Consider the following 144,179-nt stretch of genomic DNA (forward strand, 5'->3'; position numbering starts at 1 on the left):
TAGTAGGGAACGACACTAGGCGATGGAATAAATTAAATCTGAATCTTGTGAGAATAAAGCGTTCAAAACCCAAAGTCACGAGGTTTAAATAGGGTTTCGTTTGTGGGTGGTCAACAGCGCTTGATGCTCAGGCACAGTTTTCTTGGTGACCTCCCCACCAAGTCTTAATATTTTAAAATGCTCCATACGTAGGTTTTTTTAAGACTTTCTTTGAGATTTCCCCTATTGATTTAGGGTTACTATACCATTCTGGCCTTTGTATATCGTTTAGCACCCTCCTGACATACTCAAGCCATTTAATACGCCTTACATTTTCAAGGGCCATCACATCTATAATTATTCCTTGATTTAAACTGAGTTCTTCTGTCGCCCAGACTCTGCGCCATAGCAGAATTGGTTGGATTCTGACCAAGTCAGTTAGGTAGTCCATGCCTAATTCTGCGTGGCAATTATGGACCGATGTTCCCTTAGGAAGGGCCAACAAATATCTGAGGAAGTTGTTTTCAACAATTTGTGTTACATCATGGTACCCCCAGATCCCTGCACCATAAAGAGCTATGCTTCTGCATTTTGCCACATAAATGCTGAGCATAATTCCAGGCTGTTTTTTACCCAGTTTACTAGCAAAGTGTATGACAGCCGCAATCGAACGTTTGAAAGCTAAGGTTCTATTTTTCACTTCCGGGCCCCAGGCTCCCGATCTTTCAATTACAACTCCCAAATATGGAAATGTATTGGTATGATCTACTTGAAGACCTGCCACTTTGAGTTGTTTACACCTACCACCGCCTTTGCCGCAACACATCACAAAAGACTTTTTGGCATTAATTCTAAGGCCTCTGTCCCGCATGAAATCTACATACTTGGTTAGGGCCTTTTGTGCTCCCACCTTGGTCCTCGCCATCAGCACTGCGTCGTCCGCATACAGGAGGGAAACTATCTGCGTATTACCATTCCTTGGTGAGTCTATATTGCTGGCAACCCATTCCCTTTCTAGACTGTTCGTATATAATGAGAAAAGTAGTGGGGCCAGCACGCAGCCTTGTCTTACCCCCTTCTGTATGCGGAAGGAGCCCGTGCATTCCCCCCCCCAATCCATACCTTACTTTGGCCGTTGCATTTGCGTATAATTGTCTCAATAAGAGAACAATAGCTGGGTCCATATTCATCTCCTCTAATACATCCCAAAGCTTCGTGTGCACCACGCAATCAAAGGCAGAGGAGAGGTCGACAAAGATTGCATACAAGTAACTATCCTTTACCCTGGTATACTTCCCTTGTAGCAATACAAAGTTTAGAGCCTGCTCTACCGTACCCATCCCTGGCCGGAACCCATATTGTACGGGAGTTAAGATGTCATGTTCCTCGGCCCACGTCTGTATCTTAGTCAGGACCACTCTCCCTGCAATTTTCATTAATGAGTCCAGGAGGGATATGGGTATATAATTTGAAGGGTTTTCCCTATCACCCTTTTTGTAGATGGGAATTATCACTGAATCTGCCCAGGTTTTGATAAACGCCTTTGGCACAACATGCACGCAAAACCTGCGTGCATAATGGGGCCCATAGATCAGTATTCATCTTGTAGAGATCACTGGGGATCCTGTCTGGTCCCGGGGCTTTATTATTCTGTGTGGAGTTTATGGCCATTTGCACCTCCTCAAGGGTAAACTCTAGTGGGATGGGGATAAAATTACTCGCTGTTTGCATTTCCCCCTGGGAGGTACTATAGACATCGGAAAAAAATTTAACCCAAGAATTTTCATCGATAGCTATTTCCATCCTGTTATTAAGGAAGGGTGTATTAACTACCTGCCAGAATAATTTTGCATCTTTGCCCTCAGCGGCCTTCAATAAGTCCTGCCATGCTTTATCTTTAATTGCTTTCTTCCGTTGGCATCTAGCTAGGTTATATGCCTTCCTATAAGCCACTATCTCCTCGTGGTTCCTGGGATTTTTACTTAGTGCCACCTTAAGGGCTGTACGCGCCTTTGTACATTGAGGATCAAACCATCCCTTAGTTTTATTGCTTTTGTTGGTGCACGACCTAGTTAGGACACTCTGGACAATAGTAGTAATCTTACTAAAAGCCGCCAGAGTTTCCTCATGTGAGGACTCCTCCTCCAGGCATACCAAAATAGAATCCAAGGCATTATCCACTATTTTCTTAAAAGTTGTTGGTTGGTCTACCGAGCTCCATTTCAGAGCGAGACCGTTTTGTCGTGCAACTACTAGGTCTTGCGACCATGCCAAGGTCTCAATGGTAAGGGTACTTTTATTTCCTGGGGCACTAATAATCATTCTCAGCGGCAGGTGGTCACTTAGTCCGATATTAAGAATTTCGTGCTTAACCACCCGGCCAGCAAACCTATTTGGCATAATAATGTAATCAATGACTGAATGAAACCCCCTTGCTAAGAAGGTAGAGGCAAACTCTATTTTAGGTGAGCACAACCTATTCGCAAAGCTAAGGTCAAAATTGGCCATGATGTTATTTAATATTTCGCCTTTTTCATTATGCTGGAAATGACTCCTACCCACCGTCTCACCCACACCATAGTCCTTAAATCCACATGTGTCACTCTCACATAGGCTTAGGTTAAAATCACCTACCCAAGCCCATATTAGGTCTTTCCCTTTCACGCTTTTTATGGCCCTTAGCTCACGTGTCAGGTTTGTTAATACTTCCGTGAAATCAGAGTTCTTGATGTTATTATAGAAATTAATCACGATCAGAACATCAGAAGAATTCAGTGAAATAGTAACAAGTTGGAAGTAGTGTGGGCTTGTTCTACCCAGGGTTATCCTAGCGTTCAAAAGATTGGAGACATAAACGCATAATCCCCCCTTATGCCTACCATGGCTAGTGTACCACTGGGACATGGAAAGTTCTAAATCCGTCTAAATGTATTTCAGTTAACACCCAGGTCTCCTGAACACAAAAAATATCAATATTATTGACAAATTCTCCCCACTCAGTATCTTGTACTTTATTCACTAGCCCACAAACATTCCAAGACACTACACTTACTTGACGAACTGACATTCTGGTGCCTTTTTGTTTACATACATTTTTGTCTTTTCCAACCTCAGATGTACAATGCATTGGGTTTCGTGATATCATAGAATTCAAAGGCTCAGTACCAATCTTTGAACTTACTTTCAAATCTGATTTAAATATACAGTGGTCCCCCCCGTCTCTATCATAGGCTCGGGTACTATGCTCGTTGAAGTAGAGGACGAAAAAGAGGAAACCTCACTCGTCTTATAGTTATTCAAGCAGTCTTGTGGACTTTCTTTTCGAAGAGGAGACGGAATAAGTCAGTCATTTACATCTAAGCCTGTGAGGGGTTCAAATAAATTGTGTAATGGGATGTTCCAGAAGTCATTTGGATTTGTTGGGCGATAGTCAGTACCTGAAGGAGGAAGAAACCTGTTTGGGGGCTGAGGTGGGAGTAAATGCAAGTAATTATTTCTAACCTGTCTTGTCGTGGGGCAGCACTGTTTATGGTAGCGGGGTTGGAAGGAGTCAGGGCGGCCTAGTGTTGATGGGTAGGTCGGGCGCATCATCAGTGATTCAGGGTAAAAATAACTCAAATTACGAGTAGATACGCTACCCTCCTTTCTTCCTGGAAACCACTCACTGATGTGTGTGACTACTCTATAGTCCCTGAAGTTTACTATAACCACATCTCCCTCTATATCTTTAGGTCGCACACCCACCCATCTACACCGTCTTACGGATATAATGTCTCCGTTCAGGTGTGATGGAAGGGGTCTGTTAATTCGCAGCCAGTGGATAACTTTGTTTTTAAGGCTGATGTCAGTTTCTATATTTCCTGCTGGGGCAACCGGGACTCCAGTCAGGATAATAACGTAGTTCGATGATTCTGGTGGTAGGTCTACGTTATTTCTACGGTTTAAGTTTAATTGATTTACTTTTGGGGCCTTTGTTGAGGTGGAATTTCTAGTGACAGAATCTATCAGAGGAGTTGATTTAACCTTCTCTTTTTGTGAAGCTTGCATGACCATTGGTCTAGGGGGGTTAACCAGTTGTGGCAAGGATGTTTTCTGGATTGACTGTTTAGTTGCTATGAGGGTTTCATTTAGGTTGGTTTCTTTTGGGGTTGCTTGTAAGCTTAAAGCTGCTATAATACGATCCATGTTATCCCCTAATCTTTTGACTCTCTCCAGGAGTGGCAAATAATAGGACTTTAGGAGGCGTTCAATATCCTCCATCATCCCATTTACCCGCAGAGCTTCTGGCACCAGAGTTGTTTTTGTTTTAAGCCCTGTTGGCGCATCCCTCTCTACCTCCTTCGATCTCGGAGTTGTTGTGATCACAGGATAAAATGATGTATTTGAGGATTTGGCCCTTTTTCTAACCCCTCCCTTTCTCCTTCTTTTTCTAGGGGGGGAACAATGAGCACCCTTGCATCCCTTCTTTTGAATCTTTTCCTTGGGTAGGCTACCTACTGCTGATAATTGTGTTTCCATTGGCGCCACCATCTCCACAGAAGAAGTAGATACGGGAGGTGTAGCTTTTGGGCTGAACTGAGAGGCTATATTTAACAATGTTGGTGAATTTAAATCAATTAGACAGTTCGATACAGAAAGTGGTCTATTGGTAGTAAGATCATCATCAATGTCAATGGCGTGAGAAGGGGAAGATCTGGCTTGAAAGATTAAGGGAATATTTTCAGTAGAGAATATCACCGGATCAATGTCCGTACCTATTAAAATATTGTTATGAAAATCTATACTTTGTAATCTTTCCTGTGACGAAATATGGGGCTTCTTTTTAAGGAGTTCGATCGAGAAACGACGCTCGGCGCGTTTCTCGGCCAGCGCAATCTCCCTGTCTATTTCCTTGTTTGTCAAAAAATGGAGAGGATCTCGCACAGCAGTATTAATCAGAGAAGGTAAAGGATTTTGAAGATTTGTGGTGTGCTGCTGAGGGAACACTGTCTGGCCAGGCAGTGTGACGTGATAAACGGAATGCAGCTCCCCCGCCTAGGGAGAGAACCCCTCCGAGCACAACCCAGGAGGACCAAAAGGTCTTATTCCATCAACAAAAGGTAGTCATCCAATGTTAATCCAGGGAATAGTTATCCAACTTATGAAGTTTATTCAACACAAGAGAATGTCTTAATTTCACGACATGTGCAAAAGGATGTTATTCCACATCAGGTTATAAATAATAATTCATGTTGTTAAACACAAATCCCATCCCGATGCATTTCGGGCGGAGCCCTTCGTCAGGGGATTACTCTACAAAAGAAACAGCAAAAACCAAGCTATAATAAAATATGTCATCCAAGAATACAATCATAATAATACCAAATCATATATGCGTAAAATAGACTCCAATGAAAGTGCAAAACTCCAAGAACCAATGGTAATCAACCCAGGTCCCGAAAAGTGCTTAAATCAGAAAAAACGAGTGATGAGTAGTAACAACGCCGTTCACCCAAAATCATACGTCGAGTTTAAAAGGTGACCAACAAGAAAAGTCCAGAATGAGCCAAAAAATAAGTGAAAGATAAATGAAGAAACGTGTCAGCAGGTTCATGCGTGAATTGAAAATGTCAGTGAAACGCAGCAAACGTGACAAACGAAGGTAAATAAATGCGTGCTAGAGCCAAGTTAAATCATTGCAGAGAGTAGCGGTAAAGGCAATCGAAGATTCCCAAGAAGGGTACTTACGTTAGTGCAGTAGCTGTGTGGTCACCGCGGTGTTCCACAAACAGGGAGCAACCGCGGGACCGGCAACACACCATTTGAAAGCAAAGACTATAGTGACGAAAATAGAAGAGGGGACTAGATCACCAAACGTGTAAGAAGTGCACATGAAAACGGGCGCCATATTAGAAGTAATCAGAATAGAAGGAAATCAATACATACGCAGTCATAAAGTAAGAATAAGTGGAAAATAAAGAGAGAAACGTGAGACAATAAAGACAAAAATTAAATGGAAATAAAGTAGAAGTGAGATAAAAAATATTACAAAAAAGAGGGGGAAATTCACAGAATAATGATATACAGTCAAGAACAACATAATGCATTATAGATAGCAAAGAAATTCAATTCGGTCGTTAAGCCCATGGGGGACCATCGTGGACAAGAAGCGGATCCAGAAGTTTTCTCGTTTTAACAAGGTGTTCTTATTGTTCAACGTGATTTCAACTTGTTCCAGTATCTGGAACTTGAGTTGAGCAACAGAGTGTCTATTCTCCAAAAAGTGCATAGCCACAGTAGACTTAAGGTTCTGTGTCCGAATGTTGCTCTTGTGTTCTAAGATCCTCACACGGATCTTCCTCTCAGTGTGACCCACATAACATAACTACGACCTCACAGTAATTTTGTAGCACCTATAAGCCACAAAATCATTGATGCTTTTGAGAATTTGGTAAAACAAGACATTTTGAAATTGCCTTTTACGCAACCGGAGAGACATGGGAACCTCACCCGAAAAGAGAGAAACATCTTACAAAAATTGGCGGAGAATTCCAACATTACATGCCAACAAGCTGACAAAGGCGGTGCCCTGGTCATCATGGACACCTCCTTTTATGAACAGCAGGTCCAAGTACATATTAGTGACTCTAACACTTATGACATCTTACCTGGCGATCCGACCAGGGAATACTCTGACAATCTCATCAAGATTATCACCAATGCATTTGAAAATGGCACTATTACTGATAGAACAAGAAGATATTTAACACCTATGAATCCGAGAGCTCCCACCTTGTACATGCTACCAAAGATGCACAAGCATCCGACCAACCCGCCATTTCGTCCCATCGTGTCGACGATTGGCAGTATCCATCAAAACATCGGCAAGTTTCTGGACAAATATCTGCAACCTATCGTGCTCACCACACCATCACATGTAAAGGATACCACCGACTTTTTACTAAAAATTGATCCCATCATGAACGAGTTGAGAAACACCCAACTGATCATGTGTACTGTCGACGTGTGTTCTTTGTACACCTCCATCCCCCATGATGGAGGCATTGAAGCCATTGAGCAGGTTTTGGTTCAATCGGATCTTGACCAAGATTTGAAAGTTTTTCTGATGGAACTCACTGTATTCACTTTATACCACAGTTATTTTACCATCTTTGACAAATGGTTTCTACAGTTAAATGGCACAGCCATGGGAAATTCGGCAGCTCCTTGCTACGCGAACATCTATATGCGGATTTTTGAGACACAACACATCTTGACCCATCAAAGCTGGCAGGAACATGGCAGGTTATACCTGCGTTATATCGATGACATTTTTTTACTGTGGGAAGGCACCACAGAAACACTGTTGGCCTTCTTGACTACCTGGAATACCTTTAATCAGCGGATTCAATTTACTTGGGATCACAGTGAACAATGCGTCCATTATTTGGACGTTAAAATCATGAGAGAACTGGGAGACTGGTCTACCACCGTCTTCCGTAAGCCCACGGACAGGAACTCAACCTTACATTATCAGAGCTTTCACCGTGCTGGATTGAAGAATAACTTACCATATGCTCAAATCCTTAGAATCAAAAGAATAGTGTCGAAAAAGGATGAATGTAAAAAACAGATTCAGACTGTGCTGGAAAGACTCAAAGCACGCGGATATCCTATTCCTATTCTTGATCTGGCAGCCGAAAGGAGCGAGAAATGCACTAGAACATCTCTTCTTCAACCCAAGGTCAAAACTCCCACTGACCGGATGGTCGTGGTATCAAAATACTCTAAGTCATCGCACCTTTTTCAGCAAATCATTCGTAAACACTGGAGTATCCTGTCCCTTGAACCTGATTTCAAGGGTTTATTTGATCAACCGCCCATATTTGCTTTTTCTAGGGGCAAGAACCTTAAAGAAATTCTCAGTAAACCAAGTGGGGTCAAAAAGAACACTGTTTATACGGGTCTTAGACCCTGTTTCAATTGCAGTAACTGCAATAATTGTATCCCTGGTAATACCATCAACCACCCTATGAAAGGAAATCCCATTAAACTTAAGGTTAATGCCACCTGTAACAGTATGAATGTGATATATGTTCTCAAATGCCCTTGCGGCAAGTGTTATGTGGGTCACACTGAGAGGAAGATCCGTGTGAGGATCTTAGAACACAAGAGCAACATTCGGACACAGAACCTTAAGTCTACTGTGGCTATGCACTTTTTGGAGAATAGACACTCTGTTGCTCAACTCAAGTTCCAGATACTGGAACAAGTTGAAATCACGTTGAACAATAAGAACACCTTGTTAAAACGAGAAAACTTCTGGATCCGCTTCTTGTCCACGATGGTCCCCCATGGGCTTAACGACCGAATTGAATTTCTTTGCTATCTATAATGCATTATGTTGTTCTTGACTGTATATCATTATTCTGTGAATTTCCCCCTCTTTTTTGTAATATTTTTTATCTCACTTCTACTTTATTTCCATTTAATTTTTGTCTTTATTGTCTCACGTTTCTCTCTTTATTTTCCACTTATTCTTACTTTATGACTGCGTATGTATTGATTTCCTTCTATTCTGATTACTTCTAATATGGCGCCCGTTTTCATGTGCACTTCTTACACGTTTGGTGATCTAGTCCCCTCTTCTATTTTCGTCACTATAGTCTTTGCTTTCAAATGGTGTGTTGCCGGTCCCGCGGTTGCTCCCTGTTTGTGGAACACCGCGGTGACCACACAGCTACTGCACTAACGTAAGTACCCTTCTTGGGAATCTTCGATTGCCTTTACCGCTACTCTCTGCAATGATTTAACTTGGCTCTAGCACGCATTTATTTACCTTCGTTTGTCACGTTTGCTGCGTTTCACTGACATTTTCAATTCACGCATGAACCTGCTGACACGTTTCTTCATTTATCTTTCACTTATTTTTTGGCTCATTCTGGACTTTTCTTGTTGGTCACCTTTTAAACTCGACGTATGATTTTGGGTGAACGGCGTTGTTACTACTCATCACTCGTTTTTTCTGATTTAAGCACTTTTCGGGACCTGGGTTGATTACCATTGGTTCTTGGAGTTTTGCACTTTCATTGGAGTCTATTTTACGCATATATGATTTGGTATTATTATGATTGTATTCTTGGATGACATATTTTATTATAGCTTGGTTTTTGCTGTTTCTTTTGTAGAGTAATCCCCTGACGAAGGGCTCCGCCCGAAATGCATCGGGATGGGATTTGTGTTTAACAACATGAATTATTATTTATAACCTGATGTGGAATAACATCCTTTTGCACATGTCGTGAAATTAAGACATTCTCTTGTGTTGAATAAACTTCATAAGTTGGATAACTATTCCCTGGATTAACATTGGATGACTACCTTTTGTTGATGGAATAAGACCTTTTGGTCCTCCTGGGTTATTTCCTTGTTTGCCCTGACAAAATACTTGTCTAGGGGTCCAAGAATAGAGACCCCTACAGTAGCAGGTAATGGCTTCTCCACACATATGGACATATTAATAGCTATATTTCCAATCACATCCAAGTTATGATCAGGTGTAATATAAGTTGATAGGGAAACCAAACAAATTTCAGTATTACAGATGGGAATGATAAGTAATATGAAACCATCGACTAGACAACTTACAGGTGCAAAGTAGAAAGGCAACATTAAGTCATATGCAAGATGTTAATGGTCAGGCCCAGCCCAGCCTCCTGCAGCCCCTGACGGCCACAGACGGCCCCGCCCTTGTCCCGGGCTTCTCCCGGCGCGCTCCCGCGCGCGTCCCGCGGGACGAGGTTCCGGTCAGTCCTTTAAGAGCCTCCTGGCGCCACGCAAAGATGGAGGTGGCGTCCTTGCCGCAGATGGGGCAGCTGGGAGTCGAAGTCCAGTGAGGGGGCTCGGTGGAGCCAAGCCCGGCCGAGAGGATAGGCGGAGCGATGCCCGGCCCGTTGGTAACAGCGGAGCACAGCCCGGCCCTGTGAGCTCAAGAGTCTGCCCAGAAGAAAGTTTTTACAAAGGGGTCTCGGCCCCGGTCAGTCCTTTAAGCGCCTCCTGGCGCCACGCAAAGATGGAGGCGTCGTCCTTGCTGCAGATGGGGCAGCTGGGAGACGAAGTCCGGTGAGGGGGCTCGGCGGAGCCAAGCCCGGCCGAGAGGATAGGCGGAGCGATGCCCGGCCCGTTGGTAACAGCGGAGCACAGCCCGGCCCTGTGAGCTCAAAAGTCTGCCCAGAAGAAAGTTTTTGCAAAGGGGTCTCGGCCCCGGTCAGTCCTTTAAGCGCCTCCTGGTGCCACGCAAAGATGGAGGCGGCGTCCTTGCCGCAGATGGGGCAGCTGGGAGACGAAGTCCGGTGAGGGGGCTCGGCGGAGCCAAGCCCGGCCGAGAGGATAGGCGGAGCGATGCCCGGCCCGTTGGTAACACCGGAGCACAGCCCAGCCCTGTGAGCTCAAGAGTCTTCCCAGAAGAAAGTTTTTACAAAGGGGTCTCTGCCCTGGTCAGTCCTTTAAGCGCCTCCTGGCGCCACGCAAAGATGGAGGCGGCATCCTTGCCACAGATGGGGCAGCTGGGAGACGAAGGGGTTGTCAACAAGAGGGCTCCTTCTTCCATATCATATGGGAGTGTCTGGTGATTAGTTCATTCTGGGTGAAAGTTACAGATACGATGTCTAGGGTAGCGGGGGTGCCGGTACCGATCGTCCCGAAGTAGCTTCTTTTGCTGATCAAAGGGGACAATGACTGGTCAACATATGTGGAGCTTTGGCTGGCCCTGGCTGCAGGGGTAGCAAAACGGAATATTGTTAGGGCATGGGGGTGCGGGTACCCCTATATGGTAGGATTGGCAGCAGGACCTCGATTGGTGCCAAAGAGCGGAAGAAACTGTATACAAAAGCAGGGGATGCATGAAAAAATGCAAGAAAGTATGGGCGCCCGGGCGCAAATATAGAGAAGCGGTTGCCCTCTTGGAGGAGTAGTCAATTTGTAATGCTGGACGACACTTGTTTCCCCGATGTGTAATTCCCAAATTATGCCTGCACTGTTCCCCAATGTGCTATTTGAACATGATATTGTATTGTGTGGTCTTATGAGTATTGTTAATAATGAAAAAAGATAAAAAACAAAAGTATTTAAACAAAATGAGGCTAAGTGCAATTGAGTGCGGTTAGGATATACCAAACATGTTTGTCCTGGCCAAAGATTTTACATTCTGACTTAGTGTTTTAAGTCTCAACCCACCACAGGAGTATACTTTTACAACTACCAGGACCTCAGAGGAGACATGTAGCAACTCAAAGTACAGGTCCAGTTGACACAGGTAAGCTGAGTTCTTCCTAGATAATGCCTCTTGCAGCTTGTTGTGTTTATATAGCCTCAGGGGAGGTTAGCCAACTGCCCCTTGCAGTCCACTTTTTTGTCATTGGTACAAGAGGGAGCAGGTCCAGTCCATCAGGGCACAGACAGCTTGTTGAGTCACCTTCTGCTCTTCCACAAGTCCAGAAAGTATTCTGAAGTGGGTGCTTGGAGATTAAACATTACATGTATTGCAAACTCTATCACTTTTGCAACAGTGTCTGTTTGTTGTATTGCAAACAGGCCCAAAATACGATGTGTCAGCACATTTTCAAGATGGTGATGGTCTTCTGCAACACTAAACCTGGTCTCAGATGACTGTGATGTGTGTATGTGAGGAGTGTACTATAGTAATCCTAGTGTCCGCCCGCATTTAACTCTAAAATCCTGTACTGTACCCACAATACACAACACAACACTCCCAGAGACAGAAGCTGGGTTTGAGAAAAGCATGGTCCTTCAGTGGATATACAAGCAATTGTCTTGGCATAATGTTCTCTCCCTTTCAAGTGTGCCCCAGGTGTTAAAGGTGAACCCTGCAGACACTGTGATGATAGTCGGTAAGAATACTGAGGCATGGGGTGACCAGTGGTGGCCTACTGCTTTAGCTAAGGCCCCCGAACCTAGGAATGAGGTTAATAATTTGGGGGTGTGGATAGACTCCTCTCTTAGCTTTCGCTGCCACACTAAAAAAAAACGCTGCCACCTGTTTCGGCATTCTACGAGGCATTAAACCCATTCTAACATTTTTTGATGCATCCACTCGGCAGCTGATAATTCAGTCGGCCATCCTTTCTCGTTTAAACTACGCTAGCTCTCTGCTTTTGGGGGCTAATCAGGCCGAGATCACCCGGATGCAATGGATTCAGAATGCAGCTGCCAGGGCCCTAGTTGGCCTTCCACGGTCTAGCTCTGCTGCCAACACCATCCGGAGGCTCCACTGGCTCCCTGTGGCATCAAGGATTCAGTTTAAAGCGCTCTGTCTGTCCTTTAAAATACTGAAACTAGCTATGCCTAAAATGCTGGAGAAACTGCTGACCCCATATGTTCCCTCTCGAGCACTGCGCTCGATGGGGCAGCATTTGGTCACGGTGCCTCGGGTGAAACGCTGCAGAGCAGGAGGTCGTTCCTTTCGCTATCTGGTGGCAAAATTGGGAACTCATTACCAACCCACATACGTGAACTAGATGACCTGCTGACCTTTAGAAAGGCAGTCAAGACCCATCTCTTTCCCGTAAAATAATAAAATCCTTAGGAACATGCCTTACTGGTTCTTTCCGTAGTATGCTTCTTTTTCTCTGCTGTAAAGCGCCGGGACGCCCCTTCACTGGGGCAGCTGAGCGCTATATAAGTAGTTATAACATAACATAACATGTCTAGAGGAGGTCCACGGCACCCATCAGGCATGTTCGATGAACCCAGAGGAGTTATCTCTGCCCATATAGGTTAGCCTACTGTTTGCTCCTGGGAGGCATTTCACACCTTTTTCACACCTATTCTGGGCTAATCACTCGCTGGGACCTGTCAGAGACTTATGTTTAGTAGCCCTCTGACAGTTCAGTCAGGCAAAGGGTTACTTTCTAAACATTACTTTTCCTTAATAGTTAGTAAAAGTCCACCTTCACCATTAGATTAGATTTTTAATAACTATTAAAAATAGTTGTTTAAGTATTTTTATATCTGGCCCCATTCTCGAGATGCAAAATTGGTATTTAATCTGGACTACGGTTTTCTACATGGGACAGTTGGACTTGCCATAGTGAAAATAGCTTTGGGGTACTAGTCACTGTAAGGACATGTCAATATTAATTTTTTTGCACGCAACCTGCAGCTGCTCCCTGAGATCCACAACGGACACGCTTCAAAGGCGATGAGTGGGGGAGTGGTAAACTGCCACATGCAACCCCAATGTGGCTTCAGAGGTCCTGCTGAAGCCTAAACGAATCCCCTATAAAACTCAGCAAATAGTGTTAATTCGAAAATCGATGAGCCTGACCCCAAAATGGCGCCCTCCAAGGTAGCCCTACCGGAAAGGGAAGATGTCCCATTAGACAAGGGGATCCCGATGTTCTACTAGGAAAATTGGCTCCGCTGAGTATTCAAACATATGAACTAGAGACAATCCCAGCTTCAGAGCCATGGTGATCAATAGACTCGACTTGCCTGAGTATAAGATGGCAGCCAAGCTACACACCCTTGCCTATCCTGCCACTCTTGCCACCTTCACTCGACCGTCACTGGACTTAAGATCTTCGGTCTCTTCCTGATCCTCACTCCTATCCGGGGGGGAGTCCGAACCGCATGACCGACTCCCGGTGGAGCTGCTCCAACAGCTGTATGGGAGACTGGCTCTGGCACACCGCTACGGCCGTCACCTACCCAGCCGGACTTCTGATATATGTCTCGCCTCTTTCCTCGCTGCTGTCTCCTTCCCATTGACTCCCAGCCCTCCCTAGCCTTTTGGATCATGTTTTTCATGTTTGCTAATAATTCCTGTATTGAATTTGTTATCACTCTGTAATTAATGTGAATGTTTTTGCAACTTTTAACTCACTGTTCCCTTATGTAAAGCGTTCTGATACCTCCGGGTCTAGCCAGTACTATATAAAACTCAAGGAAATAAATAAATAAATACATCCCACTTTTAAGTACCATGCACCCTACCTTGTGGGCTACATAGGCACATACAAAAATTTAAAAAGGAGGTTTTAGCCGGTCAAAAAGGTATATTATGAAAGGTCAGTCAGCCGGTTTACACTACCACAGTCAGGCTACACAGCGTAGGCCAGAAGCCATATTTACATTGCCGCTGTAGTGGAAGACACAACAGGTGCTGTAGTCCACTGGTGGCATTTAACCTTCAGGCCCTGGTTACCCTTTATAGGCAAAAAATATACCAATTAGGAGTATGTCAATAGAACCATGTTTAAAGATGGAGCACAGCCACCTAGGGCCAGATGCACGACCATTCCAAATTGTGACTTACAATTTGAGCTCAATTGTGATTTGCAAATTGCGAGTTGCAAATTGCTAGTCGCAATCTGGAATGTACAACAGTGTCAGAGACACTGATTGCGATTCCCAATGGGGGTCGCAAAATGCGAGGCTCATGAATGTTAATGAGACACTCGCAATTTGCCACCCCATTGGAAATGGCTGGCCCTCCCAGGGATGGTGGCCTGCTGGGCTAAACAGATTGCCATGTCTGGGACTGCTTGACAATAAAGCAGTTTTTTTTAATGCAGCCTGTTTTCCTTAAAGGAAAACAGGATGAATTTTTTAAAAAATGAAACATTTTGTTTCATTTTTTAAGGGCAGGTAGTGGTCCCTGGGACTAGTGCCTGCCCTTAGTGCCTGCCCTTAAAAAATATTTTTAAAGCAAGTAAAAAAGGCCCTTCTCATTTCACAACTCCATTACCACCCTCTTGAAGAGGACGGTAAATTGAAAGTGTTTTGCGACAGCAATGCGGTCGCAAACATTCATGCATGGCTAGAGAGTCGCTATTAGGATGGGAACGCTCCTTCCTAATAGCGAGTCGCAAAACACTATTTGAAGGCTCACAAAATAGTGTTTGTACATGGCCATGTAGGTTTTTGCGTGCGCAAACAGGTCGCAAACCCATTTTCTCACGCACAAATTGGTCATACATCTGGCCCCTTATTACTAGTTAACAGGGGTAAAGTCCAACAAAGTTCTATAGCCAGTAAAGAACAAGCATTGACATAGCCAATAGGTCTCGCTTTTGGGACCTTCTAAGTATTTAGTTATGCAGCACAATATCCTTGGTGCAATAACATTAACTGTTACATGGCTAAACACTTATAAGGTCCCAAAGGCGAGACCTATTGGCTATGCCAATGCTTATTTTTTATTCTTGGGGGAAACTGGGCTAGTGCCAGGAGGGTCAAGGGTGAGTGACTGGGAGGTGAGGAGTGAATACCAGGAGGGACAAGGGTGACTGTCAGGCCATGGGGGTGAAGGGTGAGTGCCAGAGAGGTGAGGAGTGAGTGTCAGGGAGATGAGACGTAAGAGTCAGGAGGGTCAAGGGTGAGTGCCAGGGAGGGGAAGGGTGAGTGCCAAGAAGGGGAAGTTTGAGTGCCAGGGGTGAGGGGTAGCTGCCAGGCCAGGGGGATGAAGGGCTAGTGCACGGAGGTGAAGATTGAGTGCCAGGTCAGGGGGATGAAGGGTGAGTGCCAGGGAGATGAAGGTAGAGTGCCATGGAGGTGAGATGTAAGAGTCAGGAGGGTCAAGGGTGAGTGCCAGGGAGGGGAAGGGTGAGTGAAAGGGGTGAAGGGTAGCTCCCAGGCCAGGGGGATGAAGGGCTAGTGCCATGGAGGTGAAGGGTGAGTGCCATGGGGGTGAGTAGTGAATGCCAGAAGGGACATGGGTGAGTGCCAGGGAGGGGAAGTATGAGTACCAGGAGGGTTGAGGGTGAGTGTCACGGAGGTGACAGTTGAGTGTCACGGAGAGTCAATGCTGAGTGCCAGAGAGGGAGTAGGGTGAGTGCCAGGTGCAATGAGGAACTGCCAGGCCTGAGGGGTGAAGGGTGGGTGCCAGGGAGGTGAGGGGTGAGTGAAAGACTGCAAATTTACAATGACAACAGCTTAATCTCTCGCAAATGTGAGTAGTGAATAGTTGTAGTAGAGTTAGTAGTAGATAGAGCGAGTAGTATAGTGATTTGAGAGTAGAGAGTAGTAGAGAGTGAGTAGTAGAGAATGAGTAGTAGAGTAGTAGAGAGTAGTGGTGACTAGAGTAGTAGAGAGTAGTAGAGCGAGTAGTATAGAGTTAGTAGAGTTGTAGATAGTGAGTAGTAGATAGTAGAGAGTGATTAGTAGAGTGTGAGTAGAGTAGAGTAGTAGAAAGTGAGTAGTAGAGTAAGTAGTAGAGAGTGAGTTGTAGAGTGAGTAATAGTGAGTAGTAGAGTGATTAGAAGAGAGCGCGTAGTAGAGCAGTAGAGAGTGTGTTGTAGAATATTAGAGTTTGTACTAGCGAGTAATAGAGCTATTAATAGAGAGTGAGTAGTAGTCAGTAGTAGAGAGTTGTAGAGTACTATAGTGAGTAGTGAGTATAGTGATTAATAGTGAGTAGTAGAGTGTGTAGTAGAGAGTAGTAGAGAGTGTGTAGTAGAGTATTAGAGTGAGTACTAGAGAGTAGTCGAGATTGAGTAGTACAGTGAGTAGGGAGTATTAGAGAGTTGTAGAGTAAGTAGTAGAGTAGTAGAGTGAGTAAGAGTGAGAGTAGTAGAGAGGGAGTAGTAGAGAGTGCTTAGTAGAGTATTAGAGTGAGTACTAGAGAGTAATAGTTATTATTAGAGTGAGTAGTAGAGTTGTAGAGAGTACTACAGTGAGTAGTAGTGAGTAGTAGAGAGTAGTAATCACTCTACTACTAGGAAAAAGCTACTTGAAACTAGGACCCTAGGATAGTCAATACCCACAGGAGTACCGAAATACTCGCGTTACCTCACCCACAGGAAGCGGGTGCATAGGTGTCAAATTGTGTCGGGTTTCGTCGCTGATTCCTATGGAGCCTTGGAGAAAGATGCTGCAGGCCACCAGGAGAGAAGTGTCCGGATGGATCCAAGGGCGGATCGAGGATGAAGAGTACCTGAAAGCAGAGGGAACAGAGTCTGGGTCACTAGCCAGTGACCAGGATGGAACCAGGAAGCACCCCTACATATATGCCTATTCCCTGCTGACGAGTGGTAACAACCTCGAAACACGTGTCCAGGGATGGCCAACGCGACAGTGATTTTTTGCTCAAGACCCTGGCAGAGGTGCACCCGCTGATGCTTACTTCATGGACCACAATGCTTTGGGGCAACACGCTGATAGGAGAAGCAGTCTGCGACCAATTGGACTTTCTTTTGTATTCAAGCTCCCTTGAGCTGGTGGGGCTGACGAGCCCGGGTTACGCACCTGCGTGCCACGAGTGGTACCGGACCTGAGGATATTTTTTGGCAGCCTACGCAGCACCCCTACATATATGCCTATTCCCTGCTGACTAGAGGTAAAAACCTCGAAACACGTGTCCAGGGATGGCCAACGCGACAGTGATTTTTTGCTCAAGACCCTGGCAGAGGCGCACCCGCTGATGCTTACTTCATGGACCACAATGCTTTGGGGCAACACGCTGATAGGACAAGCAGTGTGCGACCAATTGGACTTTCTTTTATATTCAAGCTCCCTTGAGCTGGTGGGGCTGACGAGCCCGGGTTACGCACCTGCGTGCCACGAGTGGTACCGGACCTGAGGATATTTTTTGGCAGCCTACGCAGCACCCCTACATATATGCCTATTCCCTGCTGACGAGAGGTAACAACCTCGAAACACGTGTCCAGGGATGGCCAACGCGACAGTGATTTTTTGCTCAAGACCCTGGCAGAGGCGCACCCGCTGATGCTTACTTCATGGACCACATGCTTTGGGGCAACACGCTGATAGGACAAGCAGTGTGCGACCAATTGGACTTTCTTTTGTATTCAAGCTCCCTTGAGCTGGTGGAGCTGACGAGCCCGGGTTACGCACCTGCGTGCCACGAGTGGTACCGGGCCTGAGGATATTTTTTGGCAGCCTACGCAGCACCCCTACATATATGCCTATTCCCTGCTGATGAGAGGTAACAACCTCGAAACACGTGTCCAGCGATGGCCAAAGCGACAGTGATTTTTTGCTCAAGACCCTGGCAGAGGCGCACCCGCTGATGCTTACTTCGTGGACCACAATGCTTTGGGGCAACACGCAGATAGGACAAGCAGTGTGCGTCCAATTGGACTTTCTTTTATATTCAAGCTCCCTTGAGCTGGTGGGGCTGACGAGCCCGGGTTACGCACCTGCGTGCCACGAGTGGTACCGGACCTGAGGATATTTTTTGGCAGCCTACGCAGCACCCCTACATATATGCCTATTCCCTGCTGACGAGAGGTAACAACCTCGAAACACGTGTCCAGGGATGGCCAACGCGACAGTGATTTTTTGCTCAAGACCCTGGCAGAGGCGCACCCGCTGATGCTTACTTCATGGACCACATGCTTTGGGGCAACACGCTGATAGGACAAGCAGTGTGCAACCAATTGGACTTTCAAGATAACCCCTGCTCACCCCCTTGGTAGCTTGGCAAAGCAGTCAGGCTTATATCAGAGGCAATGTGTAAAGCATTTGGGAAACACACATCAGTGACACACTAGGCACACCACAAAAAGAAACCCCGCACAAAGTTGAATAAAAATATCATTTATATTATATATAAAACTTATTAGACCACAATCACATAAATCACTTTGTCAACTACGTAATTGTCATAACAATACGGAGATCATAAATGACTTTGCCAACTAAGCAATTGTCATAACACTTTTAGTGTAATAAAGTAATTACTTATAAATTGAACATCCTTAGAACATCATGAAAAACAACACCCTACACCATCACTGTACATAATTATGCAGGTCTTCAAAATGATACCCGTTATCCTATCATTGCAAGGCATTACAAATTATTTTCAGCTGCATAACACACATCCTTCCCAAGTCTGGTCAGGCTCCTGCCGAACCATGATAGCACGAGTGTAAGATGGTTATGTAACTGCAGGTGGACTATAGACACAAATGTGGTGGGAAACAATAACAGGTGCTTTCTGGGTTTCTATTGTGCTTGCAGTACTATTTCCTCCCTCTTTATCATAACACTCTCGTCCAGAGTCACAATGTAGTACTGGGCCTTCCGCATATATACATCCAGCAGTAATTTGAAAGGAATAACAACTCAACCTGCACCAAAAATGACAAATGACTTGAACGTAAGGACTGTGGCCAAGGCAGACAAAGAGTTGTGTAAAGGCAGCACTGCAGCTCTGCTCTGCTTGCTTAACTTTGTTAAGACTTACCGGTTCCGGTTTGTTCGTGGTGGACCCGGTGGCTGGGACACACACTGACTGCACTGCATTTCTTAGTCTATTAACTGACTAGGCCTGGCCTGTCTTCAAGCCTGCCTGCCTCACCTCGTGCTGTTGCCAGTACTTGCGCTACTGCTGCCAGTCCTCACGTCGTCGGATAGTCGGGTGAGGTCGTGCTGGCTATTGGTTACTCAATGGTGGAGTGCCGGCGTGCCGCAGCGTGGCCGCGTAGAAATGCGCAATCTGAAAACATCTGCGCACGCTGCCTGCCACCGCACAGCCCCAACCCCTTAGAACTAGAATCCAGCCCAAAATCAGCGTCCCTCCCACAGGGCTGAATATTAACTAAAGCCTGCGCGGCCGCCTCGCCATCAACAAGATTGCGATTCATTCATGAATCTCCATTCTCTTCATCACAGCTTTGCTAGGAGTGGGACTGTCTGCTCGTCTGTCTATCGAGTACCAAGTGACTCAGACTGTGCCACTGCCAACTTTTCGTCCATAGTACTTAGTGTTGATCGACCGCAACAAGTCCAGTAGTGAGGTAAATAATAATATCAAAAATAAAAATCAATGACGTGCAGCAATGCTTGTAGACCCGGCACTGAGGTCTGTCTCATTCTTATTCAGATCTTTCTACATCTTTTTGTCAGACCTGTCTCAATCTACCTAAGATCTGTCTAATTCCTTTCTTCCTTCAGGTCTGTCTCCTTATCAAACAGATCATTCTCCTGTCACTTAGGCCTGTTTCATTTTCCCGCATCTGTCTCTTTCTCTCTCTCTCTCTCTTGTATGCTTTCTCTCTCTTGCATGCTTTCACTCTCTCTGTATACACACACACACACACACATACATGTTTCAAACTCCATCACATCTATCTCTTTATCTCAGGTCCGGTCTAAAAGTAGAATGGAACAGGCTGGGGGTTCGGACCTGCAGGCAAGCCATCATGGCAGCTTTAAACCCGGAAAACACAGTGCTAAACATAAAATTTACAAAATTTGTTCAGCGAGCATATTACACCTTTAACTTAAGGAGACCAAGTTAAAGTGCTTAATTTCCTTTTTCTCTCACCGAAATGAGTAATAACCGGCATTATTCTCAGTAAAGTTAGACACAACCTGGTGATACCCAATGCAAGCTGGCCCCCTGTTTCAATTTTTGTGATTTTAAAATATATTACGAGACAAAATCCCTGTTTTTATAATGATTGCTAATGGTTTGTGTTTTTATATCCATATTGTGTTGTTATTTCCTAGAAGTTTTTATCTTAATATTTGGTCAGGTTGTGAATTTGTAAATTCTTTTAAAGATATGTTTTATATCTAAATAAAGATTATTATTACTATCTCTTTATCTCTCTCTGGTCTGAGAAGTGAGTCTCATTACTCCCTTATGTGTCTCCTTCTCTCTTTTAGGTGTGTTTCATTATCGCTCTAGTGTGTCTCATTCTCTCTCAGGTCTCCCCTCACCCATCAGCTCTGCCTCAGTCTCTCTTTGAGATCTGTCACTTTCTCCCTGTCAGGTCACTCATTCTCTCTCTCTGGCCTTTCATTCTTTTTCAGGTCTGCCTCATTCTTCCTCAAATCTGTGTCCTTCTCCCTCCCAGGTCTGCCTCCTTCTCCCTCACGGGTCTGTCTAATTCTCTCTGAGGCCTGTCTTTGTGTCCCTTAGGTCAGCCTAATTTAGTGTCAGTTGCGGCTCTTTTTCTATCGCAGGTCTCACTCATTCTTCCTTATATGGTTCCTCTCTCCAAGGTCTTTAATTTTCTCCCTCATGTATGTTATCCCTCTACTCAGTGGGCTTCACATTCACTCAGCTCTATCTCATCTTCCATATGCCTGACTCATTCTGCCTCATATCTTTCTCCTTCTTTCTCTAAGGTCCACCTCGTGCTTCCTGAGGTTTGTTTCAATCTTTCTCAACTTTATCTTATTCAGGTTCACATCTTTCTTGTTCGCTCTCTAGTCTGCCTCTTCCCCCTTGCCTCTACCACCTTCTCTCCCTCAGATCTGTTTCCTCTCTCTTATGCTTGGCTCATTCTCTGCCTGGCCTCTAGTTTTACTAGACGTCTTTCTCATTCTTTCCCAGGTCAGTTGTCCTTTCTTTCAGGTCAGTTTCATTCTTCCTCAGATCGGTCTCTTTTCTTTCATGTATGTCTTATTGTGCCTCGGGTCTTTCCGATTCTCCCATCAGATCGGGCTTCTCTCTCTCTCTGTCTGTAGGACATGACTCATTCTCACTCCAATCAGTATCCTTTGTCTCAGGTCTGTTTCACTCTCCGTCTCTTCTCTCTTAGGTCTGTCTCATTAGCCCTCAGTTCCAATTCCTTTCTCTCTCAGGTCTGTCTCATTTTAGCTGATATTTCCGTTCTTTCTGCCCGTTCTCATTCAGATCCAGCTATTCTTTCTCAGTGCTATATCATCTGCCTCAGATAAGCAAACTAAACACATATGGGAAAGCCACAATTGTCCAACAATTTTACTATAGAGATTGTTCACTTCTTTTTCTTCTGGCGTACACTTGTTCAATGTTGTCGTCAATATCAATATATTCTTTATAGCCTTTTTCAAACCTGAAGAAGAATATATTAAAATTGACAACATTGAACAAGTTGACACCAGAGGAAACATAAGAGAAAAATTCCTTTAGTAAAATTGTTGGAAAATTGCGGCACTCTCTATGTGTTTATTTTGCTCATTTGTATTTATGGTTTTTGAGAATCGTTTGATCATTAAGTAGTGAGGGCCCATTATTATCACTTAACAGGATTAGCATCTGTGCTGCCACGTAGAGCCAGAACTCCTCTTGCTTTGGGATCTCTCTGCCTCAGAACCCGTATTGGTTATCTCAAAGTGTCGTGGTTTCCTAGGCCCATGTCTCAAGGCATGGCAATAGGACACGGCCCGGGACCTTCCGCTTTGAGTCCAGGAGAGAGCAAAGAAGTTGACTATTCTCTTTTGGAATGTGGCTGGTATCAGAGCTAAACTTAAAAATGAATCCTGGTACGACTTTATGGACATACTCTTGGAATAGCCTGTCTGTAGGAGTCCTGTTCAGTAAAACCGGTACATCTAAACGCATTCAAGACTTTCCATCAAGCTGTAATTCCATCTTCTACAGGCCGCCCAATGGGTGACTTGGTAATCAATCTCTCTGTTATGGTTTGCACCAGAATCTCATCATACAAAGTTGACACACTTTTTCGCCAGGTACTCAGCCTTGAATTTAGGGACGGCACAAGGCTGGGTATCATCAATTTCTACAACAACATGCCATCTGCAAATGTAAGCTGTGCACTGTCTAGGCTGGAATTGGATATAGGCCGTCTTACACCGAAATGTGATAAAGACCGTGTCTTGGTGTGGGGGCAAGATTTTAATGTCCATCTCTGCCCCACTCCGAGACGCCTGTGGGTTTCTAGATGTGGATGGGTACCCACAGGCCCAATTTTTTCATGATGCCCATGGTAGCAATCTTAATTTCATTAAGTCGAATTTTAACATGAGGTTTGCTAATGAATCTAGTAAAAACACTGTCCCTTTTGCCAACGCGAATGTGGTTAATGGAGAGGGCTTCCTCATAGATTTCTATCCTCCTTCGGCCAATTTAGACACTTCCGCTTAGTGATTTTATCACACACACAAGTCCAATCAGTGATCATTTGCTGCAAAGCCTATCAATTAATATCCCTACATTGGCAGGCCACTTATAGCCCAGACAGGTATGTTACAGACATCTTGGTCCACAGAAAGAATGGTTCCAGGATCAAATGGTAGTCTCTGAACATTGCGGCCTCTATGTCTAAACTGGTACAGGACTATCGCACTTTGTTTAATATCTGTTTAGATGATGAGGCGGACCCTAGTGACATCACAGAGGCTTTTTCTACCCTAAACGAGACAATTAAGGCAGCACTTAATTGGACCCCCCTCCCCCGAAATTGTACCCAGGGAAACGAAAGGGGTGGTTCAACGAAGAGTGCTCAAGTACTCATAAAGCGCTCAGTTGTACCCTCCAAAAGGCCGATAGATCACCACAAGAGGTGGACCAGTGTAGAAAGGCATATAGGAAGGCAATAAAGACCTGGAAAAATATTTTTTAAATGAAAGCATGCCCCGACCTTGAGCAAGCAAGTTGCAAGAAAGGGTTTTGGGGCATGGCGAACCAGCCATTTCTGAACTATGCTGAAGAGCCCTCCCTCGAAACTGCCAGATCAGGGCAGGAATGGGCATCTTTCTTTGGGGCGGTCTACACCTCCAGAGCTGGGGAGGAAACGATGAGAGAGCATAGAGTGGGGTCATGTATGCTTGGTCCCTGATGCAGTCTGCCCAAATATCTCCCTAACTTAGATGAAGTGCTCGAGGCCATTAGATCAAGCCCCAGTTGCAAAGCTCCTGGTCCAGATGAGGTACAGCTGGACATTTTCAAGAGCCCGGGAGAAGTCTGGGACCCACTGGTAACCAGTGTTTTACTGGCAGTGAGTATGTCTAGTAAAGTGCCCACATGGTTGGAATCACGTATTGTTCCTATATTTAAAAGGGGAGACCAAGGGGACATTGGGTGTTACCATCCGATCTCTCTCCTGGACTCAACGTTGAAGGTTCTGGGACGTGTCCTGTTATCATGTCTTGAGGTATGGGCCAAGGAGACCGGCACATTTTCAGATATCCAATATGGGTCAAGAGGGGGCTTGGGATGGAGGGCCTGTGCCTACATTTCTCCCTTTTGTTGGGCATCTCCAAACAGGGCTCCTTATTTATGAAGTTTATGGACCTGGCCAGTGCCTTTGATTCAGTTTCTCATAGCAAGTCATGAAACATTATTTAAGATCTTGGCATGGACAGGTCCTTAGTTAATCCTATTAGGGAAATACATTGTAACTCCAGTGCTTAAGTCAGCTTCGGCCTGGGGGAAGGGTGAGGTGGGTAATGTTCGGAGTTGTTTGGCATCTGCAGGGATGTCAGCAAAGGCTATGCCCTTGCACCCTTCTTCTTCACTCTCTACATAAACAAGTTGGAGAGGGAGTTGGTTTTAATGTGCATGGACATGCCCCAAATTGGACCGCGTCCCATACCAGCTTTGTTTTATGTGGATGACGCTGTACTTATGAGTCACACCCCATTAACGTTACACCACCTCTTATACCGGTTCTCAGCCTTCATGGAAGGGCTGGACCTGAAACATAATACAAATAAAACCTTTTTCATGTCCTGTAGCTCAAAACGTATTGTTAAATCACAATTTTACTGGAACTCCAAGCTTATACAGGATACAAGTGATTTTAGTTACCTTGGTGTGGCCTTCAGTAATAAAGGGTCCTGGTGCCCGCATCAGGAGATCACAAATAGCAAGATTGCCAGGAGCATGAATGCTCTTTTCTGGTTTGCTGTGCAATTGGGCAAAATATCTAATTGCCAAATGTTGGCAATCTATCAGTCAAAATATACAAGTGTGGAAATCTATGAGGAAGGGGTCTGGGGAATTCTCAATGCAACCGCGTGGCAGAGCACTGAAAATAGGCTCGCCTGTCATATGCTTTCACTCCACCAAGGCATTGCCACTTTCATCTGCCATAAGGAGCTAGGGCTTTTTCCCCTGGAGGATAAAATATGAACTCATCCATTTATGTTGTGGCACAGAGTCTGGACCAATGAGGCACCAGCACTAATAGATCGATAATTAAGGGATGAGTGTCTTTGGACAGCGGGCTCGAGATCCATGGTGTAGCGTTCAAAGTTTGGGCAAGAATGTCATCCCATCCTCGACGCCAGTGTCATGTTGTGTGAAGGGGAACCTCACGACGGCCAGCACTCGTGGAGGGACACTCGTGGGCCTATACATATGCCGCTACATAAATGAAGCACTTTTTAGTGAAACAAGGGGCCCCGAAAAATTGGCTGAGGACCACGGGTAGCAAGTTTATATTATAAAGAACAAAGGTCCTTAGCACGTGAGAAGTCAAAGAAATAATAAAATATAGACCGTGATAGGTAGCTATATTACTCCTATGTCCAGCCGGACCAGGATTTTTATTTTTTGGATAATCACATAAATGAGAACAAAAGATATCAAAATATTGGTTTGTAGTAGGGCACAGTCCTGTACCGTACTCGGGAGGGAAATACTGGGGAAGGGACACATACAACATGCAAAAGTTACAGGCAAAGGCTGAGCAAAAATGGCCACTTTCAAGTCAGTGTATCAGTTTAGAAGTATTGCCCAAGTGCTACCCACAACAGAATTATACACAATGGTAAGTTGTGGAGACACTAGAAGAAGTCGACGTTTCGATCCCTTGCTCTAAATAAACTGGGATCATCATCAGGACTGACAATATTTACATTTGCCTAGTATTTAACAATTTAAAACCGCCTGTTAGGGAGAAATAGGGAAAGAAAAAACAACAAGTGGCTGAGTTATGAAAATATGTAGACTTGCTGACAATAGTACACGCAATTATATACATTGGTAACCAGTATATTCGGAATCGGCATACCATGCTGAACATTCGGTGATTACAGTCGAACTAATCGTAAAAAGACCATGTTGAGTGTGTCTTCGTGACATGCTCATTAGGTAGTGATTTCAGGAGTGGCCTGCGTACATATATACAGCCCACGGGCAGCTCAGGTGCACTCATGCAAGGATTGTGGTTTGTGGAGCACAGTTCGAGGTAATGGCAATTTCGCACATATAGGGGTCTTGTGCAGTCATACAACGGGTGTAATATTGCCGCATATGCGTCTATAAAATAACGGACAACCTGCGTACACACATCGAGTGATTCAAGTGGTCTGAGCAAAATACGTGCAGTCATCCAGATTTAGAGTGAAGGTCGGTAGCCGGGGGGCCTAATGTGGTAAGGGGTGTGCCGGCTTACCGAGGATGAGGGCAGTATGTTCCAGTTGTGTCAGAGATCTGGAAACAGCCTGGCGTATGCTGTTGGGACATAATCGGAGAGTAAGAAGTGGTGGCTGCTAGATTAACCCGTGTTTGTTGGGGTGATCTTAGGGGCGCGTTGTACCTTAAGATAGAGACTAAGATGGTCTCAGATGGATTTCTGCCCCGGCACTTCCGTGACGTGCTGGGCAATTCCGGACCAGCCGGTTCGTTTCTCAGGGTGATGGACGCGCTCAAGGTGTCCCTGTTGGGAGATGAATTAATTAGGGAGGGGTGTGCTAAGTAAAGTACTCTTGGGTCTCGCGGCGGTTGGGGCGCCCCTTACCTTGTTTATGTGGTGGAGAATGCAACGATATGCGTGTGTCTCTCCGTTGGCAATGAATCCCAAGTGTGCTCTGCCAGATCGCAGCCACAGGGTTACACTACGCGTGAGTTGCTTAAAATACCCGGGACAGTGGAGGGCTGGTCACGTGGGTGATGACGAGGGGTAGGCTAGTCACGTGGGTAGTAAAGAGCGACGAGGGGTGGGCTAACTTGCTGAGGATAGACGCCATCTTGGAGTGGTGAGATGGTGTATTGTTGCAAAGGGAGTGGCTTATCGTGATCAGTGCGTGGGAATAAACCAGGTTGCAAATTGGTGTGATTAAGGTGATGTGAATTATTTGTGCATAAGTCGCGCGGTGCAGACGACGATACATGTAAAACAATACATTTGCATATCATTTTGTGTTAAAAGTACTTGGTTTTGGCAAGTATAAAATTGACACAGTTTTATCATATGCAAATTCTGGATTTTTCTATGGGAACGCACATTGTCTCTTGATTGTTGAGCCCAACAATCATGTAGATATCTTATATCAGTGTAGTCCAATCCTCCGCTCTGTTGAGACCATTTCTTATGGTATCAAATTGAATTATTGTCTTTAATTCTTCACGGTTGAGGAGATGGGCAATGTTACCACCTCTCTGCGGTAACTTCAGAACTTTCAAAATAGTCAATTGTATATCGTTCTCATTATGTCCAGCTGCAGAGAAGTGGTCCACCAATGGGGCATTCGGCGTTTGACATCTGATGCGGCTCCTGTGCTGACAAATTCTTGTCTTGGCTTTTTGGGTTGTCTGGCCTACATATAGTTTCAAACATGGGCATTGTATGATATAAATTACATTACTGGTATTGCAATTTGAGAACGATCGCCTTTTAACCGTGGTGTTATTGTGGGTGAATTTCTTTCCCTCAACCGTGTACTCACACACATTACATCCACCACATTTGGCATGTCCTATAATGGGCGGTAAGCCCCATGCAGATTCAATGGTCGAGGGTGTGCTTGGTGAGGGGAGGACAGCTCGTACCAAGTGGTCCTTCAGATTCTTACTTTTGCGAAACGCAAATAAGGGTCTGTCAATATTTAAGTTCCCTGCATTTATTGTGGGCCAATGTGTGATGATGGATTTCCTTATTTTGTTAGAGGCCGGGGAAAACGTTGTCACACAGGCTATTCTCTCATGATGACTCTTACTTTTAGGTGAAAGCAGAATCTCACGGGGGCAGTACCAAGCTAGTTTAGAGGCCATTTTCACTATTCTCCGTGTGTAGCCACGGTCCTTTAGTTTGTTAGATAGGGTTGATGCCTCTTTGAAGTAATCTTCTTTGGAAGAACAGTTGCGTCTGATTCTACGGAATTGGGAATAGGGTAATGAGTCCCTAAGGGCCCTGGGATGATTGCTGGTGTAACTTAGGAGCGTGTTGCGCTCAGTGGGCTTCCTGTAGAGTCTTGTTAGCAGCTCGCCCTCCGGGTGATAGACTGTTAAATCAAGGAAGGCGATTGAGGATTTGTCATGGGATATTGTAAATGAAAGGCCAGAACAATTGTTGTTTAGCCAATGGAGGAGTTGATGTAGGGTCTCGCTTTCTTGGTTCCAAATGAGGAAAATATCGTCAAAATACCTTCGCCATAGTTTGATGCCCGCGAAGAAAGGGTTGAAGGGTGTGAGGATGGACCCAGTTTCTAATTGGTCCAAAAACAGAATTGCTAGATTGGGGGCAAAAATAGCCCCCATGGAGGTCCCCTTGATTTGCTGGTCATATATATTCTCGAAGATAAAGAAATTTCTGATCAAGCATATTTCGAGTTGCTGAAGTATGAATAGGGTTGGGACCCTGTGTGGACGTGGTAGTGAGTCTAGGGTTTTTTGAATGACAAGTAAAGCTGCTGTCTGTGGAATGTTCGTATATAATGATTCCACATCCATGGTACATAGGGTGTCATGTGTGGGGTCAAAGGGAAAATGTTCGACCAAGTTAATCATAGCCATGCTATCTCTCACATAGCAGGCTGTATCTGGGATGAACCCTTTGAGGAAGAAATCTACATATGCCCCCAGTGGCTCCAGGATTGATCCACAGGCCGAAACAATTGGGCGTCCAGGGGGGTTGGTTTGGTTTTTATGCATTTTGGGCAGGGTGTATATTACTGGCAGCCGGGGAATACATTAAGAAAATGGTCTTTCTTTTTGCTTAGATACCCATCCACACATGCTTGAAATGTAAGCATGGCGATGGTTTCTTGGATTTGTTTGGTTGGATTACCCGGAAGTCTTTGGTAGTGATCGGTGTTACTCAGTTGGCCTAACACCTCGGCTTTATATGCCTCAGTTTCCTGGATCACAATCCCCCCACCCTTATCTGCACTTTTAATTACCAAAGAGTTATTCGCTTTGAGTGTGTCAATGGCGTCTTTTTCCTGGCGCGAAATGTTATAGGGAATGAACATCTTGGTGTGCTCTAGGTTAGCAAGATTCTTGAGGACCAGTTTCTCGAACGTTAGGATCTCAGAGGGTATCATTCCCGCAGAAGGTGAGAATGTAGAAGGGGGCCGAAATGGTGTGTTGGAGTTGGGCATGCACAAGACCACTATATGTGCCAAATTGCCTTTACCTCGAACTGTGCTCCACAAACCACAATCCTTGCATGAGTGCACCTGAGCTGCCCGTGGGCTGTATATATGTACGCAGGCCACTCCTGACATCACTACCTAATGAGCATGTCACGAAGACACACTCAACATGGTCTTTTTATAATTAGTTCGACTGTAATCACCAAATGTACAGCATGGTATGCCGATTCCGAATATACTGGTTACCAATGTATATAATTTCGTGTACTATTGTCAGTAAGTCTACATCTTTTCATAACTCAGCCACTGGTTGTTTTTTCTTTCCCTATTTCTCCCTAACAGGCGGTTTTAAATTGTTAAATACTAGGCAAATGTAAATATTGTCAGTCCTGATGATGATCCCAGTTTATTTAGAGCAAGGGATCGAAACGTCGACTTCTTCTAGTGTCTCCACAACTTACCATTGTGTATAATTCTGTTGTGGGTAGCACTTGGGCAATACTTCTAAACTGATACACTGACTTGAAAGTGGCCATTTTTGCTAAGCCTTTGCCTGTAACTTTTGCATGTTGTATGTGTCCCTTCCCCAGTATTTCCCTCCTGAGTACGGTACAGGACTGTGCCCTACTACAAACCAATGTTTTGATATCTTTTGTTCTCATTTATGTGATTATCCAAAAAAAAAAATCCTGGTCCGGCTGGACATAGGAGTAATATAGCTACCTATCACGGTCTATATTTTATTATTTCTTTGACTTCTCAAGTGCTAGGGACCTTTGTTCTTTATAATAGCTACATAAATGAAGGACACGCACACTGGTTACAGGTCGTCTGGGCCGCAAGTCCCGAGCGACCCCGGCCCCTTTATTTAATCTTTCCGGCCACGCCTGGCCAGAGAGTGATACACTGTGTGGAGGTGCTTCCGGGGATGCCTCTCCCCTGGGATGAAACACTAGAACGCTACACATGGCAGAGGGAATCAGGGACACGGCTATGGCCCTGTCTAGACCAGATCCGTTGGGGAATATGGGGCCCAGCACAGATCACTGACACAGAAATAGTGTGAAAAAGGCCGCTTTATTGAAACAGGTGCACATCACAATTAAAAGGCCCTTGGCCTAAATGCCTTACAAAACTACAACCTCACTATACAAGCTGTTACCTATATTACGCTACCTCCACCCCTAATGTTCCGCGACACAACATTTAAAACCTGAAATACAGCACCACCTACTGTGACCTTTTAGCTTTTGAACTTTGAACTTTACCCTTTTACCATTGGTGTGACCTTTTAACCTTTGCCTTTAAACTTTGACCTTTGAACTTTACCCTTTTACCTTTGCCCTTTCAACCTTAACCTTTACAACTATTAACCTGTCACAAACCTAACTTCCTAAAGCACCTTAAAGATCCTACCTCATGCACCTGTCTACCCGTTCCCTTTCAGCCTGGATTTCCTCTGTCAATAACGAATAAACTTGGCTAAAACATGCCAACCGCCCCTGCACCTGCTTCAAGCGACAACCCTAACACCAACGCATATAACCCCTGCACACCTGTTCCAAAGCAAAGCCAACCATAAAAACCAGATTGATGGACAGGAAATTAATTGCCCGCAGAAGGAGCAAACAAAAAAGGGGGCGGGAGGGTGGGGAAAAAATTTCTCACAGGCTATGACCAGCCACCGGGAATACTTTAAAATGGTGGCTGGAAACACAAAATGGAGGCCTAAATATCCCTGGGGCTATAAAATAGCCCAAAAAGCCCAACAAGCCCAAAGGGGGAGGCGCAGAGGACCGTTCCACTCCCATTCCCCAAACATCCCGGGGGGCAGACCTCCTTACGCTCGGCTGCCCCCCAAGACCCCCTTGGGGAATATGGGGCCCGGCACAGACCACTGACACAGAAATAGTGTGAAAAAGGCCGCTTTATTGAAACAGGTGCACATCACAATTAAAAGGCCCTTGGCCTAAATGCCTTACAAAACTACAACCTCACTATACAAGCTGTTACCTATATTACGCTACCCCCACCCCTAATTTTCCCCGACACAACATTTAAAACCTGCAATACAGTACCACCTACTGTGACCTTTTAGCTTTTGACCTTTGACCGTTGAACTTTACCTTTTTACCCTTGGTGTGACCGTTTAACCTTTGCATTTGAACTTTGACCTTTGAACTTTACCCTTTTACCTTTGCCCTTTCAACCTTAACCTTTACGACTATTAACCTGTCACTAACCTAACTTCCTAAAGCACCTTAAAGATCCTACCTCATGAACCTGTCTACCCGTTCCCTTTCAGCCTGGATTTCCTCTGTCAATAACGAATAAACTTGGCTAAAACATGCCAACTTGACTGACAACCGCCACCCAGAAAAAAAAGGGGGGGTGAACTACCCCTTTTTCTGCCCCCCAAAAACTTGGAAAACTGAAGAAGCCTGCGCAAAAGAAACCTGCACCTGACATCACCCGATCCATGAGAAAAAGGAAACCACGAAAAAAGACCCTAAAATCACCTACGAGTCATAGATAATGCCAGCCGCGAGAGCTTTGAGAAAATAAATCCGGGCACCAAAGACCCCTTCCATGACTTCCTATTGCCTCCAAATAAAAAGTCCTCATTCCCTGCCCTGCATGGACAGCACTCAACCCACCTAGCTGTCGCTCGACCATTGGCGTAATTCACCTGTACGGAAATTCCTAACCCCTACACCCCGCCCCCAACAGCCTATCTTTTAGAGGGTAGCAGCTACCTCCCCCCTAGGCCCCCACCTCCTATACGATCCCATGTGCAAACAATATGAAGCGGGGCCCAGGAAACTCCGAGCCTGCTTCTCTTTCTTGCTGATCTTCCCATGTAAAACAAAGTCTCCTCCCGTATCGAAACAGACACCCCGGAGCCTCCAACTGTAACCGAACCTGAAGAACAACCATAATATTTCAGAAAACAAAAAATCTGAAAAACCACTACCCCCAACCATAACACATTGCTAACAGCAGTACATGCCCTTCACCCCAAGACCCCAGGTCCTACATGCCCGAATGGCCAGATTCCCAAGACCTTGTGTGACTGCAGCTGCACATCAACACGGAACAATGGACTAATTTTCCCCTTGGCCCCCCAGTGTGACCTAACAAGCCCCAGCCCGGTGCCACTCAACTCACAAAGAAGACTACACGTCCCGGAGCAAACATAACAATTAAATACCTACGCCCTGCACCCTGCCAAGACCTCCCTGATTTATGGTAGGCGTGTAAAAATCCAAATGTATGCTGTTCCCAGGAGGCTACCCCTAAGCTTAATAGTTTAACCATACCACTACCTAACCAAGGGTAAACCGCCAAAACCACCCAGATGAGCGGGAAAAAACCCACAACTAAAGGGTTCTCCAGAGACACACCCGAGGAACTTAAGGAATAACCTACCGCACATACACCACAGTTTCCGGAGATCAACATTGGGGGTCCCGCCCAAAAACCTAAAAACTAAATGTCTGGAAAATGTGAAGTGTCACTGACCAAAACTACCCTGCACTGCGGCCACTCGGCTGTCCCACTCACAACCACTATCCCAGTTCAAACGGATGCCAAAGAAACTGTACCGATCACAAACCTCACTCTGGATTTTTTGACTCTCTTGCTGCCTGCAAAGCAGGGCAGCCCCTCAAGCCTTGTAACCGTGAACCTCTTATGGACTCACCCACTGTGCGCCGGAGAAAGCAAAAGCAATGTCCGGCCCCTCCCTGTCGCCTGACACGCTAACAACATGCCCTGAAGTTCTGATCTGCGCATACTAACCCAGAAACAATTCAGCGCCGTACCGGGACACACTGTCTGCCCTGTTTGTCACTGGCCCCAAAGCCAGACCCAAGCTGCCCCCAAAACACTGGCCCGCGCCTACTGACAGCCTATGGAAAAAATAGCTAGGTAAATCTGTCCCCTCTAATTACCCCCCCCTTTGCCACAGTATCAAATACAATGCCCCTGAGTGGCAGCCCGTACTAAGTCCAGCTGTTTTCCTTGTTGCCAAAGTGCTCAGCACATGCCCTTGAGCTCCCAACACTGCCCCGCCTTCTCCGCAGTCCGTGGACCGGGCATATCCTCTCTAATCCCTACCTGAACACAGGACCTCCCTGATCACCGCGTCAATATCACACCCCAGTAATGACTGTGCCGTGCTGATCCGGCTGACTATCACGCTGTCACCTATGCCTCCCATAACTGTCAAGCCTCCCCTGGCACCGCATAACAGGCTTGTCAGCTTTAATCATCGCCACCAAGCAGCCATGCCTCCATGGCCACAGTATCAGTGTTGATGCTCCTGCATGCCAGTACTGTTCTGGGTCACTTGATTTATATGTTGCCCAAGGAACCCCCATAATATCAACATAAACTCCTCCAACATGTGCTACTGACGTAGTGGCCACCCGTCTGCTGTGTTGCAAATGGTACCCCACAAGTGCACTCTGAGCTCCTCAAGCCCGCCCAGCAACCTCTGGCAGCCCTTGGAACCAGTGGTAAATCCGTTCTGGTCCATGTATCCTCAAAGTTGTATATTGTACCCAGGCTCCATCTCACCGGCCTGTATTTGACAGCCCCCAACCTGTGTCCAGCTGTATTTGACAGCCCCCAAACTGGGTCCAGCTGTATTTGACAGCCCCCAACCTGGGTCCAGCTGTATTTGACAGCCCCCAACCTGGGGCCAGATGTCTGCTCTCTTGCCCCAAATCACTAAATCGCCTATGATCCCCCATCGTGTTTTGCTGTATCATAACCAGACTTCCGAGGCCACAGTATAGATCTCAATGTCCTCATATGTCAGTTCTAAAACGTGTCCAGCTATCTGCTCTTGCGCTCCCATGTACCCAACACCCACCTGATCCCAATCTTGGCGGCTGAATCACTATGTAAACAAACCTCGCTGGGCACTGAATCCATCGTAATGGCTCTGATGTTAAAAGTAACCCCTAAAACCCACCTGAATGCCCCAAGATATCCAGGCTTCCAGCAAAGACTTGCCACCACACAATGATCACTTTTGCCTAGTTGCATGTTACCTCAAAATGCCCTGTCGTCCATGACATTCCAGTTGGAAAAAATGTAGCCGCACCAGGCCCCCTTCCTCCAGTGCACCTTCCAAGCGAGCCACCCCCTGCTTAATAATCTTGGATGAAAAACCACTATTAACCCTTACATTCTGGAGAATCCCCGAAGCATGAGCCGTTTCCCTTGGCCATTAACGTAATTTTGTGGTACTATACCTCCACAATCCAAAGTATTAAAAGATCCAAATTACTAGGTGTATTAGAAGCAGTTCAGATACGCCTGCCTGTGTTGATATGTCCCTGCCGCCGTCTGCCATAACATTGGTTATAGGAAGTGTACCCCCGGGGCCTGTAGACCTGCCTAACTACCTACAAAATACCTGGTGCCCTTCCGGTATGAAGGCTCCTGCCCCCACCACCAGTATCAGCTTTTCTCTTTAATTGCCAGCTTACACCGTCAAACCACAGCCATGGGCCTTTCCCGTAGTGTAAACTTATGCTCCCCAGCGCAACACTTGCCTTCTCTCGTACCTTAACACCACCTTGAACTCTCATGCCAGAGTCATTCCTCAATTACACCCGACACCCAAAGTATGTTGCTGCCCTTTTACCTGGTGCCAGAATCAGCGTCCATGCTGGAGCCCGCCCTTTGTCCCCTTTTGTTCACCTCTTGTCGGGCTCCCCACGGCTCTTCTGCTGCAACTGACCTCTCTGTCCGCTTGCCGATTAAAGATCCTGCATAATGTCATGAACAAATGGTGAGATCCCCCCCCGTGCCTCCAAATTATCGTCTAATAACTACTCCCTCATAGACCAGATCATGATATTCCATGTGTCCGCCCTCATACGAGGCAGCATTTCCCACATACCCTCCTGCTCAACTGCACATCCTCATCATACTCTGACAGCATCGACAGGAACCGGAATCCTATCTTTTGAACCTGTGACCCAAAACAGCACACCACTTACCATTTTAGCCATAGCTCCCTCCAAAAGCACTCCACCTTCATCAATATACCCTTGCGCCCACATTGAAAACCGTACTGTAACCTTCCAGCCAAACTATATCCTAAAAGTGTGTTTTTTTGTCAACTTCCGCCAGAGGGAGTACTGTCCCCCGTGGCCCGGTGCATCGCTGAAACCATACGGGCCTATGTGAGGCAGTACCATACCCTAAAAGCTGCTTTCTGAGTCGCTTGCCGCCAGGGGAAGTACAATCCCCCTTTGCCTGGTGCATTGATGAAGCCACACAGGGCCTACGTGGGGCAGTGATCGTGTGGTCCAGGTGCACCGCCGAAGCCGTACAGAGCCTACGTGGGGCAGTGATCTTGTGTTCCAGGTGCACCGCCAAAGCCGTACAGGGCCTACGTTGGGCAGTGATCTTGTGGTCCAGGTGCAACGCCGAAGCAGTACAGGGCCTTCATGGGGCCGTGATCTTGTGGTCCATCACCCTCCTGACGATTTCCGCCAGGGGGCGTACTGTCCCCCTTGACCTTGTGCACCGCTGAAGCCGTACAGGGCCTACGTGTGGCAGTGATCTTGCGGTCCCCCGATGCTCCAGCCATGCCGTACTGGGCCCAGCCTTCTCTTCACTACGGGGTAATGGAGCCATACAGTGCTCTCCCGTGTCGGGAAAGCTGAAAAAGTGATCCCGCCGCAAATATATGGTCCGGTGTGCTGGTCCCTGCCTCTATCCTAATCTGCCATCCGAAAGTACATGGGGCCTGCACCCAGCTGACTAACCCTATAGAAGTGGGAGAGGGAAAGCTGCTCCACTCTGAGAACAAGATAATGAGCTGACCCCTTCACAAGTAATGCTCAGAATAAGGAGATAAGCGTGACATGCCGACCCATCATTGTGGCCGCACTCTGCCAGCCAAGAAGTTAAAGACAAAAGGGTGGTCAGAGAAACCTTCAGCCCCCCCAACCGAAAAGCCCCCGCCTCCGCTTGCTGTAGCTCACTACGGTTTAATCGCAAAAAGAAGGGGGGGGGAATCAAGTGTTAAACGACCATTGGGCTCTAAGGGGTCCAGCCCCCCCTCCATCGCGTGCGTCATCCCAGGCCGAGGAGCCGCCCGGGAACATGCACAGCTGCCCCCAAATACCACCCTGGTCCTAAGGAGACCATACTTGTAATGAGGCCTTGGTGCTTTTCAGCCCCTCTAAACAACCCCTGACTAAAAATTCTGAAGAAGGATGGCAGAATAAACCCCCCTTCCCCCCCAAAAAAATGTGGGAGCCCCCGCACAAAATTTTTGCTAGAGATGTGCCTCTCAAGAACCAAACTCAGGCTGCACCCCTTCTACCCCGAACGGAAAATCATCTCTCCATCCCCCATACCCAGAGACCGAAACACAGCCATATTCTCCTAATGAGGGGCCTGCGCCAACATACCCCCATTGGGTTCGCCCTCTAGAGACGGGAGCCACCTGAGTCTCACCTGCGGTCACGTGCCGACGAGTTTACCCGCAAGCCGCCGCAGCGCCTAAGTTTGCCTTCATATGGAGTTCTCCCGCGTCACAGGCAAGCTGCCACAGCGAGCAGCCTCTACTCCCTGTGGAGCTCCCCGTCTTCACTGACACCTGGCAAATGTCATGCTGCTCTAAGGGATCCTAAATCTAACAGCCAGGCACGGCCAACGAGAGGGAGCCGGTATATGAAAGGGGGAGTAAAAGGGAAAGGACCTTCACTTATTACATTAGAAAATGAAAAAATTTCTCACAGGCTATGACCAGCCACCGGGAATACTTTAAAATGGTGGCTGGAAACACAAAATGGAGACTTAAATATCCCTAGGGCTATAAAATAGCCCAAAAAGCCCAACAAGCCCAAAGGGGGCGGAGCAGAGGACCGTGCCGCTACCATTCCCCAAACATCCCGGGGGGGCAGACCTCCCTACGCTCGGCTGCCCCCCAAGATCCCCTTTGAATATCTCACAGCTCTATCCTACGTGGGCAACAGGGCAATGAGGGATGTGTGTTGTACACATTATGAGGCTGCAAGGTGGCAAAAAGCTAGAACATGGGCACTTCTTATTTCCTAACTATTGCTGCCCCGCATTGATGGTCTCCAGCCCTCTCTGCTATTTAAGGCACGGCACTATCAGCACTTTATCCTTCTAAAGTTCAGATTAGACCTATTCCCTAGGTTAATCTCCTTACCACGCTGTAATGTGGAAAATTAGTGCGTTTTGGTGAACATTATCTGCGCCATCTTGCCACTTCCCCTGATGCCACACTTTGTCGTACGCGCCCGCCATTTTAAGATGTCCCGATCAGAACAAACCCTTTTGCATGCCGCTGGCCCCTGACATAGCCCTTTGCCTTCACTAAGCCTGCACGCTGACCACCCCCTGCTTGCACCTGCCTTGAGTCATAAACCCCTCTTCGGCGCTGCTCTGCCCCCGGCCCTCATCCTGTTCCCAGCGCGACACCTCCCTGCTTTCCTTTCATGATCTCCGGCCCTTAGATGCAAACCCCCTTTTTCCCCGTGAGCCCGTTTTGTCCTCCCCGTTCCCAAGCCGACACCCAGCTCTGCCGATACCATCCTTGCCCCTCCCCGTACAATAGAAAGCTTCCCCCATCAAAGAATCCCCGGGTTGATCAAAGCCCCCCCCCACCCCATGAGATCCGATCAGACTCCCCTCATTCCGTGAATCGGCGGATTATCCAGCTGCGCGATGCTCATCACCTGTTGTGACTAGGGTGGGGACTTTAACTGTAAATGTGTGTGGGAACGGGCCCAAAGGGGAGTTCCGAGAATGTCTTTTCCGCACATCAAAGCTTTAAACATGTATGTGTAATCTGCAATAAAGTCATAAATGTGGATATAAGAGGCCAGGCCTCCGGGATGCAGTTAGAGCACCTCAGAACGATACCTTCTGTCCGTTTCGTTGTGTTCTCCTCCGGAGAGAATAAAAAACCTTGTTTCCTGCTTTCCAGTCTCCAGCGCCTGCCTCTTCATTGATTTAAATAACTAGAGGGTCACAGAGGCAATACCGCCGGGCAAATATCGATTGTCCCCGACCCGATTGAAACTGTTTTTACAATTGGCGTCCCAAGCGTGGGGCCCATCAGCGACTCGTGGATCCAGTGGGAGAGGTCCCGACGACAGAGTGAACGACTGCAACGATCGGGAGAGCTCTTGCCCAATAGACCCTCGTCTGGCAGCCGATCATCCGAACTTCACTAGTTCCGAACAGACCTCTCTCGAGTGATCTACGGTCCTGACTGGGAACCATCAGGAGTGCCGTGAGAAAGACGAGAAAAAAAGAGGACGATCGGGCGCTGGATTCGGAAGACAGGAAACTGTCCACATGGTCCGGGTAAGGTCGTGTTGCCACGACAAGTTGCGAAAGAATTTGTTTTGATTGCTTGATTGTTCAAAATACTAGTATTGCCTTGTTTATTTTTATTTAGAGATTCACTGTCTGCAAACGGAGAAGCAACAGGCTCTCTCTCCCTTTGCAAGCAGTGGAGGATAAGTAGGGTAGCAGCCGTGCTTGTTCTTTTTCTCCCCCACTCAATAATTGCTTGAAACTGAACTGTTGTTCACAAACTATTGTTTCCTGGAGATTCTCTGTCTGCAAGCAGGGAAGAGACCATCCTTTTTGCAGATAGTGAAAAGGGTAGGTAACGCAGATCTTTGCGGTCCTACTCATTCTCCCCATTGTTATTTTGTTGGTCTTTTGGTTTTTTTGGATCCATGAGGTATTCACTACCTGCAAACAACGTAGAATAGAAATATTCTGTCTAGTCTTTGCACCTAGTGATAAGATAGGCAGTGCTGACTTTTTAGTCCCTCGTTACGAGCCGTCATGTCTGTCTTCTCCCCATTGATAAATAGCCTGTTTAGCCCGGACCGGGTGTTAGAGGTGGACCATATGGCTCCACTAGAAGGCACCCCTAATAAGGACATGTTCATAAACTATGGGTTAGTCACCATAGCTTATAATAAATTATGGCACAGGTATACCGAAGATAGCCAAGACAAACAGTGGCCACTGGCAGGATCCTTTGACCTTGATAAAATAGAAACGTTAGAAATAGCCCTTCGAAATAATAAGACGACGCCAATTATGCTCGACAGTCTCGGTATGTGGCGCAGAGAGGCTACGAGACGACAGAGAAAAGACGAGGATAAACCAAGTAGGGAAATATACCGACAGGACAACCCCAGGACACCGCTACCCACAACTTATCCCCCGACACTATACAAAGGACGACCAGACTTAGGGTCAGACCAATGCGCTTTTTGTAGGTATGTCGGACACTGGAAAGCCCAATGCCCGACTCTACTGAGCGTGAGTAAAGGCAAAGGGCCGACAAGAACGACAGACCGACAGTACGAGAAAAGGCGCGAGACAGAGAAGAACCCGACTTACATAGACAGACCAGACAGAACTACCACGTTTGATTATGCCCGATGGCACAGATTTCGCCAGGAAAATCTCAGCGGCATGATCAAGTTCTCCTAGGTCGGCCAATGTCAAGACGGGAACCCAGCCTCGTTTAAAATTCACAGACGGAAAGAGATAATTATGACCAATAACTGTTTTTATATTTGTCTTGGGTCTTTGTATGTCGTACTTGCACTGTCCCCCGTCTGAGTTCGTGTATATGTAATGTACAAATCTGCGTCACCCCTCTACACGTGTTTCCGTGTTACTCGACCCCTGTTAGCAGAAACTTAGCATAAAAGCAACCTGGAAAGAAAGAAATGATAAAACAAAATCCGTAGAACATTAATAAACTTGAACTTTTAATTTAACACAACAAACAAGGAATAATAACGATAAACTGTAGAAAATGGAAGTCAAACAGAACATTCGCCCCCCCCCCATTCTGGAAACTTCCAAAGTAGGGCAGGGTTACGGCTACGCCCAACCAACGGCAACCCATATAAGGCGAGCCCCGCCGCCAACTCTTGGTCAGGAAATCTTAACGTATGGGGGAGCCGGAGGAGAGGCAGGAGCCCGCAGCCTGGGCATTTGCAGGTAGTCCCGCCACATGTCTCCTTGGCCGGCCGCAACGGGCCTGGAAAGACTAAGGTAGTCCCGCCACATGTCAAGAGGAGAGCGAGGCGCCTCTTCCTTTTCTCTTCCGTCACAGCCGCAGCAGTCCTGGACGGCGGGATGTCCTGCACGTACCTCCACAACAATTTGTCCAAGTTGGGCTGGGAGGGAGAGGCGACGCGGACGAGCCTCCCCCACCTCCACCGGTAGGAGGTTTCCCAGCCCCCAGCCCGGCGCCGAACACCCCCAGTCAGGCGATGGTGCCCATACTCCCACAGCACCGGACACACCATGGTGGCACCCCAGTACTTGCGCAGCACCGAACACACAATGGTGGCACCCCAGTATTTGCGCAGCACCGAACGTACAATGGTGGCACTTGGGGAACACCGGATGTGGAGAGGCCTTCATGCGGGGCGATGAAAAGGAGCGGCATGGAGTGCACTGGGAGAAGGAGACGATGTGAACGAGTCTCCCTCGCCCCCCAGGTGGGGGCATCACAGCTGCACCCCAGCTGAACGTCCCGCTCTCACAAAACAGGGACCTCTTCCTTTCACTCCGAAGGGTCTCTTTCATTCTTGCAAACTCGACGAGAGTGGCCCCTGTAGGGCCTCAAAATGGCGTCTGGATCCGCTGGAAGGCGGGCCCCGGCCACTAGAGTAACTTTGGCCAGCCATACAACTCGAACATTTGTCCCATGGAGCACGAGCCCCCATCTCCGACAGCATCTCCGCAGCCTTGAAGATCATACAAAGGTCCCCGGCGGAGCCTTCGGCCTTTGCAGGTTTCCGGTAAGGGACGGCTGCTTCGATCGCCAACGAAACAAACATGACATTGCCACACCTTCTGTTAGCGTGAATTCTAGAACTGCCGAAAAGGACTCTGGTCCAAACTGCCAGTAATGGAAACATTTCCCCCTGATGCTGCTTCCGGACTGTGCCGGCCCCGCCCAAAATGGCGCTGGTATCAATCGGAACTTACGAACACCTCGTGGTGTTCCTTCGCACTAATATAAACTTGATGTTCTGAGATTTTTGTGATCCTTTGTACACTTGGCTAGAAAAGACAAGGAGAGCTCACTCGACGAACAGTATGAAAAGATCCCCGTTACAAATGTTGATTACGAATATACAATGTATTATATTTTTATAACTAATGTAAACCTCATTTACGATGCATACGTACGGTATGCATATAGGAAATCTGATTACAACTGTTATGATTATGTTTCTAAATTATGAAAATATATGCCCCCGAACCCCCAGCCAATTAATAGACGTTTTAGTCTCTTACAAATGAATGAGTAAAACTTTCCGATGTTTTTACTGTTGCAAACGACACCCCCCCACTGTACGCACTTTAGCCATTGCCACGACCGACCAAATACGACCACACCCTCCTAATCCATATGCTGAAATGAATTTGCAAAATAAAGTCTTTGAAACTATGGACGGGTATTGCATGCTTTATTTTAAAACAATATGGGATGGGTAGGAAAGTTCTTTTTCTGTGCACCCTACTCTGCTCTCTCTTTTAGGTTAAAGGAAGATGGTTGCCCAGCCCTGGAGGACGGATCGGATCGACAACACGACACTCCGACTTAAAAGTACGCGACTGACTCATGAACTCTCGCGTAGAGGAAGACCGTGACTTCCAAGGATGGGTAAAACGGATGGTGTAAATGAGGGACTGTAAAAGGAGGGTGAAATGAAATAATGTAAATATTGTAAAGTACAACGTTCCGAAGTAGCAGGGACCCAAGAACCGAAGAACTTTAGAACGCCACAGCGTTGAAAGAGGTTTAAGGATCCCGATAGTGAGATATATCCTTTGACTAGATACCTCGCACTAGGCACCTCTGGTTTCCTTCTTATGTTTCCCCGCACACGCCCTACATGAACACACTACCGCCCCCCGACTCCGAAAACTATATCCCCGGGGACCCTGCCCCAAGGAGGAAAGACGAGTAAGAGGTAAGTAAAAGACTTATGAATCCATGTATTTGAATGCGCGCGAATGCTGTCTCCCCCACCCCCCCCCTTTTTTCCTCCCTCTGCAGGTTACATCAGAGATTACGGCCAAGGTGTGGCGAAGATCTGAGACCTAGCCATGTCTAAATACACGAAACGGACTAGCGCCGCAGGGTGGTGTCTAAACACGCCTGCAAACTACTCACGTATCGAACAAACCCGAAAAATTAGCACAACCTGATAAAAAGTGATCACCCTTAAACCAGACCGGACGAATGAACCCACGTTATGTATGATGCGAAACTGTGAGGGAATGTGTGTGTGTGTGACTGAGGCGTTGACCCAACTGGTCAAAGGACCGAGAATGCGAGAAAGTGCGACAAAATGGTACCTCCTTTTTTCTTCTTTCCTTTTCTCAAAGCACGTCCCCTCTACCCTGCCTAATGCTCAAACTGCATGATTACAAGATTCTACCGTGGACTCGTGAATACCCTTTACTGTGTAATGCACTAAATAGCCTTTCTTGAATGCACTGCCGCCCTCTCCGTTGCACGTGTACTATTTAGCCTGCCGTTGCACTCTCTCTCTCTCTCTCTCTCTCTCTCTCTCTCTCTCCCTCTCTCTCTCTCTCTCTCTCTCTCTCTCTCTCTCTCTCTCTCTCTCTCTCTCTCTCTCTCTCTCTATTTTTGCACTACCACTCTTCCGAGTGGTTAGCCCCGAAATTGGCAGATTGCCACCCCTAGCACACCACCTAATTGGCTTCAAATACCGTCAGTATTTGCACAAACGCTTGTCTTTAATACAATCACCCTGAGGCCGCGTCATTACCTCTCCTTTTCCGATAGAAGTCAATGAACCCAGGTTGGGCCGTAAGGGAAAGGACAGGTAAGACGACAGAGGTTCCCTAATCTGGCCCGAAATGAGGGAACTACATGTCAACGGCTCCTATAGTATAAAACAAGGACCTCAGAATACGCGACCCTCCCCTCCCCGAAACGCCGCAATACCCAAACCAGAAAAACGATCACCCCCGTTACCTCCCCTGTCTATGTCCCTGGTTGTTTCCCATAAAACCCCTGTCCTTCCTAGTTAAGTAACCGGGCTGTAAAAGGTTACGTAGGACCCAGAATGATGTTTTACAAGGTTAACAGACTAGACCAAGGTAAAGAAATCGTCAAAATGAACCCCGCAGTAGTTGAAAAACAGGATGCACCGATAGAAAGGAAATGTTTAGCCATGTTCGTCTCTCAGCAAAATACCTGTGTAGTACCACGTTGACGACTCACTGTACCCTTTTGTAAATGTGAAACTCTAGAGAACGGCATACCTTTGCCAGATTTGTCTCCCGAAGGTGGGTTACCATCAGATGAACTGTCATGCCTGTAATAAATGATTATGAAGGAAAGTCATAGTAAATCCAGCAGGTCCGCCACCGGTCATTCATATGCCAGTTGTGAACGTTAAAAATAACGGACATTTTCATTCTTTGCCTGGAGCTGGGAGAGAAATAGACTTTTTTGATTATCTTCATCCGCAAATTTTTTCTAAAAGACTGTCTTTTCAAACTTGTTTAAGGGTACTGCCGTTGGAGGAGAGAAGGACCGGATGTGGGAGCACGAGGCCTGACTGCAGACTAAGGGACACCTGCGACATTAGCCAAGGCGAGACCACGACTGAAAAGAGCTGCAGGACGAGGCACTGTTTTCGACGGCATGAAAAGAAAGGGTCGACCTGATGCCCCTGCTCGACGTCCAGTGCCTGTCGACAAGTCCCCGCTCTCTGAATTCCGTCACACGCCCGCCTATTTGAAGTCTCTCGTTCCCCTGGTTTGTTCCTAATTTGGCCTTGCTCCATCCCCCTTTTTTTCCTCTGACCTACCCTATGGACTGTTTTGAACGCTCTTCTCCCATCGGAACTTTCTGACAATCACCTCAAAGGACACAGGGCGAAAAGGACCTTTCCGACCAGAAACGCGAGGAAAGGGGTCGTGCCCTGCAACGCAGAACTTAGAACAGAGCTGGACTTGTAGCTCCACCGCCGGTGCTCAACAGCGCCAACGAAAGACCACAAAGAACAATGAGAACTCGTAAACTTCGAACATTTGACATCCTCAATCACCGTTTTTTGCCTCATTTCTCTCCCAGCCGCCATTGTATTGATCCTGCTCCAAACCGAATCTGAAACATGTATTAACCTGCCAGTTCACGTTATGATATGTACTTGCTGCTCGCCGTTTTTTGTATTTCATTCCTATGACTTTCCTGCTGAACAAATTTATCAAAGTTTATCAAATAGGTGCACCTCCTAAAAGCTAGAAACCTCAAAATGTATTGTTTACAACTCTTTTTCTAGGGTTCCTACCGGTCTTCTTTCTCATGCCCACCACAATAGACCCGAGTAGAAAATGAACCAGCAAGATGTCTTGAATATGTTAAAGGGAGGACTGTGGAAAATTAGTGCGTTTTGGTGAACATTATCTGCGCCATCTTGCCACTTCCCCTGATGCCACACTTTGTCGTACGCGCCCGCCATTTTAAGATGTCCCGATCAGAACAAACCCTTTTGCATGCCGCTGGCCCCTGACATAGCCCTTTGCCTTCACTAAGCCTGCACGCTGACCACCCCCTGCTTGCACCTGCCTTGAGTCATAAACCCCTCTTCGGCGCTGCTCTGCCCCCGGCCCTCATCCTGTTCCCAGCGCGACACCTCCCTGCTTTCCTTTCATGATCTCCGGCCCTTAGATGCAAACCCCCTTTTTCCCCGTGAGCCCGTTTTGTCCTCCCCGTTCCCAAGCCGACACCCAGCTCTGCCGATACCATCCTTGCCCCTCCCCGTACAATAGAAAGCTTCCCCCATCAAAGAATCCCCGGGTTGATCAAAGCCCCCCCCACCCCATGAGATCCGATCAGACTCCCCTCATTCCGTGAATCGGCGGATTATCCAGCTGCGCGATGCTCATCACCTGTTGTGACTAGGGTGGGGACTTTAACTGTAAATGTGTGTGGGAACGGGCCCAAAGGGGAGTTCCGAGAATGTCTTTTCCGCACATCAAAGCTTTAAACATGTATGTGTAATCTGCAATAAAGTCATAAATGTGGATATAAGAGGCCAGGCCTCCGGGATGCAGTTAGAGCACCTCAGAACGATACCTTCTGTCCGTTTCGTTGTGTTCTCCTCCGGAGAGAATAAAAAACCTTGTTTCCTGCTTTCCAGTCTCCAGCGCCTGCCTCTTCATTGATTTAAATAACTAGAGGGTCACAGAGGCAATACCGCCGGGCAAATATCGATTGTCCCCGACCCGATTGAAACTGTTTTTACAGTAATAATTGGTTGCATAAACTTGATCTGTGTCTTGCGATCAGACTTCCCCACAAAGCACTTCACATATAATGTGTTTCTGCAGTTTTTATTTCAAACCCAGATCTTGCACTATCAAAGCCCTCTTGAAAAAACACTCCATAAGACAATGCACACAGGCACTTTATTTCCTTCAACGTCTAGCATCTAATAAAAGAATAGCGACAGTTTATACTCATCTCAGATTTCTGATCAAGATCAGGAAGACTTATGAGCATGGCTATAAGTGATTTGTCTGGGTTTATTTTTAATTTAGTAGGAGCACATAGTGAACCTGTTTATTTGAGATTTTTGTTCTCCTTTCCTTACACTTGTTGCTCTAAATATGCATGTTCAAATATCATAAAATTATTTTTATTTATGACGATTGCTAAAATCTGGAGCTGCTAAAGCATTATGGGGTAGATGTATCAAGCCTTTTGCGATTCGCAAAGGCCGAAATTCTGCGAATTTCGGCCTTTGCGAATCGTTTAAGGCTTTTTTGCATTTCTGGGAATGTTTTAAAAATCGCAAACTTAGGAATCGCAATAATTTGCGATTCCTTATTTTTCTTAAGCATTTGAGGAATCGCAAATTTTGCGATTCCTTAAATGCGATGTATGTGGGGTTCTGAAATTGCGAATTTTGGTTAAGAAATCGCAAATTACCACCAACTTATAGTTGGTGGTAATTTGCGATTTCATTTAAAAATGCCCTATTTGGCATTTGTGAAGGTGGCATGTGACGCAGATACATGCCCATAGGGCATGTATGTGCACCATATGCACACACATGTAAATTTCAGGGGTGCAGCAGGGTGTCTTTGAGACACCCCTGCACCCTTGAAATTATTCTCAATTTCCGAATTCGCAAAATGCGATTCGCAAATTGAGAATAATTTCGCAATCATTCCTATGGGCCTCCTGGCCCATAGGAATGCATGGGAAATTATTCCTTATTTGCGAATTCGCAAATAATAAATACTTAGAAATCGCAAAAAAATTGCGATTTTTTACATACATTCCATTTTGCGAATTCTAAATAGCGATTCCTTAAAAATCGCTATTAAGAAATCGTAAAATGGAATTTTGATACATCTACCCCTATGTCATTTTAATCTCAATATTTTTAACTAACTGTATTTTTTTGCATTTTTTGATATTGTATTGTAATGTATTATTTTCTACTTTTATGGCGAAGTTTTAACTAGACTAAATAAAGGTATTACAATCAAATCAAGAATTACTCAGTGTTACTGTGACTCACACAGTCACATACTCAGTAAAACTCAGTCATTCTGCCTCACTCACTCACATTCATTCTCACACATACTCGCTCTTACTGTTACTCATTTCCACTCACTCTGACTCACTCCTTCACTGCCTCTTTCTCACTTTAACTCACACACATAGTCACACAGACATGCCCACAGTGCTGGAATGGCACAGGCACCTTTATGTACCTGTGTCAGCAATCATCATCAGACAGTGTCACCAGCTGACTCTGTTTTTTGCTGGGCCCGAGGCGGGTCTGCATTTTATTATTATTATACCAAGGGTGACTAATTGTTCACTCTTGATATAATAAAAGGATCAGAAAACAAGGAGGGTGTAGGGAAGCTGTGGAACCCATAAAGGAGAGCCGCCACTGGTCCAGGGACACCTATGCACCAAATTCGAGGGCCCATCGTCTGATGCAATAAAGATCTCACCTAATAAAATGAGACGCCCCCGTGCTTGGGAATTATTGGTTATGATAATTATCGGCCTCTCTGAGCTATCCCATCAAAAACTGTGCATAACATACATATTTTGGAACTTTAAATCTAAACAGGGCGGTCAGATGACCTTTACTAACATCACTAACACTAGGAGAGAGAGAGTGTGTGATGTGGGTGTTTACTCGTCCATCCTGGAGCAAGGGGAGGGATATTTTAACAATCAACCAAAGGATCTCATTTGAGTGAGTCCGTGTATTCACTCTCCCTCCCACCTCTACCGGGTACGATGCAATAGTCTTTACTCACAAGGCATAAACTGCCTGGAAACAGAATCAACTATATATTGTCATCAAGCCTGAGAACCAATAATACAACATCTTGATGAATGTATTTTCTCAGGGTCATTCACTGTTATTTTTACTTAATAATTAATTGACACCAACTGTACTGAGGGTGTCAGATAGAGCTCTAATTGCACAAGATCCCATTGGCCGGTAGGGCATGAGCTGGCATTTAAGGGGACACTGGAGCTTTTCATTAGCATGAGGCGTGTGCAGCCCAAAGGGTCAATTCTAGGATGCTCTGCTGAGAGTGGTACACCTTGCTAGCCAGTAACAAAGAGAAGAAGGATGGGCAATGAAGCACTGCCACCTACAGCTGTCCACAGGAGACGGTCCACCGAATTGAACAAGTGGCTCAGTGGGAGGTTCGAGCAAGAAGGTCAGACAGCACAGGGCAGTCTCCAGGTCCTGAAGAAATACATGTGCTGGATAGAGAAAAAGGACGATGCCTCATTGCTAGTAGACTGTCCCCAGGAAAGAGTCAGGGACAGGAGAGAGAGGGCAGCTGCTCCATCACTCTCACCAGGCAACAACAAATGATCTTTCAAGGACCAGTATGGGTACCCAGGTTTCATGGCATCTTGGTGATCACCATAGTATATTAGCACAGGCACATTTTCAGGGATTTAAGAGGCCTCCCTTAACCTGCCATCACCTGCTCAGCCTTGCCTGCAAGTTAGTGAGCCTGAGGAGTTGCAATGAATGGAGGAGGGTGCAGTTTTCGGTCATTGATAAGGCAAAAATTCACATTTGTGATTCAGCCGTGTGAAGGCTCTTTACGACACCTAACTCACCCTCATTCTTTTGCATGTTTCTTCCTTAGTATTGTCTTGTTATTGATTTATATTTTGGATACAGACACTGGTTGTATTACCAACCTCCTTGTTCCTTTGTGTCTGGTGAATGTTGCTAGTGATTGGTTTGCTTCCTTTTCGACAGTCCTACAAATGACATTATTGAGTGGTTTTTTGTCAGAACAGTAGAACATTTATAAAAAGGGGCGCAGCACAAAATTGTTTTAATTCATCAACTTTCTAGAGCACTGACATGAAAGCACAGAACAGTGTGTGATATGATACAAAAAGGAGAGGCAAAAGGAAACTGCATCAGGATTATTATGAATGTGAATCAGAAGCAAGTCGTTGCTTGTTATGAGTAGTGTAGCAACAATGCCATGGTGCAAGCAAGGAATGGGCCCTTTGATGCTGTTGCGGTAGTAAAATACAGAGGGGCAGATTTACGACTTCTGGCGCATCTGTGCTAATCAGCAGAGATGTGCCAGAAGAGTTGCGACGCATCTGCCCACCCGTGCGCCACCACTGATGCGCCACATTTACAATGATGCGGCGCACCGTAATGCTCAGATCGCCAGATGCGTGGCGCATCCCCGGCGGAAATGCGGCGCATTGTTGGAGTTGCGTCGCAAGTGCGACGCAGCTCCAGCAAGGCTCGGGGTTCCCTATCTCTAACATGCTGCGTCAATCCTTACCTTATCTCCCAGATGCGTCACGTTGTAAGTACCCCGCACCATGGCGCTGGATTTGCACCGCCGCTGCATCACAAAAGTGACGCAACGGCAGCGTAAAAGAGACGCAAGGGGCTTGTAAATCTGCCCCAGAGATTGTTAGGGTCCAATGAGGCCCACATGGCTCTGGTGTCACTGCACCTGCTGTAGCTATGCCCCAGCTTGCTAGAAGGAAATAACAGAATGTAAAGAAGAAGCGAAGCAGACAGAGAGGAAGGGGTGCTTATGGGCATGACACAAGAAGGACAGAAAATAAAAGTGAGCGAAGGGAGAATGAGTGGGGGGTGCCCAAATGATACATTTTGCCTGGACATCCGAAAAATATTGTAAAGTAGTACATAGAAAACAAAAAGAGAATGGAAGCCTGCAGATAGAATAACGAGATGGAGAAACAGGAGTGCTTGTTAGGAAAAGAGTAGAGAATAATTCAAAGTTGGCTGTTGGCGTGCTTGGAGTCCAAGAAAGATGAAAGAGTATTAGCGTGAGCTACATAGCGCCAGGTTGGAGATTAGGGTCTTGGCAGAGGGAAAGCCCTTGGCAGAGCCTGAGATCGGGCAATGCCTTTGACTTGATTTGTGGCATCCTGTCAGATCTCCGAATAAAACTACTCTGCACCAGTTCGAGAGTGAGAGGCCGGCCAGGCAGCCACTTCCTAAATATTTCCCCTGCCTCTCTTTCCCTGCAGGGAGAGGAACCGGTATGCTTGTGCAGAGAGGGCTTCTAAATCATCCGGCATCAAGCAACCAAGTCAGGCACAGGTCAGGCCTCATGACAACTTCTAGCAGAGGCATTCAATGCCTCGCCAGATTTCTTCTCCAAGAATGGAGGCATACGGGCCCCTTAGTCCACTAATGCAGTTATTGTCCGCAGCTGGCTGCTTCCATCTCTTGGGCCGCTGCTGCATAAACGAGTCAAGACAAGGAGCCCTCTGAAGGGACAGGCTCAGCTCCATAATTTTATTTCAAAGTGAAGCCAGTGCACTACTAAAACGTGTTACTGCAAGAAGAGCGGCACGCTGTGACCCTCCTACAGCCCGCTGTGATGACCATAAATGCTGCCACCCACCCTTGTCCTCATCGGTCTGTCCCACCCCCAGGGCCGGACAGGGAATGCAAACCGGCCCTGGCAATTAAGTCTGACCGGCCGCGGGGGGAGGAGGGGGCTTGGGTTCTCTGGTGGGACCACTGCTGCTACTTTTGGTACCGGGGGCCGAAATTGCAGCACTGCTGCAAACCCTGCTCCCTGTACCAAAACCGCCCCCCCCTCCCCCGCCAGTCCAAAACCGGCCCCCAGCCTTCCGGCCGACATGGAAAAGGCCCGGTGCTGGCTATGGCCAGTCCGGCCCTGCCTACCCCCAGCCATTGAAGTGCATGCAATTCTGCTGTCTGCTCCCAGGGGCCCTGCACATGCGCCCCAAAAGCCACAGGGTCAATGGTACTGTAATTCAGCACTCTCTCTCATATGACGTCACTGCTGTAGCCTGCGCCTGCAGGTGGAAGTAAACCTCGCCCTGCTGGCACCCGCAGGAGGACACCTCCGAAGTTCATTGCAGTTCACCCATTGCATGTGCATCACACTGTCTCGGATTAGTAATTTGTTCTCAGCTGCTAGTTGCTCTTGCCTCTCCCCCAGGGTGGCACAGCCGCACCCCTTGCACCCATTAACACCCGTCACCCCTGCCAGATCGTCTGCAGTGAGAGAAAAGATCCGCCCGGAGAGTTTGCCCAGGGATCACTGCAGAGAAGGATCGACTGTCGACATGACCTCCACCCAGAGCCCCCGCTCTCACAGGTGAGTGACAATGAGGGAGACCCAAGGCTGCCCCCTGTCTTCAGTCACATCCACCCTCCTTTCCTCACGCCTCCTCTTCTTAACGCTTTCTGTGCCACTATTTCTGATGGGTTGGTGTCTGTACAAACCAGAGGTATCTTTTTGTGAAGATGATTGGATGTCCCTGGACCCCACACCCCATCCTTTCAAACAACGGGGAGGCTTCTAAACATTTCGAGCACTGGTAGTAGGCTCGCAGGCGCTACATGGAAGCCGGTGGATCTGCCCACACGTGTTTGTGGGCTGAGGGCACAGGCATGTCGTGTATGTGTCAAGTCAAGTCAAGTCAGGACATTTGTAATGCGCACATATCACGTCCAAAGAGTCTCATGACGCTTGCAGACGGCTCTGACGGGGGATGGACAGCTGAGTTAGCAAAAGAGCCAAGTCTTGAGTTTCTTGCGGAAACAGATGTGTTCTGAAGTCATACGCAGGCTCAAGGGCATTTTGGTCCAGAAAAGAGAAAGCACGACCCCCGTTCCTGGTAGTTTGAATTCTCAGCGGGGTGAGCAGTGACTCAGAGCTGGATCTAAGTTGCCTACTTGGCACATACCAGGTGAGTTTACGGGAACAGTATTTAGGGCCATTCCCTAATGTGCGAGGTATGCAGCAGTTTTCGGACTGCATGGAGTAAGTTACTGACTGGGAGAGAAATATCTGCCTTGCCTTAGATAGGGAACAGACCGGAGTGGTTGTCTTTGGTAACCCATCTCTGTGGTCTCAGAGGAGGTGATCGTCACAACTAGGGACATACCCAATCCCAGTGTGGGAGGCAAGAAACTAGGGATCATTTTTGATCCCAAGGTGACCTTTGAACCCCAAATACCACAGCTGGTCTCCCAAAATATCTAACCGACAAAGTACATATAGTTCAGAATGCGTCAGTGATTCAAAACGCAAGTGCCGGGACCCTCCTGTGGAGCCCACTGCAGCCTGCACCACCCACTGCCTCTGCCAGCGCTGCCAATGACAGAACCAACACATGTACCAACTACCGCACTCCTACAAGGGTGACAGTTCAGACTATTCCAGGCACCCAGAGCTATAATTATGTCTTGGGTGGCGTGTATTACTTGTTTTTAATATGCATTGAATTAACAACTATTGTTGTGCTCGTCTCTAAATTAGACAGATTGTCATAAGTGCTTGTGTTGACAAGTGCTGGTGCTGAGCCCTGGAAACCACTGGCTCAAAGTAAGCACTGGAATGTGACGGGTAGACTGGTCCTTGGATTTAAGTGCAGATCGTCAATCTCAAACCATCTTGGCTAGCTTCACTGGATTCCAATGGCAAATAGGCAGTGGCGGCTGGCTTGTACCGAGGGTGGTGAGTAGGGGACAAATAAATTCTCTTACCTTCGCAGTAAGACGTCCTCCTCCCTCGGTGTCTTCCAGGAAGCTCCAGATGCAGGAAGCTGTTCTACCCAATTCTGGAGCTGCTCTCACATCATGATATAGAGAAATTTGGGTAACCCAATAAACCCTTGTAGGCTTGGGCAGTATACAGTACAGGGTAAGGATTGTCATCCCGTTCTTGCGTTGGGTTTCTGGATCGCTATCGGTGTGGTGTAGAAATCCATAAAATTGACACGGACTACGTTTTCCCAGAAGAGGTTTCCCTCATTGTTGCTGGATTCCTGGCCTGAACTAATACATGCTGTATACAAGAACCTTGCAGATCACTGCGGTCACGTATGGTCACCCGTAAGCTTCTAGAATTTAACGATTCCACCTCCATCACTACTTTTTAAAAGGTTTCCTCTGCAATATACAATTGTCCTGATGATGGTCTTATAGACAACTGCAAGAAAGACCGAAACGTCGACCTCTTCATCATCTCCCAAGCAATTTATTTTCATAAGAGTAAATTTTATTCATGATTGGCTTTAGTTACTCGTTCTCATCTACAGGAGTTGATGCTTTGTTTTGAACTGATTTGCTGATTTGTTTTACACATCTGTTCATGACCTTTTGCTTTTGATTAACTACTTGATGTATCCCCTCAAATTGATTTCTGATATATAAAATATAATATATTTTCATACAAATAGGATTTTCCGTGTGCTTCTTCCTTTTCCTTTGTGATAAATATCAAACACTGTTATCCTATGGATACATTTGAGTTAGATTGCTGATAACAAACTCATTGACTCACGCTAATAAATCAACTTAAATAGTTCACACATAAAATCCCTTGTAGACAATCCTTACCCTGTACTCACACCATGACTGCAGCGCCAGGATTGGATAGAGCAGGCTCTCCCAGAGCTACTAAGAGGCCTGTGCTTTCTCTAACCCAGCAATATAAGACAGCTTGGTTAGAGAACTTTAAAATGTGCATGTCTGGCTGGCCGTCCCAAGACGGGCAATCAAAGAGATATGCACATTTAAAAGTGCACAGCTCCCTGCTACTGCCACTCAGCAGCTCTGGTTCCACCCACCTTGACACTTATGTCGGGATTGGTTGCTGTAACATGAAATGGTAATAAATAAACTTTATTACCCTTTTATTTTTCAGCTCTGGGGCTTGTGGGGCGCTGCTCCTCCACTCAAATGGAGGAGCCGCCCTCTGAAATAGGGGCCTTTTAATGAGTAATGTTTATGCCATAAAACACTCTATGACACAAGAAGGGATTATTATATGTCCTCAGTGTTCACCACACACCATCAAGAATCTGAAGATCAGCCCCGCAATATTTACTTTGTGTCCCCAGATACAAAAAATGGAGGACTGGAGGAAGATCCCCGTCAGTAGTTCCTGCAAAGGTTTGGAATGTCATGCCTTTTTCTCTGAGGACACAAAAGAATTCCTTAGGTTTTCGAGAGCAATTAAAGATTTATCTATGTGACGCAACTCCATTAAGAAGTTTATTCTGCTTTTGTCTCTACTAGCTAGGATATGGTCTACAGAACTCTGGGATACCACGCGTTGAGGTTCATGATGCGCTACCATAGCTCCATAGCTCTTCTGATTGCAATACTATATCCCTTGTGAATCTTCTGCACATGGTTAATTTTATCTAATTATGTTTACCTTCCTTGTAAAGCGCTCTGATACTCTTGGGTCCAGCAGCGCTATATAAAACCGTTGAAATAAAGAAATAAATATAGAAAGGGTCCATTCATTCATTCATTCATTCACATTACAAGGGTACTGGAAGTCACTAAGGAGTTCTGTGACCTTATAGGGAAAGGGGGCCAAAGGCCAAGTTCCTTTTTAATATCATGGCACTCTGCGGCACCTCTTTAAAGAATGGCAGAAGATACTTTATTCCTCATAATACGTGGTCACACCGTCACCATTCTCACAGAAAGCTTAAATCCATGGTGCATTGCTCCTTCGTGTGAAAGAGATAGTAAGGTTGCAGACATGAAGAATCAAAGAAGAATCTGTAGTGCAAAATTAAACACACCACGAACCAGAGAGTAATTTGTTGCAAAATCCTATTAGAGGCAGTTTCATGTAAATTACATTTTTTTAAAAAGGCTTTCACTTGTAATTAGCTATGGTGTGTTAAGTACTCTTCTTGTAGACTATCTCCTTCCTTTCTTTTCTGTTCTCTTTCTTTCTCTTTCAGCTGCCCCTGATCTCCTAGCGAGACATTCTAAAGGGGGGCAGCCAAACATATGTACCATCTACCTGTAACCATGACAAAATCAGTCAAGCTTGGCTGATACCCTGTAACGGTAAAGCGAGCTTACCTGTCTGTAAAATTAAAAAAAATACTTTGAAATAATAAATAAATAATTAAATAAACATTTGTCATGAATATCTCCTTTCTGCCAACCACTGTTCATTTTAGAAAGACAGATCATAAAGCTCTAATGCGAGTTCCTGTTTTTCATTTTTAAACAACAGCTGTAATGATGATCCCTCACCAGCCTTTCACATTGGCTAGTGGCAGAAGGCACTATGATGCCACAACTCAACTGTAATAAGTTATTACAGTTGAGCAGCTATATAATTTGTTTTGACGGGTGACTAAAGACATCACAACTCGACTGTAAAAAGGAAATGAGAACAACTATTTATACACTGATTGTAGACTGCCCTGTATACTAATCAGGCCCACATGAATGATATGGCAGGGGAAGACCAAATGATGGGCTGACAATATATTTTGTGGCAAGAAAAGGCAAATTATGCAGCGTAATGTGACACATTTTGCAGTAGTATCACCTCATTGTTTTATCCTTTTTTAAACATGTTAACCCCATCTTGGCAAAGGTAACACCCCAATAGTACCAGTTTGACGCCCAAATACAGTAATAAGCAACAGAAAAGTGACAAGTCAAACTTTACATAGGGCTGGACACTGCATTTCAACGCGTGCACCTGCATTTTAAGTATTTTTTAGCCGTTCGAGCTAGAAGCAAGTTGTTTTGTTAAATTCTGCAGATCATGGGTTATGTGACAAATGCGGAAAAATCCACAATTATGCGGAAACTGCAGCGCCCACAAAATTGTATAATTCCAGTGGACCCTGATTATAATTTATCATTTATACTTGCACGATGTTGGGGTGATCCAGGCATCTCCTACAAGGACAGCAGGGAGTGAGAGAAGGGAGTTTCTAGGATAGGGCTTCTTTGCCATGTGCGTGTGTGGAGTGTTTGCTGTAGTTAACTCGCTGCAGAGATTAGCAGAGACTCAGGTAAAATTATATATTGTCATTGGGGTGCTCATGTTTCCCTCCCAACTATGTCAAAAGCTGCATTCTAGTGCCCTCGTGTGGACATTGGTGATGATGACAGAAGCAAACTGACAAGAAGTAATGTTAATGTAGCGCCAGCCCTGAATGGGTGACAATATTTTTAGATTCTTTGATAAAGTTGTTGTTTGAAAAGACAGGTTTAGTGCTCCTTTCCAAACTGTAATAGGAAGGGGGAAGGTCTGAAGTTGAGGTTTCACTGGCTTGCGCACAGGTTTAAAGTGCCTGCCTTCAAAGTTTTTGTTTCTTTTCTAATTTTTGATCTGCTGTGGGATTTCCTGCTGGCTGCTCCAGTACAAGGATTTTCAGAGTCCAAGCGAAAATGACATTTTGTCATTTGGGTACTCCTGTTGACTTAGGAATATGGCTTCTTAGGGCATTTGTTGTACCCTGATACATTCTTGTGGCTGTTTGTGGTGCAATTATGTGACGGATACTTGCAGGGCAGTATCTTTATCTGGGCATCCCCTACCTGGTAGGTGTCCTGATCTCGCAGGATGGCGCAAAGGTACTTCTCCTTACCTATAGACTCTATAGTACATGAGACTGAGAGGCATCACTAGGATGTGTGTGGTTGATTGGCAATCTGTGACTGAAGGAGAGGTGGCAGTGTCTGTCTGTGAAGAACCCAAGCCCCTTCTTGGCCATCGCAGACTGCCTCTTTTGCTTTTTGGCTCTGGTGCCAAATCCCATGTACCATCAAGAAACAGACTCACTAGAAGTCATTGTAATATTACATGGAACTTCATGTTGAATGTGGATGCACGGGGGGGGGGGGGGGGGGGGGTGAAGCAGTGCTTAATCTGAGCCGGTGTTTGCCGGTGCTTGCCACTGGCCCTTCATTAGGTCTCGCCTGTCGATGCGCATGCGCATCGAGCAAGCGAGACTATAGGGGCTCATCCAGACTTTATCTAACTTGCAAGGAATCGTGGCGATTCCTTGCAGTGCCCGTGACTTTTAAGCTCAATGCGCATGTGCATTGAGCTTAAAAGCGCGTGCACAGCCGCCCGCATTCCTCCGACACCTTTGAAGTGAAGCTTAGCTTCACTTCAAAGGCCCGGCTTGTTCACACCCACATGCCGCTCTGCCCCGCTCCGCCCCCTCCCCTGAGTCATCCTGCCTGCCCCTTCCCGCCGTGTCGCATTTCTCCTCCCCCCTCCCCTCTCTTCCCTCCGTCTTGTTCTTCTTGCTCACTTGTCACTCTTTGCCCCTTACTTCTATCCCTTCCTTTCTATTCCCTCTCTGAACCTCCTTCTATGCCCATCTCCTGTTCCTTTCTTTTCTCCAACATTTGCCACGTCTGCTTTCCTCGTCTCCCCACACGTTTGCCTCCCTTTACCTCTGTTTCCTTAGCTCCTCGTTTCTCCCGCCTACTCTCACATCTTTCTCTTTTCTTTCTACCCTCTCGCCCCCACTTCTCTTCGTGCTCATCTGTTCTCCACACATTTCTCTCACTTAATTCTTCCTGCCTCAACTCTCCGCCTCCCGCCCCCTCCCCCTAGTTTTTTATTTTTTAATTAATTTCCTGCTGAAAGCCTGACGAGCGGTACATTTCCCGTCCCTTGAGCCGTCAGACCTCGATGTGCCGCCAATCATCTACTTAGCATCTGCATCGTTAGAAGTCATCCTGGCCACTTGCAAGCACCCTGGCAGCCTGCTCTGGCGTGGGGGAGGGGCGCCTGCTCTCATAGGAAAGCTGGCAAACAACCCAAGTGTAACTAGCGATAGCAGGAGCCAATTAAGATCAAAGCTGATAAATGCAGCAATAAGCCTTCATCCCTTTAATATTCAACATTCTTTTTCACTTTGACACAGATCAAGAGGTGTTAATGCATATTCTTTCAAATGAGTCGAGCAGTGCTTTAAAGTGACAAAACTGTTATTTGTTCTTTCACAATCAATTAGTATCATGGTTCAGCCTACTCTGAATTGCTCTACAGCTGGGGTGAAACATGCATCCTTGTCGCTGCAGTGCCACAGTCTATTCGAGGCTATGTTCTGCTGCAGAATAGCTCGAAGGGGCCTATAAACAATAGACCGAGCACACCCTTGGAGGAGCACGCGGGGGTGCAGACATTTTGTTCAGTTCATAAACGATCTGACAGATGCTTGCAGGTATGCAGTCATTTTTAGCAGGAGTAAAACAATTAAAAATGTGCTTCGGGGTTTGAGGCGCTCCCATTTGCATCTGACAAAATGCATTTCTCCAAGCAGACAAAATGTCCTAATGTTAACACGTTCCGAACTGTGAATTCATTATTGAACAAGCAGGCTCTGAGCAGCAGATGCGAATGTAACGCTAGCCAATTCGAAGTAACAACACATCTTGTGACGATGGTGTGTTCGTGTGGAAAAGCACCCACGAGAACTCGTTATCCCTGCTATATAAAGAGGTCAGTTAGCAGTGATTGACTCTTTTCCAGGGTACTGGGTACTCGGCTATGTCACTGTATTCTTTTCTGTTGCACCTCTGTTGCAGTGGTGGACTGGGAGGAAACAGCAGCCCAGGAAATGTGTTTTTATCAGACCTATTGCATACCCAGAGAATGTAGGGAACGAGTCTGCCATCTACAGGCACCCTCACAACCCTCTCACCCTCACTCACTCTCACAACCCTCTCACCCTCACTCACTCTCACCCCCTCACTCACCTCACTCACTCTCACCCCTCACTCACCCCCTCACCTTCACTCACCCCCTCACTCACCCCCTCACCCCCTCACTCACCCCCCTCACCCCCTCACCCCCTCACTCACCCCCTCACCCTCACTCACCCTCTCACCCACCCTCTCACCCACCCTCTCACCCACCCCCTCACACGCCCTCACCCCCTCACACCGCCACCCCCCCCACTCAGAATGCACACCCCCTCACCCTCACACGCCCTCACCCACTCACACCGCCACACTCCCTTAGAATGCACACCCCCTCACCCACCGCCTCACTCCCCCTCACCCCCCTCACCCTCTCCCTCACACCGCCACACCCCCTCAGAGCCCTCACTCTCACTCACCCTCACTCACTCACCCCTCACCCTCACTCACTCACCCTCACTCACCCTCACTCACCCTCACAACCCTCTCACCCTCACTCACTCTCACAACCCTCTCACCCTCACTCACTCTCACACCCTCACTCACCTGACTCACTCTCACCCCCTCACTCACCCCCTCACCCTCACTCACCCCCTCACTCACCCCCTCCCTCACCCCCTCACTCACCCCCTCACCCTCACCCACCCTCTCACCCACCCTCTCACCCTCACACACACCCACCCTCTCACCCTTACACACACCCTCACACGCCCTCACCCCCTCACACCGCCACACACCCTCAGAATGCACACCCCCTCACCCTCACACGCCCTCACCCCCTCACACCGCCACACACCCTCAGAATGCACACCCCCTCACCCTCACACACCCCCTCCCTCCCCCTCACCCTCACACTCCTCACCCTCTCCCTCACACCGCCACACCCCCTCACACCCCCTCACTCTCACACCCCCTCGCTCTCACACCCCCTCACTCTCACTCCCCCTCACTCTCACTCCCCCTCACTCTCACTCCCCCTCACTCTCACTCCCCCTCACCCTCACTCCCCCTCACCCTCACCCCCCTCACCCACACACCCCCTCACCCTCACACCCCTCACCCTCACACCCCCTCACCCTCACACACCCTCCCCCTCCCACCCCCTCACCCACACACCCCCTCACCCACACACCTCCTCACCCACACACCCCCTCACCCACACACCCCCTCACCCTCACACCCCCTCACCCACACACCCCCTCACTCACACCCCCTCACCCTCACACCCTCACACCCCCTCACCCTCACACCCCCACACCCCCTCAGACCCCCTCACCCTCACACCCCCTCACACCCCCTCACACACCCTCACACACCCTCACACACCCTCACACACCCTCACCCTCCCTCACCCCTGCACGCCTCTCACCCCTGCACGCCTCTCACCCCTGCACGCCTCACACTGCTGCACGCCTCACACTGCTGCACGCCTCACACTGCTGCATGCCTCACACTGCTGCACGCCTCACACTGCTGCACCCCGCACACTGCTGCACGCCGCACAACACCACCATATCACTCTGGGACGGCGCCACATCACTCTGGGACGGCACATCCACCGCCACCACCACATCCACCGCCACATCCACCACATCCACCACCACTACATCCACCACCCCATCCACCACCACCACCCCATCCACCACCACCACCGCATCCACCACCACCACCACATCCACCATCAACACATCCACCGCATCCACCACCACATCCACCATCACCACCACATCCACCACCACATCCACCACCACCTCCACATCCACCATGACATCCACCGCCACATTCACCACCGCATCCACCACTGCATCCACCACCACATCCACCACCACCACATCCACCGCATCCACCACCACATCAACCACACCCACCACCACCACATCCACCACCATATCCACCACATCCACCACCACATCCACCGCATCCACCACCACCACATCCACCACATCCTCCACCTCCGCATCCACCACCACATCCACCACCACATCCACCACCACATCCACCACCAACACATCCACCACATCCACCACCACATCCCACCACATCCACCGCATCCACATCCACCACCACATCCACCACCACATCCACCACCACATCCACCACCACATCCACCACCACATCCACCACCACCACATCCACCGAATCCACCACCACATCCACCACCACATCCACCATCACCTCCACATTCAATCGCTGACACACACAGCACGTTCCCATCTAATTGTGTGTATACAGTACAACATATTATATCCTATGTCTTCATTAACAATATAGTGTATCTGTACTGAATATATATCCAGCATTTCAGACTGCATTTCAGAGCTTTTAAAAATGTTTATGGCTTTTTTTTGTTGAAATTCTTTAGCATTGGCTACAGGAAACAAAAATGCTAAAGATTTACAAAAAAACCCCATAAACAATTCTAAAAGCACTAACTCTAATGCTGCGAGACCTATTGCATTTTCAATGCTTGTTTTTAAAGCTGCTACTTATGACAGTTCATCACTTAGTAGCGCTGTGTCAGTGTTTGAGCTGAGACCATTAACAGGGTATTTAATAATTTAATATACAGTAAAAACGAAAAATACCAGCCGCTCAGGCAATTCTTCTAGGTTCGGGTTGTCTGGAATAGTCTTGAATTGTCACACTTCTAGGGTGCGATGGTTGGTAGCTGTGCTGGCTCTGTTGTTGGCAGCGCAGGCAGGGCAGTGAGAGCTCCACGCTGCTAGTGGCCTCCTGAGTACTTTCTTTCCCACAAATTAAGCACTGGCTGTGATATCTCACGCAGCGTCTCAGTGTTCGTGCGTTAGAGGGCAGTGTAACATTACATGCTACCTCACAGTGTACACGCACTAGAGGAACATTTAATGTCGCAGGTAGCATAAAAATACACGCACCTAGAAAAACCAAAAAGACAGTGTAGTATCATACGCTGCTTCACGGTGTGAAGGGGGCGCTGGCCTCAAAGGGGGGCTGTGTTTAGCAATAATTTATGATTGGGGAGTCCTTTCGCCCAGTGGTAGGGAGAGAATCAGAGGAGGCAGTCATGGGGTGTGGGGGTGCCAACAATGATCGTCGCACTGGGCTCCACCAGCGCTAAAGCCGGCCCTGTTTACAAGCCTCAAAGGACTGTGTAGTGTCACATACTGACTCACAATATATGTGCACCAGAGGTGGATGTATGACATTACAACGCATGCTTTTACATCGCATGCCTTTACAACGCGGTTTTTACAACGAAAACCTTAACAACGCATAGCGCTTTGGGGTGCTGGATAGTGAATAGTTTAATTTACTATTCCAACTCCAGTCCCAGTGGACACTAGGGAAGGTGTCGGATAGTAAATTAAACTTATTCCCTATCCTAGAGCGCCCCCCAGCGCAATGCGTTGTAATGGTTTGCGTTGTAAAAGTTGCGTCGTAAAGGCACTGAGTGGTAAAAGTTGCGTTGTAAAGGATGTTTCCCCAGAGGTAGTTTGATGGCACCCTCATACAGCCTCGCAGTGTCCATGCACCGGAGGAGGGTAACCTCAAAGTGTGTATGCACCAGAGGCCGTGCAATACCACAAATAGGCTCACAGTATAGCTTCACCACGTGGCACTGTAATATCACATGGAGCCTCACAGTATTTATTTACTTAGTGTTTTATAGAGCACGAACCAGACCTGTGAGGGTATCAGAGCGCTTTACAGTAGTATTGGGTGGGATAACAGGACAAAAAAGGGGGGGAGGGAGTAGAAGGAAAAGGGAACACATAGAAGGATACAGTACATGTCAAGAAAAACAATCATAATATCCGATACAATGAGCTAGAGAAGCAGTCTCAACACCCTGGAAGATTGTTCGGCAGAGCAGGGTAGGTGACAAAAGGAGAGGGGGCCAGGGATAATGCCGTAACAATAGGTAAAGTCAGGTTACGGAGGAGAGTGTAACGTGAGCATTAGGAGAGGAATTTGCTCATTAGGAGAGTTTTGGTCTCCTTTTTGAAGTGAGCTAGAGACTGTATTTTTCTGATGGCGGATGGGAGTGAGTTCCATATTCTTGGTGCGGCTTCGGAGAAAGCCCGATTGTATGTTCTTTTTTCTTGAAGCATGGAGGTTGGAGCGAAAGGGCTCTGGCGGACCGGGAGTTTCTGGCTCCGCCAGATAGAACAAGTTTCTGTGCGAGAAAGGCAGGGGACTTGGAGTAGAGAGCCTTGTGGGTGATGCAAGCCAGTTTAAATTGGATTCTGGCCTCAAGCGGAAGCCAGTTCAGAGCTTTAAGGTGGGGTGAGGTATGGTCGAACTTTTTAGAGCCAGTTAAAAGTCTAGCAGCTGCGTTGAGGCAGGCTTTCAAGGGTGCCAGAGAGGTCTTAGGTAGGCCAGCGAGGGTGGAGCAACCATATTCTAGCCTGGAGATGACTAGAGCCTGAATTGCCGATTTTAGATCTGGGGGTCGAGGAAAGGTTTCAGGTTTCTTAGGTAGGTCAAGTGAAATCTGGCAATTTTGGCCATCGTGTTGATATGGCCCTGCATGTTCAGGTTGCCGTCTAAGGTAATTCAAAGGGATTTAGCAGAGTCCACAATGGTAGGAGAGCAGTTGAGCGCTGTGATAGCCTTGATCCAAACTTGAATGTCTGTATTGGCGTTAGGTGGTGAGATGCATGCACCTTAGAGCTACATAGTATCACGCGCTGCCTCCGTGTATACGTACACATGGTGCATTAGGGGAAAGTGTAACACTAGATTACCCCCAGATCCCTCCTGTCCTCGTCCCATTCATTAAACAAGTGAGATAGTCCCATCTCACCAACAGATGAAAAGAACAAAGGAATGCCGGCCCTACCCCAACACAGCCCACCGGGAGTACATAAATGTACCATACCCAGCATTCCCTCTGTTCTTTTTAGGTCGAGCCTAGCGCTGCAGCGCATGCGCTGCTCGCTTTGTGAGGCATGCTGTATTAGGGTATGTTTTAGAAGTGGTGTGGAAACCCTGCCCATATTTTTCATTGACTGGTGTCATCTTCCATGGTAAATGCTGGCTTCCAATTGATAATGAGGCTTCTTAGTCCCTCCTTGTTACCGCCCTGTCTCCTTTTGGGACCACCCATCAGGACTGGATCTTTTACTTGTGGCATTACACTGTCTCCTTCATAAGTCGGTAAGCACTATATTTTTTTCTCAATGGCAACATCTTGTCTGGAATTTGTAATCTGGGTTTTAGCGTGCGGCTGTAGAGCCTGAGAACCAGGTCAGCAGAGCTGTTGTAGAGCCAGCGAACCAGGTCAGCAGAGTCGTTCAGCAGAGCTACTGTAGAGCCAGAGAACCAGGTCAGCAGAGCTGCTGTAGAGCCGGAGAACCAGGTCAGAAGAGCTGCTGTAGAGCCAGAGAACCAGGTCAGCAGAGCCGCTGTAGAGCCTGAGAACCAAGTCAGCAGAGCTGCTGTAGAGCCAGAGAACCACGTCAGCAGACCGCTCCAGAGCCAGAGAACCAGGTCAGCAGAGCCGCTGTAGAGCCAGAGAAGCAGGTCAGCAGAGCTGCTCTAGAGCCAGAGAACGAGGTCAGCAGAGCTGCTGTAGAGTCAGAGAACCAGGTCAGCAGAAGTGCTCTAGACCCAGAGAAACAGGTCAGCAGAACTGCTCTAGAGCCAAAGAACCTGGTCAGTAGAGCTGCTGTAGAGTCAGAGAACCAGGTCAGCAGAGCTGCTGTACAACCAGAGAACCAGGTCAGCAGAGCAGCTCTAGAGCCAGTGAACCAGGTCAGCAGAGCCGCTCTAGAGCCAGAGAACCAGATCAGCAAGCTGCTCTACAGCCAGAGAACCAGGTCAGCAAGCTACTGTAGAGCCAGAGAACCAGGTCAGAAGAGTTGCTGTGGAGCCTGAGATACAGGCCAGCAGAGCTGCCATAGAGCCAGAGAGCCAGGTTAGCAGAGCCATTGTAGAGCCAGATAACCAGGTCAGAAGTGCTGCTGTGGAGCCAGATAACCAGGCCAACAGAGCTGTTCTAGAGCCAGAGAACCAGGTCAGCAGAGCTGCATCAGATCCATAGAACCAGGTCAGCAGAGCTACTGTGGAGCCAGATAACCAGGTCAGCAGAGCTGCCGTAGAGCCTGAGATGAATGTATGACATAATATCGACCACAAAAATATCGCAATACAAAAATATCGCAACAAAAATATCGAGGACAATAATATCGGGATCCTATCTTCATAAAGGTAAGTACAAAAATATCAAAAAAATAATATCGTAGTACAAAAATATCGAAATTAAAAATATCGATTTTTTAAATGTATTAATAATAATGTAAAAATAATGTTAAAATACATATAATTTAACAAATATTAATAAAAACATTAAAACATAATTAAAAAATTAAAAGTAATACATATACATTTAAAATAAATTAAAAACTTAATAATTTAATGTAATTTTATTTTTTTAAATTTCATTTAATTGATTTAAATAAAATTTAAATTTATTTTATTTTTACCCTGTACGCCTGTACCCCAAAAACCCAAAACTGACCCTGAACCCTAAAAATACCCCTGTACCCCAAAAACCCAAAACTGACCCTGAACCCTAAAAATACCCCTTTACCCAAAAACTGAAAACTGACCCTGAACCCTAAAAATACCCCTTTACCCAAGAACTGAAAACTGACCCTGAACCCTAAAAATACCCCTTTATCCAAAAACTGAAAACTGACCCTGAACCCTAAAAATACCCCTTTACCCAAAAACTGAAAACTGACCCTGAACCCTAAAAATACCCCTTTACCCAAAAACTGAAAACTGACCCTGAACCCTAAAAATACCCCTTTACCCAAAAACTGAAAACTGACCCTGAACCCCAAAAATACCCCTTTACCCAAGAACTGAAAACTGACCCTGAACCCTAAAAATACTCCTTTACCCAAAATTAATTAACATTATTTAATTACCAATTAATTATTAATTAACAATAACAATAAAGTAAATATATTAGCACATTAGCTATAATTAATTTAATTTACTAATTAATATAAATTTTTCCCAAATAATTAATTAACAATAACAAAAAATTATATATATTAAAAAATTAATCTAATTAATGTAATTAACTAATTAATAATAATTAATTACCAATTAATTATTAATTAAAAATATGTACAAAATTATAATAATTAATTAACTAATTAATATTAATTAATTACCAAATAATTATTAAATAAAATATGTACACATTTATATTAATTAATTAACTAATTAATATTAATTAATTACCAATTAATTATTATTTAAAAATATTTACAAACATGTTATGTTATGTTATGTTATTTTATTTTATATAGCGCGCAGATGCCGCAGCCAAGTGGCGTCCCGGCGCTTTTAGGAGATGTTAATATATAGATGTTAATATATATTAATATATATTAATTAATTAACTAATTAATATTAATTAATTACCAATTAATTATTAATTAAAAATATTTACAAACATATATTAATTAATTAATTATTATTAAATTACTTCCCACCCTATTCCCCTATAAACCCACAACCCGCTCTAATACTAAAACGCAAAATGTTAACAAAATTACTAATTTTCAAACATACATTTCTAAACATATTTAGCAAACATATAAACAACAAAATAAAATACATAACACTAAACAACAAAATTTCGATATTACTAACATACATACCTTAATCTCGATATTCTGTCTGTCGATATTATGGCACATCGATATTCTATACCATCGATATTAAAACATCGATATTATTGTATATCGATATTTTAATTTCGATATTTTGTCTGACTACCGCCTGAGATACAGGCCAGCAGAGCTGCCATAGAGCCAGAGAGCCAGGTCAGCAGAGCTGTTGTAGAGCCTGAAACCCAGGTCAGAACAGGTGGTGCAGGGACTAGAGAGATACAAACGTAATCAGAAACAGAAGAGGTGCAATGATGCAGCGTAATAGGGCACATTCTGTTGCAATAGTATTGTCTGGGCAAACGTTTCTCCTCCTTAGCAGCACTCTAACACCAGAATACAGCTGTCAGCAACGAAATGGTGACAGTAAATCTTTGCAAAGCGTCTGTCACACCGGGGGCCCACGGCTCATGTTTTTTAAAGTGTCTTTTGATCCATCTGAGCTGGAAACAATGTTTACAACTGATGCCGCATGATTCAGATCTTCTGTAAGAGTGGAAAATATGTAAATACTCCTAGAACATGGCGGCCACAATATTGTGTTATTCCAGTGGTCATGCCTATGAGCAAAGACTTGTAGTGTAATGGCCTTGATTTACTGACTGTGTTGTAAATCCATGGACCTGTCCCCCAGAAGGATATTGGGGGGGAAAAAACTCTTAGTACTGATTCTGTGGTACTGATAAAGTAAGGGTAAAAGTGGAGGCCATGCAAGGTCACTGAAGTCAGGAAGGAATGGGCAGTTCTGGACAGCATTCTCATTCTCCAGATAGGAATTCCCATGCAGGGCAGCACCAAGTAGCTCGGATGAAACAAGCATTTGCAATGCAATAGGTCTCTCATTTACGCAAGTTGAAGCTATTGGCATTGTAAATGACAATGTCTTATATTTATGTTTTAACCCCTTCGACGCTCATGACGAGCTGGGCTCGTCATGAGGTAGCCTCCTGCTACGCTCATGACGAGCCCAGCTCGTCATGAATAATGGGTTTTTGTAAAGAAGAGCACAGGAGGGGAATTTCGCTAGCGCTCATGTGGTTAAAAACCAAAACATAAATAAAAGGCATTGTCATTTACAATGCCAATAGCTCAAAGTTGCGTAAATGCGAGACCTATTGCACTGCAAATGCTTGCATTCTATCTGCCGACAGACTAGGACAAGCAGGAGCTGTGGGGCTCCTGTATACTTTAGTTTCTGCTGCCGGGCAGCGGGGACGTCGCTGGTGTTCTTGTCTCCCTCCCTGCCTGGGTTGGCGGGAGACATGCTGGTTCCTCCTGGTGTCATCTGGATTTACTGCAGGGGTTCTAGGCCGCGCCTCCGGGGTTGCTAGGCACGGAAGGAGGTGCGGTTTTTCATGTCCTCTCTCCAGAGCTACTTTGGGTTGCAGTCACTCCCGGGAGGTGGTTTCCTTCTGGGTCTGAGTTGCCTGACTTCCGTGGGATGGTGCAGGAATTCAGGCGTTAATCGGACGGTCGGATGTGAGGAGGTGTTTCAAGTTTCCTTGAAAAGCCGGCCTGAGTAAGTACCGCATAGCAAGGTTACTTTAACTATTTCTTGTGCTGAGTGCTGATTATTTTCACCTCCTCTAGCCTGTTGCGGCGGCGAGCGGTTCGAGCTGGTTCCTGTGGTTGGAATCTTTGGGAAGCTGTGTCAGGTTCCCCTGGTGTAGCTCTTTCGCCCATGCTGGCTCTCTATGTTGGGTGTCAAGTACCCTGTTGTGGAGTTCCCTGATTTAATTCCCGGGTTTTAGGCACAATTTTGAACTGTTGACTTGCTTTCATCCAGGTTGGAGACTGTCCTTCCTCTTATTACATGACTTTGTCGGCTCTAACAAGAAGGGGGCACTTTGAGTTGGGTCTGGCTGGTTGGTGCCTGGTTGAGGAGCCCCCTGAGTCTTCCTACTCCTGTTGGGTCCTGGTGGCATCCTGGAGCTGGTGGCATTGGGACGCATTCCAGGAAGCGCAATCATGCTGATCGTTTATCCTCTTCCTATTCAGAGATTTCTTCCTCTCCTTCTCTGGTGCGGTCCAAATGATGCAGGGAAGGTGATGATGCCAGGATCAAACATTTAAGCATGGGGACACTCCGTTTGGAGTAACCAGGCGCTCTATAAGCTGTATAATAATAATAATAATTAAGGAGATACTGCAAGAAATGGTGGGGGGGCCCGTTCCAAGAGCTCTCTTCCTGTTCATCTTTCCCATTCTTCTGACTTTGAGGAGGATTGGACGGGTCGTGAGGAGAATAAGAGTAAATACATTGATAAAGAGATGTTGCTGGACTTACTGAAGCATGTCAAGTCCAACATGAGATTTCCTTGCGATGATTACCCCAGCACTTCAAATGTTTTGTTGCTGTGTCAGTTTCAGAGTTCAGCTGCAGTGGATGTGCCGGTCCATCCCTACATTCATGAGGTGCTGAAAAGGGAGTGGAAGGACCCTGATCATATCATGCTTCCCAGATTCATGGCTAAACTTTACCTTCTTCAGGATGTGTTGAAGGAATTGCCGGACTCGATTCCTATTGAGTCTTTCGTAGCAAGTCTGGTGAGTCGTACTTCTTTGGCTGAGGATACGGTGATAAGAGATCCTGTGGATAAGAAGGTGGATGTTTCCCTTCGGTTGATCTATTCTGGTTCCCATCTAGCGCTGAGGGCAGGCATTTATGAGGCTTATGTTGCCCAGTCACTCATTTTGGATATCATGGCCCCATATAAGTCGCTGGATGATACTTCTGACTGTTCAGGTCTTTTGGAGCATATAGAGCGGCAGATGGAGTTCCTTTCTTATGTGTCCTCCGATGTGATGAGGGCTTCTGCCCTTTCTGGGGGGGGGGCTAGTGTGGCGGCCCCCCACAATCTGTTTTTAAGGGCTGGAAGACCAATTGCGCCCAGAAGTCTTCTGCTTTGCCCATGCCTTTTCAGGCAATTATTTTGTTTGGTGAGGAATCCCAGATTGTTGGTCAGAGGGCGACTTCAGTTCTTTCTCCCAGCTTGGGTGCAGACCTGTTCAGATGTGTGGGTGCTGGGCATTGTGCGCCTGGGATATCTCATCAAGTTTTTGTGGACTCCTCCTGGTTCAGGGATTCGTCCGACTCCTTGGCCATCTTGTCCGACCATGCAGTCCGAACTGTCTCTGGGGAACCAGTCTCTCCTGGCGAATGGGGCGATTAGAGGTTCCTCTTCTGGAGATGGACAGGGGGTTTCACTCCCTGATTTTTCTTGTGCCCAAAGTGACCAGGAAGTTCCTTCTGGTGCTGGAATTAAAGGCCCTAAACAAATTTGGTTACATCTACCCTTCAATATTGAGACTCTTCAACGGATGATTCCTTGCCTTCTCCCAGGTCCTTTCTCATGCACCCTTGATCTTCAGGATGTATACTGTCATGTCCCGGTTCACCCCAGCTCTCACAGGTTCCTGAGCTTTTGCCTTCGGGGCAGTCATTATCAGTTTCTTGTTCTGCCTTTCGGCCTGAGGTCGGCCCAAGGGTGTTCACCAAGGTGGTGGCGGCATTGGTGGCATCTTTCCATCTTCAGGGTGTCCTTATCTACCCATACCTGGACGATTGGCTACTCCATCTCAGGATCAGTTGTTGATGGATCAGGAGTTGGTATGTTTGGCATTGCGGGCTCAGGGGTTTCTACTGAACCAGCTCAAGTGTCAACTGGAGCACTTGCAGGACTTGACGTTTAGCGGGGTGTGCTTTCACACAGATCTGAACCGAGTATTCTTACCTGTCTCTTGGGAGGTGACTTTGAGTTCCCTTGCCCGTAAGTTCCTGGTGAGGTGTTCCTTCATGGTCCATCTCTGGTTTCATATGTTAGAACCCGAAATGCATTGGGATTTTCCTTTATTTACTTTTGTTCTAATTCCTTTTTTCAGATACTGATTGAAATGTTTTTTTAAAACAAGTATCTATGACAGCAGAAAATTGACGTCATTGTATTTTTGAGATTACAGCATATAAAACACATGAGTTGAGTTTTCTATTTAAAATGTTCACAAAAAAGAATAAGCTCATATACGTTAAAATCTTGTGAATTTTGTTGAAAGTTAACATGTTTAATTGATCCGTACAAGTGTTGAGACGACTTCACTGTCGTCCATTAGGCTGTGCACCGTTTTCAGGTTGTGGTGATCCAGAGCCTTCTTTATGTCTTATATACCCAGAGTGATAGGGGTCTAATCACTCAACATAGCGGTAGCACGCATACAAACACAAAATGAAGTTTATTGGAACAAAATAAGGTTTATATTGAGAAAGAAAGGTGTGCAGTTTTACTTATTCTTTGGTGTATTTACTAGCAGACCCTTAAGCAACCTGCACCCACTGTTCACAATGTCTTGGAAAGATATTGCAGATTTGACTACTAATCAAGCAGACACTAAGGCATACACCTCAGATGAGGTGGAATCCATATATTCATTAGTGAAAGAAGTACGTGATTATGGGGCATCCACAGGCAACACAGCACAACAACTCAGACAACTGGAATATCTACTCAAAAAGGAGATCAATCAACGACTCCACGCGACCACCCTCATCGAATACCATAAAGTCAAAAGAATTCCAAGAGGGTTAAGAATAGCCCTCAAACCGATGTTATTTAAATTTAAACAAAGCTTTTATGGCAAGATGGTACGCCATCCTGAATAAATGTTCGCTAGACTTAATACTTCTCATTATAGAGAAAATCTCATCTATTTTGACTGAATTAGCTTCTGACATCAACAAACTTAAGGATGAAATATCTCAGAAAATGGAGGGTGAAGACTGGCAAATAGTATTGGAGGACATAAATCATAATTTGGATAGACATGCCAAAGAAGTACACAAAAGGAAAATCCGAAAATTTCGAAGGGATACCATCGATTACAAACTAGACGAGGTATATTCATGGGCGGAGAATTATGCCCAGAAAAGATTTTTCAAAAAACCAAGCACAAATCAGAATTCATCGGAAGAAAGTCTAGTACCAGATCAGGACCTCACTCTACAACGTCCCAAACCTACAACGGAACAATCGCAAAAAGAAACAATTTCTGAAGCTCTCGCCACAACATCTACATCTCAGTCTTTTTTAGCGGAGGGCCCGATGCCCAAGATAGCACCCGACAAGAGCATGGTCCCTCAAGAAGCCGCACCAGAAGGGGAAAACAGCCTAAAAAAAAACCAGAGGGCAGACCAGCAAGGAATGTGAAGAAATAGGATCCTTGGTAATGAATATCTCAAGGAGACATTTGAGTACGGAAGAAATCAAAGTTTTAGATAAAGGCACTTCTTTTGTGCCCACATATTCATCCAACGATCTAGAGACGGAGGTCTCTTTATTCAAATTCACATGCAAATTGCGTTTGAAGTGGGTTTTTTCCACTTTATCTACTGGTGAAGAAATGGGTGAGGAACGCAGCAAGTTTCGTCCCAAGAGCCGATTCATGTCACCTATCTCACACAAGTCCTTGGACATTTTTGCACATTTGGTTAAGAAGGACTTACAACAAGTTAAGTACAACAGAAAGACAAGTCCGAACATGACTAGGAAGGAATCCCAAATTTTAAATTCACTACGACAAGATGAATCCATCATCCTTCAACCTGCGGACAAGGGTGGAGCCCTGGTGGTCCTAGATAGAGACTTCTACGAAGAGAATGTCAACCGACACGTCGCTGATCAAGATACCTATATTCAATTGGATACGGATCCAACAAGAGAGTTAATCACTGCTTTAAAAGACATAGTGACCAAAGCGGTTGAGAACGGCCTCATTGATGACAAAACAGGAAGATTCCTGATTAATGAAACACCTAAGATTCCACAGATCTACATGATCCCAAAAATGCATAAAGACAATCAAAGACCGCCCTTCAGACCCATTGTGGCCGGGTGTAACTCGATACACGAAGCAGTGGGATACTATCTGGATCATTTTTTACAACCTTTGGTACAAAATTGGATCACGTATGTGAAAGACACCACTGACTGTCTATTGAAACTGGATAACACCAAATCAGCTTTTCTTGAAGATGTTCTCTTATGTACCATCGATGTAACTGCTCTCTATACGTCCATAGCCCTTGCTGAGGGGATGGAGGCGGTCGAATGGAGACTTCTAAGCTCAGACATGAGTATTGAACATTCAACTTTTCTACTGGAACTTCTACATTTCGCACTATTTCACAGTTTTTTCAATGGAAGGATCATTTTTATTTACAGCGCACTGGTACATCCATGGGCTTTCCTGGAGCCCCGTCTTATGCAAACATTTTCATGGCTTTTTTTGAACAAAAACACATCCTCACAAACCACACCTGGCAGGCACATACAGTAGCATTTTTTAGATATATAGACGACATCCTAGTTATCTGGAAAGGCACACAAACACAATTGGAAGAAAGCATTGCACTCTTGAATACTCAAAATACAAGAATACAATTCACGTTTGACATACAAAGACAGCGCATCCATTTCCTGGATATAGAAATCATAAAAACGGATGAGGGATTGGTGACTTCTGTTTACCGAAAAACTACGGACGTCACGAACGCTCTGCATTTCATGAGTGCACATCCCATGACATTGAAACAACATCTTCCTTTATCTCAATTCATGAGAATCAAGAGAATAACATCAGATAACAGCATGTGTGACAAAGAGATACAGGCTCAATGCCTCAGATTCAAGGAAAGGGGGTACCCCCCAGCAATATTGGAAAAAGCATTCACGAACATCTCATCCAAATCACGGGATGAACTGTTAAAGCCACAGTCAAGAGCCATCCAGAAACGTGAAGTGTTTGTACTAAAGCACTCAACTGAAGCTAGTAAAATTAAGAATATCATAAGAAATAGATGGGATATCATTGACCAGGAACCTGACTTCAAAGATCTATTTCAAGGTCCCCCACTGTTTGCTCACACAAGACCCAGAAATCTAAGGGAACTACTCAAATCAAAGAAAGAACCAACAGCTAAACACATAGGGATGAGGAAATGCCACAATTGTGGACAATGTGGCAATGTGATGCTGGGAGACGTGTTTGCACATTCACAAACGGGCAAGCAGTTAAAACTACGCCATACATCGGATTGCAACACGAATCAGGTGATATATGCCATTAAATGCCCTTGTGGTTTAGTATACGTTGGAAGGACCAGTCGGAAGATTAAGACCAGAATAGTAGAGCACAAAAGTCGCATTCGCAATCATAACACAACCTCACCACTAGCAGCCCATTGGTTACAAGCATCTCATTCCATACCACAACTTCGCTTCACAATATTAGAACGCATTTTTCCACAGTCCGGAATAGACATTCACACTATTCTAGCACGCAGAGAAACACATTGGATCAAACTGTTGGGTACAGTCTCACCAGCGGGTTTGAATGACCATTATGAAATGTTATGTTTCCTGTGAGGCAATCACACACATTTGTCCGTAAATATGTATCTTTGTACAGATTTTGCACTCACGTGATTTAATCTATTCAATTCCTTTACCAGTTAACAATTTTTATATTTATTTCCACATTTATTTTCGTTTTATTTTTATTCTTATTTCAGGTGGTGCAAGCTACACACATCTGTCTCCTATTACCTTGAATTTTTTCAAACTCTCCCTTCATCATGCAGGACTCTCGTAATATTACTATCACGCTTTTTTACCTTCATATAGACTCACCCACACAGTAGACCAATAACATTTGCACTGGCTGATCTCTGTTCACTCACTTGGTGTTCATTTGGATCTATAAAGTTTTCATTGAAGGTAGATGTTGGATTACAGGACCGTACGACTAGATACCTGGATCACTTTTCATATTCGGTCAGTCATTAGGGCATCTTCACATACATTTGTCAGTCAACGTCAAGCACAGTTAGTTTCATTTTTTTTAATATTCTTCCACAACATGGGATACTATCTTAAATCATTGGGTCTCGAACCCTGCCATTTGCAGAGTAACAGCGACAATGTGTCTTTAAGAACGCAGTGCACGATGAGATAGCTTGTTAGTCAACGCGGCGGAGTAGTTTACACGGAATAGAGAGCGGATTACCGGGAGACACACGGTAAATAAAATCCATTAGCATTATATTAAGTAATTAAAACAGAAGATTTACCCTTTTTTTAAGCCTAGTTTCTTGCACACGATTTTCATTTGCATTTCGTGTTTAGGATGGTGACTTACTTCCACTTTTAGCGTTTCAACTCATGAGCACCAACTACGCGTGGGGGTTGATTTGGATACATTTTGAGGGAAACATCCTTTACAACGCAACTTTTACCACACAGTGCTATTACAACGCAGGTTTTACAACGAAAACCATTACAACGCATTGCGCCGGGGGACACTCCAGGATAGGGAATATATTTAATTTACTATCCAACACCTTCCCTAGTGTCCACGGGGACTGGAGTTGGAATAGTAAATTAAACTATTCACTATCCAGCACCCCAAAGCGCTATGCGTTGTAATGGTATGCGTTGTAAAAACTGTGTTGTAACAGCATGCGTGGTAAAAGCATGTGTTGTAACGTCATACATCCACATTTTGAGACCTAGGGCGAGCCTCACATCGTTTACAAGCGGTAAGCGTTTCATATCGCTCTGTTGGGATTCTTGTTCAGGCCTTAATCAGCATGTTTTGAGTGGTTTTCTCATTTGGGATTACAGAGCACGTACCATTTTTAGCTCCACGAGTATTTTGACCGGGATGACATTATAGCCCCTTGACTTCATTGCAGTGGAACTCCCTCGATATCGGTCTACCAATCATGCAGATCGGTAAGCATGTTTCTTATTGAATAGTTTTTTAGGGGAACGATCACCGAGGCATTCTCTCAGGTTATAGTTGATCTGGAACCGAACATCACTGAGCACCATTGCATTTTGTAGACGCATGTCACCAACACATTTACACGGTTTTGGCCTTTTTTCTGCATCTTTCGACTTCTTGTCTTTTTCTATCAGTTTATTTCCATTTTTATTTTCGTGAGTGCAAATTCTTTTTCAGAGCTATGTAATAGATAAATGTCTTAGTAGATTGTATGTTTGCAGCACATGGAGCTACGAGTTGATAGACACTGATTCTTGTGTTGTAGGTTTTCCTGTGGATCAATCATTGAATACACTGCTGGATTCTGAATCACATTTGTTTTCCCCTGAAGAAGGGTTCATATGTTAGAACCCGAAATGCATTGGGAGTTTCCTTTATTTACTTTTGTTCTAATTCCTTTTTTCAGATACTGATTGAAATGTTTTTTAAAACAAGTATCTATGACAGCAGAAAATTGACATGTCATTGTTGAGATTACAGCATATAAAACAAATGAGTTGAGTTTTCTATTTAAAATGTTCCCAAAAAAGAATAAGCTCATATACGTTAAAATCTTATGAATTTTGTTCAAAGTTAACATGTTTAATTGATCCGTACAAGTGTTTAGACGACTTCACTGTCGTCCATTAGGCTGGGCACCGTTTTCAGGCTGTGGTGATCCAGAGCCTTCTTTATGCCATCTCTGGTTGAGGCATCAGGGTCTCAGGGCTGTGGCAGTATTCACGGTGCCTTGGGCAAGGTTCCATCTCCAGCCTCTGTGGTTACACCTGTTGCCCCCTTGGGATCCTTTGTCTCGCAACAAGGCCCTCTTGGTTCCGGTGTCTCTTTCTATCCTCCCTGCCCTGCGCTGGTGGACAGTGTCAAGCAATCTCTCCAGGGGTCTGCCGTTGCAGCCCTCTCCTCTGGTGGTTCTGACAACGGATGCCAGTGCCTTCGGTGCGAGTCTGGTTCGCTTCAGGGTAGATTGTCACTCCTGGAGGGGAGGCGTTCTTTGAATTGATGGAAGTTGACGGCTGTGTCCTGGGCTGTCATGGAGTTCCGTGACCTGTTGTTGGATCGCAATGTGGTGGTGCATTCCGACAACATGGTGGCGATGCCTATCTGAATCATCAAAGGAGAATCCGGTCAAGGTCCCTGAATGCAGTGGTGATTCCATTGTTTTGTTGGCCGGAGGAGCATCTGCTGCCTCTGTCAGTGGTCCATATCCAGAGTGAGACAATGGGGTGGCAGATGCCCGAAATAAATATTTCCCTGCCTCACAGGAGTTGTCTCTGACTCCGGAGGCCTTTTGGCTGGTGTGCAGGAGGTTTGGTCCACCCTTTCTCGACCTTTTTGCTTCCCGACACAATGCTCAGCTTCCTTGCTTCTGCTCCAGGGTCTGTCAGGAGTGGGCTCGGGGGTGGATGCTCTGACCAACTCCTTGGCCATCGCGCTTGTTGTATGCCTTCGTGCCCCTTTTCCTGATCCCCCAGTTTTTGGCTCACCTGGTGATGGAGTCTTGGAAGGTGGTGGTCCGTTTTTTGCCTTTCCGGTCTTGGTTTCCCACTCTGTGGCTGTTGGCTGTTCGGGTCCTTGGTTGCTCCCATACTGTGCGTCTCCCCTATGGTCGTCCCCAATGTTGTCCATCCCGCGGCTGTCGGTTTGGAGGTTGAGAGGCAGGGGTGGCGGAGTCAGGGTCTCACCGAACATTAGCGTTAGCTCTGCAAGAATCCCAGAAGCCTTCTATTCTCCGGTCCTGTGGTCAGCATTGGGGGAATTTCCAGCATGGGTGTCTTGGTCTGTCCTTGTCCACCCTGGATTGTTCTGTGCCTGGGGTTCTGCAATTTCCCTGGGAGGGGTTTGAGAAACAGTTGTCTGTTGCCACTTTACGGGCTCAGTGGGTAGCGATTAATGCTTTTCGTTCCCCTTGTGGAAATTTTTCGGATGTAGATGACTTGGTCTCTAGGTTGCTGCAGAGTTTTTCTTTGGCCCTGTGGTGCAGCCCTTGTTTCCTTTTTGGGACCTCGCATTGGTGTTACGCGCTTTGGTGGCCTCTCCCTTTGAGCCTAAGGCAGAGATGGACATCAAGGTTGTGACTTTGAAGGTGGTGTTTTTGGTGGCCATTACTTTGGCCAGGCGCCTTGGGGAGTTGGGGGCTTTGATGGCCTGTGAGGCATTTTTGTCCTTTTCGGAGGATGGATTCCTCGTTTGTTACCAAGGTTCCTCCTCAGTTCCATCGTTCCCAGGCGTTGGTTTTGCCTGCTTTGTGCTCTGATCAGGCATCTGGTGATGACCTTCCTTGGGCTTTGCATACATATCTGGATTACACACCTTCATTTCGGAAGTACGACTCCCTATTTGTGTCTTTCAGGGTTATCTCTCATAAGGGGAAGGCTTCTTGTTCTTCTGTTGGTCACTGGCTGAAGCAGGTAATTATGTTGGCCTACCCCCTTTTGGGTTCCCATCCTCCAGTTGGTGTGCAGGGGCATTCTACCCGAAGGGTGGCGGCCTCCTGGGCTGAGGTTCAGGTGGTGTCCCTGTCTGAGATCTGTACGACTGCTACCTGGGCATCTGCTAATACTTTTGTGAGGCATTATCGTATCCAGAATGTGCTGGGCGGTGATGCTGATTTTAGTTTGAGGTTACTTCATGATGTGTGCTCCTGAATTTTTGTCTGCTCCAGTAAATCAATGGGTGTTTCTGTTTGCCTTGTGTCGGGGGGGTTTGTTGTCTAATGAATGTCGGTTGTTGCTTGGGTATTCTCACTTGTTTTAATAAATGGGACAAGGACAGGAGGGGCCTTGGGGTAATGTCCTATTACTTACCGGTAATCTTCATTACGCCTTGTCATGTTGTCCTCGTCTCATTCATTACTTCCCTCCCTCCCAGACTTGCCGCCTTCATCTGTGGCTTGGTAGTTCAGAGGGAATGCTGGGTATAGAGAACGTTTATGTACTCCCGGTTGGAGGTGGTGGGGTATAGCCAGAATTCCTTAGTTCTTTTTGTTGTTGTTGGTGAGATAGGATTATCTCACTTGTTTTAATGAATGGGACGAGAACAACGGGACCAGGAGTAATGAAGATTACCGGTAAGTAATAGGACATTCAGCCTCACAATTCACATGCAACAGAGAGTAGTGTAACATCACATGCACCCTCATAGCATAACCTTGGAACTCTTCTCTCTTCTCAGTGCCGTGGGTGACCTGTCCGAAGCCCTAAAAGAGGCGATAATTGAAGTGCACCAGCAAGCACAGGATACCGAATTCATGAGAAACTTCCTCAAAAGGCAGCTCTCGCTCGATGAATTTAAGGTACTGTTGGACCTGGCCCTCTCTGCAAGGCCACCCCCAAACTATTTGCATTTACCCCTCCTGTGTTTATGAACCCTTTTTATCAGCCATTAAGAATCTGTACACTTTACCACTTCTAACCAGTGCTGTGTTCTCTCCTTTAAACATAGTAAAATTGGCTTACACCAAATTGGCACATTTAATTTACTAGTAAAGAATACTACAAGTGCCCAGGACCTGTAAATTAAATGCTACTAGTGAACCTGCAGCACTTATTGTGACAAACACTTAAGTAGCCTTTTCTAACTAGTCTCAGGCCTACATTTGCAGTTTGTTTACAGTTCTAAACTGCCAAACCAACCTGGATAATAAACCTTTTGCCTAACCTAAAATTCCGTTTCTAATACATATATGTCACCCCTAGGGTAGGCCCGCAACAGCCCAAAGGGCAGGGTACAATGTATTGAAAAAGTTGAACATGTACTTTTTTATCTTAATCAAACGAGAGAGAGAGAAACAGTGTAGGCTAGTTCACTTCCCCTGGGTATAGTCGTAAGTATCCAAAGAAACTGGCTTACGGGTGTAGAAGCTAGATGTCTATATCGGGAAACACCATTTGTTTTTAATGAAAACCCTCACCCACCAACCTAGTTGGTGGCATGCTTCATCATCGGGTACCACCCAAGTTGCCGAGTGCACCTCGGATGTGCTACAATGCCTGATTACAGTGGAGCTGTTGTTTTTTGTAGTGAGTGTGTAATGAAGTGAATAAGTGCAAGTTAAAAGGCTGCCAAATGGGTCCCTTGTAGTCACAAAATGTAATGGTGGGCCCGTGGAAATGTTAAAAGCAATAAGGCGGATATGTGTGGAGATGTAAGTATGTCTCCTAAATCCTGTTTGTAAAGGTCAAGTCTACATATTTCAGCCAGGCAGCTATGTTGGCTGGCTTTCATCAGGACCTATGTGCAATGTGAGTATGTGATGGTCATGTGTAATTTATGTGACTGGTAGAAATGCCACATTCGCTAAGGTGCGATCCTAATGGGAGGGTGTGCCCTTCGCTTAAAATGCTCAAAGCCTGTGAAAGAAAAAAGAGACAGACAAGACAACAAACATAGACATTTAGGTCGAGACAAGTTTCTCATATTCGTACTATAATATTGTGACTAGATGAAACGCCGTGTCCGTTCACTATACTAATGATTACGGTAGTGAGTCGGAATGTGGTGCATGTGAATGGTGGTTTAAAAAGATGCCGACTTGTACGCGCTACTGTGACACTATACATTGCTGTGGTACAAAAGGGGGTGGTGATGGACAGAGAATCAATCAAACACTCATACCCAGTCAAAAGATCTGGGTTTAATCCACCACCGTTCTTTAGCCCACTCTGCCACCCCAGTTCAGACATGGCTATATGCAAATCAGTCTGACCCTGTGCCTCATGGGAACAATCCAGCCCGAACTGCCAAGCCATGCCTTCCCTGGACAGGAAACAAGCTTCCGAGGACCGGTTTCTGGCATTCCTGCCGTCTTCTTGACTGGGTGTGAGTGTTTGATTGGTTCAGATGCTCCGTCCATCATCACCCCCTTTTGTACCGCTTTTGGCCGCCATAAGTGTGGCAGGGTATGCTCAGACGTGAGTCCCTTGCTCACTTTGCCACTGGATTCAAGCAAGCCGGGCTGAAGACGGCTGTAATGCCAGAAACCGGTCCTCGGAAGCTTGTTTCCGGTCCAGGGAAGGCATGGCTTGGCAGTTCGGGCTGGACTGTTGCCATGAGGCATAGGGTCAGACTGATTTGCATATAGCCATGTCTGAACTGGGGTGGCAGAGTGGGCTAAAGAACGGTGATGGGTCAAACCCAGATCTTTTGACTGGGTGTGAGTGTTTGATTGGTTCAGATGCTCCGTCCATCACCACCCCCTTTTGTACCGCTTTTGGCCGCCATAAGTGTGGCAGGGTATGCTCAGACGTGAGTCCCTTGCTCACTTTGCCACTGGATTCAAGCAAGCCGGGCTGAAGACGGCTGTAATGCCAGAAACCGGTCCCCGGAAGCTTGTTTCCGGTCCAGGGAAGGCATGGCTTGGCAGTTCGGGCTAGACTGTTGCCATGAGGCACAGGGTCAGACTGATTTGCATATAGCCATGTCTGAACTGGGGTGGCAGAGTGGGCTAAAGAACGGTGATGGGTCAAACCCAGATCTTTTGACTGGGTGTGAGTGTTTGATTGGTTCAGATGCTCTGTCCATCACCACCCCCTTTTGTACCGCTTTTGGCCGCCATAAGTGTGGCAGGGTGTGCTCAGACGTGAGTCCCTTGCTCACTTTGCCACTGGATTCAAGCAAGCCGGGCTGAAGACGGCTGTAATGCCAGAAACCGGTCCTCGGAAGCTTGTTTCCGGTCCAGGGAAGGCATGGCTTGACAGTTCGGGCTGGACTGTTGCCATGAGGCACAGGGTCAGACTGATTTGCATATAGCCATGTCTGAACTGGGGTGGCAGAGTGGGCTAAAGAACGGTGATGGGTCAAACCCAGATCTTTTGACTGGGTGTGAGTGTTTGATTGGTTCAGATGCTCCATCCATCACCACCCCCTTTTGTACCGCTTTTGGCCACCATAAGTGTGGCAGGGTATGCTCAGACGTGAGTCCCTTGCTCACTTTGCCAATGGATTCAAGCAAGCCGGGCTGAAGACGGCTGTAATGCCAGAAACCGGTCCTCGGAAGCTTGTTTCCGGTCCAGGGAAGGCATGGCTTGGCAGTTCGGGCTGGACTGTTGCCATGAGGCACAGGGTCAGACTGATTTGCATATAAACATGTCTGAACTGGGGTGGCAGAGTGGGCTAAAGAACGGTGATGGGTCAAACCCAGATCTTTTAACTGGGTGTGAGTGTTTGATTGGTTCAGATGCTCCGTCCATCACCACCCCCTTTTGTACCGCTTTTGGCCGCCATAAGTGTGGCAGGGCATGCTCAGATGTGAGTCCCTTGCTCACTTTGCCACTGGATTCAAGCAAGCCGGGCTGAAGACGGCTGTAATGCCAGAAACCGGTCCTCGGAAGCTTGTTTCCGGTCCAGGGAAGGCATGGCTTGGAAGTTCGGGCTGGACTGTTGCCATGAGGCCCAGGGTCAGACTGATTTGCATATAGCCATGTCTGAACTGGGGTGGCAGAGTGGGCTAAAGAACGGTGATGGGTCATACCCAGATCTTTTGACTGGGTGTGAGTGTTTGATTGGTTCAGATGCTCCGTCCATCACCACCCCCTTTTGTACCGCTTTTGGCCGCCAAAAGTGTGGCAGGGTATGCTCAGAAGTTAGTCCCTTGCTCACTTTGCCACTGGATTCAAGCAATCTGGGCTGAAGACGGCTGTAAGTCCATCACCCCCCCCCTTTTGTACCGCTATACATTGCTGTAACAATTGATGAATGCTTGGCAAATGCTTACGATTAAAATGTCAAAGCGAGCAACATAAATCCCGTAGGGGGGACGGACCTGGAGTCACACACTGCGTGTGTGTTGAGAAGGGAAAAAGGTGAAAAGGAGATGAAAAGGTGGACACCATTAGCAGGGGACTTCCCTGTCGAGTATGGAGGAGTCTTCATCCGAGGTCGACAATGTAGACCCCCAAGCCCAACTTACTTCTTCAAGATCACTGGCCCGCTCCTCGTACCTTCTTCAGCCTGCTCCCGGGACTTCGCCGATGCAGGCTGGTTTGGAGGTGCCGGTTTAAATGTCTGTCATCTCCCGCCACTGGCTGCCCGTAATCGGTGACGTGCGAGTCATGGCACCGGCTGTCATGGCGTCATGCGTGGTTGGCAGTGAGGAATGGATATTGAATACAGAGTAGGAATCAGACAGTGTGATGACTATGTGTGGTATTTCAATAAAGTTTGAAATGTGGAAGACAACAAGTAAGAAAAGTGATCTTGACACGGCCCTTTCGAGTGTGCTCAGGGGCAGCTGGTAATATCGGGGGAACAAAGAAGGGACCGTGCTCGGATTTCAATAAAAGATCTCACTCCACAGCCCCAGGAATGTGCAAATTCAGGCTTTGTTGTTTTTTCTGCGGCCTTACCTCACACCCGGAGTCCAAGGACAGGTGTCCCAAAACGCAAGAATAAACAACCACTTTTTGTCAAAGTCTCCTCCCCGGTTAACTGGCAAGCAATGGTGACATGGGTGAATGTTCATAGCAACACAGTGGCAGTGCAATCATTGTATGAAGGTTATCCTAGCATTGCCAGGATGACAATCGAGAATGAGATGAAGCTGGGGAGGGTCGCAGGTCCATTCGTTTTGATCCCGCCAGAGAATTTTGTGTGTTCTCCGTTAAGGGTGGTCCTGAAGAAAGATTCACTTAATTCCAAATTTGTCAGCGCTTACAGGTCAGTCTGTCAACAAAGCTATTGAGGGATACTATGCTCAGTCAGGTACAAATCGCTGGACCAGGCGATTGTAGTGCCAGGACACCGTTTGGTAACAGTGCGCTCTATAAATGTTATAAATATAAATATAAATATATGTAATGCTCCAGGAGTCAGGACCTGGGTTATTGTTAGCAAAGGTGGACATTGAATCCGCTTTTAGGCCGCTTCCAGTATATCCTGATGACTTTCATTTACTGGACATCCAATTTCCGGCCACCTTCTATTTTGACAAATGTATGCGCATGGGCTGTTCAGTCTCCTGTGCCTACTTAGAGATGTGTAGCACTTTCTTGGAGTGGGTATTCCAGAAGACATACTGGGTGCTCCAGGCACAGCAGAATGTGGCTTTGGAATCTTTCCAAGAATTGATGGGAATGTTTGGAGTACCCCTAACACAGGCAATTACTTCTGGGCCAACTACAACAATGGCATTTCTTACGATAGAGTTGGATTCCAAGGCAGGTGTGTCTAGGTTTCCCTGGGAAAAAGTCAAGGCGTTCGCAAGGGCATTAAAAAAATATCTAGTTGCCAAAATAGAGACATTGCATCTGTTGCAGGTAGTGGTGGGCAAATTAATGTTGCTCTCCGTTTCATACCCATGGGCTGCCCATTTTTCCAGGTCAATCGTGCAGGCCATGTCTGGCCTGATGTTGAGGCATCATTATACTAGGTTATCATGCAAAGTCAGGCATGGTATGAGAATCTGGGAGGCATTTCAGAAGGATTTCAAGGGTGCAGTAGTATAGACAGGCCCCTCAAAGACCAATGGGGAGTTGGGCTTGTTTACAGATATTGCCAGCAGTGATGGTTGTGCACCATTTTGGGTGCATTCTGGTGTGCACTCGGTGGCCGTGAGAGTAGGTTGAGTCTTGTTTGTTGGCAAACATTAGCTTCTTGGGGCTCGTTCCCAACATGGTGGCTCTCACTATATGGTCAACCGTAAGAGACTGCTGAACTAGTGTAGATGTTTTGTCTTGTTTTAAGATGCAGACCTTCAGGTACCACGACCCAGAAGCCATTGAGTACCCTTCACCATTCCCGGCTATGGCGGCTTTGTGCCTCAGCCTACCAGACCTCGAGGCTGCCAGCCTAGTGCCTAGGAAAAGGTGTGCCTATGAGAAGGCATATTACACCTGAGTCTGTAATCACTTTCCTTGAGACATTGAGTAGGAAGGGCGACCTGTGTCCTACGCTAAGCAGCATACCGCTACAATTTCCTTTTTTGCGAAGATGCTCAACTATCATATTTTGTTGAATAGCAGAATTTCTTGCATGGCTCACAGTCCGGCTTTCGACCAGGTTTTTCTACGTTACGCAACCGTGTGGATAGCGGTGATACCATTGCTCTTATACTCCTTGATTTAAGGGCCGCGTTTCACATGGTCTCTCATGAGTTACTCCAGCAAGCTTTGCAATCCTTGGGGAGTGTCTAGCGTAGCACTTAACTGGCTAAAAGATTTCCTGGCAGACCACGCGTTCCAAGTTTTCTCTCCCACCTCCAATTCTAAAACGTATTCTTCACCCTATGGTGTACCTCAAGGCTCAATCCTTAGCCTTTTATTATTCAACATTTATGTTGGGCCTCTGGTGCTGATTGCGGAAGAATCGGGGTTGTCTCTTTTTTCATACGCTGATGACACCTAGCTTGTCTTTATCCGCTGACAGGGCGTCCAAACCATCCTCTCTTCAATCTGGATTGAGGAATATTGCAGGATGGATGCAAGCCAACCTGGTCAAACTTAATGGTGATAAGACAGAGGTGATGATATTGGGCAAGAATAAGGATCTTTGGGGCCTCCAACATTGGCCACCTGAAATGAGTGTCTTGCCCCAACCCAATCAGCAGGTTCGGAACCTAGGTGTTAGAAGTTAACGATCAACTCTCAATGAGGCAGCAAGCAGTGAAAGTGTTGTCCATTTGATTTACTATCCTCAAATGGCTCAGGAAAATCCTCTGGATGATACTTTTGTCCGCACAACATACTGTGGTCCATGCTCTCATTACATCTAGGTTGGACTATGGCAACATTCTGTATCTTGGAGCCAATAAGGATGTGGTATGGAAGTTGCTGCTGGTACAAAACGCTGCGGCCAGGCTGCTCTGCCAGGTCCCTAAAACAACTTCTTTTCAGGCACCCTCCGTGATCTTCATTGGCTCAGGGTTGAGAGCCGCATAAAGTTCAAAGCCCTGAGCTACATGTTCAAAATCAAAAATGGTAAAGCGGGGAGGAGCTTGGCGGGCATCCGTGATGGCCGCGTGAGCACAGCGCTCTCCGGACCCCCGCCACTCCCGGCATGATATCCTGAACATATCCTGATTCTTCACGAGGATTTATGTAGAGGACGCTGGGCTGATCTTCCTGTGATTTTTGGAATTTGATTTGGACCCGGGGCGCCGAAGATATGGCGATTTGAACTTTCGGGGTCCGCCCTTGGGGTGTGCCCGGGACTGGGTGAGGTTCTCTGGCCGACTCGGAGTTGAACAACAACGGCAGGGGGATTGGACTTGTGGGTCCCCCTCTTAAGTTTCGGTTTCGATTCTGCCTCAGACTGAGACATCTGGCAGGGGAGTCTGGCCTGGGCTGGGTCCGGCACACGGTACGGCTGTCGGGCCTTTGGCTGGCTTATTTTCCTTTCAAGCTGGTCCTCTCCTAGTGTTACCCTTGCAGCGGCCTTCTGGTCCCGACGCCCTACTTTCCTGTGGCCATTTCCATCGGGTCGAGTGAGTCTCCTGGTGGCGCGGTTTCCGACATGGCGGGCAGAGGGGACCGAGAGACACGAAAGACCAAGACGCCCCTGCGTGGGGGCCCGGTCCAGTCTAACGTTATGGACCGTTACACCCATGCGAAGGGGTCCCCCGGAGCCACCCTGCCTGGCCCAAGTGCGGTCGATCACATCGTGGACGCATCAACGGAACCGTCCTTGCAGGACATCATGGGCGCCATTTCTGGCATAAAGGAGACGATAGGTCAACAATATGAAGCTTTGGCCCACAAAATCGACACCGTGGCCATTGATGTGAACTTGATTCGGGCCGACCTATCTAAAACCAATGAGAAGGTGAAGTCATTGGATCTCAAGTCATCCAGCCTCACGGCAGACGTCTCGGAGATACAGACAGAGATTGGCAATCTCCGTAGGGTGAACGATTTCATGACCCGGCGCTTGGAGGACTTTGAGAACAGGGTACGTCGCTGTAATGTGCGTGTGGTCGGCGTTCTGGAGAATCCAGAACCGCACTCTGTTGATCTCCTGGTTGAGGACCTGATCCAGAACTACCTCTCTCCGTCTGGGCTGAGTAAGTTCTTCGCAGTGGAGCGTGCCCATCGTGTTCCGGGAGGCCAGGGTAAGCCTGGCGCCCCGCCGAGGCCTATTGTTGCGAAACTCTTCCACTATAGGGATCGGGACGCTATCCTGCAGGCATCACGTGTGAAGGGCCCGGTGGCCTTTGAGAATGCCACGGTGAACTTTTATCCGGACTTTTCTCAACTGGTGCAGAAACAGCGTATGGGATTCCGTGGAGTCAAGAAGCGTCTCCGGGACATGGGACTGCGCTACGCTATGCTTTTTCCGATCAGGCTGCGAGTTGAGTACAATGAACGAACCTTTTTCTTTGATCGGCCTGATTCTGTGAATGACTGGCTGGACTCCCTGCCGGACCGACCTCCTGCGGCTGAGTCCGCCGCCCACCCGGGTGGTGCTGAGGGTGGTGTAGAGAGCTGAACTGTTTGTTTCTGCCTGGGTCCTCGTGTCAAGTAACTTCTTCTGGGATTCTATGCCCAAGTGCCTCTGCTGTCTGAGTGATATCTTTGTTATTTTTCTTGTTGGGGTGGCGGGTGGGTCAGAGCCTTTCCTCCTCCGGGGTCTTTTTGTAGAATGGGGGTTCTTGGGCGACAGGCACACTGCATGTTGGGGTGGCTTTTTAGCTTCTTGCAGGGGTGCAGGGTGGGGGGTGTTTTCTTGATTGTTGGGGGGTGGGTGGATGGGAAGTTTGATGTTTGTGTGTTGTGTTCTCAAGGCGATTCTATCTTGCTAATGATGTTTTTGATGTCATGCTCATTGGAGGGGGGTTGCGGCGTTACTTTATGGGATGGGGGGTAGCGGGTTGAGGTTTATTTCGTGGAATGTTAATGGTCTGGGGGATCGTATTAAGCGGGGTGTGGTGTTGCGATGTATACGACGTTTGTCTCCAGATATTGTTTTTCTGCAGGAGACTCACTTGGTAGGCAATACATGTCGTGCAATGAATAGGTGGGTCTATCGCCTCGCCGCTCATTCGGGGTTTACCACGGGTTCCAGGGGGGTGGGTATCCTTGTTCGGGCTTCCCTCCCCCTAGCTATTGATGATGTGATCCTTGATGATCGGGGGCGATACGCCGTCCTCGTGGGTCGCTATGAGGGTCGAACCCTTTCCTTGTTTGCCGTTTATGTGCCCCCCGGTCTACAGACCTCTACCTTTTCCGATTTGGGCCGTGTGTTGTTGAACCTCCCTGATAGTACTCTCTTCATAGCAGGTGACTTTAATTCTGTGCTCTCCGGTCTACATGATCGTCACCCCCCTAGGGACACCCCTTTGTCCCAACAGTGGCTGGGTGGGTTTTTGGATACGTTCGGCTTGGTGGATTGCTGGAGACTTATGCATCCTACTCAGCTTCAATACACTTTCCACTCTGGGGCCCATGGGAGTCTGTCTAGACTGGATTATTTCCTGATGCCTGCGGCGCAGTCGCCAGCGGTTCGTGAGATTAGGCACCTTCCCCGGGGCATCTCTGATCATTCCCCGCTCTGGCTTTGTTTTGAGGTGGGGGTGGAGGCGGCGGGCCGGGTGGCTCCTATCAACCCATGGTACCTCACCTCCCCCGAGACCCGCAATCTCTTGATTAAGTCTTTGGACAATTATTTTTTGGACAACGAGGGTTCCGTCTCCTCTGCTGTATCCCTGTGGGAGGCCTTTAAGACAGTGATTCGCGGGCAGGCCCTCGCCCTTATTGCCGAATCCAAGAAGGCGAGGAATCGGGAGGTGGTAGACCTTGAGAGGGAGATTGCTGAGATAGAGGCTGACCTAGAATCGAACGTTACATCTGATAAACTCCACGCCCTGGGTCTGAAGCAATTTGCTTATAAGTCTTTGGTCACAGATGCGGCTAAACTGATGTTTCGGGAGCAACAGGGTCGTTTGTATGATGTGGGGGACAAAGCGGGTAAATTACTGGCATGGTTGGATAAGACGGAGAGGGCGAATCGTGTGGTGCCTGTGATTCAGACTTCGAGTGGCGTGGGAGTGACAGACCCGGTTGAAATAGTTGAATGTTTTGCGGATTATTTTCGTGCGGTTTATAACCCTGTGTCTGAACGGGATGTTGATGACTCTCGCCTTTTGTTGCGTGATATAGCTCTGCCCAGTGTCTCCGATTTAGACCGAGTCTCTTTGGAGTCCCCTTTTACTACGGACGAGATAGCGACGGCCATTCGCTCACTCCGTTCGGGCAAGGCTTTGGGCCCGAATGGATTGCCAATTGAATTGTACAAGCTACGTCCTGACAAGGTGGCACCCTATCTTCGTGCCATGTTTTTGGAATCCCGCGAACGGGGTATTCTCCCATATGATCAGCGTTTGGCTACGATAGTTGTTATTCCCAAAGAAGGTAAACCTCGGGACCTTTGTTCGTCTTACAGGCCCATTTCCCTTTTGAATGTTGAACCCAAGGTCCTGGCTAAGCTCCTGGCAACCCGCCTCTTGACGGTCATTAGTGGCTTGGTTCATCCGGATCAGTCCGGATTTATCCCACATCGCAACACGGCTCTCAATCTACGCCGTCTCCACGGAGCTGTTGCGAGGGCGGGGCTACTGACGGAGCCGGCCATTTTGGCTTCGCTGGACGCCTCGATGGCATTTGACACAGTAGAGTGGCCCTATCTTTGGGCAGCTCTTGAGAAATTCGGTTTTGGGCCTGAGTTTATTGGTTGGGTGAAGTTGTTATACGTCGAACCCTTGGCACAGGTAGTAGTAAACGGTCGAGTTTCTGTCCCCTTCTGTCTTGGTAGGGGGACCCGTCAGGGGTGCCCCCTGTCTCCGTTGCTTTTTGCGCTTGCTCTGGAACCGTTGGCTGTGTGGCTTCGATGGGAACGTTCACTCAAAGGGATCCGTTGGTCACCGGATTTTGAAGACCGCGTCTCGCTTTACGCGGATGACATTCTTCTGTATCTTACTTCCCCGCGTAAATCTTTAAATGTCCTATTCGACGTTCTTACTTCGTTTGGTGCTAACTCGGGTCTGGTTATTAATTGGGCTAAGTCCTGTGTATATGTTCTCTCGGGTGTTTTGCCCCCATTACCGGACTGGTTTCCTATCCAGGTTGTCCACTCTGGCTTCAAATATTTGGGGATTTTTATCACGCTGGACTCCTCACTCCGGTTCGAGCGTAACCTCCTTCCCCCGCTTCTTAGACTGCGACTGGATGTGGCCCGTTGGCGTAAGCTACCCCTGTCTCCTCTGGGCAGGGCTGCCCTTTTTAAAATGATGTCTTTGCCGCGATTCCTATACGCGCTTCAAAATTCTTATGACGACATTCCCGCTACCTATTTCCGGGAGATCGAGAGTCTTCAAAGGCAACTGATCTGGGACGGGCGTCCACGTATCGCCCTTGCGAAACTTACTATCCCTTGGTATGACGGGGGCATGGCGCTCCCCGATATCAAGAGATATTATTGGGCTGCCCAGCTGTCTGCCATTAACCACGTAATGTATTCCCCGGGTCGAGATCCGGCCTTTGAGATGGATAGACTCCAGCTGCCGGGAGGGGATTTTAATAGAGCGCTTTATTCCAGATCGGCCGGGCGCCATCTTGTGGGCCCGTCCAGGATCGCAGTCAATGTGTGGCGCGCCGCGAATGTGAGTTTGGGATGGGAGAACCGACTGACAATGGCGACCCCGCTTTATGCTTCTGAACGTTTGGGGTGTCTCTGGTCTACTAAGGGCTTTGACCGCTGGGATATGATTGGGATATGTAAAGTGGGTGACGTCTGTGTGCAGGGTAGAGTGAAGTCTTTCCAGGCCCTTAAGGCAGAATATGACTTGAGTGATAGAGAGTTTTTTTGGTATTTGCAGGTCCGGCATGCCCTGGCCTCAGTTCTGACTCCTGATGTGACCCAGCCCGAGTCCTCTCCCCTTGAGGATCGTATACTGGATGGACACCTGCCCGATAGCACTATCTCCCTTATCTACAAGAAACTTATTAATAATCGCGCTGACTTATTGGTCCGACTTCGGGAGGTTTGGGTCGATGACAGATTGGACTTGGATGACGAGGATTGGCAGTCGGCACTCTCTTCTCCGAAAGAGGTCGCCATCCCCGCCCGTCTCCGTTTGGTTCAACTTAAGATCCTCCACCGGGTGTATGTAACTGGTCCGCGTCTGGTTGTGATGGGTTTTTCCCCGGATGGTTTATGTAAGCGTGGTTGTGGGATGAGTGCCACATTTCTGCATATTCTTTGGGAATGCCCAGTGGTAGCAGCCTACTGGATTGATGTGCTTGCGGTGATGACTGTTGTGACTGGTATTACCCTGCGGCCTGAGGCCCGACGATGCCTGTTGAACGTGTGGGAACCCACCGACTATTCTGTGACCCAGACCAGATGGGCGACCTTGGGATACATGGTCGCGAAGCGGGACATTGCGCAACTTTGGGGCGCATCCAGACCTCCCGAAGTTTCGGTGTGGGAGGATAACATGGACTGGTCCATGTTCCGAGAGAAGACCGTCTATGTGGCTAGGGGCAGACCCAGGGCGTGGACGAAGATTTGGGGTCAGTGGAATGCATATCGTGGAGATATTTGTGCCCCTCCCCTGGTTGACGCTCCAGATGTGACCCTATCTCCCTAGGCTGACGTTCCCGAAAAATTTTTCATATGGTTTTAGGATTTTCCTGCCCTCCCCGCTGGCCCCCCCCCCCGGCCATGCCGAGTTTCATTGCTTTGCTTTTGTCTTCCTGATTAGTTGCTTTCCCCTCCGCCTCCTGGGCTGACTTGATTACTGTGCATTTGCCTTGTTTTAGAGTTTGTTGTTTTTATGATTATTATAAAAATTGTCATGTCCTGTCCTATGCTTCGAGCGATAATTGGTACCTTCCTTGTGCCCGGCCACGGGAATGATCGTTCGCTACTTATGTTGTGCGTTGCTACTAGCGGCCAGCCCGTGTGGTTGTAGGCCCATCTCTGTAACTCTTATTTTATTGCTCAATAAAAGTTTTTAATAAAAAAAAAAAAAAACAAAAAAAAAAAAAGTGGTAAAGCGCCTCAATATCTGAATGCTCTAGTTCTTCTTTACCTTCCTTCACGTTCCTTACGTTCTGCCACACAGGCTAATTTCAAGGTGCCTAGGATCATGTTGTCCCGCATGGGGCAGTCGGTACTTTTCTTACCTTGGCCCATCGATGTGGAACTCTCTTCCGATAGCACTTCGGACTGAAAATAGTTATGAGAATTATCGTAAGCGCCTAAAAACCTGGCTGTTCAATATGTAGAATCTTCTTTACCCTCTCTCTCTGCATCTGACAGGCGGTGCCGGGAAGCCCTTGGGTAGCTGTGCGCCTAATAAGATCAAATTAACATAACATAACATTATACAGCCTCAAAACCACATGATCTTATGATTTGTGTCAGGGGGGCCACGTACATATTAAATAATGTCGGCTCAGGGAGGAACCCTGTGGAACTCCTTTATTGACTAGTAAAGTGTGTGATTTAAAGGGATCTAAAACGATGGTTTGGGTTCGATTATTAAGGAAATCTCTGAGCCAATGTAGTGCTCTGCCATATATTCCTGCGTCATTAAGATCAAATGAGAGAACGTATCGAAGGCCACAGACAGGTCTAGTAATACCAACATCACTAATGTGCCTGCATCTAGTGACAGTCTGATGGTATCATTGACTGCCACTAGTGCAGTCTCTGTGCTGTGCATCGCTCTGGAACCCGCTTTTGAGGGGTCCTGGATTTTATGTTCCTCCAAGAAATCAACCAGTTTTCTGTTTATGTAGCTTTCAAGAGATTTTCCAAGCAGTGGAAGCAGGGAAATCGGATGGTAGTTAGAGAGAATGTCTGGGTTGGCGGCAGGTTTCTTTAAAATTGGAGACACTTGGGCAGATTTCAATTCTGCCAGGAGTTTGGTAGAGGCTAAATATATTTTATAAATAGCCATTACTGACGTAATGAACTGGGCTACGCAGGAAGTAATTCTGGGGAATATAACTAGCATGTCCTGGACTTGCTCTCCACTCTGGGGCCCATGGGAGTCTGTCTAGACTGGATTATTTCCTGATGCCTGCGGCACAGTCGCCAGCGGTTCGTGAGATTAGGCACCTTCCCCGGGGCATTGCTGATCATTCCCCGCTCTGGCTTTGTTTTGAGGTGGGGGTGGAGGCGGCGGGCCGGGTGGCTCCTATCAACCCATGGTACCTCACCTCCCCCGAGACCCGCAATCTCTTGATTAAGTCTTTGGACAATTATTTTTTGGACAACGAGGGTTCCGTCTCCTCTGCTGTATCCCTGTGGGAGGCCTTTAAGACAGTGATTTGCGGGCAGGCCCTCGCCCTTATTGCCGAATCCAAGAAGGCGAGGAATCGGGAGGTGGTAGACCTTGAGAGGGAGATTGCTGAGATAGAGGCTGACCTAGAATCGAACGTTACATCTGATAAACTCCACGCCCTGGGTCTGAAGCAATTTGCTTATAAGTCTTTGGTCACAGATGCGGCTAAACTGATGTTTCGGGAGCAACAGGGTCGTTTGTATGATGTGGGGGACAAAGCGGGTAAATTACTGGCATGGTTGGATAAGACGGAGAGGGCGAATCGTGTGGTGCCTGTGATTCAGACTTCGAGTGGCGTGGGAGTGACAGACCCGGTTGAAATAGTTGAATGTTTTGCGGATTATTTTCGTGCGGTTTATACCCCTGTGTCTGAACGGGATGTTGATGACTCTCGCCTTTTGTTGCGTGATATAGCTCTGCCCAGTGTCTCCGATTTAGACCGAGTCTCTTTGGAGTCCCCTTTTACTACGGACGAGATAGCGACGGCCATTCGCTCACTCCGTTCGGGCAAGGCTTTGGGCCCGAATGGATTGCCAATTGAATTGTACAAGCTACGTCCTGACAAGGTGGCACCCTATCTTCGTGCCATGTTTTTGGAATCCCGCGAACGGGGTATTCTCCCATATGATCAGCGTTTGGCTACGATAGTTGTTATTCCCAAAGAAGGTAAACCTCGGGACCTTTGTTCGTCTTACAGGCCCATTTCCCTTTTGAATGTTGAACCCAAGGTCCTGGGTTCGATTATTAAGGAAATCTCTGAGCCAATGTAGTGCTCTGCCATATATTCCTGCGTCATTAAGATCAAATGAGAGAACGTATCGAAGGCCACAGACAGGTCTAGTAATACCAACATCACTAATGTGCCTGCATCTAGTGACAGTCTGATGGTATCATTGACTGCCACTAGTGCAGTCTCTGTGCTGTGCATCGCTCTGGAACCCGCTTTTGAGGGGTCCTGGATTTTATGTTCCTCCAAGAAATCAACCAGTTTTCTGTTTATGTAGCTTTCAAGAGATTTTCCAAGCAGTGGAAGCAGGGAAATCGGATGGTAGTTAGAGAGAATGTCTGGGTTGGCGGCAGGTTTCTTTAAAATTGGAGACACTTGGGCAGATTTCAATTCTGCCAGGAGTTTGGTAGAGGCTAAATATATTTTATAAATAGCCATTACTGACGTAATGAACTGGGCTACGCAGGAAGTAATTCTGGGGAATATAACTAGCATGTCCTGGACTTGCTCTAGAGAGTATGGCTCAAGTTTTTCCAGGACCTTAGCTAAAATCAGCTACGTCCTCCCGCTGATCTTGGTCGACTGAAACGTTGAGATACATGATATCTATCTTTTCTTTAAAAAGTTAGCCAAGGAGTTGCATAATGTTTGTGAGGCCGGGATGGTACAATAACAAACTTGAGGCTTTGTGGAGTTATTCAGGGCTCTGAAGAGTTCTTCTGTATAATTTCTTGAGTGTTTTTTTTTGTTTTAAATATAGCTTACGGGCTTCTTTGATCTTTTGGTGATATCTGCTAAGTGTAATCCTGTAAGCTTCTTTGTACAGAAGAGATTTGGTCGCACGTCACTTACATTCCAGATGTTTACAGTTAGACTTCTCCAGGTGCAAGTCATCAGAGTACCAGGGGTATTGGCCTCTGGTGGAGAAGGATAACATATTTTTAAATGGCTCAACCTGATCTAAACCCCTCGACAGGGAGTTATGATATGCTGCTAAAGCCACATTTATTTCTGTTTGTGAAGTAGTTGTAGTAGGTGTAAGAATCTTGGAGAAAGAGTCAAGTCAGACCATCTTCCATTGACATGTAACTCTACTGGCAGCTAAACTGGGCTTAATCTGTACTTTGTTGGAAAGGATTGAGAAACTTGATCATTTAGTGGTCTGACCACGTGATTGGTACTGGGGGATCGCTTCTTACTTCAGTAGAATTTGTAGAAATTATATCCAAGGTGTGACCTACTTTATGAGTGCTTCCTATTACAATTTATTTGTGCCCAATCATCCCCATATCCATAAGAAGTTGAGCCACACCTGTGTTCTCTAGATGTTTGCATTGCAAATTAAAGTCACCCAGGATCAGAAACTTACTTGATGACAAAGATGGGGAGCAACATAGTCAATTAGTGCGTGGCTAAGGTCTTTTTTCGCACCAGATGGGCGATAGACCTCTGCCCCCTTCCAACAGTCTGTGGTGGAGATTATGATTTGTTCAGATACAATGTTTTGTGTGAGTTTCACAAGTGTAAACAGAAATTGCACTAATCGTGCCATCCTCATCATGATTGACAAAAACATTTGCTATCATTCTATATTTGAAAATTTACAAGCTATTTGTTGTCAAAATAAATCATCTTAGCACTCCCTATTACTTTTTGATACTCAGATGTTGTTTCTAAGATTTTACTGTAGCTGGATATTGTCAACAATCATTTAATATTCTTAATTTTACTTGTGATATTGTTGCATATGGCTGCTGCTTCTCTTTGTATCTGATGGCTTGGCTTCCACCTTCATTCTCATGTTCACACTTAATGCTGCTGCTGTTGTCCAATTTCAGCAAATCCTGATCTTTGTTGATTGTTTGTCTTTCATCTCTTGTCTCAACTGCATCTGGTGATGTTGTCCTTGTATATCAAGTATTGGTGTTTACTACATGTGATGGTTTAGCAACTATCTTTCTTGATGTCGATTGCAGCTTGTGATGTCGTCTTTGTATTTCATCTACGATGCTTTGGAGGAGGAGATTGAGCGTAACAAGACTCACCCGGGTTATGCTCCTGTCTACTTCCCTGATGAATTGCACCGCAAAGCAGCGCTGGAGCGTGATCTGGAATACTTGTTTGGGCCACAGTGGAGGCAAGAGATCCCCTGCCCTAAGGCCACCAGGAAGTATGTGGACAGAATCCATTATGTAGGCCAGCACGAACCTGAAATTCTGGTAGCCCATGCCTACACCCGCTACATGGGGGACTTGTCCGGGGGGCAGGTCCTCAAAAAGATTCCTCAGAGAGTCTTGCAGCTGCCTGTTTCAGGCGAGGGATTGGCCTTCTTCACATTTGATGAAGTGTGGAGTGCCACGAACTTCAAGCAGTTGTATCGTGCTCGCATGAATACCATTGAAATGGACGACAGCACCAAGAGAAGGGTGCTGGATGAAGTGAAGAAGGCGTTCCTGCTTAATGTGGAGGTGAGTGAACAATATGGACGAATATTGTGTGATGGGGAATGGTAAGGGTGGATCATCTTCCTTGACTAGCAGAGCGCTGCCATTACTACATCTTCATTGGCCATCATTTACTGACCTCAACTGAGATCTCCCAGCCTTATAGGATCCTTGGCTAACAGTTGACTCACACCAAGCTGGCTCTCCTAGCACTAAAGCCTCCATGGCCACTACTCACAGACACCAACCTAAGTCCTCCACCTCATGTGCCCCTATCCATTGACACCAAGCTGAGTACAACAGCCTCAGGGGCACACACTCACTGACACCGATCTCACCTCTCTCTGTATTACTGCCGCATGGAACCCTTACACTCAAAGACACAAAGGTGAACCAATGCCAGTATTACAGCCCCGCATGGGCGATACTGACTGATCCCTAGATGAGATCTCCCAGTACTACACCTTCATGGACCCAAACTCACTAATACCAAGCTTCGCTCTCCCATTATTGCAGCCTCAAGGGTCCCCACTCTCGCGGACATCATTCTAGGCTCCTTTAGTGCCACACTCTTAGGGGTTCATGCTCATTAACACCAAGCTGATCTCTTCCAGTATTACAGTGTCACAGGCCCTCCTCAATGACATCAAGGTCCAAGATAAGCCCTTCCACACACTTCAGTTTCATGACCTCACACTAAGTGGTAACGCACAGAGCTATATTTTGCTTTGTAGAATTTACCTGCCCCAAATATGAGCTCTGTTTTCAGATCACACATTGCCACTTTACTGGAGGATAAGTTGGGTGGATCGGACTCCTCTCCTTTTCCGGACCCCAGTTTCACTCACTTGTTTCCCACCTCGCTTTCAGATCTTTGATGAGCTCAAGAAGTTATCTTCTCACTCTGCAAAGAAAAATGGCAGTCTCACCCAAGAAGAGCCTGAAATGCACAAGAGAAGCCCGTCTGACATCTCTAACGGTAAGGTCCTTGCAACAGAACTCTAACCAACGGGTGAACAAAGACAAACATAGCTTTTTACATACGTAGCTAGGTGTATTCGTATGTGCCTTCATGCAGCTGAAGTGAGAGCATCCATCCACCACAAGAGACATGCATAGCTTTAGTTGTGGTGCGACTCCCTCCAAATAATAGAGAGACACTCACCCATCTGGTGGCTGAATTTCAAAATGTAAAATCATATAACCTGCAATCAATACTGGCTTCTCTGCTTGTCCAAATTGTATGATTCTAAGCAAATATTTTATTTCAAAGAGCCCTCTTTTCTTCATTATCGCATATGGGTGCACTTTTAAATACTTGAGTTCAGATTGTGCACGGTACATTTGATTTAATAGACTGTAATACTCCCCAAATTTTTTAAAGAATCTAGGCCAAGTTTTGGGTTTACACGACTAATTATTTGCCTCTTAGCTAATGGCATTGTCATTGGGAGGCAAGCCATTAATGTTCTGAAATGATTGTATCATATTTTTATATTATGTTTCTTGCAAGATATACATGCCAAACATTTTCATGGTTTGACTAGCACACTGACTCCTAGAACCAAGCATGACCAATGGCTTGGCTCCATATCAATTTTCCCTCCTCTATTTGCAACTCTGGTTTAACACATGGGACCGTCAGTCACTTGATAAAATGATTTGTCAAATGCGAAATCTAGAAACATGAAGGCCTGCCCACATGCACTGATTTGACAACTCTACCATCAAGGCTTCTTGTAGCATAGATGAAGAATAGTGCGTGCATTGAAAATACATTTAAAATACGTGATCCCAGGGTAGGGTCTCCAGGCCATTGTTGCCTGTTTGAGCCTGTTTGAGCCTGTTTGAGCCTGTTTGAGCCTGTTCGAGACTGGTCGGGACTAGGGCAAGAAATTCTGCCCTTTTTCTCATTTAGCAATACCCAGCCCACACCATCCACATCCACAAACAGAGCAACACACTTACATCAAATGTACACCACGCACAACACTATGCACAGATTAATGTACCAGCCTGCACTACAAACCCAACCAAACCACATCTACACACCCTACTATCCCAACTACCACACATATCCACCATCACCTACAAACAGTACACAACTCTATCCTATACCACTAACCAATACACGCATCACTAACACAACACCAATCAACACCATACATAACTACATCCCATTCAGACACACTCTCCCTGCTGTAATTACACGTAACAGACCACCTTTTATCACTAACAAACGTATAATCATCCTTCCATCAGTTGTCCAACAAACACCCTCCTCTCCCTTCTACCATAATAACACTAATGCACAACACACACACCACCACACTTTGTAACTCTTGCAACAAACCATTCTAAGATAAACACTCTCACCTCTACTTCATTCCCTCCTACACACAACATACACTCTACTCATAAACACATCACCACCCCTCTACGTCACATCCTCCTCTCACAAACAATACTACACAACCAAATCCATTTCATGAAACATATACATCAGAACCCTTTTTCACTACTCCTCAAAAGCAAAACATATCACACACACCAGCACAACAAGATCTTCAAAGCGCAACACCTCATAATATTTACCATCACAAAATACAAACATATACCCACCTTTCAAACCACACAAAGGAACAAACTCCGATGCCAAGCTTTCACTCTTCCACCACACCTAACACAGATACAGCAACACAGCACCTCTCTTCTAACTGCCTCTCATCCATTGGACAATTTAGAAGCTTACTACATGACCCACATGCTGCACCACCTCCCCTGACTCATACACCTTCCACCTTAAACACACACAAAAAATATAAGCAACATGCCACATGTCACAACTTTGCTTCCCCATGTCTACTTCACAACAATGTTACACCACAAAAGCAACACAGCACTCCAACTCACTCTCAAACACCATCTCCAACACATACACATGCAGACCCATCGAAATGCCTTCTTAGCCTGCTGGATGAGGAACACGATACAGAACAGCTACACAATTTCTATCCTAATACAGCTAATACCAGCACTAAAAACACACCTGCTACAAACTCACACAATACTGATCACTCTTCTACCAAACAAAGTCCCACTATCACAAAAGACCACTCACTAAACTGTCTACTAATAAATGCTCGATCCCTCTCTAAAAACAAGCATCACATCTACGACCTTCTCACCGATGCAAAACCAGACATACTATTCATAACCGAATCATGGTTGGGAGAAGATATGGCTCCAGTCCTGCATGAAGCCATTCCTCTAGAATATCAAATAATCACCCAAAATCGTATAGCCAAAAAAGGAGGTCGTCTAGCTATTGTATTCAAGCAAACAATACATATCACTAAAATTGACAACATCCCCATAAAGAATTGTGAGGCTCTCCTAACAAGATGCAATCCTACACCGTATTCCTCCTGTAACTTCCTGCTCCTTTACAGAACTCCACCTAGCAAGGCAACATTCCCAGACACACTTTCAAACCTGATAACAATACACTCCAACCTATGCGTTCTGGGTGACCTTAACATTTGGTTTGATAAACCCAATATGACCCATGCAAAAACTATAATCACCAGCCTAGACGCATTGAACCTGCATCAGATTGTCCACAATCCGACACACACCGATGGACATATCCTAGATGTAATTTTTGCTAATACTAAACTAGTTACCTTTCAAACTATAACTCCAGTCACATGGTCAGACCACCACTTGCTTGCCTTCCAACATAAAACAACGCTTAGCGACTCACCTAAAACTACCTTACATCCATCCACCTATCGGCCGTGGAACAAACTCAATTTGGAACACTTGGAAACACAACTAACATCCAGTACAAATCTGGAAAGCATAAATTCTGTTCAGCATCTATATGAGTGGCTACAGGAAGCTTTTGACATCCTGATACCACTCAAAACCACTCAACAGAACAAAAGAAAACAATCATTAGAAATGCAATCGGGCTCGGATTTATTTGAGTTTGAGCTAATGGCATTGTAAATGGCAATGTGTTTTCGCCATGTGTTATGGAGTGTGTGCATGTGGTGTGTAGTGAAATTATGTGCATTAGATTGAAATTGTAGGAATGGTGGCATGCTGTGCTTTACATGAATATTTTCAAAAAAAAAGTGTACCATAGTGTGGATGCGTTAACAATTGATGCGTGCACTGATGCCTGGTGGTGTGTGTAACTGCCTGTAGAAATTGTGCACTGATGGCTGGTGGTGTGTGTGCTTGGTAAAAGACTGCACTCCCGGCTGGAGGTGTGTGTGCCTGGTGGAAGGGTGCACTGACGGCTGGTGGGTGTGTGGCACCTGCTACGCCACACTGGTGCCACTGCACTTGCTGCACTAATGATAGCTATACCACACTGGTGCCACTGTACCTGCTCCACTAATGATAACTATACCACACTAGTGCCACTGCACCTGCTGCACAATGGTAGCTACGCTACACTGGTGCCACTGCACCTGCTCCAGTAATTATAGGTATACCACACTGGTGCCAGTGCTGGTACCACTCCACCTGCTATACCAAAGATACTTACACCACACTGGTGCCAATGCACCTGCTGCACAATGGTAGCTATGCCACAGTGGTGCCACTGCACCTCCTGCACAAGGGTAGCTATGCCACACTGGTGCAACAGCACCTGCTGCACTAATGATAACTATACCACACTAGTGCCACTGCACCTGCTGCACAATGGTAGCTACGCTACACTGGTGCCACTGCACCTGCTCCAGTAATTATAGGTATACCACACTGGTGCCAGTGCTGGTACCACTCCACCTGCTCCACCAAAGATACTTACACCACACTGATAACACTACACCTGCTCCACGAATGGTAACTACGCCACACACTGGTGCCACTGCACCTGCTGCACAATCATAGCTAAGCAACACTACCACTGCACCAGCTCCACCAATGGTAGCTACCACTCACCGGTACCACTGCACATGCTGCACCAATGATAGCTACGCCACACTGGTGCCACTGCACCTGCTGCACAATCATAGCTAAGCAACACTACCACTGCACCAGCTCCACCAATGGTAGCTACCACTCACCGGTAGCACTGCACATGCTGCACCAATGATAGCTACGCCACACTAGTGCCACTGCACCTGCTGCGCATTCACAGCTAAGTAACACTGATAACACCTCACCTGCTCCACGAATGGTAACTACGCCACACACTGGTGCCACTGCACCTGCTGCACAATCATAGCTAAGCAACACTACCACTACACCAGCTCCACCAATGGTAACTACCACTCACCAATACCACTGCACATGCTGCACCAATGATAGCTACGCCACACTGGTGCCACTGCACCTGCTGCGCATTCACAGCTAAGTAACACTGATAACACCTCACCAGCATGGTACTATTGCACCTTGCATTTTGCGTCAGGGTGAGTCGTGCGAGTAATGTGGTAGTCTGAAGCCTACATTTTTGGCAGTAATGCAGCACTTTGTAGTTGCATAATATTGAACAACACCGTGATATACATGTACTGTAAATTGCCAAATTTAAATTTCTCCGTTTCCAAACATGAAAGAAAACATTTTGTTACTATTACCATTTTGTCCAATGTAACTATTATTTTGTTATTATTCTACACTCACTTTTGTCATTCTGCAGTAACTCACACTCTGCTCTGACACTGCACTCACTAAGACTATGCACTTACTCTCACACTAAAGTCACTGCCACCCTGCACTTAGTGTCACCCACCATTCAATGTGTTGGACATGCAAAAAGAGGCACGAGGTACAATAACGAACATGGCACCACCCACAATGAGCAGCCCTGTGTTAGTTGTGAAAGTTAAGGTACGGTGATAGGCCATCGCCGTGTGGCAAAAGCCCTTTCAAAGATAACTAGCTAAAACTGGTCCTTAAAATACTAAACGTAGCCGTGCATTTTTACTTTAATGTATTCTGACTGACAATGTTCAGCACAATCTTTAATAAATCACCATTAGTCTCATGTGTTGTGATAACGCGACTGTAGCAAGCGTTTCTGTTACTCCGTGGCAGATTCTGTCCAAGGCTTTCAGCCCTGCTTGCAAGTGTTACCTAAAAATGTTAAAAGTTTCAAGGCAGCTGTCAAGATTATGTTTACGCCAGGATAGGCGACGTAATGTTTGTCGAACATTTTAGGTGCAGTACCTTAACAACATAAAAAATATTAAAGAGCACTGCAATACACATTACACTGACCTATGTCTATAGATACTTCTAAGAACACACTGATGTAAGTCATAAGACAACAAATGTTTAGTTTTCAAAACATGTGAGGTTAGTAACTGAAATGCAGAAACGAAACTATATTGACAGAAACAAAAGCCCTCCTGCCCTCATAAAACTGAAGGGAACATCTGTTTAGTGTTAATCACTTCTTATCTCATCTTGTCACAGTAGTGTCACATTCCTACGCTTCCCTCTGGCCTCATGCTTGAAAGAGAGGGGCCCAATAGATTGGATGCTTTGTTCTCCCACTAAGGCAAGGATAAAAAAAAAGAAAACAGCAGCATACTCTCCAAAACATAAGTCCCTTCAAAGTTTTTCTTTAATAGGAAATGTAAGAATACCTGCAACATATTCGCAACATTTAATGTTTCAAATTATGTGATGCTTGTAACTTCTATACTGCGAACGTAAATGAAGATAAGTTAGACCACATTCACACATATGAAGGATATTTGTAATCACCTTTCAAAAAAACATTATGAGATATGTTTTGTCTCTCGCACTTGTAGTGCTCTATCCTTTGGAGTGGAGCCTTTTACTCTGGCACCTCCCTTTTCACCAATAGCTAAATATGTCAAATAATGAATCAGAAAAGCTGTTAGAGAGAGCTCTATTTCTACATTAACGACAAGCATTTTCTACTGTCAGTACACCCTTTCACCATGGTCTACACACACCACCAGCTGTCAGTGGACCCTTAAAAAAGGCACTGCTGCTTGTGCTGTACCTGTTTAATGTATGTATGAGTGAAGCTTGAACTGCTTGTGCTGTACCTGTTTGATGTATGTATGAGTGAAGCTTGCACTGCTGCTTGTGCTGTACTTGTTTGATGTATGTATGAGTGAAGCTTGCACTGCTGCTTGTGTTGTACCTGTTTGATTTATGTATGAGTGAAGCTTGCACTGCTGCTTGTGTTGTACCTGTTTGATTTATGTATGAGTGAAGCTTGCACTGCTGCTTGTGCTGTACCTGTTTGATGTATGTATGAACGAAGCTTGAACTGCTTGTGCTGTCCCTGTTTGATGTATGTCTGAGTGAAGCTTGCACTGCTGCTTGTGCTGTACCTGTTTGATGTATGTATGAGTGAAGCTTGCACTGCTGCTTGTGCTGTACCTGTGCTGTACCTGTTTGATGTATGTATGAGTGAAGCTTGCACTGCTGCTTGTGCTGTACCTGTTTGATCGATGTACGTATGTATGAGTGAAGCTTGAACTGCTGCTTGTGCTGTACTTGTTTGATGTATGTATGAGTGAAGCTTGCACTGCTGCTTGTGCTGTACCTGTTTGATGTATGTATGAGTGAAGCTTGCACTGCTGCTTGTGCTGTACCTGTTTGATGTATGTATGAGTGAAGCTTGCACTGCTGCTTGTGCTGTACCTGTTTGATGTATGTATGAGTGAAGCTTGCACTGTTGCTTGTGCTGTACCTGTTTGATATATGTATGAGTGAAGCCTGCACTGCTGCTTGTGCTGTACCTGTTTGATGTATGTATGAGTGAAGCTTGCACTGCTGCTTGTGCTGTACCTGTTTCATGTATGTATGAGTGAAGCTTGAACTGCTTGTGCTGTACCTGTTTGATGTATGTATGAGTGAAGCTTGCACTGCTGCTTGTGCTGTACCTGTTTGATGTATGTATGAGTGAAGCTTGAACTGCTGCTTGTGCTGTACCTGTTTGATGTATGTATGAGTGAAGCTTGAGTGAAGCTTGCACTGCTGCTTGTGCTGTACCTGTTTGATGTATGTATGAGTGAAGACTGCACTGCTGCTTGTGCTGTACCTGTGCTGTACCTGTTTGATGTATGTATGAGTGAAGCTTGCACTGCTGCTTGTGCTGTACCTGTTTGATCGATGTACGTATGTATGAGTGAAGCTTGAACTGCTGCTTGTGCTGTACTTGTTTGATGTATGTATGAGTGAAGCTTGCACTGCTGCTTGTGCTGTACCTGTTTGATGTATGTATGAGTGAAGCTTGCACTGCTGCTTGTGCTGTACCTGTTTGATGTATGTATGAGTGAAGCTTGCACTGCTGCTTGTGCTGTACCTGTGCTGTACCTGTTTGATGTATGTATGAGTGAAGCTTGCACTGCTGCTTGTGCTGTACCTGTTTGATTGATGTACGTATGTATGAGTGAATCTTGAACTGCTGCTTGTGCTGTACTTGTTTGATGTATGTATGAGTGAAGCTTGCACTGCTGCTTGTGCTGTACCTGTTTGATGTATGTATGAGTGAAGCTTGCACTGTTGCTTGTGATGTACCTGTTTGATGTATGTCTGAGTGAAGCTTGAACTGCTTGTGCTGTACCTGTTTGATGTATGTATGAGTGAAGCTTGCACTGCTGCTTGTGCTGTACCTGTTTGATGTATGTATGAGTGAAGCTTGCACTGTTGCTTGTGCTGTACCTGTTTGATGTATGTATGAGTGAAGCCTGCACTGCTGCTTGTGCTGTACCTGTTTGATGTATGTACGAGTGAAGCTAGCACTGCTGCTTGTGCTGTACCTGTTTGATGTATGTATGAGTGAAGCTTGAACTGCTTGTGCTGTACCTGTTTGATGTATGTATGAGTGAAGCTTGCACTGCTGCTTGTGCTGTACCTGTTTGATGTATGTATGAGTGAAGCTTGCACTGCTGCTTGTGCTGTACCTGTTTGATGTATGTATGAGTAAAGCTTGAACTGCTTGTGCTGTACCTGTTTGATGTATGTATGAGTGAAGCTTGCACTGCTGCTTGTGCTGTACCTGTTTGATGTATGTATGAGTGAAGCTTGCACTGCTGCTTGTGTTGTACCTGTTTGATTTATGTATGAGTGAAGCTTGCACTGCTGCTTTTGCTGTACCTGTTTGATGTATGTATGAGTGAAGCTTGAACTGCTTGTGCTGTCCCTGTTTGATGTATGTCTGAGTGAAGCTTGCACTGCTGCTTGTGCTGTACCCGTTTGATGTATGTATGAGTGAGGCTTGCAAGGATGCTTGTGCTGTACCTGTGCTGTACCTGTTTGATGTATGTATGAGTGAAGCTTGCACTGCTGCTTGTGCTGTACCTGTTTGATCGATGTACGTATGTATGAGTGAAGCTTGAACTGCTGCTTGTGCTGTACTTGTTTGATGTATGAATGAGTGAAGCTTGCACTGCTGCTTGTGCTGTACCTGTTTGATGTATGTATGAGTGAAGATTGCACTGCTGCTTGTGTTGTACCTGTTTGATTTATGTATGAGTGAAGATTGCACTGCTGCTTGTGCTGTACCTGTTTGATGTATGTATGAGTGAAGCTTGAACTGCTTGTGCTGTTCCTGTTTGATGTATGTCTGAGTGAAGCTTGCACTGCTGCTTGTGCTGTACCTGTTTGATGTATGTATGAGTGAAGCTTGCACTGCTGCTTGTGCTGTACCTGTGCTGTACCTGTTTGATGTATGTATGAGTGAAGCTTGCACTGCTGCTTGTGCTGTCCCTGTTTGATCGATGTACGTATGTATGAGTGAAGCTTGAACGGCTGCTTGTGCTGTACTTGTTTGATGTATGTATGAGTGAAGCTTGCACTGCTGCTTGTGCTGTACCTGTTTGATGTATGTATGAGTGAAGCTTGCACTGCTGCTTGTGCTGTACCTGTTTGATGTATGTATGAGTGAAGCTTGCACTGTTGCTTGTGCTGTACCTGTTTGATGTATGTATGAGTGAAGCCTGCACTGCTGCTTGTGCTGTACCTGTTTGATGTATGTATGAGTGAAGCTTGAACTGCTTGTGCTGTACCTGTTTGATGTATGTATGAGTGAGGCTTGCACTGCTGCTTGTGCTGTACCTGTTTGATGTATGTATGAGTGAAGCTTGAACTGCTGCTTGTGCTGTACCTGTTTGATGTATGTATGAGTGAAGCTTGCACTGCTGCTTGTGCTGTACCTGTTTGATGTATGTATGAGTGAAGCTTGCACTGCTGCTTGGGCTGTACCTGTGCTGTACCTGTTTGATGTATGTCTGAGTGAAGCTTGCACTGATGCTTGTGCTGTACCTGTTTGATCGATGTACGTATGTATGAGTGAAGCTTGAACTGCTGCTTGTGCTGTACTTGTTTGATGTATGTATGAGTGAAGCTTGCACTGCTGCTTGTGCTGTACCTGTTTGATGTATGTATGAGTGAAGCTTGCACTGCTGCTTGTGCTGTACCTGTTTGATGTATGTATGAGTGAATCTTGCACTGCTGCTTGTGCTGTACCTGTGCTGTGCCTGTTTGATGTATGTATGAGTGAAGCTTGCACTGCTGCTTGTGCTGTACCTATTTGATCGATGTACGTACGTATGAGTGAATCTTGAACTGCTGCTTGTGCTGTACTTGTTTGATGTATGTATGAGTGAAGCTTGCACTGCTGCTTGTGCTGTACCTGTTTGATGTATGTATGAGTGAAGCTTGCACTGCTGCTTGTGCTGTACCTGTTTGATGTATGTATGAGTGAAGCTTGCACTGTTGCTTGTGCTGTACCTGTTTGATGTATGTATGAGTGAAGACTGCACTGCTGCTTGTGCTGTACCTGTTTGATGTATGTATGAGTGAAGCTTGCACTGCTGCTTGTGCTGTACCTGTTTGATGTATGTATGAGTGAAGCTTGAACTGCTTGTGCTGTACCTGTTTGATGTATGTATGAGTGATGCTTTCACTGCTGCTTGTGCTGTACCTGTTTGATGTATGTATGAGTGAAGCTTGAACTGCTGCTTGTGCTGTACCTGTTTGATGTATGTATGAGTGAAGCTTGCACTGCTGCTTGTGTTGTACCGGTGTGATGTATGTCTGAGTGAAGCTTGAACTGCTGCTTGTGCTGTACCTGTTTGATGTATATATGAGTGAAGCTTGCACTGCTGCTTGTGTTATACCCGTTTGATGTATGTCTGAGTGAAGCTTGAACTGCTGCTTGTGCTGTACCTGTTTGATGTATGTATGAGTGTAGCTTGCACTGCTGCTTGTGTTGTACCTGTTTGATGTATGTATGAGTGAAGCTTGCACTGCTGCTTGTGCTGTACCTGTTTGATGTATGTCTGAGTGAAGCTTGAACTGCTGCTTGGGCTGTACCTGTGCTGTACCTGTTTGATGTATGTCTGAGTGAAGCTTGCACTGATGCTTGTGCTGTACCTGTTTGATCGATGTACGTATGTATGAGTGAAGCTTGAACTGCTGCTTGTGCTGTACTTGTTTGATGTATGTATGAGTGAAGCTTGCACTGCTGCTTGTGATGTACCTGTTTGATGTATGTATGAGTGTAGCTTGCACTGCTGCTTGTGCTGTACCTGTTTGATGTATGTATGAGTGAAGCTTGCACTGCTGCTTGTGCTGTACCTGTGCTGTACCTGTTTGATGTATGTATGAGTGAATCTTGCACTGCTGCTTGTGCTGTACCTGTTTGATCGATGTACGTATGTATGAGTGAATCTTGAACTGCTGCTTGTGCTGTACTTGTTTGATGTATGTATGAGTGAAGCTTGCACTGCTGCTTGTGCTGTACCTGTTTGATGTATATATGAGTGAAGCTTGCACTGCTGCTTGTGTTATACCCGTTTGATGTATGTCTGAGTGAAGCTTGAACTGCTGCTTGCGCTGTACCTGTTTGATGTATGTATGAGTGAAGCTTGCACTGCTGCTTGTGTTGTACCTGTTTGATGTATGTATGAGTGAAGCCTGCACTGCTGCTTGTGATGTACCTTTTTGATGTATGTCTGAGTGAAGCTTGAACTGCTGCTTGTGCTGTGCCTGTCGTTTCCAGTGGTGGGGGCTGCAGTGAGGAGCGGTGGGGGCTGAAAGGACGAGCAGGCTGTGTGAGGAGATATAGAGGCTTCTGTGAGCTCACAGCCTGTCGTTTCCAGTGGTGGGGGCTGCAGTAAGGGGCAGGCAGGGAGAGGCAATATGAGACGCCTCTGCGAGCCGGCATCTGGCAAAAGGCCAACACTTAAACATGAAAGGAGGCAAAGGGACGCGCGCACGCTAAACTCAGGGCAGACTGGTGAACGCGCCCAGACCATCTGGATTCCATTACCGCAGCGCCCTGACAGCTCTAATTGTTAATTTATTGCACTGCCGTGCTCGTAACCACTCAAGATATGGCGGAAGTGCTGAAGCAGAAAAACATATGGCCTATTACGTGCAGGCTACTAAAAATAGGGCACCGCAAGGACCAATTACCATTCACATGGCAATTTAAACGACTGAAAAATCTCGCGCACTGAGGAATTTTTCCTGCACTATCCAGAAGCCCTAACATAAGGAGCTCGGAGCTCCACCTCCCCTGCTGACGCAGGGTTGACGTAGGCCGAGCCCTAAAAAGCGCCTTGGAGAAACATGGAAATAAAAGACATAAAACAACAAATTAGAAAGCTGCAACGTACCTGGCTCAAAACAAATGCCAAACAAGACAAACTTCACCTACAGAAAATTAACAGAATATACAAGTTGGCTATCAAAAAAGCTAAGAAAAGGTACTATTCAGACAACGTGCTGGTCTCTGAATCATCTTTAATGATAGCTGGAAACTTGACTTTCTTCAGGCACTCTTTATTCTTCGAAGACCTGTGAAGTAGTTCTGAGCCCCAATTGACAGTTTTGGTGGCTGGCCACTTTAGGTATTGACAACTCAGTAAACACGACCCCTGGCACTTCTCTCTGAGCCACTTCACAAAGTGCTGTGGTATAGTGACTCTTTAATGGATTTGGTATCTTCTAAATCTTAATTTACATTTTCTGATACCTAGTTGATCACTTCCTGGCAGTGATTCTGGTCGCAGCGTTATTTGGCATGGGCTGATTATCAGCAACGCTCTCTGTAAACCTGGTTGAATCCACCTTCAGCTACACCACTCCATATAATGTACAACTTTATCTTGTGCCGCACCGCAGTACCTTTAAGTATGACCTGACCAACAGGTTCTCGGACCAATGATGCGTAGATTCATTGCAACTGCTTTACAGTGGCTGGAGTTGCGCTTTGTCTCCACATGCATGAAGCATCGATTCCGTACTTCGACAGCAACATATGTTGCATGTATAAGCAGTTTGAATGGCCCACAGCAAACTATCTGTCAAAGCATGTCGTTCTTCGGGTTACTTATCAAATATCTAGTCACCAGTTGTAGCGTCTTTCCCAGCCTGGGTACCCACCAATAACTACGCCACACATGGAGTTTAATATTGCATGTCTTTATTCGTGTAAGTGTAATTTCGAACTCTACATTCTAAAACAAGCTTTCATTACATTCCGCTCTGACACCTCCGTCACAGCTCTATGGAGTCTGTTCGGAGCAAAAACAGTTCCATCATAAACTCACAAGATGCTACACTTTGAAGTAGGAATTTTTAAATGTGACCTACCAGTGATTCCAAAAAACAAATACGAGCGAACAAACTTAGGTTTCCGGATATGCAGGTCTTCGCAAGTGCAAATTATGGAGCAGGAGGATCCAGCATAGGTCTAAAAGTGGCAGATCCATGCCAGATTATCAAGCCAAACATGGAATATGTAAATGTATCCCATTTAATTAATTAGTTGTTGATTAGTATGTCATCTATTTTCATACAAATCTGCTGCCATGGTTCGGACTTCCTGAGCCCCCTGCCCTCCAGATTGTGTTCTCTCAGGTGTTGAGCAGTTCCAATTCAGTCAATTGAAGGACTGCACACGGCCCTTTTGGCTATCCCTGTTCTTACTTGTCGACATATAATCGCTACTGCTTGCCAGCTGTTTTATGGGGTTTGCTGTTGCATCACTATCCCTTTTAAGATGAAGCCTAATCATCATAGATTATGCAAAATATGGAATAATCCTATTTTATAACAAAAACCACCCTACAATGGAAAATGTCTGTGGGTAGAAAATGCTTATGATTATCCTTCAAGTGAGTTACAGAATTGCTAGAACTTCAGTGTCCAGTAAACAGTTAATTTGCACACTGGATTATTTGCGTAGTACTATTACTCCATCCTAATATTGTCTGAAAGCACTAAAATGACTGGAGGGATAGAAAAGAGACACCAGGGGAAACAAGATAGAGAGAATGTGGTGGATGCATTCAGGAGATAGTGGTCTTGACCAAAACTCTATCAACTCATGGATGGAACGAAAGTAAATTGTGTGTGGTTGGTCTTCGGTGTCGCGCCTTCTCCTTTCAGAACAACAGGAATATATATTTTGGAGAAACTACCGTCGGTTGGCCTTCGCTCTGTAACAGCCTTGAATTCAAACCTGATCTTGAAGATCAAACCAGCTAAACCAATAATAACATCCTGATTGCTACAAACAAATAGAAGGATAAAAGCATCTCACAACATAGATCCAAACAGTTGATAGTGAAATCCTGCCCTGTGAATTATACTGGGAAGAAAATATATTTTAACAGCAGTGAAGAAACCAGTTGGCAGCTATTGACAGCATCAACCAATCGCCTTGCCTAGAATACCAGCCCGACATTCACAAAAACTATAAAGTTGCACGTCCTGTCTCATAGTCAGTCAACATAAATTTTTTTTAAGGTTAAAGTTTATTGAAGGAAAAATAATTATACAAAACATGAGCAAAAATGTCAAGAAGAGAAAAACATAAAGAGAAAATTATAATGAGGAATATAATAATATACAATATAAAACTACAATATAATCAGAAGAAGGGAGGGGAACAGCTTAATAGGACAATATAGATAAACGAAATACCTGAATCTTATCTGTAAAATCAGCAACAAAAAGCAACAGTAAGAAAAAACTGTAAGGTATAAACTCTATAATAGTAACATTTTAGAAGGTAAAAGGAGTATTTGAAAAAATGTAACTGGAGCAAAAAGGTAAAAAGACAACATAGGATTCATGGAGACTTCCGAACTTCATCGGGGGGTAGTGACTGAAAAGTTTGAGGAAAAGGCTACGTCAGTTAGGTAAGAGGATAGAGGAAGCCATAAAAGGTCATGTTTAATGGATAAGGATAAGGGAGTGACATTATGAGTGTCCAATCTATGATGAAAACAAACAGCATTCCACCAGGCTCTGTACATAACTTTGTCAGAATGTTTCCAATTGGATGTAATTAAATGGAGGGCTATAGCTAATAACAAATCAATTAACGAGGGAATAGGGGTTGGATGGGGCCAAGAAGGCGAGAGCGAGCCCAAAAAGATGTTAGGAATGGAAAAAGGGAGGTGGGTTTTAAAAATGTTATTAATTTGGGACCAAACCAATAACCAAAAATGAGATAAAGAGGGGCAGTCAAAAAGCATGTGTTTAAGATCAGCTAAAGGAGCCGTACATGTCCAACAGGATGAGGAGAGATCTGTGGAGAATGAGGCTAATTTCACTGGGGTAAAAAGTAGACGCTTATAAAACAAATAAGGAGTTTGAGAGGTATTAGCTGCTCTTGACATTTTATGAATTTTTAACCACAATTTATCCCAAGTCAACATACATTTTAACTCACCTAGACTCACTGCATTCCATAAGTGTAAACCCGTCAAAATTAATCATGCAAAATCAATACTTATTAAACTAATACAATTGTAAGTAAAAGGGAGCTCTGTCAAAAGTCTGGGGGTGATAATTTCCAAAGACCTCTCAATGAGACCGCACATCAACGCGGTCACCTCTGCCTGTTTTTTCCACCTGAGGCGGATCCGTAAGATCAGTAGGTTTATTACCAAAGAGGCCCTAACCCAAGTGGTCATCGCGTTCATCACCTCCAGGCTCGACTATGCCAACATTCTCTATGCAGGAATCCCTGCATGTCACCTCCATCGACTCCAGCTGGTGCAGAATCAGGCGGCCCGCCTGATTTTCCGCCAGCCCAAACATCAACACGTGACTCCCCTCCTCCGCACTCTCCACTGGCTCCCAGTTTCTAAACGCTGCATTTTCAAACTTGCATGCACCACCTTCAAGGCACTTTCGGACTCAGCCCCCTTGTTTATCTCTTCAGCCTTGTCCCATCACATTCCCTCTAGAGCTCTTCGTTCAGCATCTCTAAACCTGCTCGAAGTCCCCCGCTTCAAAAGAAAAAAGCATGGAGACCTGAGTTTTTCTGTCTTAGCCCCCTCCACCTGGAACTCTCTACCTCCCTCTCTACGGCTTTGCCCAAAGTACGACTGCTTTCGCAGATCTTTAAAAACTTTGCTTTTTCAAGCTGCCTATGACTAAACCCTGGATTACCGTTTCACGTCAATGAGCGCCAAGAAACCGATGGTGATAGTGTGCGTTATAAATAATTTTTAAAGTAAAGTAAAGTAAAGTAAAGTAAAGTAAAATGTGATTCTGAGATCACCCAAAAAAACGAATAACTAACAACCTTTTTGCCTTTGATTGCTTTAGGAGCTAGACCAGCAGCATACAGGAATGAGAAGATTGGGATGTCGTCTCATGAGTCCCCCTCTGACACTTCTCCGCTGCACTGGGGTGTCTTGGCTGCCTTTTTGCTTGTGGTAGTAGCTGTCTGCATGTATGCCATCTGAGCGTGCTGATCCACCTGCCTGCCTGACCTGGAGGTGCAGGGCCAGTTTGGGCAGATCTTTCTTAGGCTAGAGGGTATGAAAGGGAGAGACACTCATGCTCAGATTGAGCGACAAGACCACGTGACTGTTACAAAGCCAGGGCCCTGGAGGGATCAGCAGCCCTGGGATTTGAACAATAGATCCCCCAATGCAATTGGACTGAACATTTTGATAATTCCAGCAGGATGCTCCACGTTTTTGTACAGACGATAGTGTGTGCGTGTGTGTGTGTGTGTGTGTGTATGTGTGTGTGTGTGTGTATTGCTTTTAATATTATTTTTTGTATTCGTATATTTGTGTGTTTGTTTCTAATCAAATTACATATATCGTAACCTGTCTATAGTCTCTGACCTGGGTGATTTTTTTTTTATTTCTTTAAAAAAAAATGAAACCCTTTTTTCATAAACCCAATCACTGTAGTGCTGAGAAAGTCTAACATATTTAAATGCAAATGAATTAGAATAACTGCTGGATGTGTAGTGATTAACGTGCACATGTAAAGGTAAAAAATGACACACTTTTAAAATGTGCAAGCTAAACTAGGCAGTCAGTCGAAGTTATTAGAATAGACCATAAAAACATAACATCTGCATTTGTAGGCGCACGCTCACCCATAGGTCTCTTGGCGCTGAATAACAGATGTTCATTGTTACCCAATGGTACTCATTTTAGCGACCTCCGATGGATGAAAGGCTGAGTGGACCCACCGGGATTTGAACCTGTGACCATGAGGTCAAACACAGGATCCTGCAGGGGATGCATTAGTCCACTGAGCCACCAGACCACAGAAATGTTAACTTGACAACATTGACATCTGCGCACTGCAAGAAATTTGACCTTAATGTGACATGCTTAAAAAATATTCATCATAACTGCAGAATGTTCTGGTTAAATAAAAATGTATTATTTTTGCAAGGTGACAGCTCATTCACATTAGCTAAGCTTCCTATGTTTTACTTTCACATAATGCTTAATAGAATTTGCTGTGCACTTCAGTCAACAATTCTTGAATTCATGATAAATGAAATGCATCAACTAATAGTGGCATTGCAAATTACATTCCCGTATCTTTAATATAGTCTATTGTTCATGCAATGGAAACAGCTAACCTTAGAAGGTCAGAAATGATGCTTGATGCATTTAGGAACTGCCACTTATGTTTCTAGGGGCCTCATGTCAAAGACGTCTGTCACTAACCTTTTGATAAAAATGTGCTAGCTGCTTGTTACTTCGTAGGAAAGGAAGAGCTGAACCTGCTCATGGACGAGTGATGCTTTCTGATTGGACCAGCAAGAAAGAGGCCTGCAACAATGTCTGCAACATGTGTTCATGTATTTTATGTTAGTGTGTGTTCCTAGTGTAGTGTTAGCATGCCTTACCCATTCCCTTGCACTAGACTGACCGTTGTGACTACTGCTGCTTCTCTTCATTCCTTACTTTATTTTTGATGCTTTGTTTTACAGATTGCTACTGCAACGGTATGATCACTTGCTCTTACAACTGAGACGCAGCTGAGTTTCACAAACTGCTCTATATGGGAAGTTCTGCTGCTTTAATTTGGCTTTGAGCTTTATGCTCTCTTGGTCTCACTCTTTTCCATTGAATTAGGACTCTTCATGGGTTCTACTAATTCTGAATCCTGGTCCTGTTCTTTAGAATATGTTTTTTCTTCTTTTATGGAACACACTGATGCATTTGTTTGATGACTTGATCTAACCATACTGTTATGATATTTTCTGTAGACTGATTTGAACTGATCTACTAATTTTGAATAAAGAAAAAGAAACATATTAATCTCCTAATGAGAAATAAAACCTTTAAAACTAATTCAAATTCTCATCATTGACTGAACTTGGAATTGTAATTTGACTTGTGATGCCAAAATAGCTCCTTGAGTCAAAATACAGTGCAAAAGGTCTATCAACTAAGGGAAAACGATATCAGCTCAGGAACAGGGCATGCACAGAGGATTGGTGGTAATTGCAAGGTTGAACCATGGTATTTAAATTTGGGTCCCTGCCACACTGTCACTGCTTTTTGTCTAATTGTGAACTGAAATCGTTTACTCACATTTACAAGTATTGATCTTTGGTGCACGATAAACTTCCTTTATTTTTGCTTCGGTGTACAAACATTTGAGGTTTCTAAATATTAATTGTCAAAATTGTTGCTTCTTAATAATCTTCATCCTGCAGACATCCTGATAAATCACCTGAGAGATTTCTGGATGATGGGGGTAGAGTGGCTGAGAGTATACCTATATGCCCATTTTGCAGAGCACTCGGTGTGGATTGGTGGTCGGTCACTGTAAGGTACCCATAATTGTGTACTTTAGGCAAGAACGTTAGCACCCTCAATAGAAATTGAGTATGTTAAAATGACTCACGGTTTATTATGTGGTCTAAAGCAATTGAAGATCCCAGTGGGTTTACCAGATTATTTGTTAAAAAGGTACCTCAGTTGGGCGGTGAGGTTTCTCAGTCGACTTCATAACCAGTCTGGCATAATTGACTGAGGCATGGGAGACTAATAGTACGTGTAAAAGGTCTGCGTGTTATTTGATATGCTACTCCGGCATATCCTTATGGGAATGTGCAAAGACCTTGGCCAAAATATAGTTGACTGAACTGAGCCCACGGGATCAGGATTAAAATCTACTCCTTAAATACTGGGATTTTCTACAGGAAGGTTCATCATCTTTTCATGGTTTGACCTGAATTCTACATAGTTGCCAAATCTTGTGCTCTGTTGCTACTTTATGAACATCACAGCAATGTTTTGACAAGACTAACAAAGCAACTCTTAGTCTATGGACTAAGTATGAGGCTTTGGGAATAGATAGATAGCACCCTTCTGAACTCAATCTACTTAAAAAGAATATGTCTGGAGGGTGTCCTAGTTTTGCTTTTACTTTGTTTGTGACTGCTAGTCTTACTAGCCGCTCACATTAGGGAATCCCTTTTTTGTGCTGATTTAGGCAGATGAAGCTATCTGTGAATAGGGTGTATAATATGGTGCGGTAGTGCAACCTCACTGTCTCATATACTAACCAACCACTTTAGCACCCTTAGGTTTTGTCTGCCAAGCCCTCAGATCAGCCTTGGGTAGAGCATTGTGCAAAGCATTTAAACAGCCCGAAAACAATTGAAGAAATCAACACAACACTCAAGAAATCCAACACCAATTTATAAAAAATAGACTGTATTTTGTATATGAATTTAACAACTAGAACAAAAAGGATCCACCAGAGGGTTCCAGAGATATACATTTTACAAGCAATAACAAATTAAAGCAATTTCACCCTCCATGAACAAGCCTTGGCAAAGTTAACAAATTGGACATTTAGTAATGTTTTTAAAGAAAACTTAGATGAGTCCTTGGGGTGACCAACTTCTGTGGGGAGCTAGTCAGGGGGAACCAACAAGTACCTCAAGGACAGTTGCCTTAACAGAAGAAATAGTCCGTCTGCAGGTCTAGGGAATTTATCAGTGTTGCAATGGATTAATTCTTATTAAGTGGTCCTAATTCAAGGGGTGAAGGATCTTGAAGATGCTCCATGGATGCTTGGATGTAGCGTGGTCGATAGGTGGCCTTCCTGCATGGATTCTTCGGCACACGAAAATGGTGAGGGGGTACTGTTTGCAGAGTCGGCATACCTCCAAGTCCCTACCTGCCTGGTCAAAGTCCAGTCGTCACTGGACTACCAGTCATCTGTTGTCATGATCACAGGCTAATCCTTTGATAACTAGCCTTCTGAGGGTCCCAGCAACTCTCCAACAGCACTCCCAAGGCTCAGCGAATTTGGGTGCAACTCTGTGTGTCGGGTCTTGTTCCTGATGCTGTACAGCGGTGTTGGTAGCAAATTGAAGATTTTGAACTGCCAACTTGTCCCAGCAGCCTTCTTCAGCTTTGTATCCCTGTGCTGCTAACAGGATGCCATTCGGATGGCCATTGGAGTCTATTGGCTTGACTGGGCTCTGGAAACAACTTCTTCTTTGAGCAGGACACAGCATGCACAATCCCTATCTTTGCTAGCCACCAGGAGCAGCAGGTGCAGGCTTTGATGGTTTATCCTTTCTTTGCTGGTCCATTGGTGCAGCAGAGCAGTCCTTCTTTGGCCCTTCTTCCAAGTTGGTCGAGATATGAGGTCTGGATGCCAGGGCTGTCCACTTTATGCTCGCATGAGTGCACTCAGGGCAGGATGCAGTTGGTAGCCAATGGGCTTCCAGATTCTCTCCCACCCAGTGACTACTTCTTGTGAAGTGTACCATTTGGCTATCCAAGGATGTACCATTCTGCCCACTCCCCGATGGCAAGACCCCTCTCTCAGTATTCAGACTTCCCTAGCCCACCCAAGGGGTGTGGCTACCTCAGGGCTAAATGCCCCTGGGGAAAACAGTTTGATTCTTATAATGTAGCACGCATCCAGATATCAATAATAGAAGTCGAGGATGCAATTAACAAAAGCTTGGGCAATAAGGCACCTGGCCCCGATGGGCTTCCCATTGACCTCATCAAGATTAAACCTGAGCTCTGGGCGCCTCCTTTACTTAATGTTTTTAACAAATAAGTAAATACTTTTATACCAAGCACATGGTCTTCTAGTATTCTCGTCCCGATTTTTAAAAAAGGGGACCGATCCAATCCTAGCTGCTATATACCGTTCTCCCTCATTGACAACACACTTAAGATACTTGGGAAGATCTTGTTTATTAAAATTTGATCTTGGGCTGAGGACGGACAGATTTAAAAAAAATGCCAGCTAGGGTTCAGAAGTAAACTGGGAACAGTTGAACAATGTTTAAATCTCAACCTGATTGTCGGTAAATATACCATAGCCTGGCATTCCACCATATATCTGGCTTTTATGGATCTCTCCTCAGCCTTTGTCTTTGTAAATAGGTCACGTCTATGGTCAGTGCTTTTAAAGTATGGGTTGGATGAGGTCTTAGTGCATTTGTTTGCTTTTTTTGCACAGGGACTTAAAATCACTGGTGGAGATTAGCAAGGAGGGGGAGGTCTCAGGAAACATTAATATCGATAGAGGGGTCAGGCAGGGGTGTGTACTGGCCCATCTTTTGTTCATTCTGTATATTAATGACTTTCACAATGTTTTATCAGAACTTACTCCCGATGTTCCAAATATCAATGGCAATATACTCCCCGTTTTACTATATGCAGACGATGCGGTACTAATGGGCCGCACCCCAAAAGCACTTCGCACTATAGTTAGAGGCTTTGTTGATTTCATGGCTGGTCTAAATCTTTGCACTCATTTTAAGAAATCGTTTATAATGTGTTGTGGTCCCAAAAAGCATTTTATTCACTCAATTACCTCAGGACCTGAATGCCTTCTGTGCACTCGCACTTTTCCATACATAGGACTAATATTTTCAGATATTGGTTCTTGGGCAGCTCATCTGGCCCATAATAGGAATATATTTCTAAGGGCGATTAACTCAATCTTATGTAGCCCTCAACCAAAAAAGACTGAGGTAGTGCTTGTGAGAAGTTGGCCTGATATGCAGTGCTCACTATTCTAGTGAACACTATGTATCAGTCCAAACAACCCTTATTGATGTTTGGTTGTAAGTCAACCTGATAGACCAGCTATCCTAGTAGCATGGACACGTGCAGTCTTTAGGCTAAACTCTAGAGGGCGTGTTAAGCCAGCTGTTTTACCATCACATATACCCCTTGAACACCAAGTGAAAGGACACCACACAAGTTGTTATGAAAATAAACGTATATTTATTTATAACAAGACTACCCTGGCTCTTTATGAGACAGGGAGCTAAGCACACAACAAAACTCTTAAAGAAATACTTAAAGTCGCACAATTTACACAAATGCCCGAGGGGCACGAAAAACCATATACTATACAAGTGGAATGCGAAATACTAGCAGGTAAGTAACTATTCTCATAGGCTTTAGAATCGCTAGGACTGGACTACTGAACCTTTAGATTGCAAGCAGGAGGCCTAGGGACGTCGTGTGCAGAGTGGGAACTCTCACGCGTAAGGCGGAAAAAAGTCTATGGAGGCTAGTAAAAGCAAAGTTAGTGTTTTCGGGCGAACCCGACTAGGTAGGTCAAAAACGAAAGTGGATCTAGACACTTAGAGAGTTGGTCTACGCTGGAGCACCGGAGTACTCGGTTTACCTAGCCCAGGGGCTGCGGCTGCATAGGGTTCAAATGTCGTCGGATTTCTTCGTTGATGAACCAGGAGCCTGAAGGAAGAAGTTGCTGGCAGGCGACCAGTGAAGAAGTTCTTGCGGATCCAAGCCTGGATCGGGGAAGAGGAAGACCTGTAAGCAGAGGGGACCAAGTTCTGAATCACTAGCCAGTGATTAAGTGGGCACCAGGATGGCACCGGACGAAGTCACCTCGACCAGGTGAGTGGGCGCTGCTGGGCTCTGCAGTCTCTCGGACCAGGAGGTGTTGTCGGCGACCAGGATGGAGGTGCGAGCTGTCCCACGAAGGTGTCTGCTGTCGACGTCACTGGACCCAGGATTGGGGCAACAAGTCTTGGCAAATGCAATCCCACGCGGTGGACTTAAAATGGCGTCTGGAGGGGACCAGGAGGGTCCGGGGTGCTCCTCTGTTGGAGGGGAGCAAGGGCCAGTCTGGAGCAACCAGACCAGCGGTGTTTGTCATCGAAGTTCGTCGTCAGAGGGTCACTAGCCAACGGGCAAGTGACCTGGACAACGCGGTGAGCAGCAAAGAGCAGAAGGGCCCCACGCAGATCTCGTGGATGCAAGGGGGCTGGACTTTGGTGCTGGAGCTGCTCAGGGTCGGGGCTTCTCTTACCCCAAAGCACTCGGTCGAGGGTCACTCGGTGGTCGTGCTGGGCAAGCGTTGTGCAGTCTTGAAGATGGCCAGTCCCTCGAGGTCTCGTCACACCCACGGGTCTCAGCTGGGCTGAAGATGCAGGTAGAGGTCAGAGGTGCCAGGGAAGCCGGTTCTCGTCGAGCTGGGCAGTCTTGATCCGGAGGAGAGACTTACAGCAGACCGCGATGCTTGGATGGTGCCTGCTGCTGCAGGGTGACTACTCCTTAGTCACAAGGGAGAAATCTTAGGAAGAAGTCTTGAGTTCCTTTCGTGGAAAGTAGTTTCAGGATTCAAAGATGATCTAATTTGGAAGGGGGCCTGCTCCTACCTTTATCCTGCAAAAGGGGGCTGGCACGCAACTAAGTCCTGCTCTATGGGTGGGACTAGGAGGGGGGTGGTTACACCCCTCTCCTTTGCCGGGCTTTTCCCCAGATCAGGGGCTGCAGTGCCCCTGGAACTGGTTCAAGCCGGCCTATGCATAGTGAGCACCGGGGTGCCACTTGCAGTCACCTTCCTCTAAAGCCCTGCCTACCTAGGATACACAAAATCCTGTCTGGGACGGTGCTGGCACCGCCCCTGGCAGGAAACCCTTTGTCCTTGCCTCCTGCGCTGGGAGGACTCCCAGCAGCAGGAGGGCAGACTTGTGTCTCGGTGGCAGCATCCATCTTGTGGAGCTGAGGCTATGTCTGACTTTAACCGGGGTTACAGGTTACCAACATGTCGTGTCCCTCTAGAAGGGTGGAATGCTAACCCCGTCGCCAGAATGGGCGAGGGGTTAGTATTCCAATTCGTATGACACCTTATTCGACATGTTTTGATAATGTTATACCAAAGTTAGCATATGACCGCGAGGTACATAATGCACTTAAGAGTATATGGTATGCGTTATCATGGAACAGCTATTAGGACTTGGTTCCGCAAGCTGCAAACGGGCTCAGCTCATGCCAGAGCACCATCTCACATTATTCCAAGCACTCTGCCTTCAGGATTGATAAGGCCTGGCATAGGAGTGACTGATAGGAATACATGTGTCCATTTTAGGGTTAGATATAGGAATACTATATCTAAAGCAAAGGGTGATTACACCACCTTGCCCCAGCTGTCGTGCAGCCAGTTGTGTCAGATTTGGATGGCCAGCCAGGGGTGGCATAATACATGCTGCAGCCCCTGGTAGGCCCTGGGTACACCTATGCCCTGGGTACCTAAGGTACACTGTACAGGGACTGATAAGGTGACTCAGTATCCAGTTAGATATGTACCTAGGGTACATGGAATCCATTTTACAGAGAGAGCAGTAGGCCTGGGGTCCTGAATAGCAGGGCCCCAGGTCAACTAAGTCAGAAAACCAGCAAAACACCAGGCAAAAAGTTGGGGGCAACCATAGTCCGGGATCTACCTTCCTACATAACCCCCCCCCCCAAACAAAAGGAGATAAGGCTATCCTTGACAGGTAAGCCTATATTGTCTAAGTGGCCATATAAGGAAGTACCAGCACTGGCATGGTTACCCCCTATCTCATGGTCCACTAAGCAATCCCTCACCCTAAGGGTGTCTGAGGGTCTCCACCATAGGGAATCTCTACCTGTGGTGTGTTTTGGCAAAGTAAAAGGCTGGTGCTGAGATGGAGTACTGAAGTGAGGCTCCACTAATTTTGGGCTCAGCTTCCTCCAATCATTATCCACCATAGAGGCCTTTCTTTCCAAGACTGAGTTGTGTTGAGCTCTCAGGGTCAACCTCTGGCTACCTAAAGCTGGAGGCTGAGTCCCTCTGTTTGGCTTACTGGGGGGACAGGTCAGGTTTGGGGCCCTCAGGTCCCAGGTTTGGCTGTGCCCAACAGTGTCCATCTGTGGGAGTTCCCCAACTAGGTTTAAGGGGGATCCCTCAGGAGTTTGTTTTATTTTCACTTGGCTAGGATTACTAGCTTCGGTGCCCTAAATCTGCTGATTGGGAAGTTCTTTTGGACAGGGGGGCCTTTGGGGTCCACCACTGGCCTCCCTGACCTCTACAGCCCTGGGCTGGCTGAGGCAGGGTAGAGAGGGGCAGGTTACCTGCTCCAGACTGGGTCCCACCTTGGAAGGGTCCACTGACATCAGGGGTTCTGCCAGGCTAGGCCTGACTACCTCTGGGGCAGTTTCCTCACAAGGGGTCAGATCAGTTCCCTGAGGAGGCTGATCCTTTCCTAAAGTCTAGTGGGAGGGAGATTTCTCTTCCTCCTCAATGCTCTCTGTCTGAGTGGAGTGATCCATAGTTTCAGGCTTCACAACACTATTATCTGTCTGAGTTTGAGCTGTGGCCATCACAACTCTACCAACCTTTTCAGGAAGGGACTCAGTTTGGGTATGGGCTGTGACCATCACAGCCCTGCTAACCTTTTCTGGGAAGGAAGCTGTCTGAGATTGGGCTGTGACTGGCACAGCCCTCCTGACCTGTTCAGGGAGGACATCTTGGACTGGGGCTGTGGCTATCACTGCCCCACTAACCTTACCATGGAGGTTCACCATTTTCAAATGGGTTTCTTGCTCTACCTCAGCCCAGGCCGAGATCTCTAAATCATTCCCCAGTAGGCAATCTACAGGCAAGTTTGACGACACTGCCACTCTCTTGGGGCCAGTGACACCTCCCCAGCTGAGATTTACCACTGCTATGGGATGATCTCTCTGCACTCCATCAATGTTGGTTACCTGGTATGTGGCTCCAGGAAAAAGTTGCCTTGAGGGGACTAGGCTCTCAGTCACCATGGTGATGCTAGCCCCTGTATCTCTATAGGCCTCAACTTGTATACCATTGATGAGGGGCTCCTGTCTGTACTTGCTCAAAGTGTTGGGACAAGTTGTGAAGTTGGCAAACCCCATGCCAGTCTCACAGACAAGAGTATCTAAGTTTGGGGACCTGGTTAGGCCAGAGTCCCCAGGAACTCCCAAAGTAAATGCACCCAAATTCTTGGGGGCACTCCCACCACCTGGGGGATTACTACTAGTAGTAACAGCAGGCTGGGAAGTTTTATTTGGGGGTATGTTCTCCTTATTGTTGTTGGCCTTTGGGCAACTGCTGTCAGTTTTCAAGTGGCCTACCTGTTTGCAGGTATAGCAATAAGGTTTCTTCTGGGCATTGGAAGGATTTTGGGACCCACCCTTTTCAGAGGAGTTTTGGGGCCCTGGGGTTTGATCAGAAGATTTATTCCCACCCTTCTCTTGAGGCTTGGTTGATTACTTCTTTTGGTCACCACCCTGGTTCTTAGGCCTAATCCTGGTTCTGACCCATTTGTCTGCCCTCTTACCCAATTCTTGTGGAGAGGTCAGATCAGAGTCTACCAGGTGCTGGTGTAATAACTGGTTCTGACAATTACTTAAGACTTGCTCTCTCATAATTAGATTGTACAATCCTTTGAAATCAGTAACCTTACTTCCCAGTAGCCAGCCTTCAAAAGCCTTAGTGGCACAATCAACAAAGTCAGCCCAATCCTGAGACTGAGTTTTCTGGGTGTCTCTGAACATCAACCTGTACTGTTCAGTTGTTAAGCCAAACCCATCAACCAGTGTATTCTTCAGGACTTGGTAATTGTTAGCATCCTCAACTCTAGTAGTGAGGAGTTTATCTCTACCTTTGCCTTCAAAGGAGAGCCACAGTATAGCTGCCCACTGACTTTGGGGGATGCACTGGACAGTGCAGGCCCTCTCCAAAGCAGCCATCCATTTGTGGATGTCATCCCCTTGTTTAAAGGGGGGCACTATCTTACTCAGGTGTTTAGTATCTAAACTCCTTTCTTTATCTTTAGGGAGATTGCTGCCACCAGTGGGGACTACCCCACTCATCTGCTGCTCTCTAGCAAAGGCAAGCTTCTCTTTGGCCAGGGCAAGTTCTTCCCTTTCAATCCTCAGATTAGCCTGTTTCATCCTTGCTTCATGCTCTCTTCTCTCAGGGGAAGTCAATCTCCTCTGGGGAGAATTCCTTCTCCTCTGAGAAGAGGCATTAGAGTGCAGAGATCTATTGGAGTCCCTAGAATGAGATCTATCTCTTCTAACTCCAAGGTTAGGCCTCATTAGGGTCAGCACTGGGGGTCCCCCAGCTCCTTCCCTAAATAGGTCTACGTTGGCCCTAGTAAGTCTGCTGACTAACTCAGACCTCTTGTCTGCCTCATCCCCAGAGAGTTCCTCTTCTTCCTCCTCCTCAACTGCATTTTCAGTGTCAAGGAGGTCTGGATCACCAAGGGCACCCTCTAAGGCTGGCATACTCCCATCTGTATGAGAGGCTTTCCTAGCATCATATGTCTCTAAGAGACCTAACAGAAAGGGAGTGGTGGGGTTAGACCCCTGTTTCAATTTACTGGAGGTACACAATTGTCTCAACTCCTGGAAATTGAGAGCTGCATATCTTGAGTTGACCTGTGGAGGGTCACTAGCCACTAGGGGAGTCTCTGAAGACTCTCCATGGGTAGACATGCTTTTCTAGTGAGGTGTAAGTGGTGCACTTACCTACACTATTTGTTTGCCTACTGATCCCTTGCTAAGAGTTGTAGTTTAGGGTGTGCTAAGCCCTAGGAGCTACAACAGCTGGTTCAGTAGAACTCAGAGTATTCTAAGCTAAGTTATATGTACCTTAGTACTTATGTGATCTTTCAATTGATATTCTTAGGATACGTGTGGTAAAACAACAGCAAGCTCAAATCCCACCCGCTGCTCACCAATGTGAGAAGTTGGCCTGATATACAGTGCTCACTATTCTAGTGAACACTATGTATCAGTCCAAACAACCCTTATTGATGTTTGGTTGTAAGTCAACCTGATAGACCAGCTATCCTAGTAGCATGGACACGTGCAGTCTTTAGGCTAAACTCTAGAGGGCGTGTTAAGCCAGCTGTTTTACCATCACATATACCCCTTGAACACCAAGTGAAAGGACACCACACAAGTTGTTATGAAAATAAACGTATATTTATTTATAACAAGACTACCCTGGCTCTTTATGAGACAGGGAGCTAAGCACACAACAAAACTCTTAAAGAAATACTTAAAGTCGCACAATTTACACAAATGCCCGAGGGGCACGAAAAACCATATACTATACAAGTGGAATGCGAAATACTAGCAGGTAAGTAACGATTCTCATAGGCTTTAGAATCGCTAGGACTGGACTACTGAACCTTTAGATTGCAAGCAGGAGGCCTAGGGACGTCGTGTGAAGAGTGGGAACTCTCACGCGTAAGGCGGGAAAAAGTCTATGGAGGCTAGTAAAAGCAAAGTTAGTGTTTTCGGGCGAACCCGACTAGGTAGGTCAAAAACGAAAGTGGATCTAGACACTTAGAGAGTTGGTCTACGCTGGAGCACCGGAGTACTCGGTTTACCTAGCCCAGGGGCTGCGGCTGCATAGGGTTCAAATGTCGTCGGATTTCTTCGTTGATGAACCAGGAGCCTGAAGGAAGAAGTTGCTGGCAGGCGACCAGTGAAGAAGTTCTTGCGGATCCAAGCCTGGATCGGGGAAGAGGAAGACCTGTAAGCAGAGGGGACCAAGTTCTGAATCACTAGCCAGTGATTAAGTGGGCACCAGGATGGCACCGGACGAAGTCACCTCGACCAGGTGAGTGGGCGCTGCTGGGCTCTGCAGTCTCTCGGACCAGGAGGCGTTGTCGGCGACCAGGATGGAGGTGCGAGCTGTCCCACAAAGGTGTCTGCTGTCGACGTCGCTGGACCCAGGATTGGGGCAACAAGTCTTGGCAAATGCAAGCCCACGCGGTGGGCTTAAAATGGCGTCTGGAGGGGACCAGGAGAGTCCGGGGTGCTCCTCTGTTGGAGGGGAGCAAGGGCCAGTCTGGAGCAACCAGACCAGCGGTGTTTGTCGTCGAAGTTCGTCGTCAGAGGGTCACTAGCCAACGGGCAAGTGACCTGGACAACGCGGTGAGCAGCAAAGAGCAGAAGGGCCCCACGCAGATCTCGTGGATGCAAGGGGGCTGGACTTCGGTGCTGGAGCTGCTCAGGGTTGGGGCTTCTCTTACCCCAAAGCACTCGGTCGAGGGTCACTCGGTGGTCGTGCTGGGCAAGCGTCGTGCAGTCTTGAAGATGGCCGGTCCCTCGAGGTCTCGTCACACCCACGGGTCTCAGCTGGGCTGAAGATGCAGGTAGAGGTCAGAGGTGCCAGGGAAGTCGGTTCTCGTCGAGCTGGGCAGTCTTGATCTGGAGGAGAGACTTACAGCAGACCGCGATGCTTGGATGGTGCCTGCTGCTGCAGGGTGACTACTCCTTAGTCACAAGGGAGATATCTTAGGAAGAAGTCTTGAGTTCCTTTCGTGGAAAGTAGTTTCAGGATTCAAAGATGATCTAATTTGGAAGGGGGCCTGCTCCTACCTTTATCCTGCAAAAGGGGGCTGGCACGCGACTAAGTTCTGCCCTTTGGGTGGGACTAAGAGGGGGGTGGTTACACCCCTCTCCTTTGCCGGGCTTTTCCCCAGATCAGGGGCTGGAGTGCCCCTGGAACTGGTTCAAGCCGGCCTATGCATAGTGAGCACCGGGGTGCCACTTGCAGTCACCTTCCTCTAAAGCCCTGCCTACCTAGGATACACAAAATCCTGTCTGGGACGGTGCTGGCACCGCCCCTGGCAGGAAACCCTTTGTCCTTGCCTCCTGCGCTGGGAGGACTCCCAGCAGCAGGAGGGCAGACTTGTGTCTCGGTGGCAGCATCCATCTTGTGGAGCTGAGGCTATGTCTGACTTTAACCGGGGTTACAGGTTACCAACATGTCGTGTCCCTCTAGAAGGGTGGAATGCTAACCCCGTCGCCAGAATTGGCGAGGAGTTAGTATTCCAATTCGTATGACACCTTATTCGACATGTTTTGATAATATTATACCAAAGTTAGCATATGACCGCGAGGTACATAATGCACTTAAGAGTATATGGTATGCGTTATCATGGAACAGCTAATAGGACTTGGTTCCGCAAGCTGCAAACGGGCTCAGCTCATGCCAGAGCACCATCTCACATTATTCCAAGCACTCTGCCTTCAGGATTGATAAGGCCTGCCATAGGAGTGGCTGATAGGAATACATGTGTCCATTTTAGGGTTAGATATAGGAATACTATATCTAAAGCAAAGGGTGATTACACCACCTTGCCCCAGCTGTCGTGCAGCCAGTTGTGTCAGATTTGGATGGCCAGCCAGGGGTAGCATAATACATGCTGCAGCCCCTGGTAGGGCCTGGGTACACCTATGCCCTGGGTACCTAAGGTACACTGTACAGGGACTGATAAGGTGACTCAGTATCCAGTTAGATATGTACCTAGGGTACATGGAATCCATTTTACAGAGAGAGCAGTAGGCCTGGGGTCCTGAATAGCAGGGCCCCAGGTCAACTAAGTCAGAAAACCAGCAAAACACCAGGCAAAAAGTTGGGGGCAACCATAGTCAGGGATCTACCTTCCTACAGTGCTATCAATAATTAAAATGTATAAAGCACAGTGCATACCCATGGCTACTTATGGCACTGAAGTTTGGGGCTACGCAAAAAGTAGCACTATTCAGGAAGAAGAAAATCGATTTTGTCAAACTTTTTGGGATCCCAATTTCTTCTCGAAATTTTATTTGCCATCAGGAATTACAGCTGCCTTATATTGAGGATTACATCAGGTCCCGCCCAGCCATATTTTGGTTAAAAGTTTGTCAAAATCCGGCAGCGTCACTAACTAGAGAAATTATAACGGATTGTCATAAATGCAGCAAGGGTGGAGACATACCGTGGCTGCCCGCTGTCAGAAATAGCCTAATTAGCGTGAACCTTGATCACATTTTCCTGAACCCAAACAATATGGGGGGCATAACTAAAAGACTCTACAAGAGGCCCTATACGACCAATATAGCAATTTAAGTTACAATATGGAACTTGTTAAGCCAACAGTCACAAGGTATATGTCCCTGGCACCTACAAACTGCCCTCCATCTCATTTGCCATCCAGTTATCTCCTACTGAACTTCAGTTGCTGGGAGAAAAGCTTGTTGTTCCGCCTTAGGGAAAGCACCTTAAAATATCTATTGTGCTTCCCTATAGGCTTTAATAACAACATTGGGCAAATGCCTTGCCCCTGTGGCAATCGGAGCAACCAATCAACGCTACACTTTTTATTTTTTGGTGATTTCTAGTTATATATACTAAACAATTTTTTATCCCTTTTTAAGGCAAATACCATTGCTGACTTCAGAATAACCTACATGGAAATTCTTAACCTTAAAAGTGTAGACTTAACCTTTAAAGTAATCTCTTTTCTGAAGGGGCAGCAGTTCGCTCACGCGTTTCAATGAGCACTCCCTAAAAACATCAGATTTGAGATGATTACATTTAGCTGTTACTTGTAGTGAACCATAATTTGTAATGTTTTGTGGCACCCTGTAGAAATCATTGCCCTGCATATTATGGTTTATCAAATATAGCTAATACCTGTAAGCATTTTAATATAATATATTTATGCTGCCATTTTCTTACTGTTTTTAACATATTACGCTGTGCTGTTACTTGTCTGTTTCCGATTGCCCGCATATTAATTTAATTTGTTATTTGCACTTATCACTCTATGCTGCTATTGTCAAGAATAACTGAGCCACAGGAGTAGTCGTTTTATGTATTTGCCGCTCTGTTATAATATGAATATTTATAATTCCGATTATGCTATATATACAAGTTCTTGTTATTTATTGTCATTTACGTATTTTTTAGTGGAAAGTTTTTAACATGGCCTGTGCTTTTATCGATGTCAAGTATTCGAATAGAGATTACTTGACCACCCAAGTGGCTTTCAGTAGGAGTGATGTGATACCTCCCTGGCCTGCAAAATCTCATTGTTCTCCTTTCTGGGAGGTGTTGGCACGTCTCTCCAGGAGGCCAAAAAGCTGCCTCATGGAACAGGCTCCATGAGTGCCCAGGAAAGCACAGGAGTTTTAAAGGCAACACAATGGTGGCTTAGCTAAAGCTGCACACTGCAAAAAGTTACATTAATTTTGACTTTAGATACAAGCTAAACCTAATGTAACGAGATGTTCGATACCTTGTAGTGCCCACTTTGGTCACACTGTTCTGGAGTTAACAGAGAAGGGGTCAGCGTGTAACCCTGTACTCTCATTTAGGTGACTAAGGTGCATATTATCAAGCACGGAGCTAAAATTATCGCCGCGTTAGCGGCAGAAAACTGCCGCTAAAGTGGCGATAATGGGCTTGATAATATGCCCTTGAGAATTCCAATAGAAGCCAATGTTGACACCAAAACATGGGCTTCTATTGGAACTCTCAAGGGCATATTATCAAGCACATTATTGCCGCTTTAGCGGCAGTTTTCTGCCACTAAAGCGGCGATAATTTTAACTCCGTTTCTTGATAATATGCCCCTAAGTCTTTCCACAATGAAAATGGTTGTTTTGCGTGTTTTGTTGTCAGGGCATGTAAAGTACATGTCCTGCCTATGTCATATGTTGCACCCTACCTTTAGGGTTTTGTAGGCCTGCCAGAGGAGTTACTTACACACGCCCTGGGAAATGGTGGCTTTGCATTGCTTTCAATTGCAAACTTGGGCTATCAGTGCACAACCGCTCTACCGGTCTGCAGTGGCGAAATAGGAGATGCATTTTACTTGGGGTAACTCCAGGATGGCGCAATTAGTACTGCAAGCCGAGGGGTACCCCTCTACCTTATATGCCCTGGGTACCAGGGTACAATTTACTAGGGACTGTCTGGCAAGTAAGCCATTTCCAATTGCGTATAGCCATTCGACATACACTTTAGGGTCAGGGCACTGATGCCCCTGGTTTGCAGTCTCTTGGCTCACTGTACAGGAGCCCCTCTTCACAGTATACCTAATGGGTGCCACCGATACCCCCTTTGTGCCTGTTTGACAGTTAACTGCTGCAGGTCTTCTAAAGTGGAACAGGTCCTTTGTCCATTAGTCGGGTCCTCCCTAGAGGGACCCCATGCTCCTTGAAGTTCTACCAGATCTGGCAAGTTTCCAGGACTCAGCTCTTCTTCAAGAACCAGTCCCTCCCCCTGTGGGTTGGGCAACTTCTGGGCCTGTGGACCTTTAGAGGTTGGAATGCCAGCCTTCCTGCGCCTCCTCTTAGCTTTAGGGAACTGGGCCATGGTCTCAGGCTCCAGGATCCCTTGACTCTCTCTTAGGTCCGCCTGTGCTCTAGTGGTGACACACACCCATACAAGGAGGCCCGGCATGGCTGCATGGGTCTTCCTTTCTACTTCTGCCCAAGCAGATGCCTCTAATTCATTCTTCCGCATACACTCTACTGAGATAGCAGGGGACACAGCTACCTTCTTTGGGCCAGTAACTCCTCCCCACTCAATGTCAACCCCAGCCATAGGGAATGACTTTGTAATATTGTCAGCGTTGACAATCTTGTGCACCTCCTCAGTTAGGATCTGTTCTGGGGAAACTAGTTTAGACATCACTATGGTTATACTGCTACATGTATCCCTCAAAGCCTTCAACTCCACCCATTTGATGTGAAAAAGTGGCTCTATATATACTGGACCAAATTAAGGTACAGTGTGTATAGAGACCACAAACCCCAGAGGTATAACAGAGGTTAAAGTCAGGGCTGACCTTACTCTCAAAGTGGTAGCTTGGTTGAGCAGTAAGGCAGTACCAGAAGACAGTGTAAAGCATTTGTTGTACACACTCAGACAGCAAAAGGTTTCACACGCTCAAGGACTGAGCTACAGGCCAATTGTTTTTATATCAAAATATATAGTTGTTTTATTTTTAGAACCAACAGGTATCAAAATATACTTTTCTCAATAATGAGTGATCTCAGGTAAATACTTTAGAGAAAGGTAATAACTTAGTAAACACAATAGGTACAGGGGTTGCAGTAGGCAGCACAATTCTAAACACAATTTAACATTGAGCTCAATGGGTTTTTCTACAAAAATTCAGTTACTTACTTTGTAGATTACTTTTGTTTTTCCAGGACTGGATCCTAGATTCAATCCTGGGGTGTAAGCTGAAAACAGTTTAGTAAAAACGTTTTGGTTATTGCAGTGCTTTGTAAGGAATATAAAGGTATTTTAAAAGTTCACACTTTTCAGTGAAAATCTAGCAATGTTATCCAGTGGGAGAAAATTCAGGTTACAGGTAAAGTATGTTCTCGTTACTTTTGTAATCAAGTACTGGGCTCCTAGGTCCAGCACTGGGATATCTACTTCAGAGAGGTAAGTAATTACATTTCAGTAGTGGGTACGATTTTTAAGGAATATTTCAAGTTGTCAAAAGTAGACAAGAAATTTCACATAAAAGCAGACAATGGATTCCTATGGAGAAAATTCAGGTTACTAGTAAATCCGGTTAGGATTACTATTGTGGTTCAGTACTGGGCTACAAAGTACAGTACTGGCTTCTCTCCTGATCACAGGTGAGTACTTCGGAATTCGGTATTCGGCTGATTTTATAGGAATATTTTAGAGTTTCAAAACTTCACACAGATTTTTCAAGTCAAACCAGTCAATGTTATCCTATGGCAGGAAAGTGAGTTATCGGTTTCCAGGTGAGTACCCGTCCAGTGAAGTTAAGGTTCTGGGCATAGACTCAGGGGTCTCCCAGGGTCAGATAGGTACAGTTGGTACACCCTCAGCGGCACAGGGGCAGCCGGGTGCAGAGGTAGTTAGGCCCAATGTTATCCAATGAGAGGCAGGGGGCCTATGGTTGGTGGCTGGTGGCTAGCAGGCCACGCGGTTGTGGGAGCTGGGCTCCTGGTAACTTGCTCAGGGCAAGTGGGGAAGAAGGGTAGGACACAGGGTGCATGGCCAGAGGCACTCGGGCGGCTGGGTGCAGGGTGCTTTTGAGCCATTGGGCACTCAATGTTATTAAATGGGAAAGGTAAAAAGGGAACAAAGGCTGCAGACTCGGGACGGTGATTCTTCAGGTGCGACCACCACTTCGAGAGGTAAGTTGGGATCTTGGAGAAGAGGTAGGTACCCCAAAGGAAGGCACAGGGGGCCGCAGGGCGCCGGGTGCAGGGGTGTCTTTGGGCGTCGGGAAATCTTACCCTCAGCTGGTCGCGGTTGGAGAGGTCCCTGGTTATGAGGCTGCAGGCGTCGTATAGTTCGTCGAGGAGGGCCTTTGGGCACTGGACTTCGGGTCCCAGTCACCGGGGGGACGTCCTCGTGGTCTTGGATCACTCGGGCACGGGCCGGGCTCGGCGGGTGCAGAGTGGGTTGGTCTTGTGCTTCCTGGCTTGCACCAGGGGTATGGTTGTTGAAGCAGAGCCTCTGCTCATGGGAGTCCGAGTCTCTAAGAGGGTCAAGGCAGGCAGGTCCTCCAGGGGTCCCAAGGTTGCTGTCTGCAGGAGTCGCCGGGATTAAGCAATAGCAGGTTCCAGGATCGACAGGCCTGTAGGGCTGGGGCCAAGTCAGTTGGTGTCGTCCTGTTGTTGGCAGCTGCACGGCGGGTCTTCTTCTTCTTGATCTTCTTTCTTCTTTTCTTATCGGGATCTAAGGTAGAAAGGTTCAGGGAGCCCCAAAATACTGAATTTAGGGATGTTACAGGTAGGGCAAGGGCAGGGACCAATAGGTCCCAGTCCTGGGGTGGGTACACCCCCTAGTCTGCTCCTCTCCTGTGGGAGGGGGCAGGAGCCTAGCTGTGATTGGGCAGGGCTCCCCATCTTCAAGATGGCCGGAGCCCAGGGTCGTGCTTCACCTCGCCTCTCCCACCTGAGGGATGGAGTTGGCACAGGCTGGCACACCCCCTTTCCTGACGTAGGGTTTCCCGACAGTCTTCCCACCAGAGTGGGGGTCAGAACCGGTGGGGGCCAGTTGATGTGTACAGCAAATGGTCTGGAGAAGCTCACAGAGGCGGCAGGCCTTTGAAGCTTCCCCCTGCCCATCCTGGGGGAGGAGACCTAGCACCTCGCCCAGGATGTGCATTGTTGCAGGCCCAGGAGAGCGGGGGCTCTCCACCCAGGGGTCCAGCAACATGTCTGCTGTGTGGCAGCCTCTGGAGCCACTCCGCCCAGACGTGGATTGTAAGTTCGGGTTTCGGAGGGCATCTCTAAGATGCCCTCTGGTGCATTTTACATTAAATCTCCCACTGGCATCAGTGCGGGCTTAATGTGCTGAGAAGTTTGATACCAAACTTCTCAGTCTCCAGTGAAGCCACCATGGTACTGTGGAGTTCGTAATGACGACCTCCCAGCACCATATACTCTTAATGGCAGCACTGCACTTACAGAGCCCAGGAATGGAACGAGGTACTGTAGGGGCCAGGGCTCATGCACCTGTGCCCACACCACTGGCATAGGGCACCCAGCTAGAGGGGTGACTGAGGTATGCCAGGGCAGTAGGTAATGTGGGCATGGCTCCCAGGGATGTGCACCATGTTGACTCTTTGTTTAGATCTCTACTTAGACACTCAGCCTGCAAAGGCAGTGTGTGGGTGTCAGGGTACAGGGCCTCTAAGGGTGGCACAATAAGTGCTGCACCCCTTAGGGGTCTTCTCTGTTCACCATGCCCTGGGTACCTAGGGTACCATTTACTGGGGGCTGACAGGTGGCCAGAGATGCCAATTGGGTTTTAGTTTCAACACAGTTTTAGGGAAGGAACACAGGCCCTTGATACCTGGTTGGCAGGAGCCCAGAGCACACTCAGTTAAAGCACATCAGCAGTTCAGCAAAAAGTGGGGGCATACCAATGCAAGAAAGATGGCACTTTCTCACAATTGATTTTTGGCCACCGCCTATACTTCTCTATTCTAAGAGGCCAGTGTAACAAAGGCTCAATGTTCACCCTACCCAGGGACAGTAAGGTGGCCTCTGGGTACTCTTTGGGATCTCTTTTGGTGCATCCTGCATCTAGCCTCTTGTGCCCTGCCTGGTTTTACATGGTTACAGTCAAAGCACATCCCTGCCTTCAAGGGGTCAGACTTCTTTCCCTGATGCCTCTTTCCCTTTGAATGGATTGTGGCTCGGGACACCCACCCGCATTGGCTACTTTTTGGGGCTCTTTGGTGCTGTCCTTTTTATCCCCCCACCTTTCCCCTGAGAGGGACGGGACCACGTTTCTTTTGGTCACCACCCAGGGTCTTTTTAGGGTACCTGGTTTTTACCCACTCATCAGCTATCTTGTCCAGTTTCCAAGGGCTAGACAGCTTAGAGTCCACACAATGCTGGTCCAACTTCTCAGAATGACAATTTTTTTAATGTGCTCCTTAACCAACAGATGGTAGAGTCCTTCAAATGTAACCACTTTGTTGCCTTTAATACACCCATCCATTGCCTTAACTGAGGAATCGACAAAGGCTACCCATGTTTGTGCGTTACCTTTTTGAAGGTATCTAAGCTTCAGCCTATACTCTGCAGGAGTTAACCCAAAAGCACAACAAGGGCTACCTTCATGTGGCAATTAGACCTCCTCTTCTAGTGTGAGTAACCTATCTGTACCAACCCCTAGTACTAGCTCCCAAACAAGTTTTCACCAGTGTTGTGTTCCCACCTTTCTCATCTTGAGAGCTCTCTCGTATGAGGCCAGCCACTTATCAATGTCAGCCCCTGGAACATAACCAGGGACAATTCAGCGGGGCATGGCCAACCAGGATGGCCAACAGGACGCGCTTCTAAGGTGCTCCGGCCCCCCGCATTAAAATACTACTGTATCCTCCTACTTTGCTCACTAATTTGCATCCCTATAAAGCGTCCTGCCTGCCCCGCAGCCCGATGCTACCTGAGGGGGTGCTTGAGTTGAGTCCATAGCAGCCGCAACAGTGGTGCAGCTTCGCTGGTTTGTGATGAGGGATGCGCTGCCTGGGGTCTGTGCATGCGGTGAGATTGGAGGCTCCTCTCCGCCCGGTGACAAGGCTTGGTGTCGCTGGTGGCTGACTTTGCATGGGTCCTTGGTGACTGTTGTGGCTCACTCTCTGATGGACCCGTGAGCCGTGTGGAGACTTCTGGTGCCGCATTGACAGGTGGACCAGCAACTCCTGGCGGCGGAGGGGCCTGAAAAGTATTCTGGCTGGGCACTCGGTGGTAGTGTCACCTCATCCTCGCGCGCCTACCTTTGCCTGGAATTGCGGGTGCAGGGGCACATGGGGCGGGGGTGTGAAGAGGCAGCACACACCCGACATGGCGGTGGCTGGTGGTGACGCGAGCCCCGTCAGCAGCCTGGGCAGTGCTGATGGCCTCCTCTGACAGGGTTGGGAATGCAGTGCGCTCGCCTTACAACTGTGCCCAGTGGCTGGCGCTTCCATCCCTGTCTCCCCCTTCCCCCCCGGCCAGGCTGTTTTCTTCTTTGGTGCCCCTTGAGTATGGGGATTCATCTGTTGAGGGGCTGGGAGCACCAAACGCTCGCTCAGTATGCCACACCTGGATGACTGCAGGGCATCGAGACCCCCCCCCAGTCCTGGAGATCATGAACTGGGATCCTGGGGTGTGGCCTCCCCTGGGCACCTAGAGGTTGATGCCTATACCTGTTTTGACTGAGTCTGGGTTGATGGGGGTGCTGATGCCCACGCCCTGTATACACTGATGACCTGGTGAGTCTCTCCCTTTGGGTTCCAGTAGCGGGGGTGTCCGGGGTATGCTGGCAGGTGCACCATTCCGGCACTTTGAATGATGGCAGGGAGCTCCTGACCCATCTGGGACCTGTGATAGTGCTTGGACCTCTTCAATCTTCATAGTGCCTCATCCTGCTGTGACAACGGGCTCTACCTGGGGAAGGAGTCTACCTTATTTTTCTTGACCTGGTCCTGACTGGTTGCGGAGGTCTTCGCAGCGCACACATCAGCTATTCCCTGCTGCTTGGTGCCCTGGGCCCCACATTTTTTGCTCTTCCTCACCATGTCTGCCCTGCCCTGGGCTGTCTTCTTGTGATTTCTGCTTTCTTCTCATGGAAGGGGTTACTGTGGATCATTGTTCTATTACTTGGTCCTCTTGAGGTGGCGATGAGAATGAGGCTTCCCTGCCACAATCATAGGGAGAGACAGGCCCCAACAACAAAAGAAGAGAACACCATCACCCGAAACGCTACTGCACACAACCTTACCCATTGGGAGCCCTTGTACAACCGGGAGTGCTCTTCGGAGTGGCAGAAGGAACCTTCCCGGGCTGCACTGTTGAAGGCGATTCAGGACCTGAGGGTTACCCTGGAGGGACATATTGCATGGGTGTCAATCGCAGTGAAACATCTGCGGGCGGATCTCCATAAGGTAGCTAATAAGGTGTAGACAGCAGAATCCAATATTTCTACCCAGCAATCCCAGGTGCAGCAACTCACGCATCAGGTCTTCCAGCTACAGGTTGTATCCAGCACTCTGGAGGACCAAGTGGAGGATGTAGAGGGCCGGTCCCGGCAGAAAAAAGTGCACCTGTTGGGAATCCCTGGGTGAGACAGTCCCCGTCCCCCAAGCACTTGTTCACTTCTTTGTTGTCAAAAGGGCTCACAGGGAGTGGGCGCCTGTTCCCCCTCCAGGTGCCCCGCCTAGAACCTTCATTGCCAGGGTGTTAAATTATAGGGACAGAGACGCCATCCTGAGAGCCAACAAAAAGATGACTGTTTCAAAGTTTGACAATTGTTCTATTGCAATATACCTTGATTATACCTGGAGAGTTCAGAAGCACGCAAGTAATCTTTAGAGGTGAAGAGGAAGCTGCGCACCATCGCCTCCATTATATGCGTTTATACTTGGCTAAGCTCTGTGTCATTTCAGGAGGTAAATCCCACTTCAGAATGTATTGACAACTTTTTGGCCTCTCTAACACTTCCGTATTTGGGGGAGGTTGCGTCACTTGAATTAGATGCCGACCTCACCCTGGAGATTTGTGCAGCGCTAGTGTAATTGCCCAATGGTAAGACCCCAGGCAGTATTGGCCTCAGAACCTCGGTTGTTTGCTTTTGATCGCCAGCTCCCATATGCCATAGTATTAGGATCTCAGTCACCATGGCAGCCAGAATCAACAGCTGAGCCCTCGTCTCCAGTGTGGGAACATTGTCATGTTGGGGAGTGTCCCTGAGAGCGGTGACACTGTCTGCGCAGTTGATTCCTACGCTCCAGTGGCTTCTGATCGAGTTTCTGCGCAGGGCTGTCGGTGAAGCACCACTGTGTTAGCATTAACTCTTTCCAGGCACACTCAGGTAAGTCAAAGAAATGGCTTTTAGCCTTCAAGAGAATGTGCTCTAATGGCTAGAGCGGTCGACCTTTAAACTGGGGAACAGGGTTCGAGTCTCGGCAGGGATGTGAATTCGGGGAAATCACTTAATCTCCCTGTGCATGCCTAACAAAACAAGCATTTACAATGCAATGGTCTCGGCATCATTAAAGGTGGAGCTATTGGCATTGCTCATGACATTTCTTTTTTTTCTTTAAATCATAAATAAATGCCATTGTCATTTACATTGCCAATACACAGCACTCTGCACCTGCACTCACTACTCTGCACTGCACTCACTACTCTGCACTCTGCACTCACTACTCTGCACTCTGCACTCACTACTCTGCGCTCTGCACTCACTACTCTGCACTGCACTCACTACTCTGCACTCTGCACTCACTACTCTGCACTCTGCACTCACTACTCTGCGCACTGCACTCACTACTCTGCACTGCACTCACTACTCTGCACTCATTACTCTGCACTGCACTCATTACTCTGCACTGCACTCACTACTCTGCACTGCACTCACTACTCTGCACTGCACTCACTACTCTGCACTGCACTCACTACTCTGCACTCACTACTCTGCACTACACTCACTACTCTGCACTGCACTCACTACTCTGCACTGCACTCACTACTCTGCACTCACTACTCTGCACTACACTCACTACTCTGCACTCACTACTCTGCACTGCACTCACTACTCTGCACTGCACTCACTACTCTGCACTGCACTCACTACTCTGCACTCAATACTCTACACTGCACTCACTACTCTGCACTGCACTCACTACTCTGCACTGCACTCACCACTCTGCACTCACTACTCTGCACACTGCACTCACTACTCTGCACTCTGCACTCTGAACTGCACTCACTACTCTGCACTGCACTCACTACTCTGCACTGCACTCACTACTCTGCACTCTGCACTCACTACTCTGCACTCTGCACTCACTACTCAGCACTCACTACTCTGCACACTGCACTCACTACTCTGCACTCACTACTCTGCACACTGCACTCACTACTCTGCACTGCACTCACTACTCTGCACACTGCACTGCACTCACTACTCTGCACTGCACTCACTACTCTGCACTGCACTCACTACTCTGCACTCACTACTCTGCACTACACTCACTACTCTGCACTCACTACTCTGCACTGCACTCACTACTCTGCACTGCACTCACTACTCTGCACTGCACTCACTACTCTGCACTCAATACTCTACACTGCACTCACTACTCTGCACTGCACTCACTACTCTGCACTGCACTCACCACTCTGCACTCACTACTCTGCACACTGCACTCACTACTCTGCACTCTGCACTCTGAACTGCACTCACTACTCTGCACTGCACTCACTACTCTGCACTGCACTCACTACTCTGCACTCTGCACTCTGCACTCACTACTCTGCACTCTGCACTCACTACTCAGCACTCACTACTCTGCACACTGCACTCACTACTCTGCACTCACTACTCTGCACACTGCACTCACTACTCTGCACTGCACTCTCTGCACACTGCACTGCACTCACTACTCTGCACTGCACTCACTACTCTGCACTGCACTCACTACTCTGCACTGCACTCACTACTCTGCACTGCACTCACTACTCTGCACTGCACTCACTACTCTGCTCTGCACTCACTACTCTGCACTGCACTCACTACTCTGTACTGCACTCACTACTCTGCACTGCACTCACTACTCTGCACTGCACTCACTACTCTGCACTGCACTCACTGCACTCACTGCACTCACTGCACTCACTACTCTGCACTCACTACTCTGCACTCACTAATCTGCACTCACTACTCTGCACTCACTACTCTGCACTCACTACTCTGCAATACACTCACTGCACTGCACTCACTACTCTGCACTCACTACTCTGCACACTGCACTCACTACTCTGCACTGCACTCACTGCACTCACTGCACTCACTACTCTGCACTCACTACTCTGCACTCACTACTCTGCACTCACTACTCTGCACTGCACTCACTGCACTGCACTCACTACTCTGCACTCACTACTCTGCACTCACTACTCTGCACTCACTACTCTGCACACTGCACTCACTACTCTGCACTGCACTCACTACTCTGCACACTGCACTCACTACTCTGCACACTGCACTCACTGCACTGCACTCACTACTCTGCACTGCACTCACTACTCTGCACTGCACTCACTACTCTGCACTGCATTCACTACTCTGCACTGCACTCACTACTCTGCACTGCACTCACTGCACTCTCTGCACTCACTACTCTGCACTCACTACTCTGCACACTGCACTCACTACTCTGCACTGCACTCACTACTCTGCACTGCACTCACTACTCTGCACTCACTACTCTGCACACTGCACTCACTACTCTGCACACTGCACTCACTGCTCTGCACACTGCACTCACTGCACTGCACTCACTCACTGCTCTGCACACTGCACTCACTACTCTGCACACTGCACTCACTACTCTGCACACTGCACTCACTACTCTGCACTGCACTCCTCTGCACTCACTACTCTGCACTCACTACTCTGCACTCACTACTCTGCACACTGCACTCACTACTCTGCACTGCAAGCACACTGCACTCACTACTCTGCACTGCACTCACTACTCTGCACTGCACTCACTACTCTGCACTCACTACTCTGCACACTGCACTCACTACTCTGCACTCACTGCTCTGCACACTGCACTCACTACTCTGCACACTGCACTCACTACTCTGCACACTGCACTCACTACTCTGCACACTGCACTCACTGCACCCACTACTCTGCACTGCACTCACTACTCTGCACTGCACTCACTACTCTGCACTGCACTCACTGCTCTGCACACTGCACTGCACTCACTACTCTGCACACTGCACTCACTACTCTGCACACTGCACTCACTACTCTGCACACTGCACTCACTACTCTGCACTGCACTCACTACTCTGCACTCACTACTCTGCACTCACTACTCTGCACTCACTACTCTGCACTCACTACTCTGCACACTGCACTCACTGCACTGCACTCACTACTCTGCACACTGCACTCACTCCTCTGCACTGCACTCACTACTCTGCACACTGCACTCACTACTCTGCACTGCACTCACTACTCTGCACTCAATACTCTACACTGCACTCACTACTCTGCACTGCACTCACTACTCTGCACTGCACTCACTACTCTGCACTCTGCACTCACTACTCTGCACTCACTACTCTGCACTGCACTCACTACTCTGCACTGCACTCACTACTCTACTCTGCACTCACTACTCTGCACTCACTACTCTGCACTCACTACGCACTCACTACGCACTCACTACTCTGCACTGCACTCACTACTCTGCACTGCACTCACTACTCTGCTCTGCACTCACTACTCTGCACTGCACTCACTACTCTGCACTGCACTCACTACTCTGCTCTGCACTCACTACTCTGCACTCTGCACTCACTACTCTGCACTCACTACTCTGCACTCACTACTCTGCACTGCACTCACTACTCTGCACTCAATACTCTACACTGCACTCACTACTCTGCACTGCACTCACTACTCTGCACTGCACTCACTACTCTGCACTCTGCACTCACTACTCTGCACTCACTACTCTGCACTGCACTCACTACTCTGCACTGCACTCACTACTCTGCACTCACTACTCTGCACTCTGCACTCACTACTCTGCACTCACTACTCTGCACTCACTACTCTGCACTCACTACTCTGCACTCACTACGCACTCACTACGCACTCACTACTCTGCACTGCACTCACTACTCTGCACTGCACTCACTACTCTGCTCTGCACTCACTACTCTGCACTCTGCACTCACTACTCTGCACTCACTACTCTGCACTGCACTCACTACTCTGCACTGCACTCACTACTCTGCACTGCACTCACTACTGCACTCACTACTCACCACTGCACTCACTACTCACCACTGCACTCACTACTCACCACTGCACTCACTACTCTGCACTGCACTCACTACTCTGCACTGCACTCACTACTCTGCACTGCACTCACTACTCTGCACTGCACTCACTACTCTGCACTCACTCTCTGCACTCACACTCTGCCAAGAAGCGACGTGGCCGCCCCCCACGTGGGGTGCCGAGGCCATGGCAGCCTCCTCTGGCGTTGGTAGGACGATCAAGGCACCCCACGGGACAGGTATTTCACAGCCCAAGACGGGAGGTCGGCAGCTCTTTGCACACACACCTGGGAAATGGAGTTTCCTCGTTCAATAGGCAAAGATACAGGACTCCACGGGGTGAAACATGGTAAATAAGTCTGAAAGTGCTCGCTCATACACACAAGAAACAGGAGTTAAGTACCACATAATCTCCGAGGAATCGGTGCAAGAACTTACTGGATGCCGTTCAAAACCCTCTAAATGATGTCGGCGTCCATTCCCCCCTCCCTCCCTCCCCATTTTCAATAAAGCCACGGATAGGGTCAAGAAAAAACACCCTCTGAGATGGAGACGTACACAAACACCAGCCGGATAACAAATTCAATTTTATAACGCTATAGTAAAGTTCCCGCCTGCACGGCTAATTCAGTGGTGGAGTTCCGAGAACTTAACACTGGGGAAATCCATTTTTGCGAAAATAATGGCACGTTAGAAACTGCCCCACAACAATAGGAAGATAAACAACACGGATGAACAAAAATGCAACCTAATAATCAAGCGTATACTCATGCGCCCTCCATCCCTCCCTAAATATACATCCCTTTAAGCGTGTGGAAAAATAACGCCGGGCACATAAACAGTAACATCCTGGACATAACTGCAACCAGTTTATGGAATCAGACCCACGGCTGTGAATCTCAAGAAAAGTTCAGGTGACCCCGTTTTCTGATCTTCGTAAATATAATTAAAGTACTTTTTGTGGCATTAATAAAGACTTATTTGTATAACATTTCCACTGCGCTGCAATTACCGAGACCTAATAAAAGGGGCCGGGCGCACACAAAGTGGCAATCGAAGTGTCACGCATTTAGCAATAGAATGTCACTAATGATTTAACTGAAAACAAACAAAATGTCACACGTAAGTAATGTGAAAAGTTAGCAGCTACGTAATCGAATCGAGTTCGCGCTGTACAAAGCTGCAAAAGAAAACAAAATAGCGATAGCGTACCATCAAATCTAATTTCCGTAAACATGGAGGTTCGGTTAGAAACAGCCGGGAGTCTGGATGCTAACATGGAGCAGCAGGAACAAGAAGCCGCACCGCTGCCGGCCGAGTTACGTGCGAAAATAGAACAGAATCGCCAGCGAGCGCTCATTCTCCGCCAGGCCCGGCTCTCCAGCCGGCCATACCCTGGCGCTTCAGAAGGTGAGAGCTCCGCCGTGAAAGCAAGGGTCTACGATTGTCAAGTAGCAGTTTCCTTGGCTGGCAGCAGTGATAAGGGAGACTTGCGTGGGCTCTAAATAGTTACAAGTCACTCCTTGTTGTTTTATGTATTGCTAGGGCTACGCACGAGCATAGTTATGAAGCAAGAAACAACGGAATAAAATAAGCATTGACAAAATCCGCTGTAACAGTTGAGTCAACTGAAGTTGCATGCTGCAAACAGTACATAACCTACCTCTGTGAGGTCTCGAGAATGCAATCATTTTGAATCTGAAATGACGTTTTACCCAATGTTTACAGCATAGTGGGTTTTGATGAATATGTTTTACTGTTATTGTTGGCGCATCCACGACTCTGGGTGCTATCTTCGCACACAGAGACTGCTAGGTGGAGGAGGCTGCGACTTCTTGGGTGGCTGTTGTTGTGAAATGGCCTAAAGAAAAGCACCGCCATTTTCAGATTCGGGGGCGTGTTTTTTGCGCCCTGAGTGACAGACGACGTCACAGGGCTAAAGAATGCAAAAAATCACGCCCCCGAATCCGAAAAAGACGGAGCTTCTTTGGAGGGATGGCTCTCTCCTCCAATGGCTGGCCTCCTTTTAGGAAGCCAGCCAATGGTGGAGAGACAGAGCAGGGAGGCGGGTTCTGAAGCCCCACTAGAGGACATTAATTCTCCGGACCGGAAGCTGCTACGCAGCTTAACGGTCCCTCGACCTAAAAAAGGAATGTGTCATCTGTAACGCGACTGGTGCTCATGTAAAGCGCTCAGATACCTTCGGGTCGAGTTCACACTATATAAAACTCACCCCACCCCCTTCCCCCCCTAAAAAAAAGAGATGACTTTCAGGAAAGAGCAGCAAATGCTTTAGTTGGAGAGATCTCAGTTGTTATTTTACTGCTGTGAAACTGATCAAGTTGGCGGGTCTTGTAGGCCTGAAACCGGCTCCCGCCCGTGTACATTGATACAACAGACTCTGCTCCCACGCCCTATTCCTCTTAACAGTGACTTTTCAAAAGACAGAAAAAAGAGTGCAGCGGAACTTTACACGCCAGGTTGACGTCAGCGGTGAATTTTAAACCATCACTTTTCAGACATCGGATTGGTGTCAGAAGTGGGGTGTAAACCATCAGCCTCTAAGCACCGGTATGGGTTCAGTGGTGGGATTTAAAACCAATAGTACCTACTCCTGATGCGAGGATAGTGTCCGCAGTGGGCTATCGAACGACTCACTGCCTCTAGAGGCCGCTGTACTGTGTGAGGAGCACGTGTAGTCATCGACCCCCAGATGCTCGCAGGATGTGGTAACTCCCAAGGGTTTGATACTAGTTCAGTGGGCCACGGTAGCTCCCCTGGATCAGGTTCTATTATTTCCATTAGTCCTCTCCGTCAGGGTGCAAAAGTGGAGGTCCACATGGGAGGGCCATGGGAAAGACAGGATGAGGGGAAGACTGGCTGTGCGATATTTTGGAACACATTTTTTATTTGTTTATCTGTCTAAGATGGAAATCGAGGGGCAGATTTACAAGCCCCTTGCACCACTTTTGCGTCACTTTTAATATGGGAAAAGTGACGCAAAAAGGCGCAAGGGGCTTGTAAATCTGCCCTGAGAGTTTAAACGAGGAAGAGACTGCACGGAGGCAGAGGAACAACCAGCAAGAGACTTTTGAAGAGGTGAGAATGAAGACAAAAAACTTCTGCCCCGGGATGTGTACATACATACATTAGTCTCCAGTGCTGGGATGGTTTGTAGACCGACACACTGGGGCTTATTTACAAGCCCTTTGCGCCACCCTTACATCAATTTTCCCATGTTAAAAATGACGCAAAAGTGGAGCAAGGGGATTGTAAATCTGCCCCACTGTATTCAAATGTGGCGCCAAAATAGGGGCTTATTTACAAGCCCCTTGCGCCACTTTTGCATCAGTTTTAACATGGGAAAAGTGACGCAAAAGTAGCGCAAGGGGCTTGTAAATCTGCCCATTAGTGTTATTTTAATGCCTTTTTAATGCTTTCCCAAACTTGACTTGATAATATTTTCCATACTGAATAACAACATTATGTTCAGTACAAATTAAGCTTAACTTTGCTATACATATTTGAGTTTCACATTATCAAATATATATTTTATTAAAATTCTATCAGAGTAGTCAGCATTTCTTATTTCCCGCTGTATAAGGTAGACCCTATATCGCAAAGTAATCAGAGAACCATTATAACCCCCCACACCCATGTGTCCTGTGGAAAAGTAAATTTTGCCATGTTCTGTGTCCCTACGCCTCATCCATCATATGTTATGTGTGCATGACCAATATGCATATGTTATTCCCCATGTCTGATTAATGACGCAATTACAGTTGTGTCCACCTCTGGTATGTCAGCTCCCAGTCCTCGTGAATACTACGAATATCAGGCCTATGTAAAGCTACGTTGCCACGTTTCCCAGTGTGCACGTTATTCCATTATAAAGTCCCCGTTTCCAGGCCTCAAAAGGGCCCGGACCCTGGATTCAGCTCCTGTCTCCTGAAAGCCTCGCTGAGGAGCGATACAGCCCCCACCTGTATCCTCGACCTTTCACTTACTTCCTGCCTCGCAGTGCCCGGTGCAGCTTGGCTCTGCCTCTGAGTCTGCCAAAAGTATGTTATAGTTCCAGCTATCAGTTCAGTCCTCCTTCTCTGCATTCCTAAGCTACTGAACTGTATCAATAGTTTCCGTCATTGTCTAGCCTTCTCGTCTCCATGTTAGAGAAATACTGCATTTAAATGGTCATTTAATATTCTTCATCACGCACTACATGTAGAATAATGCATGGTCCAGTCTTAGAATCAAGTTAGCTTTTCCCCTCATGACTTCTAGTTTATATCAACATGTTCCCTAAACATCAGATACTAGATAGGGTTTAGGTACGTGTCGCTCCGACCCTCCAGACTCTAGTCTCTGCTCCTAGCACAGAGTTCGTAGCCCCCTGTTTCTCCTAGTAACACGTCATTGCCAGTTTTCGCGCACCATT

General features: G+C 46.6%; 1 protein-coding gene across 1 annotated transcript; it reads left to right on the plus strand.

Moving 5' to 3' along the window:
* The first annotated feature begins 50,675 nt into the window (after positions 1-50,675).
* On the plus strand, positions 50,676-113,638 carry LOC144774561 (heme oxygenase 1-like). Its single transcript, XM_078659188.1, has 5 exons — positions 50,676-50,745; positions 77,768-77,888; positions 94,581-95,072; positions 95,919-96,027; positions 111,639-113,638. Exons 1-5 carry the CDS (start codon positions 50,714-50,716, stop codon positions 111,776-111,778), a joined length of 894 nt encoding a protein of 297 aa, XP_078515314.1. The 5' UTR covers positions 50,676-50,713; the 3' UTR covers positions 111,779-113,638.
* The last annotated feature ends 30,541 nt before the right edge of the window (positions 113,639-144,179 follow it).

The sequence above is a fragment of the Lissotriton helveticus genome, chromosome 1_1, assembly GCF_964261635.1.
Source record: "Lissotriton helveticus chromosome 1_1, aLisHel1.1, whole genome shotgun sequence".
In the NCBI taxonomy this organism is placed as follows: Eukaryota; Metazoa; Chordata; class Amphibia; order Caudata; family Salamandridae; genus Lissotriton; species Lissotriton helveticus.

Coding starts and splice junctions, on each gene's coding strand:
- LOC144774561 (XM_078659188.1), top strand. CDS start 50,714: ATGACCTCCACCCAGAGCCCCCGCTCTCACAG. Junction 50,746..77,767: donor CAGAGCCCCCGCTCTCACAG/GTGAGTGACAAT, acceptor CTCTCTTCTCAG/TGCCGTGGGTGACCTGTCCG. Junction 95,073..95,918: donor CGTTCCTGCTTAATGTGGAG/GTGAGTGAACAA, acceptor CCTCGCTTTCAG/ATCTTTGATGAGCTCAAGAA.